General features: G+C 38.4%; 17 protein-coding genes, 3 non-coding genes and 2 pseudogenes across 34 annotated transcripts; 16 read left to right on the forward strand and 6 right to left on the reverse strand.

The window, feature by feature from the left end:
- The first annotated feature begins 4,688 nt into the window (after positions 1–4,688).
- LOC126607606 (histidine kinase 4-like) lies at positions 4,689–10,566 on the forward strand. The gene is given in 11 exon segments (XM_050275268.1): positions 4,689–6,197; positions 6,385–6,618; positions 6,737–6,906; positions 7,060–7,278; positions 7,366–7,552; positions 7,638–7,689; positions 7,803–8,032; positions 8,203–8,301; positions 8,423–9,117; positions 9,320–9,829; positions 9,942–10,566. Coding segments are annotated over 11 exon segments (3,027 nt in total). The 5' UTR covers positions 4,689–5,804; the 3' UTR covers positions 10,180–10,566.
- Positions 10,567–12,445: 1,879 nt separating this feature from the next.
- On the forward strand, positions 12,446–24,048 carry LOC126607607 (receptor protein kinase TMK1-like). Of its 11 annotated transcripts, none has more exons than XM_050275279.1 (3): positions 12,446–15,057; positions 15,413–15,559; positions 23,270–23,344. In XM_050275279.1, the coding sequence occupies exons 1-2, from the start codon at positions 12,873–12,875 to the stop codon at positions 15,535–15,537; spliced, it is 2,310 nt and encodes a 769-aa protein (XP_050131236.1). In that variant the 5' UTR covers positions 12,446–12,872; the 3' UTR covers positions 15,538–15,559; positions 23,270–23,344. The 11 variants fall into 11 exon arrangements, with proteins under 11 accessions (XP_050131236.1, XP_050131235.1, XP_050131234.1 ...); XM_050275278.1 differs by lacking the exon at positions 23,270–23,344 and adding an exon at positions 15,642–15,716; XM_050275277.1 differs by lacking the exon at positions 23,270–23,344 and adding an exon at positions 15,642–15,716 and having other exon boundaries at positions 15,413–15,515.
- A 5,974-nt stretch (positions 24,049–30,022) lies between these two features.
- On the forward strand, positions 30,023–31,647 carry LOC126606645 (U-box domain-containing protein 21-like). Its single transcript, XM_050274025.1, has one exon. The coding sequence runs from the start codon at positions 30,171–30,173 to the stop codon at positions 31,497–31,499; it is 1,329 nt and encodes a 442-aa protein (XP_050129982.1). The 5' UTR covers positions 30,023–30,170; the 3' UTR covers positions 31,500–31,647.
- Positions 31,648–40,044: 8,397 nt separating this feature from the next.
- On the reverse strand, positions 40,045–41,490 carry LOC126606885 (probable clathrin assembly protein At4g32285). Its single transcript, XM_050274263.1, has one exon. It carries the CDS (start codon positions 41,488–41,490, stop codon positions 40,045–40,047), a length of 1,446 nt encoding a protein of 481 aa, XP_050130220.1.
- Positions 41,491–45,481: 3,991 nt separating this feature from the next.
- On the forward strand, positions 45,482–48,314 carry LOC126608467 (G-type lectin S-receptor-like serine/threonine-protein kinase At1g34300). Its single transcript, XM_050276354.1, has one exon. It carries the CDS (start codon positions 45,713–45,715, stop codon positions 48,110–48,112), a length of 2,400 nt encoding a protein of 799 aa, XP_050132311.1. The 5' UTR covers positions 45,482–45,712; the 3' UTR covers positions 48,113–48,314.
- A 249-nt stretch (positions 48,315–48,563) lies between these two features.
- On the forward strand, positions 48,564–52,615 carry LOC126608867 (protein POLLEN DEFECTIVE IN GUIDANCE 1-like). The gene is made up of 11 exons (XM_050276882.1): positions 48,564–49,255; positions 49,339–49,490; positions 49,577–49,680; positions 49,897–49,985; positions 50,150–50,223; positions 50,419–50,569; positions 50,656–50,823; positions 51,197–51,294; positions 51,400–51,522; positions 51,650–51,718; positions 51,982–52,615. The coding sequence occupies exons 1-11, from the start codon at positions 48,649–48,651 to the stop codon at positions 52,186–52,188; spliced, it is 1,842 nt and encodes a 613-aa protein (XP_050132839.1). The 5' UTR covers positions 48,564–48,648; the 3' UTR covers positions 52,189–52,615.
- A 1,228-nt stretch (positions 52,616–53,843) lies between these two features.
- Positions 53,844–55,865, forward strand: LOC126606437 (protein RGF1 INDUCIBLE TRANSCRIPTION FACTOR 1-like). Its single transcript, XM_050273832.1, has 4 exons — positions 53,844–54,073; positions 54,643–54,909; positions 55,083–55,241; positions 55,347–55,865. Exons 1-4 carry the CDS (start codon positions 54,071–54,073, stop codon positions 55,599–55,601), a joined length of 684 nt encoding a protein of 227 aa, XP_050129789.1. The 5' UTR covers positions 53,844–54,070; the 3' UTR covers positions 55,602–55,865.
- Positions 55,866–55,996: 131 nt separating this feature from the next.
- On the forward strand, positions 55,997–58,788 carry LOC126606436 (binding partner of ACD11 1-like). The gene is made up of 6 exons (XM_050273831.1): positions 55,997–56,711; positions 57,114–57,200; positions 57,463–57,566; positions 57,644–57,719; positions 57,825–57,914; positions 58,104–58,788. The coding sequence occupies exons 1-6, from the start codon at positions 56,706–56,708 to the stop codon at positions 58,686–58,688; spliced, it is 948 nt and encodes a 315-aa protein (XP_050129788.1). The 5' UTR covers positions 55,997–56,705; the 3' UTR covers positions 58,689–58,788.
- Positions 58,789–61,701: 2,913 nt separating this feature from the next.
- On the forward strand, positions 61,702–65,301 carry LOC126608830 (vacuolar fusion protein CCZ1 homolog B-like). 2 transcript variants are annotated; one of them, XM_050276833.1, is made up of 10 exons: positions 61,702–62,016; positions 62,102–62,195; positions 62,287–62,470; positions 62,578–62,616; positions 62,721–62,830; positions 63,218–63,313; positions 63,473–63,928; positions 64,100–64,255; positions 64,710–64,939; positions 65,073–65,301. In XM_050276833.1, the coding sequence occupies exons 1-10, from the start codon at positions 61,826–61,828 to the stop codon at positions 65,101–65,103; spliced, it is 1,587 nt and encodes a 528-aa protein (XP_050132790.1). In that variant the 5' UTR covers positions 61,702–61,825; the 3' UTR covers positions 65,104–65,301. The 2 variants fall into 2 exon arrangements, with proteins under 2 accessions (XP_050132790.1, XP_050132791.1); XM_050276834.1 differs by lacking the exon at positions 62,578–62,616.
- A 1,261-nt stretch (positions 65,302–66,562) lies between these two features.
- LOC126608524 (uncharacterized) lies at positions 66,563–67,580 on the reverse strand (annotated as a pseudogene).
- A 112-nt stretch (positions 67,581–67,692) lies between these two features.
- On the forward strand, positions 67,693–67,765 carry TRNAK-CUU (transfer RNA lysine (anticodon CUU)). Its single transcript has one exon. It is a non-coding gene; the product is annotated as a tRNA-Lys (tRNA).
- A 60-nt stretch (positions 67,766–67,825) lies between these two features.
- LOC126608523 (ubiquitin carboxyl-terminal hydrolase 2-like) lies at positions 67,826–70,316 on the reverse strand. Its single transcript, XM_050276463.1, has 6 exons — positions 70,151–70,316; positions 69,725–69,772; positions 69,240–69,286; positions 69,068–69,114; positions 68,846–68,948; positions 67,826–68,762 (listed from the first exon to the last, which is right to left on the reverse strand). Exons 2-6 carry the CDS (start codon positions 69,753–69,755, stop codon positions 67,986–67,988), a joined length of 1,005 nt encoding a protein of 334 aa, XP_050132420.1. The 5' UTR covers positions 69,756–69,772; positions 70,151–70,316; the 3' UTR covers positions 67,826–67,985.
- A 1,088-nt stretch (positions 70,317–71,404) lies between these two features.
- On the forward strand, positions 71,405–71,491 carry LOC126609451 (small nucleolar RNA Z159/U59). Its single transcript, XR_007618166.1, has one exon. It is a non-coding gene; the product is annotated as a small nucleolar RNA Z159/U59 (small nucleolar RNA).
- Positions 71,492–71,608: 117 nt separating this feature from the next.
- On the forward strand, positions 71,609–71,683 carry LOC126609453 (small nucleolar RNA Z159/U59). Its single transcript, XR_007618167.1, has one exon. It is a non-coding gene; the product is annotated as a small nucleolar RNA Z159/U59 (small nucleolar RNA).
- Positions 71,684–75,310: 3,627 nt separating this feature from the next.
- On the forward strand, positions 75,311–77,236 carry LOC126606465 (vacuolar iron transporter 1-like). Its single transcript, XM_050273858.1, has 4 exons — positions 75,311–75,751; positions 75,880–75,965; positions 76,417–76,531; positions 76,692–77,236. Exons 1-4 carry the CDS (start codon positions 75,510–75,512, stop codon positions 76,993–76,995), a joined length of 747 nt encoding a protein of 248 aa, XP_050129815.1. The 5' UTR covers positions 75,311–75,509; the 3' UTR covers positions 76,996–77,236.
- A 907-nt stretch (positions 77,237–78,143) lies between these two features.
- On the forward strand, positions 78,144–80,689 carry LOC126608353 (vacuolar iron transporter 1-like). The gene is made up of 5 exons (XM_050276228.1): positions 78,144–78,510; positions 78,590–78,675; positions 78,896–79,010; positions 80,151–80,463; positions 80,514–80,689. The coding sequence occupies exons 1-4, from the start codon at positions 78,266–78,268 to the stop codon at positions 80,446–80,448; spliced, it is 744 nt and encodes a 247-aa protein (XP_050132185.1). The 5' UTR covers positions 78,144–78,265; the 3' UTR covers positions 80,449–80,463; positions 80,514–80,689.
- Positions 80,564–83,300, reverse strand: LOC126608352 (heat stress transcription factor A-8). The gene is made up of 2 exons (XM_050276227.1): positions 82,863–83,300; positions 80,564–82,084 (listed from the first exon to the last, which is right to left on the reverse strand). Exons 1-2 carry the CDS (start codon positions 83,100–83,102, stop codon positions 81,080–81,082), a joined length of 1,245 nt encoding a protein of 414 aa, XP_050132184.1. The 5' UTR covers positions 83,103–83,300; the 3' UTR covers positions 80,564–81,079.
- Positions 83,301–85,964: 2,664 nt separating this feature from the next.
- LOC126607059 (alpha,alpha-trehalose-phosphate synthase [UDP-forming] 6) lies at positions 85,965–90,204 on the forward strand. Of its 3 annotated transcripts, none has more exons than XM_050274489.1 (4): positions 85,965–86,282; positions 86,573–88,575; positions 88,652–88,925; positions 89,637–90,204. In XM_050274489.1, the coding sequence occupies exons 2-4, from the start codon at positions 86,591–86,593 to the stop codon at positions 89,922–89,924; spliced, it is 2,547 nt and encodes an 848-aa protein (XP_050130446.1). In that variant the 5' UTR covers positions 85,965–86,282; positions 86,573–86,590; the 3' UTR covers positions 89,925–90,204. The 3 variants fall into 3 exon arrangements, with proteins under 3 accessions (XP_050130446.1, XP_050130445.1, XP_050130444.1); XM_050274488.1 differs by having other exon boundaries at positions 85,966–86,282; positions 86,409–88,575; XM_050274487.1 differs by having other exon boundaries at positions 85,966–88,575.
- Positions 90,205–96,579: 6,375 nt separating this feature from the next.
- On the forward strand, positions 96,580–100,481 carry LOC126606638 (loganic acid O-methyltransferase-like). The gene is made up of 3 exons (XM_050274019.1): positions 96,580–96,732; positions 98,975–99,667; positions 100,140–100,481. Exons 1-3 carry the CDS (start codon positions 96,580–96,582, stop codon positions 100,479–100,481), a joined length of 1,188 nt encoding a protein of 395 aa, XP_050129976.1.
- Positions 100,482–102,431: 1,950 nt separating this feature from the next.
- Positions 102,432–104,911, forward strand: LOC126607742 (loganic acid O-methyltransferase-like; annotated as a pseudogene).
- Positions 104,912–105,183: 272 nt separating this feature from the next.
- Positions 105,184–111,485, reverse strand: LOC126608235 (probable RNA-dependent RNA polymerase 1). 2 transcript variants are annotated; one of them, XM_050276086.1, is made up of 5 exons: positions 110,531–111,485; positions 109,177–109,724; positions 107,017–108,857; positions 106,437–106,587; positions 105,184–106,231 (listed from the first exon to the last, which is right to left on the reverse strand). In XM_050276086.1, exons 2-5 carry the CDS (start codon positions 109,690–109,692, stop codon positions 105,395–105,397), a joined length of 3,345 nt encoding a protein of 1,114 aa, XP_050132043.1. In that variant the 5' UTR covers positions 109,693–109,724; positions 110,531–111,485; the 3' UTR covers positions 105,184–105,394. The 2 variants fall into 2 exon arrangements, with proteins under 2 accessions (XP_050132043.1, XP_050132044.1); XM_050276087.1 differs by having other exon boundaries at positions 110,440–110,542.
- A 2,059-nt stretch (positions 111,486–113,544) lies between these two features.
- On the reverse strand, positions 113,545–118,104 carry LOC126608565 (probable RNA-dependent RNA polymerase 1). Its single transcript, XM_050276514.1, has 5 exons — positions 117,910–118,104; positions 117,235–117,763; positions 115,019–116,847; positions 114,745–114,895; positions 113,545–114,594 (listed from the first exon to the last, which is right to left on the reverse strand). Exons 1-5 carry the CDS (start codon positions 118,032–118,034, stop codon positions 113,818–113,820), a joined length of 3,411 nt encoding a protein of 1,136 aa, XP_050132471.1. The 5' UTR covers positions 118,035–118,104; the 3' UTR covers positions 113,545–113,817.
- Between the last annotated feature and the right edge of the window lie 6,339 nt (positions 118,105–124,443).

Consider the following 124,443-nt stretch of genomic DNA (forward strand, 5'->3'; position numbering starts at 1 on the left):
TTAAGGGGGAGGGAGAGAACAAAGATTTGGTAAAAATCATTGTTTCTCAAGCCTAATTACTATTAAAAAAAATTAAATTTAGCTTGCGGACAACTAGTCTGCTGAAGAATTATATTGAAAAAGTATGACTGAAAATTGAATTTAAAGTGAGTTTAACTAGTTTACATGCATAATTCCTTTTTCTTTATTTCCTAGGCACTCCTAATAAATTATAGGCAATATAAAGTAAGAATTTTTTATTGTATTCCAGAGTACGAGATACTTTAAAATTTTAACAATTTAATCTTTGTTCAAGAGAAATACCAAAATTAAGATCTAACGCCATATTGCTATAAAACCAAAGGCATTATGTTGGTCCATAGGCAGAGAATGCAAACAGAACCACCAACCCACTTTTGGCGGGCGTGTGCTAACACTATTCTAGCTACTTCCCTATTTCTTGCCAAGTGGTATGGCATCGGTTTTTGGTACCCGCATGCTTCGAAATAAAAGGAAGACTCTAGGATCAAAGCGGACCTTCTCGATTAATTTCGATTTAGGCCTCAAGTTTAGACAGATGAATCGAGTATGCCTTCTCTTGAGGGGGCTCGGGTTCGTTCATTGGCGACAATGGTCATGGTTTAAACACCCTTGAGAGCAGCTCCAGCGGGAGCTCCTGCTCGAGGGACAGGCTCTGGAACAGGGCTTGATTGCCCGAGGGAGGAAGTCCAGCGTTGGCTGGCGAGGGAGCCCGAGCACCCCCGAGCGCCAGGCCCGTCGATTCTCGCCGGCCCGAGAGCCTGAGGTGGGTCTGACGTTAGCTGACGTCAGACGCCTGTTTTAATGTTTTTTTTTCTGTCGAGCCTCGAACTCCTCCAACATCTTGCCGATCTCGTCCACTATCCCATCCTCTCCAGCTCCAGCGGTGGTCACGGTGGAGGAGGAGAAGGAGCTGACGGAAGATTCGGAGCATGCGATTTCGGCACCAAAATTGTGATCTGATGATGCATGCAAGAGAATGAGAGAGATTAAAGAGAGAGAGAGGTTTCAGAAATGAGGGGGGTTGCGTCGTAGAGAGAGAGAGAGAGAAAGGAGAGACAGAGGGCTAGGAAACATGAAGAGTGTTCTGGAAAAAAATGAGAGAATGGTTGTCGGTTGAGTTTGGAAAAATGAAATGGAAAAGGAATAGGAAAAAAGAAAAAGGAAAACAATTAAAAATGATTTTGTATTATTTTATAAATAAAAAAAATACTAATATTTTATTGCCAATTGCCCCGGCTATTCAGTGCAGGGGTGGAGATGCAAAAGACAATTGCCAGGGGAATGCACTATTTATTAAATGCGATTACTGTTCATTGGGTGGATTAAATAGTGAATAGCCTGGGGGGAGGGCTCCTACACTGGAGTTGCTCTGATATAAAGCATAATGCATCTTGTAGGCTTGTAGCTAGCTAGCTGGGGACCTGAAATGAAAGCAATATCACATGGCTCTATGAAACCAAATCCAGGGGACCACGTACAACAACACATGCAGAAGACAGGCGGCAGAAGGTAGAAGTACACAAGTACTACTGTGTACTAGTACTAGCTAGTTAGTGCTGCAGGGTATGGAATGGCATGGGACTCGACTCCCATCGATCGGGATGCAAATGCAAATGCTTTTATTAGGTAGACCGAGAATCAAGCTAGAGAGAGGAAAGCCAGGAAAAAAGAGAGCACTCAGGGTCCAGCAGAAAGAAGAAGAAGATGAAGCACCTGGACTGGCCTGGCCTGGCCTGGCATGGGAGGGTGATGGACGAGGATGGCATGCATGGCATCGGTAGGGCTCAGGAGTGAGGGGGGAGGGACACGATATGATCATTAATTGTACAAAGAAAGAAAGATAATTAGACTTTTTTGTTGGGATAGAAAAAAGTGATTGGTGTGGGCTTCACCTTCACTACCAAACCACATGGCCGACATACCCACACACTTTGAGTGGCAGGAAAAATAAAGTTAGATAATGGCCTCAAACTTCGTATATGAAAGGTTGTTTCTTTCTCTAACGTCGGATTTATACTTTTAATAGTTATACCGTTATCAGTGATATTTTGTGTTAATGATATTTTAAAATTTTCATTATAATGAGTATGAAACGTTGTCACATCCCTGTCCGGACTTCCACTACATTCTGGGCTTAACTCTACCGTATCACGATATTATCCGCTTTAGGCCCTTACCACGCTCTCAGGGTTTTGTTTCTAGGAACTCACACAAGAACTTTCCAATGGGTAACCCATCATGAGATTACTCTCAGGCGAACTCGCTTAACTTCACAAGAACTTCCCAGTGGGTAATCCATCATGGGATTACTCTCACAAGAACTTCCCAGTGGGTAATCCATCATGGGATTACTCTCAGGCGAACTCGCTTAACTTCGGAGTTCCGATAGAATCTGAAACCAGTGAGCTCCTAAAAGGCCTCGTGCTAGGTAGAGATATGAATATACATATAAAGCTTACAAGATCCACTCAACTGGGCGATGTGGGATCTAACAATCCACGCCCTTAAGGGCCTGACGTTCTCGTCGGCACACTTCAGCCCAGAGATTGGTTCTGATACCAAATTGTCACATCTCTGCCCGGGCCCCCATCACATCCCGGGCTCAACTCATCCGCAGCATGATATTGTTCGCTTTGGACCCCTATTACGCCCTCACGGTTTTGTTTCTGGGAACTCACACAAGAACTTTCTAGCCTGAAATTGCTCTCATGCGAACTCGCTTAACTTCGAAGTTCTGATGGAACCCGAAGCTAATGAGCTCCCAAAAAGCCTCATGCTAGGTAGAGATGATAATATATATATATAAGGCTTACATGATCCATTCCCTCGGGCTGATGTGGGATCTAACAAACGTTATTATAGACATTGAATTTTCGACAAAATAAATGTTCACCAACGCATTAAAGTTTCGACATGCTAGGGTATACATGGCATGCGTCACGAGTCTCATAAATCGTACACATAGATGCGACTCATCAAAATCGAACGAGTTATCAAAAAGGACATGTGTCAACACTTGACGGAAAAGGGATCTACACATTTCAAAGATCGCATCAGAATATTAAGTTTTAATAAAGATATTGTAACTCTAAACTTACATTAATACAAATATATTTATTTTATACACGCATTTTTATTTTATTTGCCGCAAAAAATTCGTGTTTACAGTCACAATAACATTGTATTTGTTAAGTGAATGTTGCTTTCGACTCTAAAACCTTTATTAACTTATTTAACTGTGCTTTTTCTTATGTTACTAATCTAATCTAATGATTCAATCATATTTATTTATAAGTTAGAGCTTTCAAATTTAACGTCGTACCAATACGAGTTTCATACTTAACAGTATTTCATAAATTTAATAGGTGTGAACGAAAATGGTCCCCATGCAATCTTCCCCTTATTCCATCAAAAGATATCCCTTTTCTGAACAAAAACCACTAAACCAGCATCGACTACTATTTAAGTGTCATTTCAAATCAGAAACGTGCCTGAAGACTTCCATTTCGTTGGAAAGAGATCTTCGGATCTCTCCCTTCAAAATTCAAGGATGAAATAATTTGGATCTTTGAAGTTTGATTAAACGGTAAAAAATTATTATAGTTTTAAATTTTTTTACTAATTTCTTTATTTTTAATCGTTGGATCAAATTTTAAAGATCTGAATAACTTAATCTTTAAGCTTTAAAGGAGATCCATAGACGATCTCTTTCCGATTTCGTTCTCCTCATTCGTACAACATTTCTCATATCAATTAACAACTTAATCTAATAATAAAACATTCATCTCCAAAACTTACAATTATGATCTTAAAAAAAATAATTGTAAACTAAAAATATTTTGAAAATGTAAAATTTAAGAAACAAAAATTATCATGCACTCATTTTTATTGGAAATACTATAGTATATTTTTTGTTTGAATAGAAAATTTATAATATATTAGAAAATATAAAACATGGCGAATTTAGAAAACTTAAAATTTGCCCCATAGTCATATTTTCTTATCGAAATCTGGTATATCAATTGAAAAAGGGGTTTGGTTTCATGAAAGAAAGAAAAAATAGATGGGGTATTTTCGGAATTTAATATAGAAATTCCGGGCTTAATGTAAATTAGAGGGAATGAGATCTCCATGTCATTATCCCAAAGATATCATACGTGATTGCGATTTTTGGACTTCCATTCGCCCAATTGGATTCATATTAAAATCCTAAACATATTACACAATACCTTTTTGAAAAACAAAGGAAGTTGAAGCAATTTAACAATGATTTGAATGGAAAAGGGAATACATAACTCGGAAGATGAGTTCAGCATACATTTTTCGAACTTCTTTTTGCCTGATTGTGTCTAATATTCTTCTTTATTTATATTATTTGATTCTCTTTTAGCATTAATTTAATTGTATCGATGTTCTTTGAACTTAAATTTTACCGCTAAATGTAAAAAATAAACAGAAATGCAGCCAAATAGGTAGAGTAATTAAAATGTCCAAATATTTATAGGGTGATTAACACACGCACAAGAAATTAAACGAAAACTGGAAAAGGCAGACATCATGTCAGATTCCTTCTGATGTTTAAATGGGCAATTATGCCTTCCCCTGAGACTCTTTCCATCTCATTTTTCACTGTTTAAAACATAAAGCACCAGAAAACGTAGCCCATTTGGGTTTTAGCTTTTTTAAAAGGGTCAGAGTCAGACACCCATCAAAATATTTCAGTTGGATTTCAAAAGTTTGGACTATCAGCTTCAATGTGAGCTCAGAAAATTAGCAAAGCAAACAACAGAGAGAGAGAGAGAGGGAGAGAGAGAGAGTGTGGTGCAAGATGCAATATTATAAGGAAAGAATACAGAGAGGGAGGGGAGAGAGAGAGAGGGGAAATTAGTTTATAATGTGGGGTGGTAGAGATGGGGAGACAAGAGCGTATCTCTGAAAATCCAAAAAGTTCGATTCAGTTTGGTTTCTTTAAAAAAATAGAGCATAAAAAGTCATCAAAACTACTATTTTACGCTGAAAAATATAAAAAATAAAGAAAAAAATCCTCAGATCAGGACGACCCAATACTCCTTTTCTATTAGACATTCATTGTACTGCATCAAGCCACCATCTTTCTATAATTGTTAGAGGTGAAGATCGTTTCTTTGAAGACCCCCATTTCTTATTTCTTTTGTTTCTCTCTCTAGAATTCTCTCTCTATCTCTCTCTCAAACTCTTGTGGTGTGCATTCCTGTGATGTGTGCTGAGCTTAGCTGTGTGTGTTTTGATTATTATATGGTGGGAAAACAGTGAACGTGCTTCTTCTTTGTCTGGAAGCCTCTAACTAAGCTTCACGCTTTGAGATGGCATGATTGGAGCTCTCTGTGTTTTTTTATTCCTTAAAAAATGATTTTTTGTTTAGCATTCACAGCCTGAGACAGACCATTTTCTAGAGAGAGAGAGAGAGAGAGAGGAGTGAGGAGAGAGAAATACTAAGACTACTTTGGAATTTGAGCTTTGTTTTCCTTTCCCCATCTTTTGAGAGCCATGCTTGTCTCTGTGAATTGAGAAAGAATCCTTCTTTTCGAGTTCTGGGTCTCTCTCTCTCTTGACCTTTTACAATAGTACAATGGGGTTTCAGTGAGAGAGGGAAGAAGAAAGTTCACACCCCCACAGTAGGAGATATGTTTCTTCATTTGCTCATATTTTGCTTGTGCTTTCAGAAAAAAAGTTTCTGAAAAAATAAGCACTAAAATAAGCACTTTTAAGAACGTGGGTTCTCTTTTTTAAAGATTAGTTATGAGATGAGCAAAGAGGAAACAAGAAGAAGAATCAAATAAATTGGTTTAGTGCTGATGGGTGGGAAGACGAAGATGCAGCGCCACCACCCAGTGGCTGTGAGGTTGAATGAGCAAATAGGGGCCAAGAAAGGCTACACCTTTGTGCAGGCACACAGGGCTTGGTTCCCAAAACTTTTCTTTCTTTGGGTTGTTGTGATGCTTCTCTTGGGCTGGTTAACCTACTCTTACATGGATGCTGATAACAAAGTGAGAAGGGTAGAAGTTCTTGGTAGCATGTGTGATCAGAGAGCAAGAATGCTGCAGGATCAGTTCAGTGTTAGTGTTAATCATGTGCATGCCCTTGCAATCCTTGTTTCCACCTTCCATTACTACAAGAACCCTTCTGCAATTGATCAGGTATGTTTGTGCTTCAATTTTGATCAAAATCCTTTTGAGAAATGCTTGTTTTGGTATAATTTCTTTGACTAATTGTACAGTTGGTTTATTTAAGACAATTAGTTTCTCAATTTTTATGATGATTTGAATGTGGTTCTACTGGTTTGAGCTTTTGTGTGATTTGGGTTCTCTATTGGGGAAAATGCAGGAAACATTTGCTGAATACACTGCCAGAACCGCCTTCGAGAGGCCTCTTTTGAGTGGGGTGGCCTATGCACAGAGAGTGCTTGATTCGGATAGGGAAAAGTTCGAAAACCAACATGGATGGACAATAAAGACAATGGGGAAGGAACCATCGCCCAACCGAGATGAGTATGCGCCTGTAATTTTTTCACAGGAAACCGTCTCTTACATTGAGTCACTTGATATGATGTCTGGGGAGGTAACTATAGGATGTGTTTACTTTCACTTTGTTTATCTTGTTGAACTCTATGGCATTAATCGGAGCATTCGTTAGGCGCGTTTCATTTGACCTTTAATTTTTCCACTACATGATGCAGGAGGACAGAGAAAACATTTTGAGGGCTAGAGCTACTGGAAAAGCTGTTCTAACAAGCCCATTTAGGCTGCTGGGTTCTCATCATCTTGGTGTTGTATTGACTTTCCCTGTTTACAAAACGAAGCTCCCTCCAAACCCAACTGTGGAGCAGCGCATTCAGGCGGCTGTTGGGTAAGTTGGCATACAACTATAGAACTATGAAAACCCTCTTTCAGTTGCTTTTTGCATGCTGTTACCTGCATATACTTTAGCCAATTCCATGTGCATCTGCCACAGAAGTTAGCAACCTACGGGATGGTTCATTTGATTCTGTATAAAATGCAGGTACCTTGGTGGTGCCTTTGATATTGAGTCCCTTGTGGAGAATTTGCTTGGCCAACTTGCGGGAAATCAAGCCATTCAGGTTTATGTGTATGATGTTACAAACACTTCTGATCCCCTAATCATGTATGGTCACCAATATGAAGATGGTGACACATCTCTTCTGCATGAAAGCAAGCTGGATTTCGGAGATCCTTACCGGAAGCATCAGATGATATGTAGGTAAGGGCAACCATTCAATAACTAATGAGATATGGAGAGTTTCAGTGGTTATGCCATGCTAATACGCGTAATTGGATTCTTGAGCAGATATCATCAGAGGGCACCCACGTCATGGACAGCGATTAACACTGCATTCTTGTTCTGTGTGATTGGGTTTTTAGTTGGCTATATCTTATATGGAGCAGCAATGCACATTGTTAAAGTTGAAGATGATTTCCGTGAAATGGAGGAATTAAAAGTTCGAGCAGAAGCTGCTGATGTTGCCAAGTCCCAGGTACTGTTTTCAACATTTCCCCAAACATTGCTCATTCCTCAATGGCATGTTTTTGATATGTTGTCTTCTTTTTTTTTCATGCCAGTTTCTTGCTACCGTTTCTCATGAAATAAGAACGCCCATGAACGGAATCCTAGGTATGCTAACAGATCTCCCAATTTTAACATTTTATTTTCAGAATGACATTATGGTACGAGTCCGAAAATGTACTTTTGCAAGAGATAAAATCTTTATTTTTCGATGATTGCAGGAATGCTTGCCTTGCTTTTAGATACAGCTCTAAGTTCGACCCAGATGGATTATGCTCGAACGGCTCAAGCTTGTGGAAAGGCTTTGATAACATTAATAAATGAGGTGCTTGACCGGGCAAAGATTGATGCTGGCAAGCTAGAGCTGGAAGAAGTTCCATTTGGCATTCGGTCAATACTAGATGATGTTCTATCTTTATTTTCTGAAAAATCTAGAAATAAGGGTATAGAGGTAAGCCTCAATGTCTTCAGCTCAGATTTACTGCAATGGTTTTGTAGTTATTAAATTGTGGTGTGGTGATGGTGATAGTTCTTAAATTCTGAAATATGAACTGTCATAATTTATAATATCATGTTTCATCGTCAAATCTCCTAATTCCGATTTATATTTGGGATGTGAAGCTAGCAGTATTTGTGTCCGATAAAGTTCCAGACATTTTTATGGGAGATCCAGGGAGATTCAGACAGATAATTACAAATCTAGTGGGCAACTCTATTAAAGTAAGTGGAAGTTTCAATTTTTATTTTTAACTTTCAGTAACAGGATTCATTAAAATCTTTGGTTTGTCCTGCTCTGGTTAGTGATCAAAGAAAACTTATGTTTGAGTTCTACATTTGGCAGTTCACTGAACGAGGACATATATTTGTCAAAGTTCATCTAGCTGAGCCCTCAAAGGTGATGATAAATGGGAAATCAGAGACTTACTTGAACGGAGGATCAGATGAAGGTGTGCTGACATCCGATGGCCATCAGTTTAAAACTTTAAGTGGGTGTGAAGCAGCTAATGACTGGAATAGTTGGGATAAGTTTAAGCATCTGGTGTCTGATGAAGAATACAGAGCCGATGTTGTTGAAGCTTCTGAGCAGGTCACGTTGATGGTTTCTGTGGAGGATACGGGGATAGGTATACCGTTAGCTGCCCAGGAACGTGTTTTTATGCCCTTCATGCAGGCAGACAGTTCAACCTCTAGACATTATGGAGGAACTGGTATTGGCTTGAGCATCAGTAAGTGTCTGGTTGAACTGATGGGTGGTCAGATAAAATTTGTAAGTCTACCTCGCGTTGGGAGTACATTTTCTTTCACCGCTAATTTTAGGAGGTGCAAGAAAAATGCATTTAGTGACATGAAAAAACCTAATCCTGAGGATCTACCTTCTAGTTTTAGAGGATTGCGAGCAATAGTAGTTGATGGAAAACTTGTGAGAGCTGCTGTAACCAAATACCACTTAAAGAGACTTGGAATCCTTGTGGAAGTTGCGAGCAGCATCAAGATGGCTGTTGCTTCATGTGGAAGAAATGGTGCTGCGGCATCCGGGTACGTTTACTTTTGCTACATCTTTAAAGTTTTTAAGGGGTTTAATATTTACTGTGATAAAACTATAACAATGTGGCAATTCAGTATTACCTTATTAACTGCTATGAAAGGTAGACTTTGGAAAACTGAAAAAAAAAGGTAAGACTTTGGAAATAAGTAGGATTTGATTAACTGAATTGAACTGCTTCATTATTTATGACAGGAAAAGTATCCAGCCAGATATAGTTCTAGTTGAGAAGGATTCATGGATTTCTGGTGAAGAACATGATCTTAATGTGCAGAAATTGGATTGGAAACAGAATGGTCATGCGTTTAAGCTGCCAAAAATGATCCTTCTTGCAACCAATAATCTTAGTCAAGCTGAATCTGATAAGGTAAGGGCGGCAGGTTTTGCGGATACCGTAATTATGAAACCTTTGAGGGCTAGTATGGTGGCTGCGTGTCTTCAAGAGGTCCTGGGCATAGGAAAGAAGAGGCAACCAGGGAGAGTGGTGCCTAATGGATCTAACGTCCTCCAAAGTCTGCTCTGTGGGAAGAAAATTTTGGTGGTTGATGACAATTTGGTAAACAGGAGAGTTGCTGCTGGTGCACTGAAGAAGTTTGGTGCTAATGTAGAGTGTGTTGATAGTGGCAAAGCTGCATTGGCGTTGCTTCAATTACCGCACAATTTTGATGCTTGCTTCATGGATATTCAAATGCCTGAAATGGATGGGTATGTTTCGGTGTTTCAGTTACTACATTCTAGATTCGGAATGCCCGTATTGCTAGCATTTGTGCTTGACCAAGTTGGAATTGTTGTTTACAAATGTTACTTTTGATTGCAGGTTTGAGGCAACACGCAGAATCCGGCAGATGGAGAGCAAGGCAAATGTTGAGACGAATGGTGGATTTGAAGCACTTGCAAGAAGGGGTGACTGGCATTTGCCTGTATTAGCTATGACGGCGGATGTTATTCATGCCACCTACGATGAGTGCCTGAAGTGTGGGATGGATGGATACGTCTCAAAGCCCTTCGAGGAAGAGAATCTCTATCAAGCCGTTGCCAAGTTCTTCAAAACTTAAAACAGCCTCAGACTCACAACAAGAATTGTCAAAACTCAAAACCTGCAGACATCTTTGTTGGTCGGATGTTACCAGCAATTTTTTGATATTCTGCAGAGACAACGTCGGCTGTTGGTCCTAAAAGTCCTAGAATTTTGATGATTCGTAATGGCTTGAATACAGGTTCGAGGAATCATTCCTAACTAAAATTTTAACTCGATTCGGTATATCCACGCACATGTATACTACTACAAACCTCCATTTCCCACTTCGTATGTATAGTAGTAGGATGATCCTTAGAAAAGGGGAGGAGCAAAATGTGTATATGTTATATTTTTTTGCATGCCTTGTTTGAATCTTTCTTCTGAGTTCTGAGGAAAAGGGTTTCAATGCCTTCGATTTGTACCATTCTTTTTGTACAACTGATTCAATGTTTTGCATTTAGACTTTTTGTGGATAATTGAAGGTACCATAATTGACATGGGTAACGATTACTTAGGGCCGTTTGATAATTATTTTGATTCAAGTTCTTTTTGTTTTGTCGAAATATTGTTCTCAAATGTTCCTTTAATTCAGTATCTGACGGTCAAATATGCGATTAGAAAGAGAGAATGTCATATTTGATCATATTAGAATGTTAGACGATGAATGTATTAAGTAAATGCATGTATATGCATGCTGGTCCAAACCTGAAAATGCAAGAATCGAAGGCATGTTGGGCTTATGGACTTTGCATTTTTTTGGGCTTCAGGGCTTGTGTGTTGTGAGAATTTCAATTGGGCTTTTGTCCACACCCTCTCAAATGTTAATGGAATAATTTAAATTTAGAGAAATCCGAAAACAATTATTTTTCAAATCCAGAAATAAAAATATTACTTTCATCACATTTTATCATCTCTACTAGCATATGGGTACACACACAGTGTGAGAAATTTTTTTATTTTTGTTTTTGAAATAGAAGGAGAGAGAAAGAGAGTGCAAAAGAATGTGGGAGTGAGAAGGTTTTTTTTTATTATTTATTATTTATTTATTTTTTAATTAGAGAAATGTTAGGATTACATGAATGTGAGGTTTTGAAAAGAAAAAAAAACAGCAAAATTTGGTTATGTGAAATTACATTTATGCCTCATATTTCTTATTCATGTTCTTTTTTAATTAGAATGTTAAACTGGTAATTTCAAAGAATTTTAGTTGATAATGAGTGCTTTATTAATTAATAGAGATAATAAAAAGTGGGATCCACCAAAACATGGTAAGTCTAGCATTACTCTTATTATTGTAATTTTCCCGTGTTTTGTATATTGTTGACATTTGATCGCTATGCCGTGAATATTCAATCCACATTTCACTATTTTTTTTCATTTAGTTCAACAATTTAAATTGAATATTTGGTTATTTTAACCAAATTATTTTTAATGTTTTTTTAATCTATTTGATTACTTGACCTAATTTAATCTCCTTTTTATTATTAAAATGCATATTATTATTAAAGAGAACGAAGATGATTTGAAACTATTACAATAATTTAAAAGAAAGAGAGTTTCGAAATGGAATGCATAAATAAAAATCCAACATCTTTTCAACAAGAATATTTGATAGAATACACACGCAACTAGAATAGACACGCACGAGCACTAATTAGGTTTTGGGGTTTTTAGTGACATTCTAAGTTTGGCCAATTCAATATATACTTTCCAGTCGGTAAACCAAAGCAAATATTTTGTGTGGCATGCAATATTTAAGTTAGCATTATATTATAATAAATATAGAATATTGGCTTTTCCATCAATTGTTATCATGTGGACAAGTTACATCGGACCAGGATATTGGTCTAAGTTTATCGTCACCGATGTCCCACCTTTGGATGGTCCATATAGTATTTCGACGTTATCTTCTTCGTCGACATCTCTACCATGTAATCATTTTATGCAGCCGACTCCACCCAACCCAACTTCGTCGACATCAGTTGTCCCCATTTTTCCAAAAAAAGGCCTATTTTTGTTTTGGTTTTGCTGTCCATTCAGACATTGCATCAGTTTTCTAACTCTTGAACGTATCTAAATATCGCAATATATGATTGAGCTATTTATAATCATGTTCACGAGAGCAACTTATATGATACAGTTCGTAATATATGATTGAGCTATTTATAATCATGTTCACGAGAGCAACTTATATGATACAGTTATATATCATAAAAATAAAACTTAACATTTATATTGTGTAATTAGTCCAAAACGTGTAGAGAACGATGAATTCTTGTCGTATAAGTCATTCTCCCAATCAGAAAATTGAGATTAGAATAATACCAGAAAAATAGTAAGATGGGACATGGGATATAGCAAAGCTCTTACCAAAGTCTAAACCAAAACAAGAAATTTGTAATCAAAACCGACACATACTATGATACTATACTCCTCTTTCCTTTTCCATTTTATTTCCTTCAATTTCTTTCAATCGTTACGACAGCTTGTTTTTCTCTGTTCCCAAACACTACCCAACCGAAAACCAGAGTATCATTCAAAGACCCACGAACTAACGCCCCTTCCCGCCAATTAAACCCCAACAACGTTCGCCTTTTCTTCTTCCTTTCTCCGCCCATTTCTCCGCCGTTTCTCCTCCCATAAACCCTAGAGATTTCTGCTCTTCTTTTCTTTGTCAAAGTCTGTATTTTTTTCTTTTCATCGACTTTCTTATATTTTTTCTGAAAAAAAATGAAGGAACCCCAACTGGGTTTCTGGGGTTCTTTCGCCGTTCTGCTCCTTTTGTTTTTCTCGCTGTACCCACCAGTACACTCCCAGTCCGGCGGCGGCGGCGACGACGGAGCGGCCATGGAAGCACTCCGAAAAAGCATCGGCTCCAACAGTCTCGGGTGGTCCGGCACCGATTACTGCAAATGGGGAAAAGTGAGTTGCAAGGACGGCAAGGTTTTCAAAATCCAATTGGGTAACCAAAAACTCACCGGCACGCTGCCGCCGGAAATCCAAAAGCTTTCGAATTTGCAGCAGCTGGAAGTTCAGAACAACCAACTCACCGGGCCTTTTCCGAGCCTCTCCGGGGTGCAACCGCTTCAGGTCCTCCTCGTCCACGACAACAACATCTCGTCCTTCCCCTCCGATTTCTTCACCGGACTTACCTCCCTCGACAACATCAACATCGACTACAATCCCTTCGCTGCGTGGCAGATTCCCGACATTCTCAAAGATGCCACACAGCTGAAGGAATTCTCCGCCACCGAGACCAACCTCACCGGAAGAATTCCCGATATCTTCAGCAGTTCCAATTTCCCAGGTTTGACTGATCTACATTTGGCTTTCAATTACCTTGAAGGCGAATTGCTTGCTAGTTTTTCGGGTTCGAGTATTCAGTCCCTCTGGTTGAACGGCCAACAGGGCACCAATAGGCTTAATGGTACTATTGATGTGTTACAGAACATGACTTCTCTGCGTGAGGTTTGGTTACATGGTAATTATTTCACCGGTCCTATACCGGACTTGTCGAACTTAGGTTACTTGACCACTCTGAGTTTGAGAGATAACAAGCTCACCGGCGTTGTTCCCGCGTCTTTGTTGAATCTTAAATCCCTTACTTCTGTTAATTTGACCAACAATATGCTTCAAGGACCAATGCCCAAGTTTGGCGATGGGGTTCTGGTGGATATGACGGGGGTAAATAGTTTTTGCAGTGATAAGCCGGGTGTTGATTGCGACGCTCGTGTCAATGTATTGCTTTCGGTCGTCAAAGACATGGGTTATCCTACTGTTTTTGCAGATAGTTGGAAGGGGAACGATCCTTGTAATAACTGGATGGGAATTACGTGTAATGGTGGAAACATTACTGTTGTCAATTTTCGGAGCCTGGGTCTTTCGGGTACGATCTCTTCAAATTATTCTCTGCTTACCTCCTTGCGGACATTGAGACTTGACGATAATAACCTCACGGGTACCATACCAAAGGAGCTTACGCAACTGCCCAACCTTCAACAGATAGATGTTAGTAACAACCAACTTTTTGGTCAAGTACCAAAGTTTAAGAATGTGGACGTGAAAACAGATGGGAACCCTAATATTGGTCAGGATCATCCCCCTTCGCCAGCGACACCTACAATTCCTAATTCACCGCCTGCCTCCCACTCAGATGGAGGTAAAAAATCTAGGAGTGGGATGGTTGTTGGGGCTGGCATCGGCTGTGTTGGCGGATTGGTTGTAGTTGGGTTTGTTGCTTTCTGTCTACTTAAGAAAAAGCATAAGCATTCTGGCGGAGTGCAAAGTGCAAACGCAAGTAGGGGACCTAATGACATTCATGTGGTTGAGGCTGGAAGTATGGTCATTTCGATCCAAGCTTTGAGAGATGTGACCAATAATTTCAGCGAAAATAATGTATTAGGAAAAGGTGGTTTTGGAACTGTGTACAAAGGGGAGTTGCATGATGGGAAAAAGATTGCAGTGAAGAGGATGGAATCTGGAGTGGTGGCGGAGAAGGTTCTAAATGAGTTCAAGTCTGAGATTGCAGTTCTTACTAAAGTCCAACACCGCCACTTGGTTGGACTTCTTGGCTATTGTTTGGACGGAAACGAGAGGCTTCTTGTTTATGAATACATGCCTCAAGGGACTCTTAGTAGGTACTTGTTCAACTGGAAAGAGGAAGGTCTGAAGCCACTTGAATGGACTAGAAGGCTGACCATTGCCTTGGATGTTGCAAGAGGGGTTGAGTATCTCCACGGTTTAGCCAGCCAGACTTTCATTCACAGGGATCTTAAACCTTCGAACATTTTACTCGGAGATTATATGCGGGCTAAAGTTTCGGATTTTGGACTGGTTCGTCTTGTTCCAGAAGGGGAAGCCTCAATTGCGACAGGACTAGCTGGAACTTTTGGCTATTTGGCTCCAGAGTATGCAGGTAAAACATTTCTATATGCACTCTTCTTTTCAAATTCCATTTGAGTACCGTGAAAGGTATTTGCTTTGTAAAGTATGATTAATATTCCAGCAAATGTCATTGTTCAATGAACTAAGACAACTATGAGATTATCTCTCACTGATTATTCTTTGTGCGAACTGCCGGAAAAAATCAGTGACCAGGACAGAATTAGGAAAATAATATTCTGTCATGAAAGTGTGATGGCATGCTAAGTAGTTTATAATTTTCAAAATCAGGGATGCGAAGAAGATAGAAAAGAATGAAATGGCTTTATTCTGCGATGAGCATTTGTTGTCTCTGACATGTTGACTGAATTTATATGTATCTGATGTAGGATTATTGGAAAGGTTAACAAAACCATTCAGCTCAGTATTTTATAGTTTCGTGTTGCAGACATTTTCCGCTTGTTCCTTAATTAATGTAGCATCTGTTCTGTGGTGCGTTTTCTTCTTGCTATAGCCTCATGGCATTTGGTCATAAGGTTTGTTGTACTTAATCATGCTTACTGTCTTTCGATTAATAAAAATTCAAGGCACTAAAACCACAAATTTGTAATGTATCAGCAACTGGGCGGATGACACTCAAGGTTGACGTGTATAGCTTTGGAGTGATCTTAATGGAGCTGATCACGGGTAGAAGAGCAATTCTTAAAAGCGAACCAGAGGAGAGCTTGCACCTTGTTACATGGTTCCGCAGAATGCTCATTAACAAGGATGCACTCCGGAAGGCCATTGATCCAACAATTGATCTCAATGAGGAAACTCTTTCTAGTATTAACACCGTCGCTGAGCTTGCTGGGCATTGCAGCACAACGGAGCCCTACCAGAGGCCTGACATGGGTCATGCAGTCAATGTTCTTTCGTCGCTTGTTGAGCGTTGGAAACCATCTGAAGCCGAAGATTCTGACGGTATGTAGGGAATTGACCTCAAAATGACCTCATGCAGTCAATGTTCTTTCGTCCCTCGTTGAGCACTGGAAACCATCTGAAGCCGAAGATTCTGATGGTATGTATGGAATTTACCTCGAAATGTCCTCGATTCGGTATATCCACGCACATGTATACTACTACAAACCTCCATTTCCCACTTCGTATGTATAGTAGTAGGATGATCCTTAGAAAAGGGGAGGAGCAAATTGTGTAAATGTTATATTTTTTGTATGCCTTGTTTGAATCTTTCTTCTGTGTTCTGAGGAAAAGGGTTTCAATGCCTTCGATTTGTACCATTCTTTTTGTACAACTGATTCGATGTTTTGCATTTAGACTTTCTGTGAATAATGGAATGTACCATAATTGACATGGGTAACGATTACTTAGGGTCGTTTGATAATTATTTTGATTCTAGTTCTTTTTGTTTTGTCGAAATATTATTCTCAAACGTTCCCTTAATTCAGTATCTGACGGTCAAATATGCGACTAGAAAGAGAGAATGTCATATTTGAACATATTAGAATGTTAGACGATGAATGTATTAAGTAAATGCATGTATAGGCATGCAAGTCCAAACCTGAAAATGCAAGAACAGAAGGCATGTTAGGCGTATGGACTTTGCATTTTTTTGGGCTTCAGGGCTTGTGTGTTGTAAGAATTTCAATTGGGCTTTTGTCCTCACCCTCTCAAAGATTAATGGAATAATTTTAATTTAGAGAAATCCGAAAACAATTATTTTTCAAATCCTGAAATAAAAATATTACTTTCACCACATTTTATCATCTCTATGATAAAAGGTGGGATCCACCAAAACATGGTAAGTTAAGCATTACTCTTATTATTGTAATTTTTCCGTGTTTTGTATATCGTTGATATTTGATAGCTATTCCGTGAATATTCAATCCACATGTCACTATTTTTTTTCATTTAGTTCAACAATTTAAATTGAATATTTGGTTATTTTAACCAAATTATTTTTAATGTTTTTTTTAATCTATTTGATTACTTGACCTAATTTAATCTCTTTTTTTTTTGTTTTTTTATTAAAATGCATATTATTATTAAAGAGAGCGAAGAGAATTTGAAACTATTACAATAATTTAGAGAAAGAGAGTTTCGAAACGGAATGCATAAATAAAAATCCAACATCTTTTCAACAAGAATATTTGATAAAATACACGCTACTCAAGCCAATTCATCGATGTTCACGTCAACTAGAATAGACATGCACGAGCACTAATTAGGGTTTGGGGTTTTTAGTGACATTCTAAGTTTGGCCAATTCAATATATACTTTCCAATCGGCAAACCAAAGCAAATATTTTGTGTGGCATGCATTATTTAGGTTAGCATTATATTATAATAAATATAGAATATTGGCTTTTCCATCAATTTTTGTATGGTGCCACGTGGAAAAAGAAAACAAATGTAGGACCCCATGTTACATGTGGACAAATTACATCGGACCAGGATATTGGTCTTAAGTTTATGGTCATCGATGTCCGACCTTTGGATGGTCCATATAATATTTTGACGTTATCTTCTTCGTCGACATCTCTTCCGTACAATCATTTTATGCAGCCGACCCGACCCAACCCAACTCGAATGTGGTCCCGCTATTGCCATGGCTGGATGTGGTCTTGCCACTTGAACAATGATATGTGTGGTCACGTTTATTAGTGCTGATTTCATGTGATTTTGCTTTTCTGCAATGATTTTGTATATTCTCGTTATTCGACGAAGACAAGTTGTAATTACCGATACGAATCTATTACGCCTATCGTCTTAGGTAGTTGTGATAGCCGTGTAGGAGTTTACTCTACTACTTCTTGTCAACCAGAAAAAACAAACGGCATCAAGGCATATAGTGGAGGCCCTGAGGCTCTACATTAATACATTTGGATGTTGGGCGGTGGGTTTCCAGTAAAGATTTTAATGAAGTTAGATGAGGTTTCACATCAACTTCTTATAGTCCTTTAAGCTTTTCGATCTTAGGATACATTCTTACACGCCTCTTCATGTATAATGAAATTTAAACTTGATTTGTGAATAGTATAGGATAACGTGAATCATGTATGTCCTATGAATCTCACACGTGAGTAAACATACTGTAATATCTCGAAAAAAGTTAAAATTCAACTCTAAATTAAATACGGACGAATAATATTAAACAAATGAATTTATACAAATTGCAATATTATTTTTCTTTCGGTGCTTGAAATTTAGAAGTTTGAATCTTCGTGCACAAAATAGTTAAAAAAATAAAATAAAAGAGGGGAATTAAAAATAAAATCCACCTTCTGTCAGTAGTGTCCAAATGTAGGAGTTGGCACTTGGAACAGAAAATCAAAACCGAAACACGAATCGAATCGAACTGCACCGAACGATTCGGTTTTGCGGTTTTGAAACTGAACAGCGGCTAAGAAAATGGTTTGGTTTTGGTTTTGGGTTTTCAAAACCGCACCGAAACCGAAACCGCACCATATATTAAATGTTATGTTTTAATTGGTTCTTTATTAGAGTCCATACATTTATAATATGGACTCAACTACACTATAATAGAATGTCATCCAATTTTGCACCTCTATTCGAGTCCATACATGTATCTCTCTTTCAAAACCCATGTTCATCTATCTGGTCACATGCAAGAAGCTGTGCAATCAATAGTACTCATATTGCAATAGAATTACTAATTCCAACCCTTGATCACAACGCTCCACACAATCTAAATAAGGCACAGAGTTCATAGATGTGCTAGAAGCTTGAACTTGATTAATGCAGCACACCTGTAATTAGCAACATTCTTTCGCTTGAGAAATGTGCTTCATAACAGTGCTTATCTTGATATATATCTTAAACAAATTGTGCAGTATGAAAGATGTATACATATATACTTTCTTTAATGCTTGTGTGTTGTAGATTGGTGCTAATGTTGCATATGGTCAGATAAATCTCTCTATCTCTGACATCCTTTGCTGCTGTTTTTCGCTACAGTTTTGTTGCAGGTTCATTGATTAATGTACGAGGAAAATGAGATCATCTTATGTGTAAATAGGTATAAATTTAAAATTGTAACTTTTTTCTAAAAAAACCGAATCAAAACCGTTTGAAATTGCACCAAACTGAATCAACCGGTTTGATTTCATTTGGCTTTTGGCTTCAAAATTGCACCGAATCAAGCCGTAAAAAGTTTCGATTTTGATTGTGATTTCACTTGAAACCGAATCAAACTGTACCGCACTGCTTCCATCTCTATCCAAATGTATGCCATGCAAAAGATCGTTCGAAGATTTGGGCCCAATGGACCTTTTTTTTTAACATTCGGGTCGTCATAAGTCCACCCTCCGCGAATTAAAAATAATTATTAAGTTAGTTGTCAAACATTAAGGAAATTAATTAGGGTAATCCGAACTGTCAGTCCCCGATTAATGCCAATTTCTAAGAAAATGGTTGGTGGGTACACACAATTAAACAGACAGAAAAAGCCAAAACAATCACACCATTATTTACTCCAAATCATCCCTTAATTTCCTGCTAGATTACGGCTTCTGATTACAACTCAACGATCATGTCAAATCAATTAACAAATCCACTAGGATTCATTTCTAATTAGGAAAAAAAAACTTACTATTTAGCCATATATCAATAGTCTATTTTTGTTTTTCGTCTGTAGTGACAGATTTTCTAACTTTTAAACGTATCTAAATATCACAATATATAGTTGAGTTATTTATAATCATGCTCGCAAGAGCAATTTACATGATACAGTTATATATAATAAAAATAAAAATTAACATTTATATTATGGAATTAGTTCAAAACGTGAGAAGAACGATATATTCTTGTCGTATAAGTCATTCTTCCGCGTTAGAAAATTGAGATGAGAATAATACCAAAAATATAGTAAGATGGAAGACAGCAAAGCTCTTACCCATCGTCCACTATTGAGTAGTACGTGTAGCAGACTGCACAAGCAAAAGTCTTTAAACCAAAACAAGAAATTTGTAATCAAAACCGACCCATTCTCCTCCTCTTTCCTTTTCCATTTTATTTCCTTGGATTTCTTTCAATCGAAACAGAGAGAGAAAATCGCACACGTAAATCGTTATGCCAGCTTGTTTTTCTCTGTTCCCAAACACTACCCAACCGAAAATCAGAGTATCATTCAAAGCGCCACGAAAATCAGAGTATCATTCAAAGCCCCACGAACTCTCCAATTAAACCCCCAAAAACGTTCGCCTTTTCTCCGCTCAATTCTCCGCCGTTTCTCCTCCCATAAACCCTAGAGATTTCTGCTCTTCTTTTCTCTGTCAAAGTCTGTATCTTTCTTCCTTTTCATCCACTTTCTTGTATTTTTTTCTGAAAAAAAATGAAGGAACCCCAACTGGGTTTCTGGGGTTCTTTCCCCGTTCTGCTGCTTTTGTTTTTCTCGCTGTACCCACCAGTACACTCCCAGCCCGGCGGTGGCGGCGACGACGGAGCGGCCATGGAAGCACTCCGGAAAAGCATCGGCTCCAACAATCTCGGGTGGTCCGGCACCGATTACTGCAAATGGGGAAAAGTGAGTTGCCAGGCCGGCAAGGTTTTCAAAATCCAATTGGGTAATCAGAAACTCACCGGCACGCTGCCGCCGGAAATCCAAAAGCTTTCGAATTTGCAGCAACTGGAAGTTCAGAACAACCAACTCACCGGACCTTTTCCGAGCCTCTCCGGGGTGCAACCGCTTCAGGTCCTCCTCGCCCACAACAACAACTTCTCGTCCTTCCCCTCCGATTTCTTCACCGGACTCACCTCCCTCGTCAACATCAACATCGACCACAATCCCTTCGCTGCGTGGCAGATTCCCAACACTCTCAAAGGTGCCACACAGCTGAAGGAATTCTCCGCCACCGAGACCAACATCACCGGAAGAATCCCCGATATCTTCAGCAGTTCCAATTTCCCAGGTTTGACTGATCTACATTTGGCTTTCAATTACCTTGAAGGCGAATTGCCTGCTAGTTTTTCGAGTTCGAGTATTCAGTCCCTCTGGTTGAACAGCCAACAGGGCACCAATAGGCTTAATGGTACTATTGATGTGTTACAGAACATGACTTCTCTGCGTGAGGTTTGGTTACATGGTAATTATTTCACCGGTCCTATACCGGACCTGTCGAACTTAGGTTACTTGACCACTCTGAGTTTGAGGGATAACAAGCTCACCGGCGTTGTTCCCGCGTCTTTGTTGAATCTTAAATCCCTTACTTCTGTTAATTTGACCAATAATATGCTTCAAGGACCAATGCCCAAGTTTGGCGCTGGGGTTCTGGTGGATATGTCGGGGTTAAATAGTTTTTGCAGTGATAAGCCGGGTGTTGATTGCGACGCTCGTGTCAATGTATTGCTTTCGGTCATCAAAGACATGGGTTATCCTACTGTTTTTGCAGATAGTTGGAAGGGGAACGATTCTTGTGATAACTGGAAGGGAATTACGTGTAATGGTGGAAACATTACTGTTGTCAATTTTCGGAGCCTGGGTCTTTCGGGTACGATCTCTTCAAATTATTCTCTGCTTACCTCCTTGCAGACATTGAGACTTGACAATAATAACCTCACGGGTACAATACCAAAGGAGCTTACGCAACTGCCCAACCTTCAACAGATAGATGTTAGTAACAATCAACTTTTTGGTCAAGTACCAAAGTTTAAGAATGTGGACGTGAAAACTGATGGGAACCCTAATATTGGTCAGGATCATCCCCCTTCGCCAGCGACGCCTACAATTCCTAATTCACAGCCTGCCTCCCAATCAGATGGAGGTAAAAAATCTAGGACTGGGGTGGTTGTTGGGGCTGTCATCGGCACTGTTGGCGGATTGGTTGTAGTTGGGTTTGTTGCTTTCTGTCTACTTAAGAAAAAGCATAAGCATTCTGGCAGAGTACAAAGTCCAAACGCATTGGTTATTCATCCTCGTCACTCTGGCGATCAAAATGCAGTCAAGATCACGGTTGCTAACTCTGGGGTTAATCGCGGTGAAAATGAGTCCTATAATAGTCCGGCCAACAGTGGACCTAATGACATTCATGTGGTTGAGGCTGGAAGTATGGTCATTTCGATCCAAGTTTTGAGAGATGTGACCAATAATTTCAGTGAAAATAATGTATTAGGAAAAGGTGGTTTTGGAACTGTGTACAAAGGGGAGTTGCATGATGGGACAAAGATTGCAGTGAAGAGGATGGAATCTGGAGTGGTGGCGGAGAAGGGTCTAAATGAGTTCAAGTCTGAGATTGCAGTTCTTACTAAAGTCCGACACCGCCACTTGGTTGGACTTCTTGGCTATTGTTTGGACGGAAACGAGAGGCTTCTTGTTTATGAATACATGCCTCAAGGGACTCTTAGTAGATACTTGTTCAACTGGAAAGAGGAAGGTCTGAAGCCACTTGAATGGACTAGAAGGCTGACCATTGCCTTGGATGTTGCAAGAGGGGTTGAGTATCTCCACGGTTTAGCCAGCCAGACTTTCATTCACAGGGATCTTAAACCTTCGAACATTTTACTCGGAGATGATATGCGGGCTAAAGTTTCAGATTTTGGACTGGTTCGTCTTGCTCCAGAAGGGAAAGCCTCAATTGAGACGAGACTAGCCGGAACTTTTGGCTATTTGGCTCCAGAGTATGCAGGTAAAACATTTCTATGTGCACTCTTCTTTTCAAATTCCATTTGAGTACCACGAAAGGTATTTTCTTTGTAAAGTATGATTAGATATTCCAGCAAATGTCATTGTTCAATGAACTAAGACAACTATGAGATTATCTCTCACTGATTATTCTTTGTGCAAACCGCGAGTCAACACATGTAGGAATATATTAGATTCACTGCATCATTTACGCACTAAACTCATATGTTCCAATTCTTTAATTTTCCTTGGATATTCTGGCATCCTAAGTAGTTTATAATTTTCAAAATCAGGGATGTGAAGAAGATAGAAAAGAATAAATGGCTTCTGTCTGTGGCGAGCATTTGTTGTCTCAAACATGTTGACTGAATTTATATGTATCTGATGTAGGATTATTGGGAAGGTTAACAAAACCATTCAGCTCAGTATTTTATAGTTTCATGTTACCGACATTTTCCGCTTGTTCCATAATCTGTTATGTGGTGCATTTTCTTCTTGCTATAGCCTCATGGCATTTGGTCATAAGGTTTGTTGTACTTAATTATGCTTAATGTCTTTCGATTAATAAAAAATCAAGGCACTAAAACCACAACTTTGTAATGTATCAGCAACTGGGCGGATGACACTCAAGGTTGACGTGTATAGCTTTGGAGTGATCTTAATGGAGCTGATCACGGGTAGAAGAGCAATTGATGAAAGCCAACCAGAGGAGAGCTTGCACCTTGTTACATGGTTCCGCAGAATGCTCATTAACAAGGATGCATTCCGGAAGGCCATTGATCCGACAATTGATCTCAATGAGGAAACTCTTTCTAGTATTAACACCGTCGCTGAGCTTGCTGGGCATTGCAGCGCAAGGGAGCCCTACCAGAGGCCTGACATGGGTCATGCAGTCAATGTTCTTTCGTCGCTCGTTGAGCATTGGAAACCATCTGAAGCCGAAGATTCTGATGATATGTATGGAATTGACCTCGAAATGACCTTACCACAAGCACTAAAGAAGTGGCAGGCTTTTGAAGGCAATAGCAACCTTGATGAGTCTTCATCTTCTTCATCGTTCTTTGCCAGCGGGGACAACACCCAAACCAGCATACCTACTCGGCCATCTGGATTTGCGGAATCGTTTACATCATCGGATGGGCGGTAAAGGTCGAGAAAGAAGTTCAGAGCTACATTGAATGTTCAAATGGCTTGTAGTTATTGTGTTTGTTATCCTGATGTGGACAATCGTTTACATTTTTATGTTAAGATAGTTTAAATCTCTGGTGCTCTAGGAATTCTGGTGATTAGTCTAAGAGGTTGAAGAAAATGGCTGATTAAGCCTCTGATGTGGTCCTGTTAATTTTTTTTCCCAATCTGAGAACCTAGTTTAATAGTTTGCCCTAAATTGTTTCCGGTTTGGTCATTGTCATACGCAACTGGGCGAGGCAGGCTACACATTAGGATGGATGAAGGAGGATAAGGTTCGTTGGCCAAACCAGAACAAGTAGAACCAACAGCTTGAGAAATTTTTCCTTGTGACTGGAACATGGGTGGTATACCACGTATTTTCATACAAGTGATGGAAAATTGTATTTTTTAAGTTATTAATTTTTTAACACACATATCTCACAATTTATATAATGACACATGATGTTTCACTCTGTGTTCCAGTTACATTGAAAAATCTCTCCAGCTCAGCCTCCCTTGGATTTTGCCCACCAATGGCCAATGGCCGTCGAGTAAGTGGATGATGGAAAACGGCGGCAACTAGTGACACGTGTCCGACATGGACTGGAGTAGATATGGTTTGCCAGCTACAAAGTTGTTGTGTTTCTACTTCTAGAATATTCTCCAACTCCGACATTGACGGCGGGGGGCACATCCCGCGTGTCTCGGCTTTATTCCTAATCACTCGTCGTTTTCTTCCAAAAAAAAAAAAATAAATAAATCACTCGTCGTTATCTTCAATCCAATTTTTTTTATATGACGTATTTGTTAGGTTAGCTAAACGTCGACGTTTTAGTCCAAATTTTAATTTTATAGGTAAAATACAAAAAACTACATCAATTATTGATGTCACGACACTTTCATATCTCATCTTTTAAAATTGACAATGTTATCTTTAGAATTTGGTCCAATGTTATACCTTCCGTTACTTGGCTGTGAAATTTTCAGTTAAATGCTGACATGGCTTGATTCGGAACCAACTTTCTATTAAAAAATTATTAAATATTAAAATAATAAAAAAAATAAAAAAACAAAAACTTTTTTTTTTCTTTTTCTTTTCTCTATCTTCTTCTTCTGCAGGTTGGATGGGTGGGGGAGGGGGTGGGACAAACGACCTTTTCATTTATTTTTTCCTTTCTTCTTCTTTTTCTTTTTGGGTTGCAGGGTTTCCTTTTTTTTTCTCTCTCTCTCCTTCTTCTTCTGCTTTTGCAGGTTGGGTTTTTTTTTTTTTTTTTTCTCTCCCTCTCTTTCTCTCTACTTCTTCTTCTTCTGCAGGTTGGATTGGGGGAGGGGGACGGGCGAACTGGTTTCCTTTTTTTTTTTTTTTTTTCCCTTATCTTTCTTCTTCTTCTGCAGGTTAGGGGTGGTGGATTTGGGTTGCAGGTGTGGGAGGGATCAGGGTTTTGGGAGCCGCGGGGGGGGGGTTGGTGCGGTGATGATATTTTGGGGGGGGGGGAGTGTGACAGGATTTGGGCAGGGGGGACGGACGGACGAACTGGATTTCCTTTTTTTTTTTCTTTCCTTTCTTCTTCTTATTCTTCTTCTTTTTGGGTTGCAGGTTGGCTTGGGGGGGGGGGAAGGGATGAACTGGGTTTCCTATTTTTCTTTTCTCTCTTCTTCTTATGCAGGTTGGGCTGGGGGGGGGGGGGGGGGGGAGGGACAGACGAACTGGGTTTCCTTCTTCTTTCGTTTTTTTTCTTTCCCCCTTCTCTATTCTGATTTGGGTTGCAGGTGTGGGAGGGATAGGGGTTTTGGGAAGGGGTGGGGGTTGGTGGGGTGATGGGATCTTGGGATCTGGGGGGGTTTGGTGCGGTGATGATATTTGGGGGGGGGGGATGGGATTGATGGGTTTTCAAATTATTTATTTAATTTTTTTTTTTTGTTGAAGATTAAGCAGGTAGGGGGAAGCAGATGACAGGGGAGAAGAGAGGGGGGAAAGAAGATGACGAACTGAGGGTTTTTTTTATTTATTATAAACTTTTATGTACTATTTTAATATTTAAATAATATTAAATAAATTTGTTTTAGTTTTTAATTATATTTTATTAATTTTTTAATAAAAAATGGGTCCCTAATCAAACCACGTTAGTATTTAACTACAAATTCACGGCCAAGTAACGGAAGGTATAACATTGGATCAAATTCGTAAGATGAGGTATGAAAGTGTCGTGACACCAATAGTTGAGGTAGTTTTTTGTACTTTACCCAAATTTTATTTAAAGAGAAAAACATCTTTTATCCTTGATAATAATTTTCAAATTACTGGTACATTCTCATCGTAATATCGTGTGTGAATAACGCAAACGTCTTGTACACAACAAATTTATATATTGACAATAACAACATATTCTACGAATGTCATGTTTGACAAGAACAACAATAATAACAAAACTTTATCCTACGAAGTAGGGGGCTGGGTGTATGAATTTAAGATCACTACTGCGTTTGGTTTTGTGTCAAATATTTCGTTAGCTTCAAGTACTCTATGTTTTTTTTTAGAATTTATGTATCTATTTGCCATGAATCTCTTAGAATTTCTAAACCCTTACTATACCTCTTTGCCATGAATCTCTATCTCATTGTCATATTTTTTAACTGGAGTATTTATTATAAGTCTTCAGTTCACAAAATCATGCTTGATAAAATAAAATTAAAAATATAACTCGTGAGTTAGGTTGGTTTGTGTTGAAATGCCCTAATCCTCTCTATTTTCCATCAAATTTGTTATCTTCCTAAGCTTAAACATCGATTTTTGTCATCTCCAAAATATACTAGTAAAGTGTTGTGCTTTAGAATGCCAACACTAATTGAGGCTTAAAATATGGTTAGTTTAGTAGGAGAAAGTCTTATGTCGAGACGCCTGTAGAACCTCTACGCATAAAGAGTTGAACTAGAAAATGAATGGTATCTAAAATAGGGAATGATGTATTTAGTATGTGCGGTCCAATGACGATGTGTTATGCGAAGTCCATTCCAATTTTTTTAAATGATACAATTATATTCAACAATTATGCCCGCATTTTTTCTCGTGTGACAATTCACACCACAATAAACAATCAATGCATACATCGGGATAGCAAAGTGTTTGGACCCAATTTTGCACTATCGGTCCGTTTAATTGAGGCCGTTGAATTTTAATAGATGTTATCATTGGACCATCATAGTAATTATCTTGTGAAAATGTTGAATTCGGATATGAGAATAAAACTGAGAGAGTTTATTCAATAAGAAAATAGTCTCCATGCCATATTGGAGACCACAAAATTAGTTGGCCTTTATTTAAGATCAATCTGGGTTTGACCTAGTGGTGAAGCTAGAATTTTCAAATAATGGGATTATAATATCAACTAAAAAAGCTTCATTGGCCCATTTAGTCGGACACCTAATAGGCACTTGCCGATTCCTGCCAACACATGCCGAAAGCTTACGTCAATATATGTCGACAACTACTATTACTAGGCTTTGTCGATGGATACATACTGTGGAGTAATGTTGAAAACTACAAAGACTTGTCAACTTAGGTATTTCATCAAGCATATGGTGCACACAAGAAGAGAGAAAAGGAAGACAAATACGATAGAAGAAAATAGAAGTAAGGGAGGAGGTTGTAATTTAGTTTACTTTAACTATTTATAGGGGTTGTTGATGTACAAAATCCGGAGGATCTTGGACCAACGTAAATCCGGCCATAAATCACACAAACGCTCAAAAATACAAAGATGTATTGTGGTTTACCCCAATGTTTGGGCTACGTCCACACTAATGTTGATTATGTATGTATGTATGGATTACAATAAATCAGAAAGGGAGATCTATGTGGATGCAACCCTTGCAATTTTGCTATCTGTTTGGCTGAGAGGGTATTGAGATATGAGACTTTGTTTGCATGTGTGAGGATATGAGATGTGTGGCTCTCTGATGTTGAGTGAAGGTGAGACCTTCTAATGAGGGTGAGAGAGAGTCCCTTTTATAGAATAAGGGCTCCCTTCCCTTTTACATTTGTCATGGGCTTAGGGATGAGGTCCAAAGACGAGGCCCAATATATGGTACCAATAGGGGTCGAATACAACACATAAATAGATACACATATAGTTTTTGAAATTATTGAGATCAAAAGCAACTAATGACCCCATGTTAATCCTGCCGTTGCTTTGATCTCATAGTGATTTGCGGAGGATCGTGATGTATCTTTTGTACAGTCAGCATGGTAAAATTCCATAAAATTATTGGAAAATTGTTTCCTTGAGTCAGCATACATGTGGTCTGCATCAAGCATTTGGAATTTTGATTGAGCCTGACTGTGGATAATAGCACCAATTCAGGCTGAGATAATTGTTAGTGAAGGGATTGGCTGATTAAGAGCCATCTGTCATTGAAAGCTGAATTCTATTTGAACTTTTCAGAGATCAGCAATCTTGTCTCCAGATTCTAGAATCCAAGACTAAATGTGTTCTTTTGTGTCGTGATCTCTCGAATACATAAGTCAATAGTGCATTCAACACTACCATTACATTCATTCTACTCGCCAACTAAGCTCGGTTGCGAGTTGGCACATCTACGTTAATTAGAAAATATAGTTAACTTTTAATTACTTGACCTACGCGCTACATGAGTTTGGTAATTTTTAGGACCACCAATTCAATGTGATTTTTGAATTGAATTGGCTCAAAGGCCCAATATTTGAAATGAGGAATTGTAGCCAAACATATCATCCAGTTCAATGCATATCTTCCTCATTTCGACCACAACGGTAAAACTCTATTGAAATCTCACAATCACAGGTATACGAAGCTTCTCACTCCTCCTCCCTCTTTTCTCTGAGATTTACTTATTTTGTTTGTGGTTTATTTATAGTCTTTATTATCGATTGACACGTATTAAGTTTATGATAATAAAGTGAAGAAGAATTAAGTTAATAATAGAGGCTACAATGACACACACAAAATAAATGTTACATATTTGTCCCATTTCCATTCTATGCTGACATTCACCATTCTGCGAATTTTTCCATGTAACTAATGAAATTCTATCTTCACATTAGCATAGGATGGAAATGGGAAAGATCGGTTTGAGAATGCCAAAACTATATATCCACCCCCATCAGATTATCCATGCCCACAAATTTTTTTACCTTTCCTACATTATTACTTATCTCATTATATGATACGTGCCGCATGATAAAAATATATTAATACAAGGATGTAATTTCCATTGCAATTTAGAATTACATTATTACTTATCTTATTGTATGATACATACCGCATGATAAAAACATATTAATACGAGGATATATTTTCCGTTGCAACTTAGAATTCATCCACCAATTGCGTGCATGATCGCTTAGGCACAGAGTATATCCTCTATTGCCACAAAATGACAAAACCAAAATCACACGACTATGCCTCTTTTTTCTTTTGTTGGAAATCACACGAAAAGCTGGTGTCCGTGTTCATGCGCGTATTAGCCCAATGGTGAAACTAATCAAACACATTAGAAAAGACCAATCTAATTAACTAATGAATTAATTTAAAGTTTTAGACCCATTCATCTCACATGCTGATTTGGTCCAAGAAGAAATTTTTAATTGTGATAAGAATACGAGTGATACATCACGTATTTTTATGTAAGTGGTGAAAATTTTTATTTTTTAAGTTATTAACTTTCCAACACACATATTTCTCAATTTGCATAGTAACACATCATGTACTACTCCGTGTGCCAGTCATACTAAAAAATCTCTCTAGTCCAAGGGTTTACAAATATTATACAATCCGAGTCGGTCGGTTGACTGGCATGGCGTCAAACCTTTGATTCTTTTCCAAACAGTACGTACAGAAATGCCCAACCCCTCTCCTCCTTTGACGGTGTACTATCCAGTTCATCTCTTACAATTTCAAATATTCAACGGTCAAATATTCGAAACCCATCACCCCTTCCTTTCATCATTAATCTCCCTTTTACAAACGGACTAGAATTAGCTCATTTCCTCTTTTCATCCTTTTATCTCACCTTCTTTATTTTGTTTTTTTTTTTATTAAAAATTAATATAAAATATTGACGTAACTTAATCGTAACTGTTCAAATAGAAGAAGAGAGAAGTAACAAAAAAAGGGCTCCTTTATAAACCTTTTCCTAAGTTTCAAACTTGAACTGCGTCCATACTATATATATCATATATTATATACACACACACACCAGCGGTCCAACCTCATCTCTCTCATTCAACACAAAACACAAAAACAAACATCATCCATCCACCTACTGTACCATTCTAACTTTGATATCTCAGATTCAGTAATCATGACCTTGTCATGGAGAAGGTTGAGAGCCGGCCGCCGTGCTGCCAAGGAAGGTGAGACTGGCGACATGGAGCTGACCATACCAAACCACTTCCGGTGCCCAATCTCACTCGACTTGATGAAGGATCCGGTCACGCTGTCCACCGGGATCACGTACGACCGCCACAGCATAGAGACATGGATCGAAGCAGAAAACTTCACATGCCCTATTACCAACCAAGTCCTCACAAGCTTTGATCTCATTCCCAACCACACCATCCGCAAGATGATACAAGATTGGTGCGTCGAGAAAAAGTCTTTTGGAATCGAGCGCATTCCCACCCCTCGCATTCCGATCAGTTCGGTTCAGGTTGCCGAGATTTTATCAAAGATCTCGACATCGAGTCATCATCAGAACAAGGATGATTGCCAAGTTTTGGTGACGAAGATCAAGGCGTTGGCGAAAGAAAGCGAGCGTAACAAGCGTTGCATTGTGGCTACTGGCACGGGGAGCGTCTTAGCGGGTGCGTTTAGTGCACTTTCAAATTCTCAACACCATCAAAACGTTGCCGTTTTGGAGGAGATTTTGTCTGCTTTGACTTTGGTTTTCCCGCTTGACGGGGAGGCCAGTTTGTACCTCGGATCGCCTGCTTCGTTGCGTTGCATGGTGTGGTTTTTGGAGAGTGGAGATTTGTCGCAGAGGCGAAACGCAGCGTTAGTGCTCAAAGAGACCGCTGTCTCATCCGATCATGATCATCAGAAGACCGATGCTTTGGCAGAGATCGAAGGAGCTCTCGAAGCGCTAGTGAAGCTGATCAAAGAACCAGTTTGCGCTACTTCTACAAAAGCGTCCTTGGTCATCATTTATCAAATGGTTAACTCATCATCGTCTCTTTCGAAAGAGAAAATTAAAGAGAGATTTGTGGAGATGGAATTGGTGTCGCTCCTTTCGGACTTTCTTGTAGATGCCGAAAGAAGTATTTGCGAGAGGGCATTGGGAGTTCTTGACAGACTTTGTGGAAGCAAGCAAGGAAGGGAAAAGGCCTACCTTCATGCCTTGACCATGCCGGTTGTGGTGAAAAAGATACTTAGGGTTTCAGATCTGGCCACAGAGTTTTCTGTGTCTATTCTTTGGAAGCTTTGCAAGAACGAGACCAGGGAAGATGGAGGTGTGGTCGTGGAGTCCCTTCAAGTGGGTGCGTTTCAGAAGCTCTTGCTGCTTTTGCAAGTTGGGTGTGCGGAGAGGACCAAAGAAAAGGCCACGGACTTGTTGAAGGCGTTGAACATTCATAGGGAGAGGTTGGAGTGCATTGATTCTATGGATTTTAAGCAGCTCAAGAGGTCTTTTTGATTATTCATCAATGTTCAGAAGATCATTGTAGTTGTTAATTAGAAGGAGAGAAAGCTAGGGTTACTGATTGACCCTTTTCAAAATTTTCAGAGTTCATCAATGTTGTACAAAATACAAATAATATACATACTAATTGGTTTTACAGCAATTCAGTGCTGATCACTATATATTCGCCTCGTGAGTATGTAGTCTTTCAATTGGTACTTGTTCTTGATGCGTGTATGTCGAGTTAATTAGTTTGAGTGTGTAATAAAACATAATGTTATCTGTACCATATCTATTGATCACCTATAATAGAGGTGAATCCCATATAGGTTCATTTGTAAGTGATTTTGATGAGTCTTTTTTGAACAAGTTTTTAGTAAAAATACAAGTGAATTCCGCAAAAACACTTAAATACTCCCTGCAAGATAATAGCACATAACTGGTGCTTCTTATAATAAGCATTTCACATGCTTTTGAACAAACTCGAATATTACAAATACCATGTGAGAGCTGCTAGGGTTTTTGTATACAACTATACAAAAATTGTTATATTGTCATCTGTCACTGGAAATATAGAAAACGATTCCACACATATTAGCTACAGACCAACTCAGACTTGATGGCTCCGCAAGATCGCAGGAGCCCGAATTGACTGATCTTTAGAAACTAAACAAACAAACAAAATTGGAAAACACAAAAACAAGAAAATTACAAAGCAAACACAGCAAATCTCTCTCCTTTTAACCAAACTCTGTTTCGGATCCAGCCAAATGAACAAGGCGCAGAGTTTTTAAGTGGCTGACTAATCTAGGTTCTCCAAACTCTGTAAATATTTTTGCAGTCTTGAACACGGATAGAATTCTAAATTTTTTTAGGTTTCTTTAAAAATAGGGGTGAGCTATCCACACACTCCATTTTACTTCTCACGCACCCCTTAATAATTTATGTCCGTTGATCTTCTTCAATTCATTCGATCCGACGGTTAAAAATTAAAAAAGTGTGTGAGAAGTAAAATGGGGTGTGTGGATATCACACCCCTAAAAAATTAGACAAGGGGTGGGTGACCATTAGGTTTTCCAATAACTTTTTTGCAGGATAGGACACGGATAAATTCAAATTCTCATCAAACCACGCCTTTGAACGGCAGCTTGGTCGCCAACTTGAAGTCAGTTGTTCTTCTAGATGCTTAAATGGCCCACTACTTTAATAAGCATATATATTATAGATGGATCTATTAGTCATTTGACTATAAACTTTGCAATAATTGACCGATCTCTAGAGAGATTTTTCAGTGTGCCCGAAACATATGATGATATGCCAAATGTTATTATAGAAGTGAATGAATTTTTTTTTCAAATGTTGTCCAATTGTATAATGACATATGATGTATCAATCCGTGTTTTGGGCACATTGAAAAATCTCTTCTCCTAGTGAGAACCCGGAGGGTATGATTTATATTTTGTTGTTGGGTTAAAATTATGATGAACGATCATTGCTTTTGTGTGTTGTGTTGAATGAGTGGTTAGGGTTGTAGGGAATATTTTTGCTCATCATCTTCAAGTGATGGTGACGTTCACCATTTTATTTATTACCGTCATATGAGTTTAAATTTTGAGATCTGCATGGTGAATAGACACAAATTTTAAAATTTAAACTCATCTAACAGTGATAAATAAGGTGATAAATATTAACACTACTCGAGAATGGTGTATGTACATGTGTTTTTCTTGGGAACGAAACAAGATAGATCATGTAATTTTCGCCAAACCTAATAATCTAACCTAACAAAAACACACTTAGTACGAAACAATATGGGCATAACAAGGACAACACAACTTTATTATCCCTCTCCCACTCGTTCTGAGCCATTTTTCTGCACCTCCACACTTCTTCGAATACAACTATTAGACCATCTCTAACCCTGACCTAAAACCTAAAAATATTTAGCCCAGAAAATTTTGGTTTTAGCCTAGAAACAGCTTTTTTGCTCCAACCATTATGGTCTAAAATTTTAGCCCCAGATTATTAAAATATGAATTTAGTTTTTTTTTTTAAATTAACTTAAAAAATTATGTAGACTATCCTAAATTAATTTTATGAACACTTTAACCTAAAAATATTTAAATTCCGATAAATTTTGAAAAATCACTAAATCAATACATGAAACTCATGATAACATAAACTTAATACAACAACATTTAATAAACCACATAAACTTAATACAAATGACAATTAATAAACCACATAAACTTAAAAAAAAAAAAAGACAATTAATAAACCACATAAACTTAATACAATCAAAAACTCATAAACTACATAAACTTAATGATGATATCCACCATCTTGACTTGGTGGTGGACTTGGTGATGGATTTGGGTGGTAGTCTTGAGATGAATCATCATCTTGAAATATACTCATTGTGGCATACCTTCGTAAAATGTCCTTTTGCTTACCACATAAGTAATTCTTCCTCTCTGGAGTGTATTTGTCGAGGTCATCCATCATCAAATTAATTTCGAACCTTTCTTGCTCCCTATCCCCTACTTCATTCATGGCTAAATGCATTTGGGCCGATTCTTCTTGCCGAGAGATATGGTTTTTGGTTTATTCTTGCAAATCCGGTAGCAATTTGTGCACTTATCGGATCTTGGGACTTCCCTTTTCTCTTTGCTTCCTTTTACTTATTTCTACCTATGGGCCTTGCAAAAGAATAAGTTGGGGTCATTTGTTCGACATCTTCATTGTCAGCAAAATTCACACCTTCATTGACATCATTTGGGGGTGGGGCTTCAATATGAAATAATCTTCCTCATTGATGGTCTGCATCGGTTCCCCATCTCGGACAATCCTTGAAGATGTTCCAAGCATGATGCAACTTAAAAACTTGATTTTTTGGTGTAGTTCTTGTCTTGTAAATTGCCATTATTTTGTCACCCTATGCAACAAATACATAAAAACAATTAGTTGCAAAATACTATTATGTAAATGACAAATAAAATATCAACAAAGAAACTCACAATTTCTTCGGTGCCCCTTCCACTAGGCATGTCAACCATGACTCTCTCCAAGCTTCCACTCCACAAAGTGCACGCTTTGTTGATAATCTTCCACTGATCATAAACACCACCAGCTTCCCTTCGACCGGTGTTGGAGTTTTTATGGAACTTATCAATGATTTTACCCCACAAACCTTTCTATTTTGATTTGTGCCGACGGCATCATCTTCGCTAACAAAAATCCATGCCAAACATAAAGCAATATATTCGTCAAAGATCCAATTACGACCTCTAACATGCTCTTTTGCCATCTTGAAAAATTATGAAATGAGAAGAAATGGTAGAAAGAAAAATTGGAAGAATTGTAGGAGAAAAATGAGTTTTGTGTGGATGTTTGAACAAATACATAGGTATTTATAGAGTTTTTGGTTGAATTTTGAGTTAAATTATTTTTTTTTAAATTATTTTACCAGTTGGATTTAAATTTGGACCGTTAGATCTTTTTTTTACTGTTAGATTTGATTATATTTGATCTAAGCCGTTGGATTCAATAAATATATAAATATAAAACAAAAAATATATATATTTGAACGTGGACCGTTGGATTAACCAACGGTCCAATGAAACTGGTCGTTGGATGAAAAAAAGTAGTCGTTGGGCTACAATGAGGCTGACATGCAAGGGGGACAACCCCACATGGATAGGCCTCAGCTGGAAATGAATGTGGCGTGTGACGCGCGTTTGGGTGTCTGGGTTTTGGTGTGTGGCCTTCACAACCCACTTTTCACTCTCACCCGTGGGTCCCACTTCAATTTATGGCTAAATTGTGGCCAGTATTTGGCTTCCTATTAGGTTTTAGGTTTGGTTTAGGTTTTGGGTTGGGTTGGGTTGATTTTGGGGTTGGGGAGGTTTATGTAACATCCCACATCGCTCAGGGGAGTGATCCTTAAATGTATATTCTCATCCCTACCTAGCGCGAGGCTTTTTGGGAGCTTACTGGCTTCAGGTTCCGTAGGAACTCCGAAGTTAAGTGAGAAGGAGGCCAGAGCACTCCCAGGATGGGTGACCCACTGGGAAGTTGCTAGTGAGTTTCCAAAAACAAAACCGTGAGGGAATGGTAAGCCAAAGGCGGATAATATCGTACTACGGTGGTGGAACGGGCCAGGGCCGGGATGTGACAGTTTAGCTTAAGGTTGGAGTGGGTCTTAGTGTCGACTTTATAAGCTAAATCAGATTGCAAGCTCTTTTGTATGTCAAAACTTGTTTGCATATTTGTTACAACACTTATTTGAATATCCATTGTGTCTTATCCTTTCGAGATATTTGAGCAAGCTAAATGTTCGCTTAGTACGGGTTCCAAGAAAAGTTTGGATTCAAGAGAAAGGTTTGGTAATGGTAACTGTAATAAGGAGATGAATGAATAATACGAAGATAGAGAGAGTTACAAAGATCAAATGTATAGACAAATTAAAGGTTACAAAGATCAAAGGTATAGACAAATTAAAGGGCAAATTTTATTATAACAAGTCTCATCATCTTGACCTTTCATACCCTCTTTACATCGTGCTTGGTCTTTGGAATCAGAAAAGCCCAATCAAATGTACAAAAACACAACGAAAACTCGGTTGAGTTTGAATTTCCATAAATTTGTTAAGTTCAATTTCGTAACAAATTATTTTGTAAAATAAATTTCAAATTTTAAAACAATGACGTTAAAACTATTTAAAATTTGCACACCATCATCCATACAAAATATATACAACCAAATAGCATAGACGCATTTATAAAGTTTCAACTATGTAAAGTTGAAACCAAATTACAAGACAAAACCAAGCAACAAACTTCAAGTATATCCCTCCCAAACTTTTAACTAGCTTATATAATATGAAGTGGGACGAGTGATGTGCATGAGCAACTCGGCCAGAAATCGGATTCAGTTTGGTTTGACATGGGTGGGCAAAACATCAACCCAATAAATAATCAGGTTGAGCTCGGGTTGCGATTGAGTGGGTTTTTAGTTCATTCTAATTCGCCCGATTATGTTTGAATTCGGATTTGACATGGTCGAATTCGGTTTACCCAACCCAAGTTGCACCCGTAGTTTTAAATTAAGCAGGTATTGCCTTGTAATATTGTATGTAAGGTAATGAAGCTGGCCTTTTATATTGTATTTTGAAGGCGAGATGGTTTGTCGTCCCCTCCCTCAGTCTGAACGAAATCAATTTACTATTTACTGCATTTGTCATTGTTTGCAACTCAAACTATATGCTTAGAAAATCATCCTCTTATAAGAACATGTATGAATAATTTTATTTCTCTAAATTGAAAATACCCATTTCACTTGATGCGGAATTAGGTAACCTCAACTCTATTAAGGGTACAAATGTAATACAGTTAGTAATATAGTTAGGTAGTTAGTATTTGGTTAAAGTAGTTAGGATTTCTATATAAACAGTATGTGTAATCTTCATTTGATCAGTTAATACAAATCATATTTCTCTCTCTAAACTCTCTCACTCTAGAATCTCTCTTGTTTCTCTCTATCTTCTTCCTCATCCTCTGTATCAATCCTTCATCTTTTACAATGTAGTTAACATGGTATCAGAGCCACCAAGGCTCACGCCATGGATCTTGGTGGTCGATTCCTCTTCTCTCATTTTTTTTTTCTTCATTACTTTCTATGTTTCCGCATATTTGAACCCAATTTTTGTGTTTAGTTTTGGGGTTTTTCCTCTGTTTTGTGGAGATCAATGAGTGCCTGACCAGACCATCTTCGTGGGTCCTCGAGGGAAGCCGAACTGTGGCGTTTAGGGACAAACCCACCGCCATTTCTCACTCGGGTTTTGCTCAGTCTTGGATTTCTCAGTGTGTGTGAGCGAGAAAGGAAACCCATGGTTTCTTAATGTCTCTTTGTTGGTTATTTCTTGATGGGTGTAGTACTGCTTCGTGGGATTTCACAGGTGCAGGTCCTGCAACCTCTTGCATCTTGGCGTTCATGCGTTGGAATTAGAGCCACGAAGCCCATTTATTCAACTCCAGCACCTCATTTCCTTCAAATCGTCATTCGAAGCGTGCTGGGTTTGCTGGGTGCAAGCCATTGATGGGTTGGATTGGATATGAACCGGTCGACTTCGAGAAGAACAACGAGCTCCTGAGATGGGTTCTGGTTTGCTTCCTCAGCGTTCTTTAGGTCAAGATTGAAGTTTTTATTAGTGTGATATTTGGGAACTGAAGATTCAGGTTTCGTATTTCTTTCTGCATTCCAACTGTTTGTTTGATTGTCTCAGTGGAAAATTCTATGTTAATTTGTGTATTAAGGTCGATTGCCATTAATTGATTGAAAAGAAAATGAAGGTCAATTGCCATTGCTGAAAGATTGATTCTTTGATTGATTGTTGGGTATTTTATACTCAAGAAGGCCGATTGCCAAGAGTTGTTCATTTGTTGAAATTGTGTTCATTGGTGAAGATTAAAATTGAGAGTCTTTTAGGTATTCAACAAGGTGAATTGTAGTGAAATGTGAATGAAAGCTGTGATCTTACAGATGGGTTTTGATGGTTTTGAAGATGGGTTCCAATTCTTGTCTCTCTGCTTCCCTGATTTTCTGCAATTCTGTTGAGGAGTTTGTGCAGTAATTTTCCCTTATCTCAGCCTACAATGTCGAGTCTAACCAGCTCAGTTGTTAGCATGTATCTACAGTAAGTCCGATTATAAGTTGAAGTTTGAAGAAGATGTTAACGGTAAATCCCACGAAGGGTAATCCCGTGTTTTGAGTAGGTAAATCCCACGAAGGGTAATCCTACATAGATGTTAATTTTTCAGTTGTTGAAATTGTGAAGGCCGATGCCATTGTTCAAAGAAGTTGTTTTTTGGTAAAATCCACAAAGGGCGATCCCGTGGTGCTATAGTTAAGGCCGATGCCACACTATAGTTTGTTAATTTTCTAAGCCAATGTTAAATGTAGTTGTTGACGGTAAATCCCACGAAGGATAATCCCGCAAGAAATTGTTATAATCAGCATGAGGGTGTGTTACAACTTTATAAGAGGTTGTTCTTTGAGTGAAGCTCATGTTAGAGGCAGTATGGTTTTGTGTTCCCAGACACTACAGAGAAGATATGTTGTTCATTCCGCTGTTTCTTTAAAGGCTTTTGAAAGATACCTATGGGTTGGTGAATCAGGACAAGTCAGCAAGGTTCAGCCAAGGGAAACGACTTTCTTTTCAATAGAGGCATCCTTATTACTCAGTGCTGATGCAATGCCAAGGCACATAAACTTGCATATGGTGAATTCAGTTCAGTGGAGACCTTGACCTAACTGAACGTACGAAGCGGAGAATGGGAGAAGATATTGTTGCTTTACGTTCATGGGATACATTTCCCTTGTCAAAGCTTCTGTCCTCTGTTTCTACAAGTTGCTGCTGCTCATTGGAAGTATTTTGAACTTTCTGTCCTCTGTGTTCTGTTTTCTGGTTTCATAACATTGATTGCAGTTGGTCTTCCAATCTCAAACTGGGTTACCCCAGTTGAGATTGAGGGGGAGTATTAAGGGTACAAATGTAATACAGTTAGTAATATAGTTAGGTAGTTAGTATTTGGTTAAAGTAGTTAGGATTTCTATATAAACAGTATGTGTAATCTTCATTTGATCAGTTAATACAAATCATATTTCTCTCTCTAAACTCTCTCACTCTAGAATCTCTCTTGTTTCTCTCTATCTTCTTCCTCATCCTCTGTATCAATCCTTCATCTTTTACAATGTAGTTAACAAACTCGAGTTCCACCTAGTCCTCGATCTGTGAAATATGTGGATTTTGGTTGGTGCGCAGGAAAGTCAAAAGGAGACTGAATGGTTGTTGCTCACGAATACATCCTCATCTCCAATGTTTTTTACCTCAACATGTTACACAAGAGATCCACCACTCTCATTTAACACTACACTGTAAACCATAAAGCTGTGTAAAACTCCTCATGTTTCACTTCATATGTTTGTAAAGATTTACGAACATGTAACAGTTGATTGATTCCCCAAGATATCCCGTATAACAAAATCTAATCCCTTGATTAATATTATTATTAAAAGTAATGTTAGGTAGACCAAATTTTTAAAACCAAATTTGCAAATTAAATGATGTGGTTGTAGATAATTTGATTATTAATTAAGTATCGATTAATGTACTTGTTTCTTATTGGTGACACCTCATATGTTTAAAAAATTTGGTATTTCTAGCATTACTCTATTATTAAATATATTGCTCTTTGACCTTCAAGGGGTTCCCTGCGTTTTAATCCCTTTATGTCCGTTTTAATGTGCGGTTATTGTTGATAACTTGATGTGTGCGCTTCCGTATCTGTATTAGTTGGTATCAGAGCCAACTGTATGTATGGTGAGTTTCGCGAATTCAAATTTCATAGCATGCAACGGATGGAAGTTCTTCAGCGTGGTTACTCAAATTGGGAATTATAATGACAAAATTATTTTGTTGGATGCCAATAAAGGCACTCCGTCAAAAAATGAAACCAATATTTGCATAATTCCTACAATATTTATATAAAGCCTGCATTTTTCATCTAAATTTGGGCACAGCAAACGTTATAGTCCCCATGGTAATTTGGCCCGATGACTGGCTGATGGAATCATGGAAAGGATTTAGAGCATTGGGGTTGTATATTTGCATCTGCCATACATTGTTTTGTTGAGTTTCAGCAGCAGGAGACTTGTTAATGGAAGCATCAAGCAGGCTTTCCCAGCTTTCGTCAACGATATCATCTTCGAATTCAATCAACGGCTTCTCCTCATCAAACTGAATCAACAGCTTCTCCTCGTCGTAACCTTCTCTTTCGAACTGAATCAACGACTTCTCCCATTTTGTACTAACAAGAATATGCTCCTTTTGTGACATAAATACAAAATCCTTAATATCGTCCTCTGTCAAAGTGCTGGAACTTGAAAACTCCACGAAAGATGACGGCACCGAGGCCGAAGAAATTGGCGAAGTTGGTGTGGATGAGGACTCCGTCAACTGCCACATACCGTTGAGAAAATTCTCGAGAGCGTGAATTTGTATGTGTGGGATTTGATCAACGAAGGGATACTCGTACGATCCGCAGAGTCCCATGGCTTTACACCACTCGTAAAATTCGCTGAGTTGGTTTGCTTGGACGGCTGCCTTTTTGTAAATGCCGAAAGCCAAAATGCAACTCCTGTATGGCATTTGAAACAAACTGTCCAGAACCGTGACGATTTCGCTGCGGAAGATTCTGTAGCACATGAGGCTGTCTCTGATGATGTGTTTCATGGCGAGTTGGACGAGGAAGGCTTTGGCTGCTGGTCCTGTGGGACGGCAGTCCATGACAAGGTCAATGAGGGTTTGCAGCTGCGGCAACACTTCAAGCATTCGACCTACTTCCGTCATTCTATTAGATAAGCTCTCAAGTTCTGGCTCTTCTTCTTCTTTTCCGTCTTCTTCGTATTCTTCTTCTTGTTCGCGATATTCTTCATATTGTCGTTGTTCTTGCTGGTCGTAGGCTGCCTTGGAATCCAACCAATAGCAATGAAGAGCTTCGTCGAGGAGCTGAGCGTACGATCTAATAAAGGCACTGTAATAGGCAGAATCCAAGGAAGAATCATCGCGGAAGTGACACTGATTGAGAGACATCAAACCGTTGGATTGAGCCCAAAGGAGCTCAGACCGGAAGTTGCTGTCTTCTGGCACCGAACGGAGTAGGCGGTGGAGTAGAATTAGACACTTGAGTGCAACCCGCCAGCAGTGTGTCTTGCCAAAGCGGCGAGCGAAGCTGAGTACAAAATCTCTTAACGAAGACGGGGAGATGGAGAAGATTTTCAAGAGCTCCTGAATGTACTTTTCGGGCAATGGCAAGTCATCAGGAGCAGTGGCTTTTATGATGATGAGTTCGACATTGCAAAACCCTCCAAGCATAGCGATTTTGGCATAGTTCACGGAGCTGTGCTCTCTTAGAGCTGTGAAAACTTGCCGAAATCGCTTCTGCATGTCGAGAGACGGAGGGGTTTAGGGTTTGTGAACTCAAGAGAAAGAAAGTAGAGCAAAATTAATATTGCCAGATGAAGTGGTAGTTGGTTACGGAGTTGCTTTCTGTCTTCTGTGTACACGATGACGATGTTGTCTTTGGTTCGACCGATCGAGGCTGCAACTACAAAGTTTTTAAGAAGATTAATTAAACTTGTTTAGTCAGTCAATCAACAAGTAAGTCGAGAATGTATGAGATAAAAACAAAATGAGTTCCTTGATTTCGAGAATGTATGAGATAAAAACAAAATGAGTTCCTTGATTTCATCTATGGATGATTACTTTACTGCGAAAGATTCTTCGGAAGAAGATTGGATGTGTTTCAGAGATCGGCACTTGGTTTTTTCTGTTTGTTTTAGACCAGTAGCAGTAAGCCAGAGTTAACAATGTTTGTGGTGACATGATTCGCAGCGATACGATTTATGGCTACAGTTTTCAAACAATTGTAAATATATCTGATCAAATGTGACCTCTAGGAAGGCTAAAACAATGTAAGAAATGAAGGCCGGCACTGGTCGCATAAATCTGCTTGCTTGCTTACAATTGTAGAGTTACTTGGTTTTCCAAGTTGGATACACATTCTTGAGAGCCCCTACGTATCCTACTTGAGAATTGACTCAAAAATTTGATATATATATATATATATACACACACACACACATATATTATAAAAATATTCTAAGTTTTGATTTAAATTTTTTAAATTCAAGAACTTGTTTGGTAGGCAACTTCTCAAAAAAAAAAAAAAAAAAAAAAAAAATCATACACCCCGGTACCTTCTCTCTCCACCACCCTCCTTCCTTGATCACTCTGTGCCAGCTAGAGATGGGCAAAATACCCATGGGTTTGGGTAACTACGGTTACCCGTCCATTTAAAGTTCACGGTTACAGTTATGGGTAACCGTTTAGATAAACAAACGGTTATGAGTATAACCATTTATTTGTGAAATTTAAATGGATGGTTATGAGTATTACCTGTGGTTATAACAGGTATCCATTTACCCATTTAATTTAATATAAGTAAAAAAAATTTAAAAAAATTTAAAACCCTAAATTTTCAATCTCTCTGCCAAACTCAAAATCTCAACCCGCGGTATTACCAATATACCTTTTTCTTTAATTTATTTGCTTGCTTGCTGGATAGTAGGGGTTAATTAGGGAGTTGGAGTGTGGTTCAGACGACAAAGATTTGCTGCTAAACTTGAAAGTCGGTGCACCATTTTTGTTTTTTACTCTGGAGTTATTGGTGATACTAATTCAATTTATGCATATAGGTGTGTGAAAAATCATGGAATGTAAACCTTCTGTTTATGCACATTGATGAATGGTGATACTAACTCAACTGATTTGGTACTCCGCTTTTGTTTGCTTTTTTTGTTCTTTTGATAACTGAGTGTACAATGTAAACCTTCTGTGATCACTTACCTCTGTTGGATTCATGCTAATTGGTGTCAGTGTTCCTAAATGAGATAGTAATTCAATTTATACATTTCTTTTGTAGGCCTCTTTTGGTGACAATGAGTTGATGAGACTTTGTGATTGAACGTGCTAAAGTATTAGTGTTCGAAAGTGTTTAGTTTCGGAATATTTTGGAGTTTTGAATCATCTAGTATTCATGATAATGACTACTTTTTGTTTTTAGAAGCTTTACTTTGTAATCATATGGATTATAGTTAAAGACTTGCTTGGGTGTAGCAGAAAAATATCTTTTGTAAACTATATTTCAATTATTGGAATTGTATAAGGACTTAAATGATAAAAATAGAGAAATGCATGCAAAAATGTACCTATAACGGTGTTTAATTGTCAGAAAACGAAAATTATGACAAATTTTTCTTTTGTAATTTTCAAGTTGTTAAAAAAAACATGTAGACGGGTGAAAAAGGGATAAATGGGTAAAAAAAGGATAAACGGGTTCAAAAAAGGGTAAATGGGTAAACAATTATGGTTAAATGGGTAAACGGTTATGATTAAATGGGTACACGGTTATAAGTATGGTTAACCGTTTATAAACAGTTATGGGTATGGGTATAACCGTTTATGCAATTATCTAACGGGTAAACGGTTATGCGAGTATGAACATAAACAGTTATGAATAAATAACCGCGGTTACCTGCCCGCCATAACCGTTGCCTATCCCTAGTGCCAACGATTTCGCTGGCCATTTCCCCTACTTTCTAAAACTCGGGCCAGATACCTCTCGTCAATTTTGGATCTAAAATCCATGCACCTCAAACTATGAGAGAAGAGAGGCAGACTCTTCTCTCTTGCTGTTCGTCCTCGTCAATTTATCTCGGACCTAAAGTAGAATGTTGGAGGTGATGGCTATGGTGACCTAAATGAGAAGAGAAAGGAAGGGAGCAAGGTCGACCCTAAGACCATCTCCAACCCTAGGCCTAAAACTTAATATTTTTAGCCCAAAAATATTTTTTTTGCTCAAATCATTCTGACTTTAAAAAAATAAAATTATGTAGACTATTCTAAATTAATTTTATGAACATTTTAACCCAAAATATCTAAATTCTGATAATTATTGAAAAATCACTAAATCGATACATGAAACTCATGAAACACTATGGAAGCATATGAAAATCATGATACAAATGTATAAACACAAATTAACTGTTGAATCATTTTTTTATCGTTAGATTTGATTATATTCAATCTTAGCCGTTAAATTTTATATAAATATAAAACTAAAAAAAAAGTTTGAATCTAGGCCGTTGGATTAATCAATGGCTTATTTAAATTTGGCCGTTGGATCACAAATATAGCCGTTAGGCTATCCGACTGGGCTAACATGCGGGAGACAAGCCCAAGTGGGTGGGGTCCCTTTGTGATTGTCTCTGGCGCGTGCCGTGCGTTGGGCAAGTGAGGGATCGGCATGTGGGTTCACAGCCCACTTTTCAAGCACACTGGTGGGGTCCACGCCCAATCTTGGGCTAAAAGCTGGGCGGAATTTGGGTTTCTTTTAGCTTTTAGTTTTTAGGTCCAAGTTTTAGGTTGGGTTGGATTGGATTTTGAGGGGGAGAGAGCTAAAATTTAACTTTTAGCCTAATGCGGAATCTAAAATTTAACTTTTTAACTCACTTCTAGCCTAGGATTAGAGACAGTCTAATGGTAGTTGAAGTAGCCGTTCCCTTATCGCTCTCACTTTGAAGAGGCCCCCAATTTATATTTATATATACATATTACAACCAAATTTTTATATAAAATATAAAAAAAAAACCCCATAAAAACTGTATAAAATGCATTGTTTTGTTGTTTGATTTGCTTTTGAAATATTGTTAAATTGGAACCAATAAAAAAACCCTTGATTAATCAATGTCACCATCCATTCGCAGAATAATGATTATGATTTTTTGCATAATTGGAACCATAAAAACACCATGGAATAGGTCGGTTAACGTCGTTTGATTCTTTATTTTGATGACTTTGAATATCTGATCTTTTGCCTGATTGCTTATGCTTTGCTTTTATTAAAATATTATATGGGTTTTGAGTGGAATTTGATTTTTTAATTTGTTTCTCTGTCAAATTATTGTTTACAGAATATTGAGTTGAATGTTGATGGTATGCCGAATAACGTGTAATAAGGGACCAGCAGGCCTAAGCCTTCCTCTTGGATGGCTTGTGAATCATTTTCCATTTTTGGATTTTATACGACTTTTTCAAATTCTATCCAATTAAGTATGAATCTGTTGGCTGCTTTCCGTTTGTTTTGCTGCTGCATCGCTTTCCAATTTCTAATTAAGCTAAAAATATGAATTAAGCAAGTTGATTAAAATAATTTGTTTACTTATATTGAAGTTTAAGTCTATTTATTTTCGGCATTCTAGCAAATATTGCACGTTAAGGGGGAGTCAAACTTAAAATACTGACGAGAAAATACATAACATTAACTGACTTGACTGTATCTAAATTTGTCTCGTCTCCGAAAAATTGCATAGTTTAAAATTGTATTTGCCAATTAATTAAAATTGCCATTAAGTCTATGATTTCATAATGTATTGACCAAATTAACAAATGAAATCATGAATCAGTGGAGGGATCGCTAGCTCTTCCAGATTTCCAAGTCAACAGACTTCCGTCAACGCAAAAATGCCAGTCAAACCCGCCATGGCCAATTAGCCGCCATTAATACACCACCAATCAAACTCAACATCCAATCAAACTCACCACAACCATGTCCACCTTCCTCCTCTCCATCCTCCTCGCCTTCATCCTCTCAAACCTGCCACCCTCCTCCGCCCAACAACTCAACTCCTTCTCCTCCAAAGACTCCCCATGGACTCCATCCCAGCAGAACAAGACCCTCCTCTCCCCAAACTCCCTCTTCGCCGCCGGTTTCCTAAGCCTACCCAATTCCCCCAACCTCTTCAACTTCTCAGTCTGGTACCACAACATCTCCGCCCCCAACTCTGTCGTCTGGACCGCCAACCCAAAATCCCCATTATCCCCCTCCGCAACCCTCGTCATCACGGCAGCCGGCGTCCTCCGTCTCACTAACTCTTCCGCCGCCGCTGGCGGTGGCAACTTGTGGCCAGGACCTTCTTCTTTGAACCCAAACACCACCAGACTCCTCCTCCGCAACGACGGAAACTTAATTTACGGCAAATGGGAGAGCTTCGCCTTCCCCACTGACACCGTGTTGCCGAACCAGAGCATGACCGGAGCTAATTTCACCCTTCTTTCCAAAAACGGCAAGTTCAGCGTCGTCAACGCGAGTAGTTTAGTCTTCAACAACACTGACGTCTACCAGAGTCTCACCAACGCTTTCCAGTCTCTGGACTCCGAAGGCAAAGTGCAGCAGGCAAACGGCGCCTCGTTTATCGCCTCCGATTTCGGCCTGAATCGATCTCGAAGACTGACGATCGACGACGACGGGAATTTCAGAATTTACAGCTTCGACCCCAGTCTGCGGCAATGGAACATCGTCTGGCAAGCCGGGTACGAATTATGCCAAGTCCACGGCACGTGCGGGCCGAACGCCATCTGCGTCAGCGACGGTTCGAGCTCCTCTTACTGCGTGTGCCCGCCGGGATTTAGAGAATCCGCCGGCGGAATCAAAGACGGAGGGTGCGAAAGGAAAATTAAGCTCACGAATTTGGGGAACACCAGATTTGAGCGGCTTGATTACGTGAATTTCACGGGCGGGTCGAACCAGACCAATTGGCCCGCCACCAATTTCAGCGTCTGCGAATCGAGATGCCTGGTGAGAAACAATTGCCTCGGATTCATGTTCAAATACGACGGCAAAGGCTACTGCGTGCTCCAGCTTGAGAGATTGTTATACGGGTACTGGTCGCCCGGATCCGAAACCGCTATGTTTCTCCGGGTCGACAAATCGGAGACTGACAGGTCGAATTTTACAGGGATGACGGAGCTGCTGGAGACGACCTGTCCCGTTCAGATAAGCCTCCCGCTTCCGCCGGAGGATTCGAACGCGACGACAAGGAACATTGTGATTATATGCACCCTTTTCGCGGCGGAGCTGATTTCCGGCGTGCTTTTCTTCTGGGCATTTATAAAGAAGTACATCAAGTACAGAGACATGGCTCGGACTCTGGGTCTCGAGTTCCTCCCCGCCGGGGGCCCAAAGCGGTTCTCGTACGCTGAACTTAAAGCCGCCACCAAAGACTTCTCGAACCTCATCGGCAAAGGCGGGTTTGGAGACGTTTACAAAGGCGTATTAACCGATCAGCGCGTGGTGGCGGTTAAGTGTTTGAAGCATGTCGCCGGCGGTGACGCCGAGTTCTGGGCGGAGGTAACGATTATTGCCCGGATGCACCACCTCAACTTGGTCAGACTTTGGGGCTTTTGCGCGGAAAAGGGTCAACGGATCTTAGTCTATGAGTACGTCCCAAATGGATCCCTCGACAAGTACCTCTTCCAACCGGGTCGGGTTACGCCGTCAGACTCGGTGGAGGAAACGGGTGTTCTGATCGATGACGAGCGGAAACCGATACTCGATTGGGGGATCCGATACCGAATTGCTTTGGGTGTGGCGAGATCGATCGCGTACCTCCACGAGGAGTGCTTGGAGTGGGTTTTGCACTGCGACATCAAGCCGGAGAACATTCTCTTGGGCGACGATTTCTGCCCCAAGATATCGGATTTCGGGCTGGCGAAGCTGAAGAAAAAGGAGGACATGGTGACGATATCTCGGATGCACGGGACCCGCGGGTACATGGCGCCGGAGTGGATCAAGGCGGACCAGATCACGCCCAAGGCTGACGTGTACAGCTTCGGGATGGTACTGTTGGAACTGGTGAGTGGGGTCCGCAACACCGAGATCCAAGGGTCGATGATCGAGAGCGACGACTGGTACTTTCCGAGATGGGCGTTCGATAAGGTGTTTAAGGAGATGAACGTGGAGGATATTCTGGACCGTCGGATCAAGAACTCGTACGATAGCAGGGTGCATTTCGATGCGGTGAATCGGATGGTGCAGACGGCGATGTGGTGCTTGCAGGATCGGCCGGAGATGCGGCCGTCGATGGGGAAGGTGGCGAAGATGTTGGAGGGGACGGTGGATATCACGGAGCCCAAAAAGCCCACCATATTTTTCCTCAGCGACGACTAGTCTCTGGAGTTGAATAATGTCGTTGTTGCCGGCGGCCCCTCGTTGGCTCCTTTTTTGTATTTTATTTTAAGTTGTATTTAATAATTTATTTTCCTTGTAAATTATTGCATTTACTCAATGGGCCCGCTATGATTTTGTTCCCAAACCCACAATAGATTGGGCCTTTGGAAATCGAGAAATTAAAGAGTCCAAGATCCGATAACGTCTGTGACTCACATTGTTACATATTAGTTACTTTAATCCTCAAATTTGATAAAAATGCTATACCATTAGCCTTTTTTATTAACGATGTCACACCCTATCTTATGATTTTATTCTTTCTTAATAATGCGATATTATCTATACTAAGAAAAGTAAGGGGTTGAGTAAAATGAATAGTACTAAAATTAACATTTTAATATAAAAATATAATTTTTCGTTAAAATAAACAGTATCGAAAACTTTTCGTTAAAACTCGCACAAAAAACCCAGTTCTAAATTTATGAATCTCCTCTTCTCCCAGTTCTAAATTAAAAGCTCTCTGAAGGTCTCGTCTCATGGCGTTGAGATCCAACGGTCGAAATCTGTCGTTCGAGATTCTGAGAAGAAACAGCTCCCTCGACGGCGAACATGACGAAGCAATCTTCTACCGATCCAACTCTGATCCCCTCCAATCCGATCAATCCACCAACGCCAAGTCCGCGCGGAGAAAACGCAAGAAGAAGAAGAAGACACCCGCCACCGCTCACGCTTCCATACCCGAAAGCCCCACCGCCACCTACGGCGTCGTTTCTGACTCCTTCGATGTCAATTCTGAAACCACAAACGTAGAAACCTGCTATATTCGCGGCAGCGGATTGGAATTCAATTACAGAGCCCAGACCATGCTCCTGCCCATCACGACGGAGGTCGTCGATCCCGAGTTTCAGAATTTGCGCGGGGCCGCCGAGTTGAGGCAGAGGACTGTCATTGGGAGCGCCGGAGGAGTCGTGGAAGAGACGGAAACGGCGTCGTCTCATATTGAAGGCGAGGCCAAGGAGGAGAGTGCGGCGGAGGGGGGTTCGGCGAGTAAGCAAAGGAGCGAGCCCAATGGGAAAGTGATCCCGAAATTGCAGACCGCCGAGTCATTGGATTGGAAGCGGCTCATGTCCGAAGATCCAAATTGTGTGTCCTTTTGCTTTTCCCTCGTGCAATTTCTGTGTACAAATACTTCAAATTTTGATATTTATTTTGGCTTCTTCTCTCAGGTGTATTTTCAGTGGACAAGTCGCCAGTGCAGTACTTCATGGAAGAGATGTCGATTGGCAATTCGTTGCGGAGCACAACCACCCTTGGCAATGAGAAGGAGCGAGAGATAGTTTACGACACGATATTTCGATTGCCATGGCGATGTGAACTGGTAATCTTTTAGCAGTAGCTATTATTCATTGTTCCCTGAGAAAATGTTGTACAACTCTGTCTTAACTGTGACCATTTTTGCTGCAGCTTATAGATGTTGGCTTCTTTGTGTGCTTTGATTCGTTTCTGTCACTGTTGACGATCATGCCAACAAGAATTTTGATGACTGTTTGGAGGACTATACACTCAAGGTTCACTTTTCCCCTTCTGGGTTTGTCTCATAATTTCGCAAAGTTGGGTTCTTTGAATTCTTTCATTTATATCGGCTTAGTCATTCGGGTGCTTTGAAGTTTGTACCACTGTAGTGAAATTTCTGTTTTCATGCTGTTTTTGTTTTTGTGTTAAATTTTGTTAAACCGTAACGAATGTCAAGATATTTAAACGTGACCTAACCATACCTGGGGCAGGCAGTTTAAGAGGCCATCTGCAGCAGAGCTGTCTGATTTTGGGTGTTTTACTATAATGGCTTGTGGAGTCACTCTCTTGCAGCAAACAGGTGAGTAAAAGGATAATGGAGCTATTCTTTCACGTTGTAATGACTTATAGCAACCAGTTTGTGGATATTATTATAACCTGATGGCCAGTTCCATTGATTAGAGCAATAGCTGGATGTACTATGCAGTATACTGATTGTATTATTTATTTGTTTGCTTCCCTTAGATATCAGCTTAATATATCACATGATCCGTGGTCAAGGAACAATCAAATTATATGTGGTTTACAACGTGTTGGAGGTAATTAAGTTATTGATCATATGATTTAAGTTTTGACACTTGCTGTATTTCTTTTCAATTTCCTCTTCAGAACATTATGTTGTTCATCTTTTTAAAAGGCAAAAAGGCTGAGGCGAAACAAAATGTCACTGTACTATATCTTAGAAGCATAGTTGTTGGCAGCAGTCTAAGAGTTGCTTTCTTTGTACTTTGCAGATATTTGATAAACTATGCCAAAGTTTTAACCCAGATGTATTGCAAACTCTATTTAACTCAGCAGATGGACTTGCAAGTTGTCCACCAGAAAACATGAGATTCTGGATTTGGAGATTCATTTGCGACCAAGCTTTAGCTGTGGCTGCCTCAAATATCCTTTGGAAAGATCATTTTATTCATAGATTTTTTTTACCCCACTTTCCTGCATAATATACAGAGTTCTTTAACTATACGTACTTATTCATGCATTTATCTTATTAGCTCAGGCAATTACTTTGTCAACCTGCATAGTTGCTCACAATAATGCCTTGTTGGCTTTGCTGGTGTCCAATAATTTTGCCGAGATAAAAAGCAGTGTGTTTAAGCGATTTAGCAAGGACAACATTCATAGTCTGGTATACTTTGGTGAGTTATCTTCCTGTTATTTTACAGTCCGTATGAATGACATTGCTGTTTTCTGATGCATTCCTTCTAATACACTCTTAGTATATAGTAAGGCTGCTTAACATTTGCTACAGTGTGTCCATATTTGTGCTCAACTACCAAAATATAGATCATATTGTGGGCATAGACTTAACAAAACCTTGGAAGCTTTTACCTCGTCTGCTTATGGTTTGTTGCATAAAAACAAATAGGTCTGTTGGCGATATTGTGTGATGATTACAGAGAAAAGATGTAGGCTTAAATCTTAATGTCATATTTGCTATCTAGTTTTTCTCGGGTTTAATCTTTTCATTTGATCTGAAATTTTATTTTATTTTTGGTTTCTTGCAACCAGATTCAGTAGAGAGATTCCACATTTCAGCATTCCTCTTGTTTGTTTTAGCTCAAAACATTCTTGAGGCTGAAGGACCCTGGTTCGAAAGTTTTCTTTCTGTAAGTTGACCTAGACATTTTGACGAGAAACTGTTCTTTATAAAAGAAAAAGATTTCTTGCACAGCAAACATTTTGATTGCTGTTTTTACATTTGCTTACCGCAGAATGCTCTCTTAGTATACGTCTGTGAGATGATTATCGATATCATAAAGCATTCGTTCATTGCTAAGTTCAATAACATTAAGCCCATTGCATACTCGGAGTTTCTTGAAGATCTATGCAAGCAGGTATTGTCTTCTCAAAAAGTTGTGGGTGCTTTTTTTTTTTTTTTTCTCACCCAGTGTAGGATTAAGGGATATTTAGTATGTTTAGATCATTATATTGAAATCTGACCCTCTGTTTTCGATTCATCAGACTTTAAATATACAATCAGAGGCTTCAAAGAAAAATCTTACATTCATTCCTCTGGCACCAGCTTGTGTGGTAAGCCACTTGTTATTACGTACCTTGACGTTGATTTTCATGGTTTGAAGTCATCCCCACTTTTATATGGTAGAGCAAAAAATCTATCCGTAGAAAAGTTCACTAATTGCTCACAGAATCCTACAATGGGCTACAAGAATTAGGGTTCTGATATGAGATTTGAGCTGTGTTGAAAATGAAATATTCAATTTTGTGTGCGAATACTGTTATTAATATCGATAATTATGAGATAATCCTGAACGGTATTGTCATCTTTGTTGTAGGTCATCCGAGTGCTTACTCCGGTATATGCTGCGCATCTTCCTTACAGTCCCCTTCCGTGGAAGCAATTTTGGACTCTCGTCCTTTTCGCGATGACATATGTTATGCTGACAAGCCTCAAGGTGTTGATAGGCATGGGCCTCCAGAAACACGCCAGTTGGTACGTCAATAGGTGCAAAAGGAGGAAACACCATCTTCATTACGATTGATCGTGAAGAAGGGAAGTCTTTTGCTTTTCACACATCAGTATTATTCTGTTAATTCCGCGCAAGGAACCCCCAACGAAGAAGTTGAAGATCGGGGTTCCTGTGGAAGTATGCGCATTAGACCATCCGTGGGCTGCAAAGATGGGGATTAGGACATCATAAGGTAGAGAAACCCGTATTTGGTAATTTCCTTTTTTCGGCCTGAACGTCTTGTAGCCTCTGTAGTCTAGTTATGCATAGTTATTACCATCCAATTTTGTTACATGACAAAGGTTTACTTGCTGCTTCGGGACGGCACTGTATAGAAAGGGTAATGTATGATATCGTGAAACCAACAGTGATTTCCGCTGTTTGGAAGCACTCTTCAAGCATACTTTTATGGAGCATATCGAACTTTTGACCTATCATAATCCTAATCATTATTTTTGAAGACATATGGACTAATAATTCAAAGAAGGGGACGAGTTTTACCGTCACACTTGCCCCTTACTCAACTTTTGGGAAGATTATTGTGTGTGCATGCCGTATAGGGCAGGGCACCAGTCTTAATAGGGGTATGCAAAATGTAAGATATTTTAACATTACATTTAGGTGAGGCTTCAATTATAAAAACAGTAAAATTTGAACCTGTGAAATTAATTAATAAAGATAAGATCAGACGATTGATGTAATTCGAATAAATTTTCATCTTTATCCGCCTAAACCTTTTTCTTTTTTTTCTGATAAAGATGAAAAATTATTGGAGACGGATAACCATGCCAAGCTATTTGGTACATTTATGTTGCCTAATAAGCACGAGACACTTCTGAGGCAAATACTACAACTCTGGCAGGGCATATAGGTAATTTCATGTATTCCTATATTTTATATAGTATCATAAAATCTAAAACCAAAATATATAAGAATATTCTGTATAATGTCGGAGTAAATTTAGGAATTCTCTTTAAAGTTTAGTGAGGCTACAAAAGTCAATGACTTTATTTTTGTTCTTTTGACTTACTCTATTTAGAACAACCGATAAAAGAGAATATATATTTACTAATTTAAACGGAAACAATGAACAAAATAAAATATGAATATATGAAAAATTAAAATCAGTGCGTATTTATTATTTTTCACGAAAAAAATGTATAATAATTAAATGCATTTAATTTCGTAGCACTTTCCGTTTGGGTTTTTACCGGATCGAAAGTTGTTTTTGAGACTTGTTTCTTAAAAAAAAAAATTTATATATATATATATATATTGTAACGAATTTCCATTGGGTTAACAAAATGTGGCAATATTTTGCTTATAAAATTAAATCAAAAGTGATGCTTCATGAAAAAAATTAATAAAAAAGCTCAAACAATTATTATAAAAAAATAAAAACAAATGGAAAATAAAAGGGGACAAAACGGCACCGAAAATCTCGCTTATTTCGGCGGGAAAGGACGTAAAGCGATAAGAAAAATCTCACTCAGTAGGGTTTTGCGCAACATGGCCCCATAGGAAAATCCCACTGACCTAATTATTTTATTTACAATTAAGTAAGATAATTAGTAATAATTTCTCAAAACTACAACCGTCGGATTCCATTTGAGTTTGATCCGACGGATATACAGCATTTAGCTTCCCGCGGAGTGCAATTAAGTGGGAAATTGGACACAGGTCTTTGCCTGCCTGCTTGGATAAAGGGAGTTCCATTTATTCCTACTTTCCTATAACATTGTGAATTCTTCAATCTCATTCACTTCTCCTCTCTCGATTGCTTGCTCACAGCCCTTGTGGAGGTGGACTTGTTTGCAATTTTTGCAAAATTTTTCATGTTTTTCTCACTCACTTTTTCAAGTATCGACTCCTGCAATTACAGAAAATACAATTTCTGTCCATACAAATTGAAGAAATGGTAAGAATTTGAGTTCTTTCAATGAGTTTTGCTATGATCATTGTTATTTTCGAATTGATTGTTTGAAGTTACTTGGTTGTGATTTTGTCAATTTGCGAATATGATTGAATGGTTTTTGAGTTTGGAAGATAAACAATCAAAGTCTTAGTCAAAGTTATGATCTTTGGTTGTATTGTGAATTTTTGAAATTTGATTGGATGGTTTTTGAGTTTGAAGGACAAACAATCATCGTTTTGATGAAAGTTATGATCTTTGGTTGCGGGTTTTGAGAATTTGTGAATTTTGATTGAATGGTTCTTGAGTTTGCAGGCTAAGCAATCAAAGTTTTGATCAAAGGCATGACCTTTGGTTGCGGGTTTTGTGAATTTGTGAAATTTATTGAATGGTTTTTGAGTTTGACGCTAAGCACTCAAAGTTTTGATCAAATCTATGATCTTTGGTTGTGGGTTGTGGATTTGATTGTATGATTTTTGAGTCTTGAATTTTTTTTTAATTAAGTTTTGATGAATTTGTGATTGCTACATGTTTGTTGAAAGGTGTCTTGAAGTGGGGATGTGTTGGTTTTGTAGGTAGGCTGCAAGGTTTGCATAAAAAACAGTACAGATAATTGGCTTCACACCCTTTTACTTAGCAAATTCTTCGGTTCCTGCGGTGTTCATCAAGACCTTCGAAAAAACGAGAAGAATGTGTTCTGCATAGACTGCAGCCTCCGCCTCTGCAGGCATTGTATGACATCTCATTGCCTTCACACAAAGCTTCAGATCTGCAAATACGTTTATCATGATGTCGTTCGCCTTCAAGAAATTCAGAAGCATCTTGACTGCTCTAAAATTCAGGTTTGCTTCCCCACTCTCTGTCTTATACAACTCTCAGCACTTGTATGTGGATTTCATGATTGTTGGTGAAAATTCATATGTGATTTGATTTGTTAAGTTCGTCGCGAAGCTCGTACTTGTACAGTTGAATTGAATGCTCTGTATCTCAAACAATGACAACTTGATGTTTACAGACATATAAAATCAACGGCGAGAAAGCTGTGCATCTAAATCCTCGTCCTCAATCCAAAGACGCCAAACCATCAACGAAAGCAAAGTTCGGTGCTTCCTGTGAAGCTTGTGGGAAATATCTACAGGACATGCCAAATCGCTACTGCTCCATCGCGTGCAAGGTAATTGTTGTCGCTTGTCGGTTCCAAATTTTCGACTCCAATTTGGTATTTCGCACTCCATTGCATGTAAGGGGTCAAGAAACATTTGCCTGTTTCACATTTCAGGCATCGGTAGTTTCAGTGACGCTGAAAGACCACCAAAGTCATGAATTCATCACCGTTGCAGTACCCCAATATGCTGAATTTTCGCTAAAAGGTAACTACTACAATTCGGAAACAAATATGAGCGAAATGGAGTCGTCCTCTATCTCGTTAGCGGAGTCATCTGAGGAGATGAATGCTTGGGTGTGTTCAGCATTGAAGCCGAGGAGGCTTTTGCACAAGAGGAAAGGCATTCCTCACAGAGCTCCTCTCTGCTGATGCCTAAACATTTTCAATGATATTTTTGCTTCCTTTTTTTTCTCTCTTATAAATTATTGGTTATGTCTAAGCATTAATAAATCCATAAAACCAGAGCTATGAAAATCAAATATATCTTTCACAAAACAAGATTAGTGTAATGTTGATGAAACGAGAACGTTGGCAAAGCCACTTGATGCTGTGTGAGAAACTTTAAACATGTAACGTCGTGTTATTGATTTAGACTGTCACATTGACGCTCGAGAAGTAAATGTCTTTTCGAAATTGATAGTGATGGATTCGTGTGCATTATGGCAACAGTCTTTAGTTTATGTCTTGTTATGGATTGTGGCAGACAGAAAGAGTTGCTACATAGATCGTATTGTAATTGTATGCATGTTGCACATGGATGATGGATCACCAACTTTTTATCATGTTTTGTTTGCTTGGCAATTGCCAGGCTTGTGGGATCAAAGTAGAATCAATCACATGAGTGAAAAGCTGTTTTGAAACCTGCTTTTGTTGAAAAAAGCACTTTTGGATTCTAGCCTCCATAATCATTAATCCATATCGATCCGAGATTGGTATTGTAGAACTTTTGAATTGGAAGGTCAGCTACTAACAATCACATTCAGAGAAATAGGGATGTCTCGCATTGAACGAGATTAAAATAAGATCACGTGTAACCGTATCCTAGAGATCTTTATGTCTTTGTAAGATGTGCCTTGTCGATAATATGATCAAACACTCCTGCTCAAAAGTTTCTCCTATTCACGATAATTACGAGCTAAAAACATACCCCAAAGCTGAAGGCTCAATATTATGTGCCAATATTAGATCTTCTTTTTTTATATACAAACGATATTGAATAAATATTTATATACAAGAGAGCTGGAGCCCGCCGTATTGGAGCGAGCTCCAACAGAAAACGAGTTGGCTACTCACCGCCCAAAATCAACACCCCAATCGCGATTCCCGAACTTCCCGCTGATAGCAAAATCAAAACACCATTAACAAAAAAAGAAATTAACCCTAAAAATAAAAATAAGAGAAAAACAGGAACAAAAATACTACAACAAAAAGAACGTGCATTCCCTCTCGATTCTCGAACAAAAATATACCCAAATGTCGGTGAGTTTTTCCTTTTTATTTTCCTGAAAATATTGTTCGTAGCATTCATTCTTTGTGTTGGATTAGATCCATTGGTTTTTCATGATTTTCATATCTTTGATTGAACGAACTTGGAGCTAACAGAAGACCTGTCGCAAAATCAAATTCAGTGGCTTTTTAGGATTCATACGGGTGACCTCATTTAGTAGAATAAGGCTTGGTTATTGTTGTTGTTTGATTGAACGAACATCTCTTTGTTTTCAGTGTTTGACGCAATGTGCTCGTTATTTTAATCTGTCTGGTTGCTGGGAAAATGCAGGAAAGCAAGATATTTGTCGAGTTTGGAAATAATTGTTGCCTCCAATTCCAACGATTAATTTCCATTCTCCCCTGACATTATTTAATTCAGAACTTTCTGTACAGATTCCGGCGGAACCTGCAAATGAGGGGATTGAAGCAGCTCCCCAGTCGACAGCTCCCACACCAATCTCCACGAACATAGCTCCAAATGTGAGAAAACACAACTTTTTGTTTTATACTATCATAAGCTAAATTCATTTTGTAACCAAAAGAAGTATGCATTTGTGTACGTTTCTGTAGCTATATTGGCTAGAGCAGATGTACTCCTCCTGTACAGCTGATTTCAAATTCCCGCTCCATATAGTTTAGATTAGTTTAAAGTAAAATATCGCTTATCTTAAAATTTGTAGCACTACATTTTGTTTTGGACTAATTGAGCATACATATTTACTCGGTTGATTTTCATATGCAGGTGAAGTCAGTTAAAGTAAGCAACATCGCGCAAGCCATTTCTGACAAGGATATCAAGGAATTCTTATCATTTTCCGGAGATATTCAACATGTTGAAATGCAACGGTACACATTGTTTACTTATGTACGCGACAGATTTAGTACATCGTGTTTCTGAAGATTTCGGTGTTGTGTTCTTGCAGGGAAACTGAAAATACACAGCTTGCCTACGTTACCTTCAAGGAAGCACTAGGAGCAGATACAGCTGTTCTTTTGTCGGTAAGTTCCCTTTCGATGCTTTGCTTGTTTGCGTAGATGTTAGCCGAGCCTAATGCAGAAGGCGTTTTTTTTACTACTAGGTGTGTTGTTTTTCTTTTAATTCAGGGAGCCACCATAGCTGATCTTGCTGTCACCATTACAACCGCCAAGGATTACAAGCTGCCTCCTGAAGCTATTCCGCTCCCATCAAGCCCGGTAAATACCATGGAATGCATCCATTTATGTGTTATTTATCTTTCAACCATTTAATCTTGCGGAACATAAACTTGGAGGCAAGATTTGATAAAATTCGAGGCAAGATTTTGATGTGCCTAAAACTTGTCATGTGTGTGCTCGCGCTTCAAATGAGTGGCGTTTCTTACTATAATGCATTCACCTTTGAAGGAGAAAAAGCCAGCTGCTGCTAGTTCTGCTGTAAAGAAGGCAGAAGATGTGGCCAGTGCTATGCTTGCCAAGGGATACATCTTAGGAAAGGATGCGATCAACAGGGCGAAGGAGTTTGACGAGAGGCATAAGTTGACGTCAAATGTCTCTGCCACAGTTGTTTCAATTAACGAAAGGATGGGGCTGATGGAGAAGCTAGGTGCTGGAAGAGCTGCTGTCAGCGAAAAGGTGAGGGAGATGGATCAAAAGTTCATGGTATCCGAAAAGACAAAGTCTGCCTTTGCTGTTGCCGAGCAGAAGGCAAGCAGTGCGGGATCTTCTATCATGAGCAACCCTTATGTATTGACCGGGGCCTCATGGGTTTCTAACGCACTCAGCGCAGTTGCAAAGGTGGCTGAGGATGTGGGCATGATGACCAAGGAGAAAGTGGAGAGGACCGAGGAGGAAAAAATGGAGATCATGCACAGGCAGAGGACAGAGGTCATCACTGACTTTGCACAAACCCATCTCGATGAATCTTCTGCCGCGGAGCCTCCAGTTGCTCCAGTCAGTTCTCCTGATGTTACAAAGCCCGGTGTTAAATGACCGATGTGCACAAATGAATCATTTTTCGGTTTCTCTGTATCATATGGTTTCATACAAGGATTCTATACTGCATAGTCGTAAATATGATAATTCTTCAAAATTCCGCCTTTTAATACGAATTCAGGAAATGGAAGACACCAATGACTAATGTTTTCACCGGAAATAACCGGTCCTTCTCTAACGAGGCTGCACGCAGCGCAGCCATTTTCTAAGTGGAAAGGGGAATACCTTGCAAAAAGTTGATCGGAGTTCAGAACATACGTACTTTAACAACCACTATAGGGTCTGTCAAATGTAGCAAATTGGAGAAATGAAAAATGCAACAAGACACGCGATGATAACGAACATAATTTTATGGTATCAGAATTCATCCATACCTCTATGCATTCGTGTAGAGCATCGCCTTCTGTCCTCACATGAGTCGGCAAAACCATGAGATCGCGTCGATGAGAAATTACCTGGATTTGTTCTTCACGATAACAGAACACCATTGCTCCATTACTCGTTGGCGGGACGCGTCATGATTGCCTTCTAAAGAAGCTAGGATGACAAGCGCTGCGAGCATTTTTGAGAGACGAGTACATAACCGGAGAGATCTGAGGTCGCCTCCGGTGAGGGAGCACTGACCGAAGCTTCTTCGCCCCCAGGAACCGCGTCATTTCGAGGTTCTGCAGCGCACGGATGGACTTGCACTTCATTTTTTGAAAAGTAAATTGTAGCAATACACCCTTAATTTTAACTCAATTGAGCAATTGTCTCTCAATTAAAAATCCGTTAGTATTGGTCTCTTAACTCATCAAAATGTGCAGATACGATCCCTCAACTAAAAATTCATTACTAATGGTTCCTCAACTTTAATCTAACTGAAGATATGATCCATTAACTTTAACCCAATTGAAGAAATGGTCCTCAACTTTAACTCAATTATAGCAATAATCCTTCCAACATAACTCATTTTGACAAAATTTCGACAAAGTTGACGAAAATGATCATAGCTATTGTTTGGACCCAAAATTACATCATCGGCCCGAGTAATCGAGACCGTTGAGTAAGCATACCTCCACACTGTCAATGGAAAAGTGAAGATAATTTTAGTAAGGTTAAAAGATAATATTATGGTTTCTTTTATCATGTTTATCTTTTAATAATGATTTATCTTGACATTTTCTTATGGAAATAATATATCTCCTAACTGGAAACAGGCGGCACAATTCAAATTGATGTGGATCTGGATATGTGGTTTGGATCAATTTTGGTTGACAGATATGCACGGCATCAGATAATGAAGCATGCAGGTCATGATATTATCCATTTAAAATATGGTGATAATTAAAAATGAACATCAGCATTTAGGATGCATGCAACATTTTTGGTAAAAGATGATGGCTTAGGGTGATGATGAGAGCCTAGGAAAGCTAGGTTTTTTTTTTTTTGGGTGTGCTATCCACACATCCTATTTTACTTCTCACACACCTCTTGATAATTTCTGTCCGTTGATATTCTTCAATTCATCCGATCTGACAGTTGAAAATGAAAAAGGTGTGTGAGAAGTAAAATATGGTGTGTGGATATCACACCCTTTTTTTTGGTGATGTGATGATGTGGTAGGAAACCTAGGTATGCTAGGCCTTTTTGCATGGTGATGGGTGTTGTCAAATGAGTTTAAAGTGATAAGAATTGATGATGGAATCACAGTATGCATGCCGTGTGAAAGGGTTTCAACGGGACATATGTTGCTTCTCTTGTATAAGTCTACATGCATAAGGAGACTAACCAAAATATATTAAAGATAATATCAGTTGTTTTGATGTTGTTTTTGGAGTATAGTCGGGAAATGACTCTTTTGGATTGGCGGTCAAGGAAACTTATCTATAAATACAAAGTGGCAAACAACGAAAAGGCTATCCAATTCAGCACACAAATTGCCATGCGTAAACTCTTACTCTATGTGAAACCTCTCAACAACCTTGAGATTTTTTTTTTCTTTTCCGCCAACACATCTTCAATTTGGATAAACATCACTGTGAAGGTAACCAGTGATACCTTCATTTTGGATAAACGGCACTATCGCAGTAGAACCAGCCGACCGCGGAACATCTTCAGTTTGGATAAACAGCACTGCGTCGAGGTCGATTGGTTATCTATCCAAGTCTCGATCGAGAAAGACTTTCGGGTCTTCATTGGCAAAAGTCATCTTATTAGCCTTTTCGGCAAGGTGAGGTGTTACAGTTTACTAGGGCTTGGCATATTGAACGTCGAGTTGTTTTATGATTGGATACTCACAAGTAAGCTTTAGAGTTTGGCATTCTGATAGTTGAACCACATTTACCATCAAGACATATATTTGTTTTGAGTATCTGTGCCTTTATACTCTGGTGTTGAATCGGCGTGCTTATACCCTTACAAATATAATCACTGTGATCGAATATGGCCCCAACGATTTGTGAACTTCACAAAATTAGCAACCTTGTCTTCAGGCTCTAAAACCCAAAGACCGAGACGTGTTCCTTCCTTGGTCGTAGTTGCAAGATCAAGAAGTCAGTTGCGCGCTCAATGCAACATCAACACATTTTACTCCTCGGTCGAGCTTGGCCGACGAGTTGGCACGCCCCGCATCAACCGAATGACGTAGTTAGCTCTCGGCCTGCGTGCCACGTAAGCTTGGTAGTTTTTAGGATCAACAACTGTACGTTTTGATTATTTGAGGAACCAATGATAATGAATTTTTAGTTGAGGGACCATTGCTCTAATTTGATTAAAGTTGAAGAATTATGGCTACAATGTACCTTTTTTTTTAATTAAGTTTGAAATTAGAATTTGTGAATTTGCTGAACGAGGGCTGTTTTGTATTTGCATTGCGCGGTCCATTTACTTCAATGCGGGCTTGACGTGGTACATGGGCCGCCCACTTCACCGCTAATTTGTACCAAAGGCCCAGGCCCAGTAATTAGTGAAATTCTCCCACCCTGTTACCAACCGTTCAAACTTTGAATAAACCAGAAAAAACGATCTCTGTCTAATAAAATTATAATTTGGTACCAAAATCAAGATTAAATCCCTAACATCTACCCGAAATTAGGGTTTTCAATTTGTAATCCGACTATTTGATTCCGCCATTAAATTTGGAAGAAGAAAGTATGGGCCTGTCGTCGGCCACTACTACGGCTGCCGCTCCAGAAGGGGTGCAATTGTGCATATTCGATTTGAGGAGGGGTCAGAACGAAGGGCAGGAGTTGGACAAGATAATCTTCTTCTTTCCAGCTGATTTGCCCTTCTCCGCCCAGTTCTCTGTGATCGGGCTCAGTGAAGGACTCATCACATTTACAAGGTTTCTACTTTTTTTTGTTGCAATTTCATTCTATTTTTTTGGGTTTTGGTTTTTAATTAGAAGAATTGGGTCGTGTTTTGTGCAGAATCTTCTCTCCTGAGGCTGCTTGCGACGCCGTTGAAGCAGAGAGGCATTCGCATGTCTTTTACGAGGCGGAACCCGATATCTGGATGGTCATGGTGAGCTCTCGTTTTCTCAATTCTAATTATAATTTCGATTATTCTTCAGTTAAGTTTGAATCCCCCTCCCCGCGGTTCTACATTGTTGTAGGTAGTGGAGAAAAACAAGGAGTTCGAACCAATTTGGCGAAGTGATGCATTGAGAAAGGTTCTCAAGGAAGTACATTCGCTTTTCGTGATGTTTCATGGATCGATAAGAGCGTTGCTTGATAAGGACCCCGGTGGGGGACTAACTCGTTCCCATCTGTACCATTTCATCATTGACTATCTCGGTGGTAAGTTATCAACTTATCATACAGTTGCATGCCTACTACTTGCACTAAAGTCCAGTTTTATTTTGCCTTTGGGGTTAGAATTTCATTGAAAAGTCACTAATTGCCAGCATTTCTAAAGCGGTCTCCATTCGATGAGTGTTGCTGGGGTAATACTGAAGTTGCTGTATCGTGCCTTCTCAATTGGAATTTTGTTCCTGAGTAATGCTGAAGTTGCTGTATCTCATATGTGTGGTTTTACTCTCTGCGGCAGATTTTCTGGTTGGGAAGAAACTGCTGCTACCCTCATTCCGTGACTCTTTAAAGGAGCGTGGAACTGTACAGATGCTTACCGTAGGGCGGGAAGCGGCAATCGAAGTTCAGGTTTGTTTTCAGAACATATTTTAAATTATACGTTTGTGGAATATTTAAGCCTTTTTCACATTCTGGCCAGAACAGGTATGCTGTAATTTTTATCTTATTCAATTTCAGAATTATACTGTAGATTATTTGTCCTTACTTTTGATCCAGTGCTTCATCAGTCAGTACCAGTAGGAACTTATCTATCATCGCTAAAGGTCCTATTATCTTCCTTTTAGCTAACTGGTATTGTTCAAAACTCTACATCTCTGTGCGTATGAGGGCCTTCGCCCTAATTCCAACCTGACTTCTACGTTCTACCCGAACCTCCTAATTCTTGTTTTTAGTTGTTAATGCAATATCGTATATTTGTTTCCGTGTATTTTTTAATGGTTTCACGTGTCTTTGCAGTCGCTTGTCAGGGTACTTGAATCTTGTGCTGGGAACATGCCATGTCACTCACTAGTCTTGTTTCAGGACCTCTTGGTGTCCACGACACTTTCTCCTGTATGATTCGATCTTAACATTGTTGGTTTTTTAGTCATTTCATATGCCAATTTTAGCCTTCAAGTTCAAGAGAACTTAAGAACTGAGATAAATTATATTTTTTGAAATTTATTTCAGAAATGCTAACTTTCGTGAATTTTTTTATCCTATTTTTGTTAGGATGATACCGTAAACCTCTTTGCATATGCTGTTTTAAGGCTGACTCCCCGTGCTTTATCCTCTGGAGTAAGTTCCTGGTCCTATTTACGCAAGGGAGCTACATCGCATGTTTCCTCAAGTTCTAGCTTGGCCTGTCCTGGTTCTATTCCAGAACAATTGCATGGCTCACTTGGCAACTCTCCTGCTGGAGATAAGAGTTCTCGAGTAGTACGGCCCTTGCAGCCTGATAAGTGGTCCAAAGGAAAGGATGGTTTTCTTGTCAGTGATATTTGGGGTGCAGACACTAGTACTGGAACGTCTGCCACCCCAACAGTTTTTCTCCATCAAACAGAGGAGAGAATGTATCTGTGTGCCCATCAGCATAAGAGCCTTACCTTAATTTTTCTTCTTCCTGTTTCTTCAGTACTAAAAGGTGGTCAAGGTGTTTCTGCAGTGAAGCAGCAAGTTCTTGAAAATGTGAGCTTTCTAGCTCTGCTATTAACTGTGATGCTTATGTTATCAAACAGCTTCTCTAAATTTAAACTTGTCATTGGCATTGCCATGTGAAAATCGTTACCTAAATCAATAGAGGTCAAGAAAGATGAAGTGACATATCTTTCATTTATGTTCTTGTTTACCGTTTACCAGGTATCCCTAAAGCTGTTGAAAGTTGAAGAGAAATTATCAAAAGGATGGGGTGGTGAGAATGCATATCATGTTAGTGGATATCGGTATTTACTAGCAGATGGAGACAGAAATGTATCCAGGGCTTCTCCACCAGGAAAAGTCACAACCCTTACCAAGGTAAAGTATCCCGCTACAGTCGCCTTGCTCTCTTCTTCTGCACAGTTCCTGCTAAAAGGTAGCTGTTTGGTTAAGGATCTTCAGCTTGTTCGCTGCATCAAAAATTGTATGATTGTAATCCCTAGCCACAGCTAATAAATTATGGGCAAGAACTTAGGTCATCTCCAATGGAGAGGGTTGAAGGTCTAAAAGCCAAAAAATGGCCTGATTTGCCAAAAACTCATCTTCAACCGATGACTATGCTATAATTCTATGTAGTTCACCAGGCCATTATTTGGCCAAAAGGGCATTAGGCTAACCAGATGTAGCCCCCTTCTTAGCCCTATTTTTGGGCTAAGCTCCTCAATTGCAATAATCGATTCAAATTCAACGGCTAGATTTAAAAATATACAACGGTAGTTTAATTAAATTAACTAATAAATTTATAGTTGCCCATTTTTCTTGTCTGTGGCAGGGCTCCTTGCTTGCCTTAAGTAAGGTTAGAGAAGAAGTTGATTTGGAAAAAAGTAGAGCGAAATCGGATAATGCTGGTCACGAGAAAGAATTGGAAATTAGCATCAGGGCGAAAAACAATGCTTGGGTTATTGCTCGGGTTACAAGAGGGAAGGAGCTTTATATGGTTCTAGAGAAAGCCAACGAAACACTTCTTTATGCCTCCGATGCTGTTGAGAAGTTCAGCAACAGGTACCGCACATTTCCTTCAATGCTGCAACTAGTTGCAATACATGAATTTCAGATTTGCTTTTTCTTGGATCACTCGTGATAACAATGCGCTAGAGCATATGTACTGATTCGTTATTTTCATTGAGTTGTGCAGGTACTGCAATGGAGCTTTCTCGTTGAATTAGAGTAAATTTCATGTTTTTGAGATGTATACTAAGATGGTTCGACGAAATGAGAGGTGCGCCCTACATGCTCATTGCTCAGTATTGTGTTATTTCCTCCTGGCTCGGTGCACCTCACGACGAACCAACCGTTGGACCTCAGCACTGTAAATTTCTGTGTCATCACACTTGCAAGGAGAAAATAAACAGCATTCGAAATTACGTTGTCATGTATTTTTCTGATGTATTTGCAAGTGTTTTTTGTTTTGCTATGAGTCCATTCTCTATGATTTAACGTTGGGGAAGAGTTGCGATGCCCCTTTGGGGCTGCTTCTGGATGGCCTGAAGCGCTTTTTGGCAACAAAAAAACGTTTACGACCACGTTCGGCATAAATTTCTTTTAAAAAGTTGTGCGTTTGTTGCATCGGATTATTTCGGACTGGACTAGCTTCAGGAACTAAGCTAGATTGACTTAGACTAGACTAAACTGGACTGATTTAGTGAAGTGTTTGGTGTAGCGTTGGACTAAGAAGCATGATTACAATATTATATTATTTTATATTAATTTACTATATATCAATTAATATTTTATAATTATTTTTTCTTTTTCTTTTTATTTCTAGAATCCTCTTTTTATTTCCACTCTGAGAAAACAAAGCAGCAGTCCATCTCGCAAAGCCTTCTCTCTCGCGGGTAACTCTCAATTGTTCATCAATCTTTGCTCTTCAATTATTAATCTTTCTCTTATCAATTTTATTTTAGATTTTGTGCTTAAACCTTCATGGGTTTTAATGGATATTTCAAAATTTTGTTTTCTACCCCCTTCCCTTTTTCCCCATTTTTGTCCCTCCGCCTCTCCCTCCCATTTCCCTTTTCTCCCCATCTTTGCACCTTTTTTTTTTTTTGTTACCAGTGTCTCCCTCCCCTTCCTTTTGTTTCTCTCATTTCACCTCTGTATAATGTTCCCTCTCCCATCGCTCTCTTTGTATTTATCTTTTTCTTTTTTCTTCAAATTTGATTCCTGTATTTTCTGGGCAAATCACAATTGGTCAAGAAAAATCACTCAGAGTCACTGCACCAATACTAAAGTTTTCAATCTTGTTGTCAACAGAAGAATTTGGATCAACATGAGACCCGTTTTTGCCGTCGTTTAGGTAGACCCAGATGGAAAAAGACACCAAATCACCAACCCAGATGCCAAAAGGGCGCTAGGTTTATGGGACGATGGAGGGTTGATGCTGCTCATGCGGGTTTGAGCGACGTTGCTTGCAGAAGAGGGAGACGAGACTAGCAATCCCGTGGTTTTTTGGGGTCTTACTAAGACCTCTTAGTGAAGCCTTTAGTATAGACGAGTCCGAGCTAGTCTCATTAAGACTAGTCCCGCATGATAATAAACATCAGACCGGACTAACTATTAGTTCAGTCTAGTCCAGTCCCACTTAACGAGGGCAAACAAACGCCCCCTTTAGGGTAATAGCAGCGCTTCCTGAAAAGGCACTTTCATTGTATTTTCAATTGAAATTTCAACATGTTAGTAAAAAAAACGTTCATGAGCAAAAGTTTTCCTACATGGACAGTAAAAATGAAAGAAAAAATGATACAAAAAGGGAAAGCCAAGAATAAGAAGTGCTTGTTGTAGAAGCAGTTGCCTCCATCAGAATGTACACGAGCTTGTAGTAGCGGTTGTCTCCGGAGACGAACGAAAGAAATTAAGAACACCAATAGGTACCCCAGAGCTGACAGACAGAGTTAGTGTTGTGTTTTCATCCTGATCAGTGGGTGACGTGCTTCGATTTCATCTTGTTCTTGATGGTGGTGTTCTTCGTTTTCGTCGTCGGGATCTTCAACTTCATCAAGCATGACTTGTTGGAACCACAAGCTCATCTCTCTGACCCGGTTCTTTAGCCTCGCAAGCCTCTATCAATCTTTAAAAACCGCCGTATTTTCGCCCTCGTCACTGCCGGAGACGGTTTTCGGTGAGCGAGGATTGGGAACGGATACGGAGCGGTGGAGTTTGGGCTTCGGATTAATGGTTGAGGCAGATGCAGCAGCGGAGGCTTTACCGGTTGGTGGGGCAAGCGGCGGCGGCGGCGGCGGTGGTGTAAGCGTGACCGTTGGCTCCGGATGAGACTGGGGAGGCGGAGGAGATGGGTTGAAACAGAAGGTATCGGAAATGCAGCGGCGGAGAAGAGGAGAAGGAGGATGAGGAGGGTGAGAGAGCTTCTCTTTCTTGGGGTTGGGTTGGGATAATAGTGGAGATTGGGTGGGCGATCGCCTCTTCAATGTTTTCACGGGATACTTGGGATCAGCAGCGGAGGAAGACTTGAAGCTGCTGCTGTCGAGGCGGAGCCCGGACAACCGATTCCTCACCGCCGCCGTCGCCTCCACTGAGTAGCCTTCTTTTTCCCTTTCTCCAGTGCAGTCCGCCATTGATTATCTGGAAAATGTATTGATTTGCAAGGGAGGGAGGGAGGGAGGGAAGTCTCTGTTTGTCTCTACCACCTGAACCATCGAGGGTTGACGACGATGATAGAGGGCAGCTAGGCGCCAAAACGATAATGCTTTGCTGGTGTAACAGCTAATTAACTTAATGACCGTTGACCAACTATACAAGCCCGTCTAGCTCAGTTGGTAGAGCGCAAGGCTCTTAACCTTGTGGTCGTGGGTTCGAGCCCCACGGTGGGCGACTTCTGATTCTTCCTTTTTAATTTTTTCACGTTTTACTATTATGAATTGTACTAGCCAATTATAAACAATGGCTGCCTGCATGCCATAGAAAATTTCCCGTGATGTCAACCGTATTTTTAAGACATAAATCAGTTCCGGGGAATGTCTCACCAAAATATCTTCAAAGTTTAACGAGTAACCTCACGAAAACATGTTAAAATAACCCCAGAATCCCACTTTCATCTGGTGTTGCCTGCCTTCTGCTTCGCCTTCTCAATAAGAGGCTTCAACTGCTTCTTCTCGGCAAGAATCTTGAGGAAGTTAAACAGAAATGGAATGTAGTTGTGCTTCCTGCGAATGTTCTCTGTTCTCCACTTCTTACATTTCTCTTCTTCCATCAAGATCTTCTCGGTGGCACCCTCGATCCCAGCATTGATTTCCGAAAGAGCTTTGTTCAGCGCTTCAAACTTGCCCCCGTCGGCCGCTCTCTCTTGCTGTAAGGCAGACAGCTGCTGCAAAATACGCTCCCTCTTCTTTTGGAGTTCCTTGAGCTCAGCAGTATACATCTCTTTCCTGTTCTTGATAATGGCCAAGAGATTGAATCTTATCTCACTTTTGGAATACCTTTCGATGCGTTCCTGGATTACAGGTTGCACCATCTGTAGCCATTCCATGTCACCTTGCCCGCTGGGGCACTGCCCAAGGCTAATGGGTCCTTCCTTCAGTCCATCAAGCTCGTACAGGACCCCATCGACAGGCAAGTAGCTTATAAAATGGTAGACGTCATCATCTTTGTCAGCTACCTTCTGCTCATCAGAAACAAACGGCTCCGGCCTGGCAAAACTATTATGAGCTGCACGGATAGCTTCACTATTGTTTATTGCCAATCCTTTCAGTTCAGGTGGAAAGTTCTTCGTAAATTCTTTCAGTTTCGACAGTTCAGGACCAATGTCAACATCCGGACAGTTCATCAGGATAGACAAGATTGCTTGGGTTGCACATGCATTATTAATAACCTGGGAGGATATACAGACTGTAAGATAGAAGACCTTACAAATATGTCACTGCACAGGGGAAATACTTTTTCAAGAAAACCAACCTGGCTTGCGAAAAACAAATTAGGATTTGGATCCTTAATTACAAGGCGGTCATCCTTTTCCCCCGGGCGCCATTTGAATAGGAAAATCAAACCATACACTGGCCTGTAAATTTCAAGGGGAAAAGAGTAACTAAAACAATGATGAACCTCAAGAATTTTTTTTTCCAGCAAAAATGAGGATATCTACCCAGGAGATAAAATCTTAAACAGAAACTAACGTACCTCAGATTGTTCAGAGAATCAAGGTCCAATGAATACAGCTCCTCAACCTGCAAGGCCATACAAATGTATCATGGAATGGGCAGTAAAAGCAGGCATCAACTATAAACTAGGATCGGTGCGTCCTAAACATAAAATATAAATATAGAGATAAAAGTCATCAAAGAAGGCGTACCTGCACGCCTTTTACTTGCATCTGCTGAATAAGTTCAGTGAACACCCCTGAAATGCAATCACAACGTTGAAAAAACGAGCACACTTCATGTATATACTACAGCTATTCCTAACTCCCTATTTATCAAAAATAAAAAATTTGCTATAAACTTTAATTAAAAAAAGTTTCAAGCTACTTCCCCTTCTCGGAAATTTGAAGTGCCTCTGCGTACTAACCATTACCAAATAACCCAAATCCTATACACTATCAATCCGCATCACCAGATCACAACTTTCATCACTCATACGGTCCCAAAAATACATTCCGAAAACCAAACTTATGGACCACGTAATGCTTACTACTATCTATCAATTCCCATGTAACAAGTGATGCATTTCAGTACAATTGATAAATCCGAAACAACGAACTATACAGCTCCACGTCAAGACTATCCCTCGAACGTTCATATACAAGGTACCAAATCGACAAGAAAGCTGAAATCATACCTGGGTCGGACTCAATCGTGCACCAAGACATGATGAAAAACAATTAATCTGACAAGGGGGAAAAAAGGTAATCAAGAAACACCATAAGAGGAAAAACCATGAAAAATATATAATTTATAAGATTTCAACGAGTTTAGAGCACAATTTTAGCAAAAAAATTAACAAAATTACATGAATTAACACAAAAATCAAATCAAAGTGGCAGCCCAACAAACAATTTACAACAAACCTAGTTATTTCTTTATAAAAATAATACGTTGATTGGATACAACAGTGCAGTAAAATCAATGTCGATCGACTGAGTGAGCACGAGAAACCCCAATTCGGACAAAGAGGGTTTTACTTTTCTTCCTCTATTCGGTTCAAAACGACGACGTTCCCGGAATAAGAGAACCAGTGTGGGAACGGGAAGAAGAAAGAACTTACCAGAAACCGACACGACGCCGTCGGGCTCCTCCACCGCTGTGTAGAGATTTTGAACGAGTTCGTCTGCTTCTCGTCTCTTCCTTCCTCTTCTCACTCTTCTCGGTTCGCCTCTCCTTTTTTCCTTTTTCTATTTTTCACAGGTTTTTTTTTTATTTTTTATTTTTTGAGTTGATTGCAAAATACACCCTTAAGGTTTTGCTTACTTTCGAAAAGAGATACAAAATATCAAAATTTCACATTTACTACTTAAGTTATTAAAAGTTAGCAATTTAAACAACTATTATGTCTCCATTGGGGCAAGGTGGGTCAACTGAGTCCCCCAAGCTTAGAAACCTCTATGTAAGAGTTGGATGCTCTCTTATGAAAATTCGTAAATGCCCTTAAAAGCTATTTACAATTGCTCGATAAATTACCTTTATGATCATTGGGCAGGGTGCATGCTAACCTCATGTCTTTGTATGCATGGGTATATGTATCTGTCGATAGCCTCATTCTTGTCGATATGCTCGTCAGTCGACATACTCACTCGAAAGTTTTTGACATATTGTTGATAGACATGCAATATAACTCGTCAAAGCTATTGAAATGTGCTCTAAAATAATAATGTATATGTGAGACGTATCTGTATTAGATATCGTATGAGCAAGTGTGTAGCATCACCCTTTCGCAATTAGCTCTACTTTGTCATTTTCACATGTTCTTCTCTTCAATGACTTCGTTGAAAGAAAATTGCACAACAATGTATTAAAATAAATAAAAACTAGCATTTGCCTACACAATTTTTTTAGAAAATGAGAAGGAGAGAGAGAGAGAGAGAGAGAGAGAATATGGGAGGAGTGGGAGATTTTTTTTTTATAAATATTGAAGGTATTTTAATATCACCTGTAGGTAAGGCTTCAATAAAAAATAGTAAAATTTGACCCTGCAAATAAAGTTTTATTAATTAGTAGCGATAATAATAAAAAGAACCTGCAATAAGAGTCCAATGGACAATTACGATGGAATAAAGGCCATCATGATGAAATTAGGAGTCATTATAAAAAAATAAAGGCCCACAACAATAAATGAAACTATGGGCCGCGGCCCAAATCCTGCAGCAGGGGGTCTAGGGTTTAGAGGTCTCTCGCTATAAAACGGCAGCCTCACCTCCCATTTATTTCAAAAGTTGCGAGGGATGTAGAATATGTGATCTTGCTGTGTTTTTTGGAATTCGGAATTTGGGTTGTGGGAATTTGAAAATATCTTCTTAGTTTTGGTTCTGATGATGATTTTTTCACAAAACTTTCGTTCTCCTGAGCAAAAAACAGTGCTGAGAAAATTGGAGACCTGAACTGAAGAACTTTCTAAGAAGATTATTTTATTTTATTTTTTCAATTTTTTGTTTTGATTGATTTTCTGGTATTGCTGTGGATGTTTTTGGAGTATTTTTGGTGTGTATTTGGAGATTTTATTGATTTTTGTTCTGATGATGAAAGATTTAATTCTCCTGAGCTTATTGATTGCTGAAAATCTGGAGACCTGAACTGAAGAACATTATCATATAATTTTCTATATGCTGTTTTGTTACATATACATACGTATATATATATATATATATATATATATATATATATATATATATATATGGATTGATCGTTTGCGTAATATTACATGAGATTTGAAATGTTGTCAATTTGCTATATATCCAAAATACTTTATTTTTATTTTTAAGACAAATGTAACTGGAATTTCAAGTAAGTAGCTCCTTACTTCTGGATTTTTCTTTGATTTAAGGATTGAAATTGCTTGAAAGAATTTTGTTTGTTAGGGGTGGGCAAACGATCTGCGGGTTGGGCTGGGTCTAAAAATTTTACATAATTATGTCGGCGACTAAATAAGTGTGCGGAAATCATTTCATTTGCCAAAACAAAACTTAACATACGCAAGACAGTCCGTCTATTTTTAAGGGCCCAAACGTACGGTAAACAAAGTGGATAAGGAGTAAAAGCCCAAAATTATGAAGCCCAACAACCAGTATTATAATGGTATAAAATTGAGGGATGATGTACAGGAAACTAACGAAAAGTCCAAAAAAATTTCCTTTTAATGAAAAACCATTTTTAAAGGTATAGTGACTAGTACCAGAAAAGATATAAATGTGGTTTTTCGTTAAAAGTGAACAGTAAGGGAGTGTTGTTAAAACTCCCACGATGTAAAGGTGTTCTCACCTTACCTTAAAATATGAAATGTGGGAGCCCTTGGTTTAGTAAACAGCGAGTAAAGGTTTAAAACTTTCAACGTTAGTTCGAATTCTCACATATGTATTTACTGGAGTTGTGACATACCGTTCGAATTGAAGGAAAAGGCAAATGAAATGTGGGAAAATGTTTACCATTATGGTTTTCGTTTGATGGTTTTGGAGTTTGGGATCCGCCGTCAACAAAACAAGAAATTAAGGTTATGATGTAATAATTTTCACATTCCTTGACAAAATATAGTAGGGAACCCCACCTTCTTCCTAATTTGCCTTTGCTGGAAATATAAAGCGAAGAGAGATGGATGGGAACCAGAAAAGCAAAGAAAATTGCAGGATATGCATCTCAGCCTTAACGACATGAGCTGAAAAAACAAAGCCAAAGAGAGAAAAGGCAGTGCCAAGTTGCCAAGAGAGATGGGGTGAGTGCCAACATATTCCTCTCCGGATGGATCATAGAAATCTGTAAATCGTGTCTGTTTATCGTACATCGTGCTGTCCGTTTTTGTCAAGTAATTTTTTTTATCTAATTTTAAATAAAAATATTTAAAGTAATTTTTGACCGCACGATATACAATGAACATATATGATTCATGAATTCCTGATATCCTCGTAAAAAGAATGTGTGTCAGGGGGCGTGTGGCTGGCAAGTGGTAGTGGGCGTTCCACTATATGTGCAACTGCGGACTCCTACTTCTCTGATATACATAATAACATATATACGATCTGATATAATATATATCACTTCCTCTTTTAACTAAATTGTTTTTTACGGTTGTTCAATTGCACTGCAACACCTGCGTGATCTGTGATGGCTTGGATTGTTATATATAACGAAAGGAAAACAAAATAGGCAGTGATCAAAAGTTCAAAACACCAAAAACGCATACCAAAAGGTTTGCTCTAAAAGCCCTCTGTGCGTCGCATGGTATACGTTCAGATTCCACTATGTGTGTGTATATACATATTCACGTAAGTGTCAGAATAGAATACCACATCGGTAATATGATAACAGTTTCCGTTCTTAACAGCATCGAAATTTTTAATAATAAAACCCAACAGCTAATAATAGATAATTAAATTAAAACAATACCGATAATATTAGAGTAAACAAGTGATTTTAACGTCCGAGAATATGTACCAGCAGCAATGGGAGAGAGAAGTATTAAAGTTGATAACCTGTCTCTCTCAACTCTCAAGTAATAAAGCAGATGGGATAAAATGGGTGGCCTCACTGTTTCAGTTGACACGTTTCTTCCTCCCTTTGGTGAGTGGGTGGGTTTGCTTTCGTTTTGTTGGATTATATGTACCAAATCATGAGTATGTATGTATATGTAATTATGTATGCTTTCGGGTATACTTTGGTTAACTTCTTGTTATATGTGAGTGGGTTGGGCACAATCCACATTTCTCAAACATCATGATAACATGCAGTTATCCATCTCGCTCAAAAGTATTATTCTTTTCACATTTTTCATATTTAATTTGTTGTATTTTCTAATAGAGATGAAATTTAACTATTTCTTTAATAGAAATAGAACCTACATGCGTTGGTGAATCCTACTTCTATTAGAAAAAATAGTACGATTGTGTTCTAAAAAATGTGATAAGTGTAGCATTCGTTTCCTTGTCAATTATGAGTGCTTCATAATGTTCCTCCTTATAATGCAAAAGTTAGGGATCACCAAATCAATGGGATTTTTTTTTTTGAAAAACATTCACATGCTAATGAGACGTGAACTATGCATGTGTACGTGCTCCATTTATAAAATCTTTTGTAGTAGAGTAGCGCTACTAGTTATAAGGAAGTGCACAAATCATGCTTCGTTTACAAAGTCAGAGACTGAATGAATGGGAGCGGTTGCATGAAGTAGTCCTACCCGAGACTTTCTTGTTCGACAAAAAATGCGTCAATATTTGTCGAGCGACAAGCAGATTTGAATGAATACTTGTGTACAACATAACTAATAGAAACCATATTCTGAAGCAGATACAAAGAAACGACCTTATAGTTTACTAGCTTGGTATTTGTTGTTAATAATTTGGAGCTAAACCTAAATTAGTTATGTTGTTTGGAGCTAAACCTAATTAGCATGCGTTCGGATAAGGCCTGTGTCTCACACACGCCTAGTCGGCTAGTGCACTTTAGCTTGAGCATTTGTACGCGTCCTTGGCAGACACACGCCTAATGCCACCCAATCCTGCCTGTTTTCTTGACCCGTAGTGTCACAAAAGATCTCATACAAATCCTCCCAAGTTCCCATTCCCAAACTTTATTTTTTATTTGATAAAAAAAAATAAAAAAAAAAACTTCATTTTTTATTTTGTATTTTCCTACATGTGAGAAGTCATCCTCCTTACTTGAAGAAGGTCCGTTATTTTATCCCACAAACGTTATCATTATAATTGTTCATTTTTGTTATCAACTCTAAGTATCATTTATGAAAAAAACAATCTCATTTAGACACCATTAGTCATATATGATTGACAATTATGATAACAGATAGCATCTTTATATAATTCGTTAATTTGTTTAATTTATATAGATGAATAAACGATTTCTATAGCAATAAATAATTTTAGTATAATTTTTTATACAGTGATAAAGAGATAATCACGCTTGTATTGTTCAATATCATCACGTCTGTATACAAAGAATCTCTTAATGTATAAAGAGACAAGTTATGTCATTATAAAATAACATAAACCCCAGCAATGGCTCAGTGAAGTCCACGATTCAGCACATGCATGTCAACTAGGCCATCGAGGCCTGTGGTACGCACACGCCTTTGAAGTGACAGATCAATCAAATGAAAACACAACTTTATATTTTTTCTCTTAAATTATTATTCGGCGGGTCAGCAGAAAACAATCAATATGCACATACATCTCTTTGATTTCTCTTTATATCTGGAATCTGCAGAATACCAATACTTTTTTCTCCAAATCTGAATTTACACACTCACCCCACTATTAATCTAAATTTTAATTTGGCCCACATGATCATACTCTTCCTCCATGTATAAATAGCTAGCCATTCACCAATAGAAGACTGAGATAGTTCAGTGGAACAGTCTTAATTTGCTTGTACTTTTTTCGTAATTTGCTTATTAAGAAATATCAAAAATGGCAGATCAAAATGGTTATGCTGACCTAGAGAAGCAGATGCTGATTCTGCATGACCATGAAGAGAAGCACTTCATGTCGAGTGAGATTGTGCGTGACGTCATTCTCGGTGTATCCGACGGTCTCACTGTCCCTTTTGCCCTAGCCGCTGGCTTGTCCGGTGCCGATGTTAGCTCCTCCATCATTCTCATTGCCGGCATTGCTGAAGTTGCCGCCGGTGCAATATCTATGGGACTTGGCGGGTATTAATTCCATTAAATTTATCGATGCTTTTTTTTTTTTTTCTTTTGAAACTTGCATATGCTTAATTGTGTTTTCAATATATCTTGTTAATTTTGGTATTCATATATATATATATATATGAATGCAGGTACCTTGCTGCTACGAGTGAAGCTGATCATTACAAGAAAGAACTAAAGAGGGAACAAGATGAAATCATCGCTGTCCCTGATACAGGTCTCAACATTATTATAATTAAATAATTTTTACAGTTTAATTAATTAGTTTTAATCATTTACATTCCTCTACTTTCTTTAACCTTAAAACAATAAAAGAAAAACAACTCTTGTTAACTGTGAAATGTGCGTGTAAAAAGTTAATGTTAATTTAGTGTATTATGTGTTTATCTTTTGAATTTGTTACAATTTATAATTAGATCTGTGTGTGCGGAACTTTTTCTTACTGCACACAGAAAATTCACGAGCCTGCCTGCCAACTTATAAGATAATGTGAACCTCTTTCAAACTGCACCGTTCAGTTTATAGACCACGCACGTAATTAACATATTAAAGCTAATTAAAAATGTTATACTATGCGACCTCGTTTTCATTTCATTTGACATTTTAAAGTTTGATACTATCGTGTGTGTGTGTGTGTATAATAATAATAATGATGATGAGAAATGCAGAGGCTGCTGAGGTTGCTGAAATATTGTCACAATATGGAGTTGAACCACATGAATATGGGCCTGTGGTGAATGCTCTCAGGAGGAACCCTCAAGCCTGGCTTGATTTCATGATGAAGTAAGCAAAGCTACGTTGATCAAATAATAGCTATTAACATTAGTTATGCAAGATGAGATGCGTAAAATGTCGGTGGCTAATAGCCACCGATAAAGTAATAGTGATTATTGTCAAGTTTTTGAGGTGTGACTAATTGATTAATCAATTATATATGATGCAGATTTGAACTAGGGCTGGAAAAACCAGACCCAATGAGAGCACTACAAAGTGCAATGACAATTGCGTTTTCATACATTGTTGGTGGATTGGTTCCCCTAATACCCTACATGCTCATTCCAATTGCAACACGAGCTGTGGTTGCATCTGTAGTCGTCACCATACTTGCTCTGATGATATTTGGGTTTGCAAAGGGTCACTTCACCGGCACTCAACCCTTCAAGAGCGCCGTCCAAACCGCCTTCATCGGAGCCATTGCCTCCGCCGCTGCTTATTCCATTGCTAAACTTTTCCAAGCTTACCATTAATCAATAATTAGTGGCCACCTCCGTCTCTGTGACGAAACTAGCTAGTTAATTGGGTATTTAGCGTTTTCTAATGTCTCCTAATTTCAACTTTCTGCATTCTTTGATCGTTTTTTCTAGTAGCTATATATATATATATATGTGTGTGTGTGTGTGTGTCTGCTTGTATAATATCTGTTCCTACATTGTTCTGGTTCCGTCTTCCATGTCGTACGTTAATAAACGATGATTTCCTGAATAATAACCTCATATATATCGATGGAAATATGTAAAAATTAAGAAATTAAATTAGAGCATCAGGTATGTCTATGATTCCAAACATTGATACCTGAATAAACGAGAGGCACAGATTCTAAACTAATATTCCACACAGAACCTGTAAAGGCTGCAACTGCCTGCACCAATATTGCATTGGCTATTTCTGTATGAGGACACCTTTTGTTATTTATAATTACCACCTCCGTGACTCGGTCTCAATATGCCACCTGCATGCCCTACTATGCTTGCATGCCTGCAAAATCTTGGATGTTAGTGTTAGAAGGCTGGCACGTTAATTGATTAAATCTCCGATGTGGATTAGATCATCGATGTGGAGTGAAACTGATATACAAGAGGTTTATTACACCATTGTAATTTGTTTAAACTATGGCGCCAAAAATTTGCTGCTGCATCACTAATAATTTTCAAATGGTTGTCGTTCAAGTAATGCTAGGGAGATTAAATTTGGAGACAAATTAGCAAATTAAATGATGTGTCATCAATAAGAATAAACATGTCGCTTAAATAATAAACATATCATCAATTTTTATGCCCTTTAGTTTTCAAAATTTAGTCTCTAAATTTAGTCTCTCTAACATTACGATTGTAGCATAGAACATCCTCCTCAATCTAAAAAGAGAAATGCTAAGCAGACTCTCCATAGACTCTTTATCACCTCATTTTTTTATATAATATTTTATAATTTTAGCATAAGAATTGATGTTAAATTGTGATGGCAGATATTCAGATTGATTCTCACTTTAGAATAGTATCTTTAACGTTTCTCCTCTGAAAAAAAGCAAAATGCACGCACGCCTGACGCACGCTGTGATTGGAGCATACAAAAAGGTTAAAATCATTGGAAATTTGGATACTAATTACCCCAATTTATACACAAAAAGACGCCCACATAAATATAACGCTCCGATATCTCAGACGTTTGCTCTTTCTTTCTCACTCGAAGAAACCTAGTTTTAGACGGACGAACCCAAAACCCTATTTCATTTTTTTCTCAATGGCTAATGACGGACAAACGAACAGCTTAGACCGCGAGAAGCAAGCACTGCTGAATAAGCACACCGAGAAGCACTTCACCGCCGGCGAGATCGTCCGGGACATCATCATCGGCGTATCCGACGGTCTTACCGTGCCGTTCGCTCTCGCTGCGGGACTGTCCGGCGCCAATGCCACGTCATCTATCGTCCTCACTGCTGGCATCGCCGAAGTCGCCGCCGGTGCCATCTCCATGGGACTCGGCGGGTACTCTTTCTGTTCCGCTATTGTTTGATATCACAGCTTGTTTGGTAATATATTGATTCATTGATATTTTATTACGCAGATATCTGGCCGCAAAAAGTGAATCGGATCACTATTTGAGGGAGCTGAGGAGAGAACAAGAAGAAATTGTAAACGTTCCTGATACAGGTTTAATTTGGATTGTTTTCCTCCCTTGATTTAATTTTCAATTAGCTTTAAAGTTTATATTTTAATTAGGTCCTGATCATGTTAATTGGAGCAGTGTGCTTCGCCCGTTACGCCTAAGTTTGAGTCTTATTTCTAATATTTTAGATTATATTAAGGTAACTATTGCTTGTTTGTATATGAATAATGAAACTTCTTTTCGTTTATGACGGGGTAATTGCAGAGGCGGCGGAAGTGGCGGAGATACTGGCGGAGTATGGAATAGAGCCGCATGAGTATACACCGGTTGTGAATGCTCTAAGGAAGAAGCCCCAAGCATGGCTCGACTTCATGATGAAGTAAGTTACTTTACGTAAATTTTGGAATCACAAGTTAGGTCGGTTTGTTAGAACATTATTCGTCCCTTTGTACATAAGTTCATATCACTCTCCATGATTTTGCTTTATTTAATCAGGATAATAAGTGTGTATATAATTAAGAAAACTTAGAATGATAGGAAGATATTTTCTTTTCCTTCCAAGATTTTTGTGAAGGTAGGCAAAGCGATGTGGATATTCTGTGAACTGCACGTGGTGGGGGCTAACTAGGACTAGTTGACAAGTGAAGGAGAAGGATTTAGATAGGAAAGTTTACAGTCACGTAGTGTTTTACATTTGATAATACTTTGTTTTAAAACGTAACATAAATTTTTTTTACATGATAATATATTATTGAATTAAAACCTAACACAGGTAAATCTGTTCCGAAAAATTGCTCTCCCAAGTGAACACCTCCATCACAACCGAATGCAATTATAAAAAGCCAGTATCTTCTCATTAGAAGTGCTTAGTCAAAAGTTGGCTTCTCTTTTGAAATGTGGACAAAACCCATGTGGTTCTTCGTCACACTGTGAACGGATAAAAAGCACTTTTGGCCACTTCCACTTCCACTTGGGGCACATTTTTAATATTATTATGCATTTTGTGTTACGGCTGATCATTACAAAATCTTTTACTCATTGGTTGTTGAAGATCATACACTTCACGGGGTAGGTATCTGCTATTCTGATAGGATATCAGTTGTTTTGATCTTTTAACTAATTAGAATTTTCATTGATAGATTGTAAAGTGTTGTCTATGCTTAAAATAGTCAGTTTTTTTTTTTAAATAACGTTTATATCGATACAGTTAATAACATTAATAAATAATATGTCAAAAGTAAAAGTATCCACGTGGTGTAGACACAATAATATCAATACAAAATTTGACATTATTGATACCAAATACGTCATGCATAGATTATTTCTGCAAGTGCAATTGGTGGGTTGTCGATCACCAACGAGATTTTGGTAGTAGTGTTTGGTTTAATTTGCACTCCTTAATTTCTACCACAATTGATGCCCGACAAGATTTCTGGTCTAAGATTTTATCGAGTATTAAGCTTAAGCCAAATGGATTGCATGACATGGTTATAATTAACTTAATTGAATGATGATTCAGGTTTGAACTGGGATTGGAAAAGCCGGATCCAAGGAGAGCCTTGCACAGCGCCCTCACCATTGCCGTTGCTTACGTTTTGGGTGGAGCAGTACCCTTGCTTCCTTACGTCTTCTTTCCGAGGGCCAGGGAAGCTCTGGTTGCGTCGGTTGTCGTGACCTTGCTGGCGTTGCTGATCTTCGGGTACGCCAAGGGCCGCTTCACCGATAACAAACCCTTCCGGAGTGCCTTCCAGACTGCGCTCATCGGAGCCATAGCATCCGCAGCTGCGTTTGGCTTGGCAAAGGCCATCCATCCATGAACACACGTCCTATCATATCATTCAAACTACCGTGTCTGTGTTAAGATTGATTTACCTTTGTGCGTTTCGCTTCATGTTTCGAAACTCCAACGTTGCTCATTATCGTAACAAACCCTTTCGGTATAAGTTCATCCTGTGATCGTATATTTACTTTTTCGTCGAAAGCTAATAAGAGTCTTGTACGCGAAAATGTCGTACAAATACTTCGAAAAATAAGTGTTCTTACATTTGAATTGAGAAGTGGTGCAGACGATTCTCCAACTCTCTTTAACCAAGTAACTACTAGATTTGACGAAAGAAGTCTCAAAATTGCATGTAGAAACAGAGCAAAATTATGAAACATGTCACCTCTTCCCAACAAAACGATCATGCAAAGTTGTGCGGCTTGTCCCAGCGTACCCAAAGCTGTCAACGAGAAAAATAATGAAGACGCAAGTCTTCAAAACTCCAGGTAGCCTCGCTGAATGAAAAGATGATTTCCAACGACAGCATAAAAGAATAACCACACACGCTATGATACATGTGAAGGATAAGAACCAACTTACATTAGTTAAAACTGAGTTGTGGAAGAGAGATGGACTGGTAAGTGTCCACGAGAGCTTGTCACTAGAGCTGATCGAAAAAACCTAAGTTACACAGAAGTTGTCCTTCTGCTTTCCTGATTCTGTTCCATGTTGTTAGAGTCAGAAGCCAAATGTCCCATTTGTTCAGTAATAAACTCCAAGTTTTGAGAGCTCTCCATATTAGATCCATCAACTGTTGAATCCGATGCAAAGTTCTGAGATTTCTTCATTTGCTCGACTAAATAATCAAAATTTTGTGATTCATCCAGATCAGATACTATTGGTTCCACCTCCATTCTAGCATCAGCAGGCTCTTCGCCATCTTCCTTTGTACCTTCAATATTTTCTAAGAAAGGACTAGCTAAAAGAAACTGCTCCCATGCACCATCGTCAGATATATCTGGTAGAGTATATGGGGCATGAGTTTCTACAGGGCTCAACTTTTCATCCATTAGCATTTTCATGAAATCAGGATTTACAACAAAATCTTCCATTCCATCCATATAAGCATCAACTTCAGGTTGTTTCTCGGAGCCTGAATTCGGTGGGACTAAAGGCTTTGGGGCTTCAATCATCGGTGGTTGGTACCTCACTATCGCACCATCAGAAGCCACTGGTCTATCATCATCCATACACTGTTCTATTACATCGCCAGCTTCAGCAATTCGCCAACTATTTTCCTTTGGATGAAGAAGCTGAACTAGAAATCCAGGACTTTGCATGGCCATCACTAGAAATGACAGCATCTGCTGTTGATTTTTCTCCATTCCGCGAAGGCGGTTCCTCAGGAGGAGCAATTTATTTTGTGAAATTTCCTGGTGCTGCCTAAGCTTCACCAACTCTTGCTTCAGAGCAACTTTATCAGTCTTCAAGTTCTCAACTTCCTTCCACAGACCATTTTCACTAATATTTTCAGACGGTATATCAGGATTGTCTTTTTGCTGTAATATCTTTTTTTGATCTGTGCCCTGTGGATGTTTCCTTCTAGCAATATTCTTCAACAAATGCTTTTGACCTCGAATAAATCCTTCATTTGCAAACACCCAACGATCTGGATCTATTTTTCTAAATCCCTGCAACATTAAGATTCATCAGTACTTGACAATTGGTTAACAATTCAAGTAAAAAGACGACTTTTACAGTCATACAGATATCTACGCAGAGGTTTCTGTAAAGCACGTACAATGCGTACATCAAAAGAGAAAAACAAGAAAATCCATCCGACTCTGTCTCCCTTTGTTTCTCAAATATATCCAAATTCAGCCAAGAAAGCATACATGGGAGCTGAGATTGAAGCACAACCTTAACCGGCAACCTTTTAATTAGATTGAGAAAAAGAAAGGGAGATGGTTGAAGCTTCGAAAAAACAACTTCATGATTCAAAATATTCCACGAATCAACAAAGGTCAAGGATCCCATCTTCGACAGATCGTTTTGAGTGCCACTTAATCTTTTAACCACAGAAAAATTTCAATTCCGAATAAACTTCAACATGAAGGAAATCCAAAAAAATGCAAAACTACCAAATTAGCAATACTTGCAAGATAGATACTTTATTGAAACTAATCGTATCTGCAGGAAAGAACATTGGCTTCTCAAACCTCATCTTGTTTACAATCATTTACAAATGTGCAACAATTTAATATTTGGCACAAAAACAACAACAACAAACAAGTCTGCAGAAACCCCAATACAAATATCAGCACAATTGCACAAACCAATACGAATTCAACCCACAAAAAAAAAAAAAAACCAACTAAACATAGAGAAAAACCGCAGCAAAGCAGTGGCCGAAGAAAAGAACTTTGCCCAGTAAATCAAAAGGTAAGAAAGAAAAAAAGAAGAACTCACATAGATATTGAGCTGCCTCATGAAGCTAGAAAAGTTGCTGTGCTTGAAATACTTGGGCAGCATTGAAATCGAGAACTGGGCCATGTCCAGTATCGCAAAGCTGTCGCCGGCTTCGCTCCACGAGATTATACTGTCGCTGCCCTTGTCATCCACCATCTCGTAGCATTTTCTGAGAAAAGGAGGCACCGACCCCGACGGCCCAGACCCATCTCCTCCGCCCTTCTCCGCCGATTTCACCATGTTCAAGAAAGCCAAGATTTTGAAACTGAATTCGATTTGGGATTTCGGTTTTAGGAAATTCCCCGGAGGATTTCAGTGGAATTGGATGGAATCGGATGCAAAGTGTAGAGTTTTGACGACAAAGTTTCGATCTTTGTTTCTTTGAGTTTGCCGTGTTGACGGGGGTTTATGGTCTCTACTCTCTGGGACATTCGAAAGACAAACTGGTTTTTGTATCTGGTTTTGGCGTGTGCGGTTGACACGTGGAACATAAAGAGTGGGCCGAGGTCAACCCGGTTGGGTTTCTATCCGTACTAACCCAAAATAAAATGGGCCTTGTCCAGCCCGATTAAGTGACGATCTCCTTTCTTTTGTTTTATTCATATTTCAGGATGAGCCACTTGAGTATGAGTAGGCTAGATATTCACATTCAAGGTTAAAACTTAAAAGTCATACACAAACATGAGTTAATACGATTGAAATTAAATTTTTTGGATTAATCTCAGTTTACTATCAAAAGTTTCTTAGTTTTCACTAATACTAATATATTAAAATTGGGATATTTTGATACATTATACATCACAATTTCCGTCAGATAGTAGTATTAATATTTTGAAATTTCTTGGTAATATTATTAGTAATGGAGGTTTAGGGTAGTATTATTAGTATCACAATTAATAACATCAAAATATTAACCATTTTCTTCATACACGTCGTCAGTTAACGAAATTTCTGACGAAAATATATAATGTATCAAATTATTAGTATGTTATATTTAGTATATACTAGTAATTGTATACATACTATGTATGCACCTAATAATATTGCAACCACTTTAGTGCTTTTATACAAGTACATGCATCACACATGTACAATTGCTAGTCTTGATAAAGTCAACTAAGTCACTCCTTCCCCCAACAAGAAAAGTGTAGTATTTGACTTTGATGTTGCAGCCATCGCAATACATAAGAAAATAAGTTGTACAATTGTTTACCCATAGCACTCTATTTTTTCTCGAGTCAGAAAACTGATTAAGATCTTTTAGTCTCTTTCTACACTATTATTGTGTGAATCGAACTTATAACATATCGTGTAGAATATGAATTTACAAATCGTATTAAACGCTGAAGAAATTTGAAGCAAATCCTATGGAATAAGTAGTGAGAATATATCATATTCCATTATTCCTGTTTGGCCATTTTCATATGTCCCCCAATTTGAACGTTTATGAGGGGATCGAAAAGCTGACTCTCGTGAGCGTCCGACGCTTTACGTGGCGGACCGCAACTCATTGACGACGACACGTTTCGGCCTGTCCAGGCTTCATCGACTGCTCGAGCCTTGGCCCCCTAGCGGCTATGTCCGACAGTCGTCGCAATATTATACTATTTTGACATCCAAACAACTATTGCTGTGAATAATATTTAGGTACTCAGTGACTACTTTATTATCGCTTTTTGATTGGCCTAATTAAATATGTCGCGTACTACTTGTTTTTTAAAGTTTAAAAAGAAATTAACAAAGCATATTTATTACTTTTTAAAATAATTCAACACTGAAATGTTATTGGACAGAGTTAAAAGGTGAGTGAGTAGTACTTAAGCATGAATTATCACTCAAAGTATTATCCTTAAACTATTTGATACTATTTACTAATTAATTTATCTTTTTATTAACTATATATGCTAATTACATACAACAACAACAACAAAACATACTTTTTCGAACAAGTACAAAAAAATTAAACGACAAATTACTATGTAAATTTAATAATCTATTTTATACACTAGCAATAATTTTACAAAATCCTCTAGAAATATCCCATGTTTTTTTATTGTTAAATTTTGATTTTTATATTTTTGAATAAAATATTAAAACGATTAAAAAATACGAAATATCTTATGCTCTAAAACATCATGAAAAATCTCATCCGCTAATTCATCTTTGCTTTTACATACATGAATTCATTTGTCTTTTCACAAGAATTATTTTTAAACATATTTTTACGAAAGCGTTTTCAATTATCTTACAAACATTTCTAAATCATCACGTTTCTGTTAGAATTTCAAATAGGTAGTGTGGCAACAGCTGGAAGTCACCGGCTCGCCATGTCAGCAATGCGGTCCAAGCTCGATGATGTAATGCAAGTGGATATTATTTTATTTTAACCTTTATTTTTTTTCCTCAGCTGGATCTGGATGGACCATCCAAGTACACCATTAAGCTAGGATTAATTCTGGAATTTGGATCCTCTCCTAAGCAAAGGAGACGGAGCCTCCTATCTCAAATACACAGATCTAGATTTTAATCTAACGATTATAATTATTATAACTTTAGAATGATTTTCTGTTTATAACCGTTAAATTAAAATTTAATTCCAGTATATTTAGATTAGGAGAATCCGTCTTCTTGCTCAGTAGAGCATCCAAATCCTTAATTCTGGATAAGAACATAGGACACGTCTAACTACAAGAGAGCGACACGTCGTTTGCGTGACAGTTTTGTTTGTAGATATTTGTGGAAAATGACAATTTACCCAGCCGGCGGTTCGGCCATTTTTCCCCGTAAAACTCGAAACAAAAGAAACAGATAAGGCTTTGTGTCAGAGTGCTTACGCGGTATGGACAAGCCCCTCGTGTGGGTCCCACCTTAATGTAGGAAAGCCTCGTGGCGGAAACACCAAAGGACAAGGGATAAGAACCAGAGGCGGAATCTACTACTCTCTCCCCTCTCTTCCGCAAACCATCCCAGCCGTCAGTTCTAGTCGCCTCCGTCCTGATACCGAATCTGACGGCTACAAAGATTTCGTCGTTTTCAATTATCCTTTCTCTTCTTTGAAAAAAACAAAGTAAACCCATTAAAATTAGTAACTGTGTGCAAAACAAAGCAAATTGCCCAGAAACATTATCCCCCACTATTTTATGTTTTGCCTCAGTTGGTCTGATCCTCTTCTCTTTAGAGAGAGAAAGAGATGGGAGGGGAGAGAGAGAGAGAGAGGGGGAGAGAGAGAGAGAGAGAGAGGAGCTTATAAGACAAGAGTGTGATCACTGAGAAAGTCCCATGGAAAGGAACCAGATTTTAGGGCCTCCTTTTGTCTCCTTCAATCTTTGATTAGATTTTCCTTCACCCTTGATATTCTTGTTTCCTTCTCTTCAAATTCCACGAAAATAAAAGTGGGGTTTCTGCAAATCTCAGCCGCTGGTAACATCTCAAACTGCTCTCAATTTTATCATTGAAAGTTTGGATCTTTAAATTTTTTATTGCTGTCCTTGTTGCTATTGCTGTTGATATCTTTGGTTTCGGTTCCAATCTGTATACTTTTCTCAGAAGTGTGACGACAATGTCTAGTTGAATGTTAGGGTGTCATATATTTCTGAGCTGCGTCTGATCTAAATCTGTTCCATTCTTTCTTACCTGGATAACAAGAAAAGTACTTGGTTTTATCCCTTCCCTTTGTTTCGATTCACTTCTCAAAGCTTTTATCTTCAAAGACATGTAGCCAGGAAGAAATGGTGTCGAAATCGTATTCCAATCTTTTGGAGCTTGCGTCCGGCGAGGGAGACTCGTTTGGCCGAATTGGCCGGCGAATCCCACGAGTTATGAATGTGGCCGGCGTGATGTCCGATGTGGATGACGAAGGGTACACGTCTTCATCGTCCAGCCAACCTGACCGAATCATCATTGTGGCCAACCAGCTCCCCATAAGAGCTCAGAGGAAGGCGGATGACAGTAAGGGTTGGATTTTCAGTTGGGATGAGAATTCACTACTTCTCCAACTGAAAGATGGTTTGGGGGATGATGAGATTGAAGTGATTTATGTTGGTTGTCTTAAGGAGGAGATTCACCCGAACGAACAAGATGAGGTTTCCCAAATCCTCCTCGAGACCTTTAAATGTGTCCCAACCTTTCTCCCACCAGATCTTTTCAGCCGCTACTATCATGGGTTTTGCAAGCAACAGTTGTGGCCGCTGTTTCATTACATGCTGCCCCTTTCGCCGGACCTCGGTGGTAGGTTCAACCGGTCATTATGGCAAGCGTATGTGTCAGTGAACAAGATTTTTGCAGACAGGATCATGGAAGTGATTAACCCAGAAGATGATTTTGTCTGGGTACATGACTATCATCTGATGGTGTTGCCGACCTTTTTGAGGAAGAGATTCAACCGTGCGAAACTTGGGTTTTTCCTCCACAGTCCGTTCCCTTCGTCTGAGATTTACAAGACATTGCCTGTTAGGGAAGAGATTCTGAGAGCCCTTTTAAATTCTGATTTGATCGGATTCCATACATTTGACTATGCAAGGCATTTCCTCTCTTGCTGTAGTCGAATGCTTGGTCTTACGTATGAATCCAAGCGGGGTTATATAGGCCTCGAGTATTATGGTCGAACTGTTAGCATCAAGATTCTTCCTGTTGGCATACACATGGGTCAGCTGCAGTCTGTTTTGAGCCTACCAGAAACGGAAGCCAAGGTTGCTGAGCTTATCAAACAGTTCTCTGACCAGGGAAGGACAATGTTACTTGGAGTTGATGACATGGATATTTTCAAGGGTATAAGTCTGAAGCTTTTGGCAATGGAGCAGCTGCTTGTTCAGCATCCAGAGTGGCAGGGGAAGGTCGTGTTGGTGCAGATAGCCAATCCAGCTAGGGGTCGGGGAAAAGACGTGAAAGAAGTTCAGGCAGAGACATCCTCAACTGTGAAGCGAATTAATGAAACGTTTGGGAGACCCGGATATAAGCCTGTCGTGTTGATTGATGAGCCACTCAAGTTCTATGAGAGAATTGCATATTATGTTGTTGCCGAGTGTTGCTTGGTGACCGCTGTCAGGGATGGAATGAATCTAATTCCATATGAATACATAATCGGTCGGCAAGGAAATTCGAAGTTGGACAAAGTTTTGGGGTTGGAGCCGTCCATCCCGAAGAAGAGCATGTTAGTTGTGTCCGAGTTCATTGGCTGCTCTCCTTCTTTGAGCGGAGCAATTCGTGTGAACCCCTGGAATATTGATGCTGTGGCAGATGCAATGGACTGTGCCCTGGAGATGGCGGAGCCAGAAAAACAGCTCAGGCACGAGAAGCATTATAGATATGTCAGCACGCATGATGTTGGGTACTGGGCCCGTAGTTTCCTCCAGGATTTGGAAAGGACATGTAAGGGCCATTTGCGTCAGAGGTCCTGGGGTATTGGGTTCGGGTTGAGTTTCAGAGTTGTGGCCCTTGGTCCAAACTTCAGGAAGCTTTCTATGGAGCATATAGTGTCAGCTTACAGGAGGACTGCAACTAGGGCGATCCTTCTCGACTATGATGGCACATTGATGCCTCAGGCTTCCATCGATAAGAGCCCGACTTCTAAATCCATTGAAATCCTGAATAGCTTGTGCAGAGACAAGAACAACATGGTTTTCATTGTTAGTGCCAAAAGTCGCAAAGTACTAGCTGAATGGTTCTCTCCTTGTGAGAAACTTGGAATTGCTGCTGAGCATGGATACTTTCTACGGTAATTTGTGTAAATATCAATTTTTATGCTTATGGAAATGCAGTTTAAATTAAAACTAATGATTATATGGAAACAGGTTAAAGCGAGATGCAGAATGGGAAACTTGTGTACCAGTTGCGGACAGTAGTTGGAAGCAGATTGCAGAGCCGGTAATGAAGCTTTACACTGAAACAACTGATGGTTCCACCATTGAAGACAAGGAAACTGCACTTGTGTGGTGTTATGAGGATGCGGATCCTGATTTTGGATCATGCCAAGCTAAGGAACTTCTGGATCATCTTGAAAGTGTGCTTGCTAATGAACCAGTTACTGTTAAAACCGGGCAGAATGTAGTTGAGGTTAAGCCACAGGTTTGATACACCTCCCCTTATTAAATTGAATCTCTGTTGTTCTGTAAATACTCTCTCTAATCTGTATGACTGTTATCCAAACTGTACACAAGCTTAGTAACACATGTGAAACTGTAAAAGCCAATGAGAAGTTCGAGAGTTAGAGAATCACGAGGCTAAAATTAGATGTTGAAACCAAGACTGTTAATTGGTATTATTTATATCTTAAATGTGTTTATCTAAAATTTGTATGTATATACTTTTAAGATTTTAACAAATGTATATTTTGGAAAAGATTATGGCCCTTTTCGGGGCAACAGATGAAGTATTCTCTGTTTGTTTCCTCTAGCATTAATGATTAGTCGAGGTTTCTTTACTCACGAAGTTCATGCTGATTGAGTTGGCTGCATAGGTATGAAAACTTTTCTTCGTATGAATTGTGGAATTTTGCCTTTATATCCTGATTCCTGATATGTCTCATCACGATTGAATATATTTGAAACAGTGTTTTATGAAGCATCCTGTGATAAATTCCTGACCGACTTCATGTATCTAATATAAAAAAAGAAATATACGATGCTTCGGGTACTAATTGGATCATGTGAAGCATTCATGTGAAGTGCGAAGTTTGAAACAAAGGGACTTACTGTTATAAGCAATGTGTGTTGACTCAGATTGCTGAACTGGAATTACAATATCTCGATTAGCTGTGACACTCTCGTGTGTATGCAGGGCGTAAACAAGGGACTTGTAGCAAAACGTCTACTTTCCACCATGCAAGAAAGGGAAATGTCACCAGATTTTGTTCTCTGCATAGGGGATGACCGATCTGATGAAGACATGTTTGAGGTAATTACAAGTTCCATATCAGGCCCATCCATTGCTCCCAGAGCAGAAGTGTTTGCGTGCACAGTTTGCAAAAAACCCAGCAAAGCCAAGTATTATCTGGATGATGTAGCGGAGATTGTTAGGTTGATGCAGGGATTGGCATGTGTCTCTGAGCAAACTGTACCTCTGTAAGTTTACCAAAGATAAAGATATGGCATTGTCTCATTTTCTTCGTAACTGCCACAACGAAGGCCGGACGGTGTATTTCACAGTGCTTCTGCTTCCTTGCTTCTTTCGTTCATCATGTAAAAAGTATGTAGTGTTATGAGAAGCTGTGCATTCGGATACTTTTCTCGCATTTGTTGTTGTAAAGCTGTAAATGTGTTTGTGCATGAAGTCCGAACTCGTTTCACCGCAGTTGATAATCGGCAGTCTTAAACGAGGGAAACCTCGTTCATGTCAGTTTCTCTTATGTCTGATTTGGTTTCACTTAGCAAATTGATGTCGTTTGATATACATCGGTGCATATGTTAAAAATCTGTTCATTGGTTTTGGATCCGCCGGAGTGGCGCAGTTGGTGGTGCCGGAAATTGAGTCCCCAAGCGAACATGTCCGGTGTGAATGGTTGGCAAGGCTCTCTTGTGTTGCTTTTCTTGGTAACTCGGCAGAATTCATACCTTAAGGCTTAAGTTGTCTTGTACGGTGTCGTTTGCTGTGTTTTATATGCTAACTTCTTTACATTTGTTCTCAAATGGAATCGTAACCACGGCCGTCAATGATCATCGTTTTCTGTCGTGCTTCTTGTTTGACTGCTAAGCTTGTTCTGTTACTGTTATATTTTCTTGGATCCACACCCATGTCTATGGCTAATGGGGTTCTTCTTCCTCCCTTGGCCCAGTAAAAGTAGAAAAATCGGTTAAATCATTAAAATAAAGGAAACTAACTAAAAGGGTTTGACAACTTTGAGTTTTAACGAAAATAACAAAAAGGTGTTTGTAAGTGGTTTTTCGTTAAGTGAACAATAACAGAAGTTTTTTGTTAAAACTTCCTTAAAATAATTAAGGTAGTGGAGTAGATAGACGTGAACTTTATCTAGGTCCCGCACCATAAATTTTTTGTTCTTTATTAAAAAAAAAAAAAAATATATATATATATATATATAGTAAAAGATGGCAAAGTCATGACAGTTTACTCTTTTCAAGGTTGCAACAACTATGAGAGGCATTTCAGCTTTTTGTGACCACTATCGAGGAATTTATTAGCGTAAGAAATCGAACATAGATTCAGCTGTATGAAATACGAATTTGAAATTCTTCATAAAAAAATCTAATAAGGGAGTTGAATAAGACAAACTAAAAATAACTTTATAATTTTTTGTAAGAAATATGTTACAAATGACGTGTCTAACATTCATTCATACGTTTTTGTCCATATCATGGACACTTTATTAATGTCGGTCAATTCAACAACTCAAACATTAATAACTTAAGAAGAGTGAGATCTCGTCGTCGCTTTTGCGCTTCCTACAAAAGTCACCTATATTTTATGCAGTAAGTGCAAAAGAGTGTAAATAGTTCAACAAAAGTCCCATGAAAAATCTAGATGAAGAAATTAACGTGAAGACAAAATCATGGAGAAATTCAAGTGCAAATCATTCAAAAATTATAATTGTAATTACTTGTATTTTATTAAAAAATAAAACGTAGTTGGGTTTTATCTGGTGGTGTACGCAGGGAAAGTACTAATGCGCTTGTTTAGCTTGAAATGCCGCTCAAAGGAGAAATGTTGTCGGAAGAAGAGGAAATAAGACTCGAGTCTCTGAAAATGTTTCAAGAGGGAGTTCCATTGGAAGAGGGAAATTCAGAAAAAAAAAAAAAAAAGAGAAAAGAAAGAGATTGAATCGATTATCCCGAACCCGCCGACGCACGAACCATTTATGACGACCGTGTAGTGATACTCCTCAATCAACTAGAAGCCCTAAATTTTTGGATTTTTTGCAAACTTGTAACGATGACTGATTGGAACTATTATTTGTAGGATATAAGTGTGGTATGCTCTAAAAAAGGAGGCGATCCGCTAGCCGGCACCTACTGCGAGGGGCCTCACGGTTCCATCAATGCCGGACGCGATTCAGTTTAACTTCATTCCGATCACTTCTCTCCTCAAAGATGTGTCCGGTAAAGGTTTCTTGTCGCATGCCATCAACCTTTATCTTCGACGTAAGTTTAACTAATAAGTAACATTTTTGGTTCTTAATCTAATGTAAACATAAGTTGAATCAGTTGATTAAGACAGACCATATTTTTCCTTTTGTATCTTAATTTGAATCTAGTTTATTAATTAGGCTTATTTTTAGCTACGCCCTGTAACTCCATTTAATCTCATTTTGCACACAGTAACTGAAAACTCACAACTTTATTCTTTGAAACTCAAAATTTATTCTACTTTGACTTGTGTACTCTATTTTTTGTCCCTGAAACTTACAGGTCAACATACTTGGGACCCAAAACCCTAGAAGACAATGCCACATGTGCAATAAATTTGATTATAAATCTCTATTACGCGTTAACATTCAACAATAAGACCATATTAAGTTTAAAAGAAATTGAAGAGATGAAAAAAATAAAAATGAATTTGATTAGCCTGGCGCAATCAAATCAAATCCACATAAGAAATTACAGATCTAAGGCAATGTTGAGTGATTTTTGAGTTTTATAGATACGACTTTCAAGTTTCAGGAGATAAAATGAGATCAAAATCGAGTTTTAGATGGCAAAGTGGAGCGCACTATGAGTCTTAGGGAGTAAAGTAGCGAATTTTGAGTTACATGGAGTAAATTGAGATTAAAATTGAGTTTCAGAAGGCACAGCTAAAAATAAACGTATTAATTAATTAAGAAACTTGCTACGGCTTTTTTTTTTTTTTAAGTTGTGTATGGGTTACGTGCGGACAAGCCTCCAATAGTTGATCTGCAATACTTTCTAGACTTTCAAGCCCACAAAATTTGGGCTCAGGCTCTGAATGAGCTGGCTCTAGGCCCAGCCTCAAATAGGGCAACTCAGTCCCCTGCAATCCACGTCTGCTTGATGAGTCCTCAGCTCTATGTAAACACTGCACACGTTGGGGTTGCAAACAGGCCTGTCATAGGGATGAGCTTGTATATATCTTGAGTGCAGGAAAGCCAACAGGACCTACTACTTGTTGATCACGTTGAGAAATCACACCACATATATATAATGCAGCGGGCCGGATTCGGAATAGAAAGGATTAACAAGTGTCAAATCCGATGAAGTGATAAACTGAATTTGTTGATCACGTTGAGAAACCCTAATAGTACAACATTGTGATCTCTCTCTCTCATCACGAGTAGTGTTGAGCACGGGTCGTGACCGGCGATTTTTTGGTGGATTCAGATCAGAGGGTATAGAGATTGACTCTGGTTCAATTTGCGTCGTGAGGGAATCAAGTGGGTCGTGAGTTTGTTGATGAGTCGGTGGTTAAGGCCTGTTTTAATCCAATCCTAACCAGTTAAGTTTGTCTGCACCAAGTAATAGAAGAACAGCCCAACCTATCCAATTCAATCTTCACCCAACTAGTCCAAAATATGAATTTCAGCCTGTCTGCCACCCCCCACCCCCCAACGTGCCTAGGGTTTACATGCCCCTACTCCGTACGGTTGCCAAGATTTACTTAGTAATTTCGAGTACACAACCTACCTACCTACCTACCTACCTACCTACCAATCTATGACTCTGGCCATATGCTAGGCAGTGTCTCATCAGCCATATGTAAATAAAGGGTCACTGCATGTGCTTAAACGTGAAAGCATGCAGTTGTTTCAGTCAAAATATATTCCTCACATCAACTATTGGATATTAACCAACGGAGCTATATTTTTATGTATTAATATTACAAAGCCAGAGCTATCGGGAATCTTTCATCTCCAACCTCGGACCTTATATTACTCCGTAATTAGGTGCTGCATCCATGGTGATTGGTGAGGCCTAGGACCACTAGATGCTTTACCAGATGAGCACCCATAAAATATGCACCCTCGCCGGATCCATTCCCTAGGGATCCTGCAATCATGTATGTTTATCGTATATCGTGCGATCAGTTTTTGTTAGGTACTATTTACATTTGAATTTTAAATTTTAAATTTTAAATGATTTCTGACCGCACGATATACGATGAACGGACAAGATTGTGGGATCCCTAGGGAATGGATCCGGCGAGGATCCTGGTCCATAAAATATGTATACCCCTAACAAGTAGTATAGAACATATGACGCGTTATCTCAGTAACCGTTAATATTCTCGAAATCTAAACCCTAAATTAATTAAAAGATGGACTAGCTAGATATGTCTCGTATGAAGGTCCTTGTTTTTACATTGTTGGGACGCTGGCTTACAGTTACTTAACCTGCTTCCTTAAAGTTAACAAATCTACACACACACACCATACATTATATGCTAATGATCTAATATTAACATACTGCACAAATACATCCACCGGAGAATAAAGTTATATCAGAGATATAACCTAAGAGATACCGTTGATATATGAGAGACTCACTACTAATACTACTGAGATATTTTGTGCTAAAACACTATATCTAATAATATGTGGTCAAGTTGAAAATAATAGCGGTGATGTTGGTAATGTGGCATGCTAAACCTAAAAATTTATTAGCAATAGCTAAAAAGCAGACTGGGATAGCTTAAGGAAGAATATATATGTGTAATACAAATTGCCATCCATTTAATGTTATTGAGATCGATGCGAGAGTTCTGTCAATAGGTAGTAAAAAATGAAGAATGGCGCAAGGGTAAAATGAGATTAGTACTTCAAGCTCTATGAAGCTGTCATGTCTTTTTAAGTTAAGCTCCCCATAATTATAGTATAGGGTGGTCCACAACCCTAGCTATCTAGCTCTTAATTTCACTCTCACCAAATTGTCACTATATGTAATGATGATGGTCATCTATCTGGCCACATTTTTATATACTAAGTATTAATTTGTTTAAATACTTACTAATTAACGAAACCCAGCAAACCCTAACAGTGGTCCTCCATCATCTGAACATTTTATAGTATATAAATGTACGTAAGTATATATATACATACATTATACATATAGATGTATTATAGCTCCTAAATCGACAATTAGACGGTATCTTAATTTACAAAGTCTTCTGCAGCATCTTTTTACGCAATGCTTTCGGGTATTTACATCTGCATGTTACAGACATATAAATAAATAATAACCAACTTGAATATTTTTTTTCCAAGAACAATGAAGTTTTAAGTTTTAAGCGGGCTATAATTATGTTTGTGTTAACTTATATACTGGGTTACATATAAATATGTCATATATGCGGTTCATTACATTGCCAATGCATGCTTTCAAGAAAAGGACTGCAAAAAAGATTAGATAAAAAAAATTGAGTAAATTGTAGCAATTTCCCTCAACTAAAAATTCATTATTATTGGTCCTTAAATTTATCAAAATGTGTAGCTATAGTTTTTTTCGTCAATTCCGTCAGAATTCTGTCAAAATGATTTATGTTGGAAAGACTATTTCTACAATTGAGTTAAAGTTAAGAGACTATTTAGAGAAAATCATCATGATTAAGTAATTTGAAAACAAATTCTTGACAAAAGGTTTTTCACACTAATTGCAAATGCACGTTATATAGATTGATATGGATGGCCCTGCGAAAGATTTACTTTGCCCTTCATAGATCACATGTAATTGGTAAGGAAAATAATTGGGAGACTAAATTTGTAAACTAAATTTTGTAAACTAAATGAAATGAAAGTTGATAATTGGATTATGACTTAAGAGTTGATAAAGTTCATTTATATTGGTGACACATCATTTATATTTAATTCGGTTTAGTTTAGTTTGGTTCGGTTTTTCAAACTTTTGAAACCGAAGCAAACTAATAACTTTCGATTTTGTTCGGTTTCTTCAAGTTCAATTTGGGTTTTGTCAATTTTGACCCGTGACCAATTCTTTTTTTTTTTTTTGGTTTTTTAAGCCCACCCCTACCAAAGCAGAGAAAGACAAAATTGTCAAAGTAAAAGAAGAGTGTACATTTTTTTCTTTTTTTCCGAAGTCAAGGTAAATGATGAAAGTATGATATTATCAGTTCAATTTCTAACCAGCCAATTTGCAGCAATACTAGTAGTTTACTACTGAAATCGTCTTAAAGTAAGAAAAACAATAACAAGACCTCAACTTCTTTTTCGTTTGTTTCTAGGAGCGAATTATAGACCACACAACGTGAAATTCCTACACTTCGATTCTTTTTTATATGTATAGATACTTTTTTATTTGTAGTTGGTCCCTATTAATATATCTTATGACTTATTGTCTTACTCTCATAACCACCGCAATTAGGGCATCAAATGACAAAAAGTAGTTGAAGTTACATTTTTATTTTTACATTATAGCTGACGTTTCAAAACATTATAATTTAAGTGAAGAAGAGAGCACATTCCTCTAGCCAACTTGATTAGTTCGCATCTCCTTCTATAGAAGTCAACCTTGGGATAGTACATGTCAATTTCAGAATATAATTGAAATAATTACCATATATTTATATAGAAGTCAGCCTTCTTTGGATTGGATCCATGTCAATTTAACAATATAATCGAAATAATTATTCATATATTTATAACTAGCTAGGATTAATTAATATATGGCATGCATCTGTGGTGGTACCACCAAGTTGCATGAGCATTTGTTCACACCTTTAATTGTTCTATATAATACCACACCTACTGATCTTAGTCGTCACAAATCAAATCTACTTGCCTCTATAAGCTTCTAATATATATATGGCAGAAGGGGGCAAAGGAACGTTGCAGGTTTCAGCTGTTTCCATGAATCTCAACGGAGATCGTGAAAATAGTGCGATACCGATCACAACTTCGTTGCCTATGAACGGTGGAAAAGGCACTTACAGTTACTTCAACAACTCCTGCAGCCAGGTATAATCATATGTATTTACGTTTTTTTTTTTAAATATATATAATGCATATCACGGATGCATGAAACCCTAGATACGTCAGGCATGACGTGGACTTTACCAATATTATTATAATCATGTGCTTGCTAGACATACATTCTCCTACGCACATAGTCTAAGAAAATTTTAATCACCTAGATTTTAATCTAATAGCAGATTACAACAATTTTCTTAGGTCATGTAGTCAACGAGAACAGGCTCTATATACATGCATGATAGTTTTTATATCAAGCTTCAGTTTGTGTTTTCATTTGTTGCTGGCAGAACCAACATAGGGGTACTGGTTGCAAATGACCCCAAAAATTTCAAATAGATTCTAACCAAAAACAGTTTTTCTCCTCCAATGGTTTTAGCTTAACATTTTAGCACAAAATGATTAAAAAAATGATATTAGCCTTTTTTTCATAATATTTAAAAAAATAATAATTTATGTAGATTATTCTAATTTACTTTTATGAACATTTTAACCTAAATTTTTTTAAATCCGACAACACTAAACCTACCTCATTCTTACACATATGCACCACATGAAAGAACATGAAAAACCACACTACCTACCTGATTCTTAAACACAAATACATACGTGGGTACAAAGAAAAAAAGAAAGAATTGTTTGACGAAAGTGGATTTTATGTGGATGTTTGAACAAATACATATATAGGTATTTATAGAGTTTCTAGAGGAATTTTGATTAATTTTTTTTAATTGTTTTAGCCGTTGGATTTAATTTTACGTAAGATCTTGTTTTTACCCTTATATTTGCTCATATTCGATCTCAACCGTAAGATTTAATGTACTAATAAATTTGATTTTTTTAAAAAGATTGAATCTGAGCCAACGGTCCAACCTCGTGGATTGTCCCATAAAAAAATAGTCGTTGATATTTCCACAAGCGACCGACAATGTCAACATTTGGGTTTCAGCCAGTAACATTGCCTCATTTTTCTAGGTTAATTTTGGCCCAAAAATAAATTTTAACCCAAAACTTTTTATAGCCCAATGATTGGAGAAGCTTTGGGTGAGTTTAGAACATAAATTTTAAGTTTTAATACAACCATTACCATTGAGGTTGGTCTACTGCCTAAGGCAACAAAATAGGGAGACCTTGAATGAATATTTTTTTTTAATTTAAACATATCAAAACTACAACCTTTCCATAATTGGGAAAGCTTTTTCAGTCGTCAATATTGTGACGAATCTACATTGTATTGAAAATTAGTAGTTGAATAATAGCTTGGTTGTATACAATTAAAAATACATTTGATTCTAATGAATATGTATTGTGATCCGATGTTTGTAAACTATTAGAACGAAGGTATGCTCATTTTTTTTTTTTGGATAAATGATATTATCTATATAAGGGGTGAGGGAGTGGTTAAGCTTTACAATAAGCTAGCAATAATGTTGTTCAAATTCATTTTTGGCGAGAATTGAACCTAAGACCTATTACTTATAAATAAAAAGAAATACAAATAGATTATAGCACTAAATGTCAAGTAAGATCAATTTTTTAAAGTTCTTGTTTATGATCCCATAGTTGCGAATTCCTGGCTCCGCCTCAAACCGTATGACGCCCATATATTTGCTACCTACAAGCCTAGCTAGCTAACTACATGCCCTACGATCTTGCCCTTTTTTTTTCCTTAAATTCATACCAGAGAATAAAAGGCTAAAGAGAAGACTTCTGTATTTGGAGAGAGAGATACTTAATTTCTTTTTTTTTTTTCTTATATTTTTAAAATTTTAACAATGTATAATAGTTCCATCCAACTGCATATCGGGTTCTCCATTAACATTTTAATATGGGCTTTAAATTTAACAAGTCGAAATTGATTTATTTCCAATAAAGTTTGGATTCACCTCCACTACCCACATATTGGTTTATTAAAATGCTGGACGGACAAATACAAAACCTTTGATTTTGTATTTTTTTTTAGTTAAGAGAATTGTTATTAGCATTTTTAAAATCTTAATTTGCACTCTAAACTTTATATAATTAAAAAGAAAATACATTTGTGAAGAGTACTGTAGAGTGAAATTTTTGGAATGTTAATAGCAATTCCCTTAAATAATACTATTTTAGATACGAGCTTAACCAAGTTTGTTATAGAGCAGTATGCTCCCCTTTTGAAATATATTTAACTTATTCTCTTTGTAATATAGATGAATTTTGTAATAGGTTAATAGAACCATTAATTTTGCAGAGACAGTGCACTGAGGATGAGAAGAGAAAATTCATTGAGGAAATTGAGCAGAAGCTTGATATGAAAAAACTCTTCTCCCTTTCAAACACCATTCGTCTTGCGGACTTGGGATGTGCCACTGGACCAAACACTTTCATGATAATTCAAGACATACTAGAAGCCATGCAACGCAAACACCAATCCCAATTATCCCAATCATGTTTCAACGATGTTCAACATTCTGATGATCATCAAATGCCTGAATTTCAAGTCTTCTTTAACGACCAAGAGTCGAATGACTTCAACACCCTCTTCACCTCTCTCCCACAAGACAGGCAATACTTTGCAGCTGGCGTGCCCGGTTCTTTCCATCACCGTTTGTTTCCCGAGTCATCTATCCACTTTGTGCATACCTCATTATGTCTCCACTGGATCTCTAAGTCGCCGGAAGTATTGCAAAACAAGGCCTCTCCGACATGGAACAGGGGCAGGATTCACTACACAAGTGCACCGGATGAAGTAGTTGAGGCTTATGCGTCCCAGTTTGCGGAGGACATGGAGAATTTTTTGAATGCTAGGGCCAAAGAGCTTGTGCCTGGAGGAATGATGGTAATGATCTTGGTTGGAATTCCCAAAGGGACGCCTTATTCAGAAATTCCAATGGGTATGATGTGCAATTGTTTATCGTCTAGCCTCATGGATATGGCAAAAGAGGTAATATTGATAACTCATTATAAGCTCCTATAATTTACATTAAAATTTATTAATAATCAACTTTGAGGTGTGTTAGGATATCACATAATGGACAAAAACAATGAAAGTAGAATTTCACATATTGGGGTTCTAATAGCGAAGAGAGGCCAATAAGTGTTTTCACCTGGAAATATAAGTGTATAGAACTTTTTCAATGAAACTGCATTAAACAGGCAATAAAGCACGTTTATAGTGTCGGTTTATTGTATGTTTAATTAGTGTTCTCTAATAAAAAGTTTTATTTTTTATTGAAGCAAAACCATATTTTTTTACTTCTTTTTCCCCCTCAAAGAGGAGATATTTTAGAGTATAAAACAATTGTTGTAATAAAATAGATTTGATAAAAAAGAAGTTAATAGATAGATCACCAGAAAAGAACAACTGCCTAACTTAACTGAAAATATATATGGTGCCATTTCTTTTCCTTCAACAGGGAATAATTGAAGAAAGTGAAGTGGATTCCTTCAACTTGCCATTTTATGCAGCCTCTCTAGAGGAGATGGAGGGGATATTAGAGAAAAACGGGTGTTTTAAGATAGAGAGAATGGAGTCGACAAACCCAGCAGCATATCTGAAAGGTGGTCCAGTTGACATACCAGCTTGGGTGACGAATGTGAGGGCTGCAATGGAGGGAATGTTTGCCAAACACTTTGGAAGTGAGGTTATGGAAGAAATGTTTGGAAGATTGACCGATAAACTTGTAGACATTGCCGACCTCATAAACTCACGATGCGAAGTCAAAAGTCAGTTGCTTGCTGTTCTCAAGCGTAAATGACTCTGACTGAAACTGGAAAGTAATGTTACTAGCTTCATGTTATTGAAGAAAATAAATATAAGCAAAAGGAGAGATGAATTTGGAATTCATCATCAACTGGGAGTCTGGGACTCATGCTTTTGTGTACGTGTGTGACGTTAATATTCAGAAGCGTAAAATCCACTTTTGAGTGCTAGAAACAAGAAACCAAAGATAATGTATGAAGATAATTAATAAAAGTCTTTTTATATTAGCACCCCACAAAATTTTGAATGCACTCCACATTAAAATTTAAGGAAAACTAACGAAAAGTAAAAAAAAAAAAACTTCTCCTTTAACGAAAAGCCCTTTTTAAAGGTATAGTGAATAGTGCTAGTTAAAGGTAAAAATTTGGTTTTTCGTTAAAAGTGAACTGTACCGGGAGAGTTTTGTTAAAACTCCCCAAAATTTAATATTAAATAACTTATTTATCCTACTATGCACAATTTTTACGTTAGTAGGTTTAAAAAAAAATATTTATACACTCCAAATTACTTTTATATCTTCTTCAATTATCAAAATCCTTCCGACCCTCCATTGTTGAACAAAACTCTAACCAATGAAACTACAAACATGTTGATTGAGAAAAATTATTTTTGACGAATGAAACACGAAATCGATGTTTCGGAAGTTTCACATGAGGTAAGACTTCATATTATTTATTGTTTTAGTGATTTTGATGACATCGATAATTATTTAATCTTACTTTTGATGCGTTATACAACCTTCTATGTTCATATTCATCTTTTAGGGATCACAGAGATTACATGAAGAATTAAACACTTACAATTACCACCAAATATTAAAAACAGACGACATGGGTTTAAATGGTGGAATTGAAAACAACCCACATATGCTTTAAATCCCATGCGGCATCTTTTGTCAAAATTTTAGTTGGCATTTTTTGTCCAAACTAAAATCTTTATAAGATTTAAGAAATGTGAGGTGTATAGAAAATATAAGGTGTATATTAAGAATGTGGGGTGTGAGGGTATTATGGGGAAGTATGTGGGGGGGGTGTATTAAGATAATTTTTAATTAAAAAAAACAAATATGGGATGTATTAAATATGTAAGATTTATGTAATAATTTATGGGATGTTAATATAATAAGCGTTAATAAAAATATCGAAATCGTAACTCAAAGCATACGAAATGCTCGTTATATAAATTGATATGGACGGCCCTGCAAAAGATTTGCCCTACATATATGGATTACATGTAATTTGTTTAAGTAAATGATTTGTTGATCATTTGCATCTAGGAGAATAATAAAACTGGTTTTATTCATTTTTCCGAATTCCTTGTCAATTAAAATAAAAGATCGAACACTTTGCAGTTGATGAGAAAAGTTGGGCTTTTTCAAACGTGCAGGAAGGACATGCGAGGAAGAGAAGGATAAATTAAAAAAGCCAAAGGAGGAGAAGAGTGCTTTTTTCTTTTATACAAGTCGAGGTAAAAAGCTAATCAAAGTGGAGAAAATTATATACCACAACGTGAAATCCGTACGCTTTGATTCTTATTTATACGTAATATAGATACAGTTTTTAACTAATAGTTGGTTCTTATTTATATTTTTATGGCCGAGCATCTTATTTTAAATTTATTTAAATTATAGAGAATGAGATCCGAATTTACATGCAGATCAAAAAAAGATTACAATGCTCTAACTAAATTGATTAGCACACATCTCCTTCTTTAATAGTCATCCTTCTTTGGATTCATGCATGTCAATTTCACATATAATTGAAATAATTATCGTATGTTTATAACTAGCTAGGATATAAGACATGCATCTGTGGTGGTAGCACCACGTTTCATGCGCGCGCATTTGTTCACGCCTTTAATTGTTCTCTATAAGTCCACACCTACTGATCTTAGTTAGTCTTCAGAAGTCAAATTTACTTGCCTCTGTAAGCTTCTAATTAGATATATGGCAGAAGGGGGCCAAGGAACGTCGCAGGTTTCAGCTGTTTCCGTGAATCTCAACGGAGATCGTGAAAATAGTGCAAAACCGGTCACGGTTTCGCTGCCTATGAACGGTGGAAAAGGAAATTACAGCTACTCCAGGAACTCCTACCACCAGGTATATATAGTATATACCTATGTATGTAATATGCCAATGTATTTATTTGGTACATAGATGCATATATATCACGGATGCATGAAATCCTAGCTATGTCATCCATGAGGGGATGACTTTTTTATTTATTTTTTGTTTGAGGTGAAAGGGTAGCGAATCAGTACATATTTTATCCAGTGCTGGATGGACAAATTGATTGTTCCCAACTATTCCAGATAATTAACTAGTTATTAGAACAAAACAATTTTGTCCTTGGATTCATACACAATCACATTAAAAATTGTAATTAAGTAATCAAATTAGCTTAATTGAACCAATAATTTTTGCAGAAACTATCTGCTGGACTTGAGAAGGGAAAAATCATCGAGGAAATTGAGCAGAAGCTTGATATGAAAAAGCTCTCCTCCTCTTCAAACACCATTCATGTTGCGGACTTGGGATGTTCCACCGGACCAAACACTTTCATGATAATTCATGATATACTAGAAGCCATGTAACGCAAATACAAATCCCAATTATCCCAACCATGTCCCCATGATGATCAAATCCCAGAATTTCAAGTCTTCTTTAACGACCTAGAGTCGAATGACTTCAACACCCTCTTCACCACTCTTCCACAAGACATGCAATACTTTGCAGCCGGCGTGCCCGGTTCTTTCCATCTCCGGTTGTTTCCCGACTCGTCTATTCACTTTGTACATTCTTCATTATGTCTCCACCGGATCTCCAAGTCGCCGGAATTATTGCAAAACAAGGCCTCTCCGGCCTGGAACAAGGGCAGGATTCACTACACAAGTGCACCGGATGAAGTAGTTGAGGTTTATGCGTCGCAGTTTGCCGAGGACATGGCGAATTTTCTGAATGCTAGGGCCAAAGAGCTTGTGCCTAAGGGAATGATGGTAATGATCTTGACTGCAACACCCAAAGGGATGCCTTATTCAGAACTTCCAACGGGTATGTGGTACGATTCTTTATCGTCCGTCCTCATGGATATGGCGAAAGAGGTATATAACTCATTACTTATTACCAGGGCCGACACTGAGTATTGAGGGGCCTGGGCAAAACTTAGATGGAGGTCTTTCATTTTTTTTAATGTTATATTTTTTTATTATTATTTTTTTTCAATTTTTTCATATATAAAACTAAAATATTATAAGTTACTACAACAAAAAAAAATTGTTTGATCAGCTAGGTGTTTTTCCTTACCTTCAAAGGTCCTGAGTTCGATACACGTTGAATGCCTTTTTGTTATCTCCTTTTTACAAATTTGCAAAAGCTTAAAATATAACAAAACAATATCATTGGGATTCAAACCCAAATTTGCAAAAGCTTAAAATATAACAAAACAATATCACTGGAATTCAAACCCAGCACATGGGCAATAAGAAAGAACCGCTTGTGCTAGAACCACATATAATATTATCTTTTGCATCTAATCTATTTTATATGCATTTGAATACATGTAATGAAAATTTAGGGGCCCTCCCGAATCGGGGGCCCTGTACGGTGGCACCTGTTCAACACCCTCAGGGCCGGCTCTGCTTATTACCTCCTATAGTTTCCATTGAAAGTTACCAATAATTAATTTTGATATGTGTGTTAAGAACATAATTAATGGAAAAAAATAGTACAATTTCACATAGAGAAGTGATTTATGCACATCTTTTTTTTTTTGCACAAATTAATTGAAAAGGAACGAAAATAAAATGACAACGAAACACGTTTACTGTCATTTATTATTTGTTTATTAATTTTTAATGAAATATTTATATTTTTTATTGATACAAAATCATATATTTTCCCCTTTTTTTTCTTTCTCAAAGAAGAGTGTGTTTTAAAATATATATAAAACAAGTGTTTGACCACAAACTTCATCAAATAGCTTTCATATAAGAAAAACATATACTATATAGTTAAAAGAAACATCACTAGAAAACAACAATTGCATAAATTAATTAATGTTGGGAATATGATGCATTTCGTTTCCTTCCATATGTAGGGAATAATTGAAGAGAGTAAAGTGGATTCCTTCAACTTGCCATATTATGCAGCCTCTGTAGAGGAGATGGAGGAGATAGTGGAGAAAAACGGGTGTTTCAGGATCGAAAGAATGGAGTCGTCAAACCAATCAGCATGGATGAAGGGTCCAGTTGACATTCCAGTTTGGGTGAGGCATATGAGAGCTGCAATGGAGGGAATGCCATTTTGGAAGTGGGGTTATGGATGAAATGTTCGGAAGATTGATCAATAAACTTGTAGACATTTCCGACCTCATAAACTCAAGATGCGGCGAGAAAACTCAGTTGCTTGCTCTTCTCAAGCGTATATGACTCGCTAAAACTAGAAATTCATGTTACTAGCTTCGTTTTATTCAAGAAATTAAATTATCCCAGAAGAGTGGTTTGTAGTCTATATTTTAAATTTTCTTCAGACACACGTCAGGAATAACATTAAAAAGGTAATGGTTAGTGCTTGCCATATTCAATGGGGAGCAATAGCACAATTTAAATTTCAATGCATTGCCAACGAAAGCACAAATCAACCAAATTAGCACATTCAAACATAGTAATAACATATACAAAATAGCTAAGATCAGAATAAGTGAGCTCAGAATAAGGGCAATCGGTTAGCAATTGTGAGCTTTCAAACCAACTTTCAAGTGTCAGAAACAAGAAACCGATGATCAATCTACTATACAACAAGCTGATGTCCTCAAAAGTTTTACCATCAGCATAAATAATTTAACTTTGATTTCATCTTTGTTGAGAGGTTACCCCATCATCAAGAAACAAATATCAAATATTTCAACTTTCTCAACTCAAATGCAACCCACTCCGGAATTGGCGTTCTAGAGATGACATGTGTAGAGACCTTCTCATACTTGCCTTATCTTTTTTGATGACGACGAGCTTGTCATAAACGCACCACGGAAGGCTGATGAAATGGTCACGATTCAGCCCCTCATTGTATGTGCCAAAATAATCAGGATGATATGTGACATGGTACCAAGCTGAAGCTTTTGCGTATACATCATCAGCTCTGGAATCTAGACCTGTTCCCTTCTCATTGAACCATGCCCGAGCTTCCTTCCTCAACGATCTCACAGCCATGTTTATAGAATCTGCATCCCTCCTCTTAGTGAAAGATTTTGACATTCTCATAACACTCCCACTAAGTATTTCAGCCTCTGTCTTGATCCCATAATAGTCCATCAGATTTCCCAACTTGTAATCATAATTGCCTTTGTAATAGATAGCATCTTCAATGTAATCCTCAAAGCCATCAACTTCCATGTCAGGGTCGTATGACTGCTTTGCCACTTGACGAGTGAAGGATCTGATAGAGCTGTCATGAGGCGCAATGTCTTTCACCTCTTGAAATAGCGCTCCGATCACATTGCATGATTGATAGGTGGGCTTGTCATGTTTTTCCATGAAATCTGGAAATTCCTTGACATATAGATGTGCAGGTATTACAGCTGGTACACCAGTTTTTGGAAAGTCGACGGCAATTGAAAACAGCTTTGCAAGCTCTTTACATGGTTCGCTCATTGCTTTTAAAGGATCTTTGTCTGCAAAAACAGTGTGGGCATTGGCAATTATGCCCAAGCTATCGTTGATCATGTAGTTCACAAAATATTCCTCAACTTCCTGGACAAAGAAAAAATGAAAACAAGTATAAAGGAGACAAGAACGGGAAAGTGAATTAAATTTGAATCGCTGAAGTGCAAAGACATCAGGAGATGCATGAAGATTCAAGCCATTAGTCCAATGTTTTGAAGGATTTGTGGAGGGAGTATCATTTACTAACCAATGTGATGTTGTATAGCCATTAAAAGATTCCAGTATTCATTACCTCCATTGTGACGTCATGATCCAATTCCATACTTGGTGCTGGGGTATAATCCATAGGTTGGATTTGTCTCCGAGGAATCAATTCTTGGTCCCAACAGACAAAGTAGATATCTCCATCGAGATCACTTCCTGAACATTCATTTGGATGAGGCCTACCATTGTAAATAAGTTGTCAATCATTAAGCCATGTTTAAGCATAAGTTTTTCTATCGATCATGCAGTGTAAGTAAGGAACTTAAGAAATTATAATAAATAGCATCCACAGAGTAAGTCCAGCAAATTTCGAAACAAATAGCATCTACGAAGTAAGGAACTTAAGTTGTCAACCAAAGGCTTAACAATATGTGATTTATCTCATGCTGAATGATATCCACAACAGGTTGCATTAGATGACTGAAGTACACAATGGTTATAAGCATGTTAACTGGAAGATATAACACTAATGAATTTAATCGAAGTATGTGGTCATGATTTCTGCTAATCTTTGCAAACCAATAAAGACATTGGATATTTGTGAACTAAATTTAAGAGTCAAGACCTCGTGATTCAATGTTGTAGAAGAACAAAAATATGTTTCTTACCTTGATCCTTTTTGTGGAAAAACTACACAATCCACCATATGGTGCAACTCCGGCACATTCACAGCCTTTAAAACACGTACATCACCAGGGTGTAAACAAGGGTTCTTTGCAACAACTACCTTTCCTTCAATATGGTTTGAGGCACTTCCAGGATGTCTGTTACCAGATAATTGCACAAACACCTCTCCATATTCCAATGTTCCGGTTTCATCTAGACATCCCATCATTGCTCGTCCATCTGGAATAAAGATTCTTGTTTTCAGCCGCAAATCTAGCAACTTTGATGCCCGAAATGTTTGCAGCATCATTGAAAGGAATGGTTCAACATCAGGTTTATAACCACATGTGAGCAATTCCTTCAGGATGTTAGTAGTCTCTCCTGGAGACATCAAATCCAAAGCGTCCTGTGCTTTTAGTGGGTCAGTCAATATAGCATTCAGTTGTTGTACAGCTGCCCTTTGTTTTTTCATGAAAACAAGATCTGGAACCTCAAGGGTAGATAAAAGAGTTATCAACTGGCGGTTCAGAAAACAAGGCTGATACTTGCTACATGCTAATACATCCAACTTTGTGTTTTCTGATTCATACTTGGACATACTCTTCCTTAATGATAATTTCATTGATGAAGTTGGATCAATGGCCACCACACCTTTGTAACCACCATATCGAATCTGAAAGGCAGATGGAGTAAACCCTTTATAGCCACATTTTAAGGCCACTTTCTTAGCAAAATCAGCAGATATTTTCCCAATCCCATCAGAGAAGACATATTTATCATGGACAATGTCGGGAATAACTTCAATTTCATGTTTGGCCACAGTCAAAGTTTCAGTGGACGAACCAAAAGATTGACCCAATCTAGCAGCGTACTTTGCCACATTTTTTATATGACAAAAATCTCCCATCCACTCTCTTATATCATCAGCTGTAAGTCCCCACCTTGAAGCAAACATCCACATAGAATTCTCCCGCAATTGGCTCGACGAGAATGCAAGAAATTCATATTTCTTTTCACCAATTACTATGCCATTTCTGAGAATAGAAAGAATCCTCATGTAGAATTTGGTTTTCCTATCCTGATTTGTAGTGGACTTACGAGGAGACAAATCTGCCGAATAAATTTTTGCAAGCTCCTCTCCAACAAATGAAACACGAATGAAGTTATCAGTATCCATTGGGTAATTGCGTAGTACACGATTTGAGATATTGACTTCAGGACCACAATAATGTATTTGACATGATGTGATCTGGACTCTACGAACATACACCAACCCAGAATCTAAGGATATTACTGGTGATTTTGGAGTTTTCTTCAATCTGCGGTACTTCATATACTGCTCCTCAAGCCACATTGAAGGTTCATAACAGCTATCTCTTAAATTGTATAATTTATCTAGAGCATACTCTATGCATGCAAGGTCTCTTTTGCGTGCATCAACCAACTCAAAAAAATTATCACCAAGTTTTGGCCCAGGAAGCCACCCTTGCTGAACCAGGGAGTTTACCTTAAACAAGATATCATATGGAACACCAACACATTCAGGAGGGCAAACCATGGCTCCCAGATCCGAGCAAGAAAAAGGGGGACATAACTCCGTGACAAGGTCCCTTACAATGCCTTTGTACCCGGGAAAGTTTTCTCCAAAATCTGGAAGTTGGAGACCATAAGGAAGCTCCAAGCATAATACAGAAGACTGCCCAATAGCGTACGATGGAGTGAAATCAGTTGTTCGGATCCATTGGTCATCAGGGGTTTCCCTGCAATAGTTCTGAAAAGGGTCTTCATATGCTTGTCCTGAAGAGTCTGCTTCTTTCTCGAAAATCCGAGGCGCTCCCAATAACTAATAATAGGAGGTAAATTCAGTAAGAATCTTTGCTTCAAAGACGAGAAGATATAACATTTTTTCCAATTATAGTACTCCGCATGAGATGTTTCAAATACACGGCAAAAAAGATAAAGGACCAAACATGCTTTGACAACAAACCTCAGTTTCTTTAGACCTTAAACATACAAAGATTGCATACATTGATTAGCAAATTCAACATGTAGATGATACAAAGTTATCCAATCTTAAACATAAAAGGATTAGATGAATGACAAGAAATATTGGAACAAGAAAATCATTTTGATACCAACATTAACTGAAAGAAAACAGGTACCTGAAACAGAAGTTTCTTAGCAGTGTGACCACGTGGACTATACAACTCAGTCTGCCAAATGTTCTCGTAGGAAAGTTCAAGCTTATATTCCACCTCATCATATTTCAGAAGACAAATTAATTTCTGTATTCTAATCCCAAAGTCCACTGAAACATTGTCCGAACACCAAAAATAAGATAGCTCTTCTTTTCCGGTCTTGCAACCAAAATACAATCCTAGATTTTGCAGACTGTGCAAAGCGGTTCTTGGCTTTGGTACAATATCATGATCCATCTTCCGGGACTTCAGATAGCTTCTCTCATACCACAGGTTTCCAGTGTCGGCCAAGGAATTAATAAACTCAGCATCATTGGCGGTTTCAAACTGAATAATAGCATAATATCTCCTTGAATTGTTGGCTGGTCTGTATCTCATAGCATAAACAGATCCTTTTCCAGTTTTTCTCTCCAGCCATTCAAAAACAGCTTCTGCAGATGCACCAGAAGGGAATCCAAACAACTGTATCGTCTTACCCATCTTATCATGTGAATTTCTTCACTGCATTTATGCTGCCAAATTATTGCAGGCTTAGAAATACACAAGAGTGGAATGCACTAGTAGAGTCATGGAACTTCAGAAACCAATAACCATAAAGTCTTTATGAATCCAAGAACAGCTCAAGGAAAAAAAAAAGAAATATCAAAAGGTATAACGCAACTGAAATTATTGAGCTACGGTAATTACGAGCAACAAACAAACTAGATAAAAAGTAAACACATGATTTTTGCTTCAAGTGATAATAAGCCGCCCTTGGGAGCAAGGGATGGCGGGGTAACGGGTTAGGATTATGATACGTCCAGGGTTCAATTCCTAGCCAAAAACAAGAACAAAATGATAATTTTACCCAACAAAGCTAGAAATTAAAACAACCCCAAAAGAAAAAAAACAGACCCTTTTGTTATGCACTTCACTTGCAGTTCAGACTTGAGAGATCAAGAGACATGCTTGATAACCATACACACAAAAAGTAGAGATTTTTCATTGAACTAAAGTAAACACAAATTACCCAACACAACCAAAGAAGTTACCGATCCTAAATTTATTAAAAAAAATTCGAAATATTGTTCCAGTGATGCAGGAAGAGTGAAGGACACAGATAAAGAAACCTTAGCTGCACAAAAGCTTCATCAAACAAGAATTACAGCAACAACAAATCCAATAATTTGATGCCTCATGACAGAGAAGACAATAAAAAAGCAAAAATTGCTGAGAAAATTAACTCACATTGTTTCATTGATGCAGGAAACGAACAGATCAAAGAGTGAAACAGAAGAGAGAAGAAAAGCTAGAGAGACCGAACAGGAGAGAAAATTACCTTAAAGAAAACAGCAACTAGCAAGGATACACACACAGATGCTGTTCGTTGTCAATCCCTAGTCACTCTCGCCCTCCCCGACCACTGCCGGTATCAGCGAAAATAAATGTTTTTTTTTTCTTTAAGTGGACAAATCAGTATATTTATTATTTTTCTGGCTAATATCCTTGAAACAAAAATCTAATGATCCAGGCAACTGATGTGGTCATGCCTAGCATTGTAGGACTCAATGTAGGTCTTTCTGCTACTTTGGTTTTCAGAAAAAGGAAAATAAGATTTTCTCCCCTTCTATTCTCATTCATTTTCCTTCCCTCTTCTCATACATTATTTTTTATCTTATTATCTCTATAACAAAATCAATATAAGATATTGACGTGACTTAATCATAACTGTTCAAATAGAAGGGGAGGGAAAGGGAGAGAGATTATAAGGGGAGAGAATCCTCCTCGTTTCAAAAGTGGTCTTAGATTGTCATTTAGTACTACAGTTTAGTATTATTTTTTTTTACTTGTAAGTAAGAGGTTTTAGGTTCAATACTTGTCAAATACGAATTTAAATCATAATATTACTAGTCTATTATAAGATTAAAACTACTTTCTCTCTCTGAATATACATAATATTATTTGATAAAAAAATAACTTTAAATTTATAATACTACGATTTAATAATATTTTCTCATAATAAAAACTGAGTACATAAATTAAATAAAAAGCAAACCTTATGTTAAAATCCGGACAAAAACAATAAGACGGGGGCCCAAAAATATTATCGGTTCAAAATTTCAAGGAATTTAATTGAACAATCACTTTCAAGAAAATTTGCAAATTTTTTTTACGGAAAGAAGGGTAATTGGGGACCCGCAAAAGTGAGGGATTGACTTTAAGTCCTCACAGAAACTGATAACATGCTTGGGAAGGAATTGGAACGACATGCCGGCATTTTTGTTAAATATTGGTATTAAAAAAAAAAAATTCATTTAAAGTGCTTTTAGTTGTTTTAAAAATATTTTCAAATAAGTCTTAAAAATTGCTATAAATGTTTCACCTAAAGAAGAAGTTTGCTAAGAAAACAACAAAAACAAAGAGCGTGCATAACCTAGATGTAGACTAAATTGATTACGTATCTGAACTATTACACGTGGAAAATATTTAACACATATTTATCTTCGTACTAAATATTGTTGAAAAATGTAATCCCACACCTAAAACTTGACAGAACAATTCCTAATTACACCGAAGTCTTTTGTGAGAAAATCCACCATATGCAGGTTGTGAAATTGAGACAGAGTTGTGGTGGTGCTCGTATCGCACCGGCGTGACCTAGAGTTACAAACAGGAGGAGAGTAGCTCAGTTTGCGTGTGTGAGGAAAATTGGATATGGACGTCGTCACAAGACCAGCAGCATGCGAGGGCTTCTTGTGTTGGCCAGAGATAGAAAACTTGAGTGTCCGGTTGAAGAGAGTGACAAGACCAGCGAAGAGCCTAACAGCATACTCAGCAATCTCGTCGGACTTGTATTCTGCAAATGCGTAACCTTTAGGTCTGTCGGTTTCTTTGTCCCGAGGAATGTGCAGGTTGACCACCCTCCCTGCCTGAATTAATATATCGTAGACAGCTTTTTCGCTCACTCACTCCTCCAAATTACCTATATAAACGCAGCACCTAGATTTTGACTCGGCGGTGGTGGACATGGTGGTGGAACCCTAGATAGCTCGAAACTAACGACGTATTGTACAAAAACTAACGCCCCTTCTGCTTCGTTAGTTTGAAGAGACTATCTGATGGTTGTAGTAATAGGAGGTGGTGCGTCCTTTGCTTTATATTGTGATCGCCGATTCCGACTTGGAGTCGGGTTCCTTGTTGTAAAAGGAATGAAACGTTTCTTCTCCTTCCTCCTCCGGGAATTAGGACAAGAGAAGAAACCTCTTTAGTAATTATCAAATTTTACTTTTACTTTCACTAACACTAGTAAAATACTATTTTTAGTTGAGAGTTAATTTTACTTCTATCGCTCAATTTTAGTCATTTTTCAAAAAAGCCAAGACTCATAAGTGCACTTTAGCCTCTTTTTTATCAACGTTATGTGATTTATCAGAACTAAGAATAAAACTCAATACGTGTTGCATGAGACATAGGGTCTAAAATTCGTTTACAATTACCAATTTGGTCCCGAGGTAAGGAATAACCAGTTATATGCGGTCAATACACCTAAAACCACACATGTAACCCAAGTCAATTCACAAGGTTTTTTAAAGTTGATGGTGAGATACACGCAAAATACATGCAGGATCATCATTAGGACCATCATACTTGCCGACCATCGATGAACTGATCGGATTAACCAACCAAAATTAACTTCAGTCATAACATATTGAACAAAAGCAAAGACCTCTGTAACGGTCGGACGATAATAAAAAGTTATAGCAAACTCAGTAACTACTTGTACTAAAAAAACAAATAAGTGTAATTACCCTTAGACAATAAAATATGTTGACATGAGGAGGAACATATTTACTAGTTATACCATCGGCAATTACCTGAATCTCAAGACGTTTTCAAACCAATTATAGATTTTATTGAGATAAGTAAATCAAGGAAGCACCCCCACCCCGGGAGAACCATATATGAAAATTACAGAAACATCCAAATACTAGTTTTGTCGTCTTGTGCCTACTATTTTCTTTTTGGGCGTATAGTGAAGTGATAGATTGGACTCCATAAAGTGACATCGAAGACGACGGATACCGAACTTCCCAAGCAAGGACTTCCAAGGAGCAATTCAGTGTGCACCTCCCTACTAGACTAGCAGTATCCAATCCAAGAAGTTGCATCGAACTCTTCGTTGAAATGAGTTAAATTTACGTTTCACTTAGAGATAAAAAATTATATTTACTAAATTGTCTGTTAATCTTAAAAACTATATGCAAATGACCTATATTTATTATTATTTCGAGAGTAGAACAAATTCGACTCATCACTATACAGGCATGCATATAGCGTTTACAGGATTGTAAATATCGAAATGTAGATGAAAATTAGAAATGCCAATTACAGTGTAATTACAATCATCAGAAGTTAATTAAAATAAACCGAGGCAAATGACGAAGGAACTAGCACCCTTGACAGTCATACTTAAATATAACAAACTTAAACAAAACATAACAACATATTCATAAGGCAAAACACACTACTACCTAAGACCCCTCTTTCAATTTCCCGCCAAACACATGATTCCGACATTGTCAAGTGTACCGCTACGATAACACATAGGTAAGGAATTCCTCGTTCTTATTTGTGCCTCTTGATCTGGAGGATCTTGTCGAAAACACACCACGGAAAGCTGAGGAAATGATCCCTTTCCATTCCCTTGTTGCAGCGACCCCAGTAACCAGGATGATACGTAACATGGTACCAAGCTGATGCTTTCGCTGCACATACATCATCGGTATCAGTGCTGGAATCCGACTGCGTCGCACTGAACCAGGTCCTAGCTTCCTTTATCAGTGACCTTACGGCGAAATTAATTGACTCCACGTCCTTTTTGAAAAATTTCGACGCTGAAGTGATGTTCCCACTTAGTATATCTGCTTCAGTTTTGATGCCGTAGTAATCCATCAAATTTCCCAGCTTGTAGTCGTACTCCCTTTTGTAGTTGATGGCATCATCGATGTAATCTTCGAATCCATCTACCTCCATGTCGGGATCATAGCACTTCGAAGCCACTTCCGCGGTGAAGGATTTAATTGAGCTTGAATGCGAATGTGATGTAAGCTCAACATTCTTCACCTGCCGGAAAAGCTTCCCAATCACACGCCTGGACTTGTACATAGGTTTGTCAACCTTTTCCATGAAATCTGGGTATTGTTTGGCACGTAGCCAGCGCGGCACTTCCACTACCATGCCGGTTTTTGGAGAGTCAACAGCATAGGAACCGAGCTTGGCGAGCTTAATACATCGATGACTCATGGCCTTGTTTGAATCTCTGTCTGCGAAGGCAACATGTGCATTTGAAATGATCCCTAAAGTGTCATTCACTATGTAGTTTGTAAACGACTCTGCAACCTCCTGTAACAAACACAACAGAACACCAAACGCTGAATGAAAAAGGCAGAATCGCGATTCATCTAATGAATATCGTTTCCTATAAAAAAGGCCGAAACAGAATATGTTTTGAAGTCTGATAAGCTGCACTGTACTTGATAAATTGAGTAATACCTCCATTGTAACTTCATGATCCAATTCAATAGTTCGTGCTGGGGTATGAATCATCGGTTCAATTGTCCGACGTGGAATTAGATCAGAGTCCCAACTAACAAAGTAAGGATCTCCATCTAAATCTCCTCCCGCGCATTCATCAGGATGAGGTCTAGTTCAACAAAAAAGAATAGGCAACAAATTATTGTCGAACAAAGGAACACTGATATGCAGACGCAATCAGAAACAAAAAAAATTTATTTCATATACTACAAGATTTGAGAAAGTTACATACCTCTTTCCTTTTTGCGGAAAAACTACACAATCCACCATGTGGTGCAATGCGGGCACGTCCACAGCTGTAAGAACGCGAACATCTCCCGGGTGTAAACAGGGGTTTCTAGCAACTACAACTTTCCCCACCGCAGTAAAATTGTCTTCGCTTGTAGTAGTGCTGCCAGCGCCACTTGAGATCGCAGAGGGAGAGCATCGCACAAACACCTGACCATATTTCAATGTTTTGGTTTCATCTAGACATCCCAACAACAATCTTCCCTTTGGAACAAATATCCTTGTTTTGGTTCGCAATTCCACAAGCTTAGATGCACAGAATGCTTGCAGCATCAATGACAGAAATGGCTCCGCATCTGGCTTGTAACCACTCAAAAGCATTTCCTTCAAAACGTCTGTGGCCTCCCCTTGAAATATCGTTTCAAGTGCTTCCAGTGCTCTTAAAGGGTCAGTTAGAACACCTTGCAGTTTCTTCAAATCCTGGTTTTGCTTTTTCTGAAAAACATAATCCGGGACTCCGAGCGTGGACAAAAGGGTGATCAGTTGACGATTGAGGAAACAAGGCTGGTTCCTGCTCCACTGGAGAACATCTAGCGCTGTGTTTTCGGATTGGTACTTGCACATGCTCTCTCTCAAAGCCAAGTTCTTTGACAATGTCGGATCAACTGCCACGACGCCTTTATAGCCACCTCTACGAATTTGAAACACTGATGGAGTAGAACCGATCCCACACTTTCTTGCCACCTTTTCGGCAAATTCAGCAGATATCTTCCCAATTCCATCGGAGAAACAATATTTGACTCGGCCTCTTCTGATTTCTACATCAGGAATGAGTTCAATTTCATCCTTGCCGACACTAAAAGTCTCCCGGGAAGAGCTGAAAGCCTGGCCCAACCTAGCACCATACTTTGCCACATTTCTGGTGTTGCTGAAGTCCCCCATCCAGTTTCTGATGTCTTGTGCGGTGAGCTGACTTCTTGACGCAAACATCCACACCGAATGCTCGTGTAATTGACTTGATGAGAAGGCAAGGAACTCAAACTTCTTGTCACCAATGACTATTCCATTTGTTAGAGTAAAAAGTATCCTTTCATAAACTCTAGTTCTCCTTTCCTCATCTGCAGAAGTGTGACAATTTGTGCGCGGGCACAAATCTTTCCGAAGCAACTTACCCAAGTCCTCATCCACGAAGGAGACACGAAGAAAATTATCAATATCTTGAGGGTAATTTCGTAGAACACGGTTGGAAAGATTTACCTCAGGACCACAGAAATATACTTTAGATGGTGTGACTTGAACCCTGTGCACATACACCATCCCATCATCTAAAGAAATAGCAGGCGACTCTGGAATTCTCTTGTAGGCCATGTACTCTCTGTATTGATCACAAAGCCAACTCACGGGATCATAGCAGCGCGCTTTCAAGCAGAACAGTTTGTCCAGGGCACACTCTATGTGTTCAATTCTTATTGTGCTTGGATCAACGAGCCTATAAAACATAGCATCAAGAGCTTGCCCTGGAACACATCCATGCTGAACCAAGGAATTTATCTTGAACAGGATTTTGTATGGCAAGTTAATGCCCACTGGCGGACCAACAATTGGTACAAGATCTGAATTACGGGAGAAGGCATTACCCATCTCCAGAGCAAAGCGTCCTTCATTTTCTTGGTAATGAAGAAAACTATCGCGTAAATTTGGAAGCACAGAATCATATGGAAGTTCCAAACATACGGCAGAAGATTGGCCAATGCAGCAAGATGGAGTGAAGTCAACTTCACGCACCCAGTTTCGGTCAGAAACTTGCTTCAAAATCCGAGGGGCACCAAGTAACTAGCAAGAGAAAGAAGAAACGAAAACAAAATATTAGGCAATTTTCCCAAATGCCACATATAACATAGAAAATTCTGCCATCTTTAAGGACTATATCATTTTGTTTCAACATTTAACAGTCAAATTCTTCGTGCTGAAGCAATGAAGTATGAGATCAGATGTAATGCTATTATGCAGGAGGCACTAGTACATAAGTCAAAATGATGATCGGCTAAGTTTTGTTCTTGTTCGATGTACGAAAATGGTTGAATTAAGCATTTAAACTAACTAGCTTATGAACTATGATCAATAGCTAAATCATGTAGTGAATCACAGATCACAAGTCACAACTATACGCTTATAAGTTTACAATGAAGAAGCAAAGCGAGAAAATTTTGTCAGACAAACCTGGATTAGAAGAAACTTTCGAAGCTGGCCATGCGGACAATGCAGCTCAATCTTGCTAATACTTTCAGCGGAGATCTCAAGCTTGTATTCATCCGAATCATAACAGAATAACAAGAACATATTCTTAAATTCCGTCCAGAAACTCACTTGAACTTCCGATGTTGTCCACAGCACAGAAAAGCGTTCCTCGGAAACCAGGCATCCGAAGTGCAGCTTTAGAAGCTCAATGGAGTGTTCAGGCTTCCATTTTCTCGCTTTCAGATAAGAGTCCTCGTCATACCAAAGGAGCCGCGCTTCAGCTAATGGGATTATTATATCAGCAGATTCTGCATGGGTGAACTCAACTATGGCAGACGCTCTTGATTTTCTGTCTTTCGGGGGAAAAACCTTTACATCAGAAACAGATCCTTGTCCAGTGTATTCCTCCAGAAACGCTGCCACTTCTTCCGGAGACTCGACGGAGGAAAATCCATACAACTGAATTGTCATAAGACTCATGTTGAATTGATTAGCGTTGATAGAAACTATGCTGTTTCAGACCACAAACTGAAGTTAGTAACCATAAACTTATTGCAATATATCTCTGCATAAAATACTTGAAATCGAACAACATGATCAGTAATGCGTCAAATGAGAAGAGTAACAATATTCAGACACACAAAAGTACGCACTTACTGATACACTCTCACGATCGATAGAGCACCCAATGTCAGTTCTCTGTGTCTAAATAACCTTGAATTTGAAATGAAGGCACTGATATTATTACCAACAACTGAAGCTCTGTAAGAAGCAAAGCTCATGAAGTCGATATATATACTGATAGGAAAGTGAAAAGCATAGAAGTGACTTTGAATAACTTGTCATGGCAGTTGAAGTTGGGAAAAGAAAAGAAAAGGAAGGAGAGGAAGAAAAACTTGCCATGGCAGTTATCTTTTTTTCTCTTTTCCTTTTTGGTCAAGGCGTCAACGATCCCCTCTTTCGCAGCAATAGCAGGTATCAAACTGTATCGTGGAGGGTGAATGAAACTCGACGTTTTGAGTGTAAGGGTTAATCACAATTATATAGTTTTTTACTCACAATTTATTTAGTTTTTTACTCGCAATTTATTTTACATCGACCATTACTTGTACTTTTATTTAGTACGTACATGGTTAATGAATGCGTACATGCAAAAAGAATATACAAAAAATGGGTATATCAAACCTACCTACTCGTCGACCCAAAAAAAAAAAAAAAAAAAAAACCTACCTACTTGTATTTTAAATATTTTTAAAATTTTGTAGTTAGAAAAATGATTTAGACAGATATTTCATTTTCAAGTCATTTAAGTTGAGCAAATTAAAAGAAAAAAAAATTAGAATGAAAAAAAATGTGCAAAAAATAAAAAAGTGTGTCATCGTTAAATAAATTTGAGAACCTTCTGTGAAGTTTACCTTGAGGACTTTTATTTATGTTGACCAATCATGAGGACTTGGCCCTTTGGAGAAGCTTTGGCTAAGAATCTTCTAAAATCTCACATGAGGGGTACTTTGCTCCCTTGCTAAACAAGGTTTGGACTAGAGAGAATATAACTCGCTGACTTGGCCCTTTGGAGAAGCTTTGGCTAAGAATCTTCTAGAATCTCACATGGGGGGTACTTTGCTCCCTTGCTAAACAAGGTTTGGACTAGAGAGAAACATACTCAAGTGAGTCTGTTAATTCAAATTTCGTCGCAAACTAAATTACATAGGCTTGCATATCAAAAAATTAATTGAATATGGACAAATTTGTTATTTCAATTTTTGTCACGGCCTAAATTACATTGGCCGCAGATCAAAAACAGTATTTTTGTCCTTTTGTCGCCTCGATCTAAATTAGAAAGATCGATTACGGACAGAAGTGTTACTGCTCGGCTTGGAATAGCCGTAGACAATAAAAAAGATTGATAATTGAATTTGCCAAAGGTAGTATATCAACTTACAATATCAATCAAGAAAAATAAACAAAGACTTTCGGCGAAGCCTTTGAAACTTCCGGTGGAGCTTCGAGTGGGTACTCCCCAGTGGAACAGCGGACAAACCACCACACAGGCTTTTTCCTTGTTCTATTGCGATGATCAAACTCAAGAGAACTCGTCGGTGGAATTTGTGCAGAAAGTCGTCGAAACAAACTCGCCGGTGCAATTGATGTAGAAGGTTTAGGGTTAGTGATAAAACAGCTAGGGCTGAGTTTTTGAGATGAGAAACGTTATGCGATTCTCTAAAAAATGTAACTCTTCATAAACTATATGTCGCTTTATGTTTTTTTGCACTATGTTTTATAATGTTGGCAAGAAAATTAATGTTAGAGTTGTTGGTATACCATGGGTCCAGCCCATGATGAAAGACATTAAAGGATCAGCCCATCATAAAGGATGGATGCTAGAAAATTCTAGCATCTTATCAAATGCCAAGGAACTAGAAAAATTTGGTTCAAATATGCATGTCGGTGGAGTGCATGCATAAGCTAGAAAGTTCTATCTTGTAGTACCGACATTCCTAACAAGTGGTATCAGAGCCCGGTTGGCTCATACTACGAGATGGAAGGAAGTGGCACTATGATCAAACTCACTAACTCCAACTGGGTAACATGGAAGCCAAGGATGGAGGACATTCTCTATTGCAAGGATCTGCATGAGCCAATTGAAGGAGATGCCGCTAAATCCAAGAGCATGTCCGATGTCGAGTGAAAGAAGATGAATCGCAAGACTATTAGCACAATTAGACAATGGGTGGACGATAGTGTTTTTCACCATGTGTCTAATGAAACCAATGCCCGCGAGTTTTGGACGAAGCTTGAGTCATTGTTTAAGAAGAAGACCCCAACCAAGAAAGCCTTCTTAATCAAAGAGCTCATCAATGTGAAGTACAAGGATGGTTTAAGTGTAGCATAACACTTGAACAATTTCCAGAATATCATCAACCAATTGGCTACTATGAAAATGACGAATGAGGACGAGCTACAAGCGCTCTTGTTACTTGGATCCTTGCCAGACAGTTGGGAGACCTTTGTGGTGAGTATAAGTAACTCTGCTTTTAATGGTGTTCTTACTCTTGATAATGTTAAAAATAACATGCTCAATGAAGAAACAATGAGAAAGACTTCTGGCACAGATAACAGCTAAGTATTTGTCACAGAGAACCACAGAAGAAGCAAGAGTAGAGGGCCTAGAGATCATGGCAGGAGTCCTAGCCGATCCAAGTTAAGGTTCAGGGGTGCATGCCACCATTGTGGCAAAGAATGCCATATGAAGAAAAATTGTCGAGTTTGGAAGAGAGAGCAAAGGAAAGGAAACAATCAGAAGAAATATGATACTGGCAATACCACCGCTGTCATATGTGGTGATGTACCAGAAATATTGTATGTTGGTGATTGTCTGCATATAGGCAACTCTAACAGAGACATTGAATGGATCTTTGACAATGGAGCTTCCTTCCATGCTACGTCCAAACGGGAGTTCTTCAGTACATACAAAGAAGGTGACTTTGGCATAGTGAAGATGGGGAATGAAAGCTATTCCAAAATTTTTGGAATTGGTGATATTTGCCTAAGAACTAATCTCGGCTGCCAGTTGATATTGAAAGATGTGAGACATATTCCTGATATACATCTCAATCTGATATCCATCGGTACCCTTGATCGACAAGGTTATTATCACCATATTGGCGAAGGAAAATTGAAGCTTACTAAAGGCTTAATGGTGGTAGCAAGAGCACGACTTTGTTGTACGTTGTATCGGTCAAATGCCAAGGTTTTGAAAGGTGAGTTGAATGCTGTGGATGACTCATCTCTAGACTTGTGGCATAAGAGGCTAGGCCACATGAGCGAGAAAGGCCTACAAGTTTTGGCAAAGAAGTCTCACATTCCCTTTACCAAAGGTACGTCGTTAAACTCTTGTGAGCACTGTTTATTCGAAAAACAAAGAAGAATTAGTTTTTCGGTTCCATCTACAAAGAAAGAAAATTTGTTAGATCTTGTTTATTCAGATGTGTGTGGTCCCATGGAAGTCGAGTCACTCGGAAGAAATAAATATTTTGTTACTTATATTGATGATACTTCACGAAAGGTTTGGGTGTATTTGTTGAAATCCAAAGACCAGGTGTTTCAGACATTCCAGGAGTTCCATGCCATGGTGGAGAGGGAAATTGGGAAACTTCTCATGTGCCTTCGTAGCGACAACGGCGGCGAGTACACATCTCACCAGTTTAGAGAGTATTGTGTGAAACATGGCATACATCATGAGAAGACAGTTCCTGGAACTCCACAACATAATGGTGTTGCTGAAAGAATGAACCGAACCATCATGGAGAAAGTCAGGTGTATGCTGAGGACTGCAAAGTTATCTAAGCAGTTATGGGGTGAAGCTGTAAGGACAACCTGCTATTTGATCAACCGATCTCCATCAGTACAATTAGGTCTTGATGTTCCGGAGAGAGTATGGACTGGTAATGATGTGTCTTACTCTCATCTGAAAGTGTTTGGCTGCAAAGCTTTTGTGCATGTGCCCAAAGAGCAGAGATCAAAGTTAGACTACAAAGCTACACTGTGCATCTTTCTTGGTTATGGAGGTGAAGATTTTGGTTACAGATTATGGGACCCATACCAGAAGAAGTTTATCCGAAGTAGAGACGTGGTCTTTTATGAAGATCAAACAATTGGGGATTCGGATAAAGAGGCACAACCAGATGGCGCAGTCAGAGGAGTTGATCCATTAGCTTCAGATGAAGAAAGTCATGATGACATCCCTGAAGCAGCTGCAAATGAAGTGCCTGCAGAACCAGATAATGTTGATCAGGGGGAGCCTGATCAAGATGTGACATACCATGAGATTGCTGATCAAGGAGAGCCTAGTCAAAAAGGGCAGATTCAAGAAGAACCCAATCAGGGGGAGCCTCCAGCCTTGCAAGAGCATGAAGATCAGGTCAAAAAATCCAGCAGAAGTCGAAGACCATCTACCAAGTATTCTTCATCAGAGTATATCATGTTGACTAATTATGGAGAGCTTGAAACTTATGAGGAGGCCAGAGCTCATAACGATAGTGATAAATGGATGAAAGCAATGGAGTCAGAGATAGATTCCTTATTAAAGAATGATACCTATGAGCTGGTGGAGCTTCCAAATGGCAGAAAAGCATTGAAAAACAAGTGGGTATTCAAATTGAAAAGGGACGACAACATGACAAGGTACAAGGCTCGTTTGGTTGCCAAAGGTTTTGGTCAAAAGAAAGGAGTTGACTTTGATGAGATTTTCTCACCGGTGGTGAAGATGACTTCCATTCGAGTTATCCTTGGTATGGCAGCAAGCATGGATCTTGAGCTCGAGCAGTTAGATGTTAAAACTGCATTTCTCCATGGCAACTTAGAAGATGAGATATATATGGAGTAACCCAAAGGCTTTGAAGTCAAAGGTAAAGAAACTTTGGTGTGCAAGCTCAAGAAAAGCTTATATGGTCTTAAGCAAGCTCCGAGACAGTGGAATAAGAAGTTCAACTCATTCATGGTGAGTAATAGGTACAAGAGAACTCATGTTGACTCTTGTGTCTATATCAAACAATTTTCTGAAGGTAAATTCATCATTCTATTACTTTATGTTGATGACATGTTGATTGCCGGTGAAGATGCTTCTATGATTAAAAAGCTCAAAGAAGAGTTATCTAAGTCCTTTGACATGAAGGACTTAGGGCCAGCCAAGCAGATTTTGGGCATGGAGATAATTCGTGACAGAAAATCCAAGAAGTTGTGGTTGTCACAAGAAAAGTATGTTGAACGGGTGCTTGAAAGGTTCAACATGAAAGTAGCCAAACCGGTAAGCTCACCTTTAGCCAATCATATCAAGTTGAGCAAAGAGTCGTGTCCAAAAACATATGAAGAAAAGGAGAAAATGGCAGTTGTTCCCTACTCTTCAGCAGTAGGAAGTATCATGTATGCAATGGTGTGCACACGGCCAGATATTGCTCATGCAGTAGGTGTGGCGAGCAGGTTTCTCTCTAATCCAGGGAAGGACCACTGGGAAGCTGTTAAGTGGATTCTCAGATATTTGAAAGGGACTTCTAAGATGTGCTTGTGCTTTGGCGGTTCCAAACCAATCTTGGAAGGATTTACAGATGCTGACATGGGAGGTGACCTGGATGGTAGAAAATCTACGTCTGGGTACTTGTTCACTTTTGCCGGGGGAGCCGTGTCTTGGCAATCCAAGTTGCAAAAGTGTGTTGCTTTGTCCACAACCGAGGCTGAATACATAGCCGCTACAGAAGCATGCAAGGAGTTATTGTGGCTAAAGCGGTTTCTCCAAGAGTTGGGTTTAAAGCAAAGTGATTATGGCGTTTATTGTGATAGTCAGAGTGCTATAGATTTGAGCAAGAACACTACATATCATTCACGTACTAAGCACATTGATATTCGTTATCACTGGATTAGAGATGCTATCGAGAACAAGTTGCTACAGCTAAAGAAGATTCATACCGATAATAATTCCTCAGACATGTTGACAAAGGTAGTCACAAAATCAAAGTTGGAATTCTGCATTAAGGCTGCTGGGATGGACTCCAGGTAACTTGGAGTCATGATCGGAATTCCTCCCTCATGGACTGGAGGGGGAGATTGTTGGTATACCATGGGTCTAGCCCATGATGAAAGACATTAAAGGATCAGCCCATCATAAAGGATGGATGCTAGAAAATTCTAGCATCTTATCAAATGCCAAGGAACTAGAAAAATCTGGTTCAAATATGCATGTCGGTGGAGTGCATGCATAAGCTAGAAAGTTCTAGCTAATATTGAGGCTGTCATGCAAGCCTAAGTCGGTGGGCTTGTGTATAAGTCGGCAAAACTCAATTATAAATAGGGGTGCATGTATGTATCATGGTGTGTGTGAAAAACCGAAGTAAGAGTGTTCCACTCCAAGAGTGAGGGTTATAAGAGTTGTTCCACTTCAAGTTTGAGAGTGAGAGTGTTCCACTACACATTGTGTGTGAGTGAAGTTTAGAGTGATAGAAAGTGTGTGTCATACTTTCTTGTATCCATCAAGCCTTGTATTTGGCTTGGTAAGACTACTCTTGTTCTACTCATCTTTTTAATATAGTGAAGATTGATCCTTGTTTCGTGGACGTAGGCATAAATTGCCGAACCACATAAATTCTTAGTGTCAATTTTCTACTTTACCTTGTGCATTCTCTATCTTGTAGTACCGAC

Source organism: Malus sylvestris, chromosome 16 (assembly GCF_916048215.2).
Source record: "Malus sylvestris chromosome 16, drMalSylv7.2, whole genome shotgun sequence".
NCBI classification, from domain to species: Eukaryota; Viridiplantae; Streptophyta; class Magnoliopsida; order Rosales; family Rosaceae; genus Malus; species Malus sylvestris.

What these genes read in the sequence shown, in the direction of transcription:
- LOC126607607 (XM_050275270.1), top strand. Translation starts at nt 12,873, where the DNA reads ATGAAGGAACCCCAACTGGGTTTCTGGGGTTCTTTCGCCGTTCTGCTC. An exon ending in TGCCTCCCACTCAGATGGAG is followed by an intron (nt 14,302 to 21,804) that starts GTAAAAAATCTA and finishes AATCAGATGGAG; the next exon opens with GTAAAAAATCTAGGACTGGG. An exon ending in TTTGGCTCCAGAGTATGCAG is followed by an intron (nt 22,666 to 23,269) that starts GTAAAACATTTC and finishes GTAATGTATCAG; the next exon opens with CAACTGGGCGGATGACACTC.
- LOC126606645 (XM_050274025.1), top strand. Translation starts at nt 30,171, where the DNA reads ATGACCTTGTCATGGAGAAGGTTGAGAGCCGGCCGCCGTGCTGCCAAG.
- LOC126606885 (XM_050274263.1), bottom strand. Translation starts at nt 41,490, where the DNA reads ATGCAGAAGCGATTTCGGCAAGTTTTCACAGCTCTAAGAGAGCACAGC.
- LOC126608467 (XM_050276354.1), top strand. Translation starts at nt 45,713, where the DNA reads ATGTCCACCTTCCTCCTCTCCATCCTCCTCGCCTTCATCCTCTCAAAC.
- LOC126608867 (XM_050276882.1), top strand. Translation starts at nt 48,649, where the DNA reads ATGGCGTTGAGATCCAACGGTCGAAATCTGTCGTTCGAGATTCTGAGA. An exon ending in TGCCATGGCGATGTGAACTG is followed by an intron (nt 49,491 to 49,576) that starts GTAATCTTTTAG and finishes TTTTTGCTGCAG; the next exon opens with CTTATAGATGTTGGCTTCTT. An exon ending in TGGTTTACAACGTGTTGGAG is followed by an intron (nt 50,224 to 50,418) that starts GTAATTAAGTTA and finishes TGTACTTTGCAG; the next exon opens with ATATTTGATAAACTATGCCA.
- LOC126606437 (XM_050273832.1), top strand. An exon ending in TTGACTGCTCTAAAATTCAG is followed by an intron (nt 54,910 to 55,082) that starts GTTTGCTTCCCC and finishes TGATGTTTACAG; the next exon opens with ACATATAAAATCAACGGCGA. An exon ending in ACTGCTCCATCGCGTGCAAG is followed by an intron (nt 55,242 to 55,346) that starts GTAATTGTTGTC and finishes TTCACATTTCAG; the next exon opens with GCATCGGTAGTTTCAGTGAC.
- LOC126606436 (XM_050273831.1), top strand. An exon ending in CCACGAACATAGCTCCAAAT is followed by an intron (nt 57,201 to 57,462) that starts GTGAGAAAACAC and finishes TTTCATATGCAG; the next exon opens with GTGAAGTCAGTTAAAGTAAG. An exon ending in ATACAGCTGTTCTTTTGTCG is followed by an intron (nt 57,720 to 57,824) that starts GTAAGTTCCCTT and finishes CTTTTAATTCAG; the next exon opens with GGAGCCACCATAGCTGATCT.
- LOC126608830 (XM_050276833.1), top strand. Translation starts at nt 61,826, where the DNA reads ATGGGCCTGTCGTCGGCCACTACTACGGCTGCCGCTCCAGAAGGGGTG. An exon ending in CCGATATCTGGATGGTCATG is followed by an intron (nt 62,196 to 62,286) that starts GTGAGCTCTCGT and finishes ACATTGTTGTAG; the next exon opens with GTAGTGGAGAAAAACAAGGA. An exon ending in AAGTCACAACCCTTACCAAG is followed by an intron (nt 64,256 to 64,709) that starts GTAAAGTATCCC and finishes TGTCTGTGGCAG; the next exon opens with GGCTCCTTGCTTGCCTTAAG.
- LOC126608523 (XM_050276463.1), bottom strand. Translation starts at nt 69,755, where the DNA reads ATGTCTTGGTGCACGATTGAGTCCGACCCAG. An exon ending in CACGATTGAGTCCGACCCAG is followed by an intron (nt 69,287 to 69,724) that starts GTATGATTTCAG and finishes ATTGCATTTCAG; the next exon opens with GGGTGTTCACTGAACTTATT. An exon ending in GATTCTCTGAACAATCTGAG is followed by an intron (nt 68,949 to 69,067) that starts GTACGTTAGTTT and finishes TGAAATTTACAG; the next exon opens with GCCAGTGTATGGTTTGATTT.
- LOC126606465 (XM_050273858.1), top strand. Translation starts at nt 75,510, where the DNA reads ATGGCAGATCAAAATGGTTATGCTGACCTAGAGAAGCAGATGCTGATT. An exon ending in ATATCTATGGGACTTGGCGG is followed by an intron (nt 75,752 to 75,879) that starts GTATTAATTCCA and finishes ATATGAATGCAG; the next exon opens with GTACCTTGCTGCTACGAGTG. An exon ending in TGGCTTGATTTCATGATGAA is followed by an intron (nt 76,532 to 76,691) that starts GTAAGCAAAGCT and finishes TATATGATGCAG; the next exon opens with ATTTGAACTAGGGCTGGAAA.
- LOC126608353 (XM_050276228.1), top strand. Translation starts at nt 78,266, where the DNA reads ATGGCTAATGACGGACAAACGAACAGCTTAGACCGCGAGAAGCAAGCA. An exon ending in ATCTCCATGGGACTCGGCGG is followed by an intron (nt 78,511 to 78,589) that starts GTACTCTTTCTG and finishes TTTATTACGCAG; the next exon opens with ATATCTGGCCGCAAAAAGTG. An exon ending in TGGCTCGACTTCATGATGAA is followed by an intron (nt 79,011 to 80,150) that starts GTAAGTTACTTT and finishes ATGATGATTCAG; the next exon opens with GTTTGAACTGGGATTGGAAA.
- LOC126608352 (XM_050276227.1), bottom strand. Translation starts at nt 83,102, where the DNA reads ATGGTGAAATCGGCGGAGAAGGGCGGAGGAGATGGGTCTGGGCCGTCG. An exon ending in TGAGGCAGCTCAATATCTAT is followed by an intron (nt 82,085 to 82,862) that starts GTGAGTTCTTCT and finishes TTAATGTTGCAG; the next exon opens with GGATTTAGAAAAATAGATCC.
- LOC126607059 (XM_050274489.1), top strand. Translation starts at nt 86,591, where the DNA reads ATGGTGTCGAAATCGTATTCCAATCTTTTGGAGCTTGCGTCCGGCGAG. An exon ending in GAGCATGGATACTTTCTACG is followed by an intron (nt 88,576 to 88,651) that starts GTAATTTGTGTA and finishes ATATGGAAACAG; the next exon opens with GTTAAAGCGAGATGCAGAAT. An exon ending in TAGTTGAGGTTAAGCCACAG is followed by an intron (nt 88,926 to 89,636) that starts GTTTGATACACC and finishes GTGTGTATGCAG; the next exon opens with GGCGTAAACAAGGGACTTGT.
- LOC126606638 (XM_050274019.1), top strand. Translation starts at nt 96,580, where the DNA reads ATGGCAGAAGGGGGCAAAGGAACGTTGCAGGTTTCAGCTGTTTCCATG. An exon ending in TCAACAACTCCTGCAGCCAG is followed by an intron (nt 96,733 to 98,974) that starts GTATAATCATAT and finishes TTAATTTTGCAG; the next exon opens with AGACAGTGCACTGAGGATGA. An exon ending in TCATGGATATGGCAAAAGAG is followed by an intron (nt 99,668 to 100,139) that starts GTAATATTGATA and finishes TTCCTTCAACAG; the next exon opens with GGAATAATTGAAGAAAGTGA.
- LOC126608235 (XM_050276086.1), bottom strand. Translation starts at nt 109,692, where the DNA reads ATGGGTAAGACGATACAGTTGTTTGGATTCCCTTCTGGTGCATCTGCA. An exon ending in CTAAGAAACTTCTGTTTCAG is followed by an intron (nt 108,858 to 109,176) that starts GTACCTGTTTTC and finishes TCCTATTATTAG; the next exon opens with TTATTGGGAGCGCCTCGGAT. An exon ending in ATCATGACGTCACAATGGAG is followed by an intron (nt 106,232 to 106,436) that starts GTAATGAATACT and finishes TTCTTTGTCCAG; the next exon opens with GAAGTTGAGGAATATTTTGT.
- LOC126608565 (XM_050276514.1), bottom strand. Translation starts at nt 118,034, where the DNA reads ATGAGCTTTGCTTCTTACAGAGCTTCAGTTGTTGGTAATAATATCAGT. An exon ending in TTTCCGCAAAAAGGAAAGAG is followed by an intron (nt 114,896 to 115,018) that starts GTATGTAACTTT and finishes TTGTTGAACTAG; the next exon opens with ACCTCATCCTGATGAATGCG. An exon ending in ATCATGAAGTTACAATGGAG is followed by an intron (nt 114,595 to 114,744) that starts GTATTACTCAAT and finishes TGTTTGTTACAG; the next exon opens with GAGGTTGCAGAGTCGTTTAC.